A 144,179-nucleotide genomic window follows, 5' to 3' on the forward strand; every position below is an offset into this window, starting at 1 on the left:
GCTAAAATGGATTTATAAAACACAAAAAGACAAACAGGGAATTTTGATTCCCCCTTTAGACACCCACTAGGGTGTCACTCCACCACCTCACCAATAGCAAACCAAGGGTCATCCTCAGTCAACCCCAGTTTCCTCCGAAAGCTAGACTCAGTGTCTGCATCTCCTTCTTGAGCCTCCAGCAAAGGCATCATACCAGCAGCGTGCACGACATCTGTAACAGACTTTCTCAGACAAGGGATAATACAGGCAGCACAGCACATTAATATTCGAAACACAACTACTAGGGTCAGAAATCCAGTAACCACCAGTGCAGCATACTTACCAAACCACTCTCCCAACCAGGAGAACAGTCCGTTTCCCTCCATTCCAGCCATGCTCTTCATTTCAGCTGATAGTTTATCTAAACCAACTAGGGCTTTAGAGATACTCCCGTCAGGACTGGTATTGTTAGGGATAAACGTACAACAATGGCTTACCATTCTATAGACACCACCCCTTTCTGCCTGATCTAGAGCCAACCTCTTTTTACTAAGTCATAAGAGTGAGATGGCGGATAATTGTTCAAAGATCCCTTTTGTTGCATCCCTAGTCTAGCCAATAAATCGTTGTTGGTCGTAACAGATATAATTAATCCAATCCACAATTTTGCTTGTCACCCATCAAAAGAACGTGGTAGTAAACCCTTCCCCTAATTGTTTCATAGCTCGGTATCCATCCGATATCCCCCTTGGTATCCCAATCGCATCCATCTAAATAGGGCTATTCTCCTTCTTGTTAAAACTCCTCCTACATCTGTTTAATCCTTGGTTCCTGGTGACTAATTCTAACTAGCTGAACCAGTAGAACCAGGGTGCACATATCTAGCCACCCTTTTGGAATTCTCTGCCTTACACTGCCTTTACTGGCACACAGGGTCTGTAAGGTTAAAAATTCTCTCCTGTGCTTCCGAACTTAAGTCTGTCACATTACTACTATCTCCAATTGATAATTGGTGATGTCTTTGTTTCTCTTTACCCCCCATCTGGATGTTCAGTCCCCCTCGGTCTCATATCCCCATCCCCAAGTGTTTTTAAACACTTGAGTCTAGGAACAATCCGCCGTGGGGTCCAAACATGAATATAATGGGATTTTATAATCCCAATTTGCTTATTGACATGTACCCACCCATTGGCTACGTCCCTAACCCTTATTTTGAATCTGACAGTCTGCCCTTCTCTGACTCCCATTTTGTAGGCCACTCGTCCTTGACGGTCAGTATGTCGGGACGCTTCTCTTCTCTTTTACTTCTTAACAATGGTAAGGGCATAGCACAATTGGTGGTGGATCTTGACATATCAAGACCATTACTGAGACTATGATGCAACTCAAGTTATCCATATTCCCAAAAACCGCCAACCCTCTCCTGTCCTCAGTCTTTCTGCTTGGTACTACCCCATACTCACACCCTGAGAACACACTACAGTGATGATAGGTCAGGGTAGGAGATCTTCGTTAACAGAGGTGATCCCCAGACCCTATTGGTTCAGTTCTTCTCTCTAACTCTGCATGTGTTCAGTGGTGCTTGCATGTGTTCTTACCTTTTTGCAGTGGGTAACGTGGACCCAGGTTGCTCTTTCTGCTATTCTAATGGCAAAGGCAGTGACCAATATAACCTGATAGGGCCCTTCCCAACAGGCCTGCTTCCAGTTTTTCTTCTTTAGGGACTGGATGCTCACCAGTCACCTGGTTAGATAGAGTGGGTCACCTTCTCCTTTAGTTCACCTGTGGGGCACAAAACCTCTGACATACGGGTGTGGTTAATAAACTATCTTCACACGTGTTCAGCTCTCAATTTCTATTTCTGACTGCATTCTTTTTTATTTATTTTTATTTTGTCCTCTCCTTTGTATATATTTATTATTTAATCCTACCATCTACTATCATCCCCCTTTTGACACATGTTTTGCCTATGTGTCAATATTACCACCTACCAAAACAATCACTTAGGTAATATTGGTAATTTATCATCCAATTGCCATCCCTTATTTATTTTTTTAGACTGTCCCTTGCTTCTTTATTGCTCCTCCCACTTCCTTTGTCTTTTATGGGGGCTAAATTCGACTTTCATTCAGTTCAGAATCAATAGTAATCCAATCAATCAATCCCTTATCTTGTAAAAACACTCATGTTTAGTTCAAACTCTGTTCTACCCCGGCTCTCCCGGGCTTGACCTGAAGACTGATGGTTGGACATGACAGGTCCATACTTAAATCTTTCAAACCTAACACAAACCCCCTAAATTTAACATAACAACCCTTTATAACCATCATACTAGGTGTGTTGTTTTTTATTTGAAAAACCCAATTTGAAAAACAACAACCACAAATAGCCAGGCCCCACTTAATTTGGTAGCTCACTTTTATGACCTAAATACTGCCTAACTTCACTACTGCTCCCCCTAGCCCTGGGCAACATTCCAATGAGATAAGCTAATCTCTTTCTCCTGGTTATACATTTTGTTAACCTTCAATTACCATCAGTAATCTAAAGATGGTAGTACACACAAAACATGATACAGATATCCCCAGTCCTAACCCATCAATAATTGTTTGTATCAATCTAATTCCTCATAACTAATCCATAAAACCACTCAAAATTCCTCGAGTATACAATGATTATTTAATTGATTACCCTAAATCTTCTACATGTGATCTCATCTCAAATGATCCATTATCAATTATTTGATCAACCCCCTAGGAAAATCTGTCTCCCCTTCTATTGTTCCTGTCCCCCCTGTAAATGTCATATTTCATTTTTTAGCCAATACAATCACGGTTACATCAAATGTTCCCTCCTTTGGCCATTTAGTTACTATCTTTCTGGTCCTTTTTCTCATTTGTTAGAGATATTACCAATATCTTCACTATTTTCTGGGCACCTTCTCTTCTCTTCATGATTGCTACTGGTGATCCTGCCATCTCTACTTCTGGTGTGGTCTAATGTCTACATTAGGGTGTAAGGTAAATTATTCCTGTTGTCTTTTTCAGCTAAACGTTTTATATCCCTCAGTTAATGGTATTTTCTCCCTAATATATCTTCATACTCTTCTTCTTTCCCTAAATGAGATTTAATCCCTTGCCTTTCCTCTACTATCTTTCTATCATTACTGGATCAATGATAATAACTGTAATAACTATTAATAATAATTGTAATAACTATTTCACATTAAATTGTGCCTTTTTCTGATAATGTTATAATTGTAGCCTATTGCATTACTTTAGTTTAAAATATAAGTTTGTTTATTTAACAAATCTAGAACCCACTATAGGTTGGTCCTATTCCCTCAGCATAATAGCTAAAGCTACTTGCATCCCCTGGTCCCCGTAACGAAAATAAATTATCGTTCTAGAATTCACCAACTATTTGCATACACCACTGGTGTTAAGCAACCTATTGAATAAAGTAATAACAATTATAATTTATCAAAGCACTGCCTTCCAGTCAAGTATTTAGACCTCTACTTGAAATCTTACAGCTCAATCTAACTCGCTGGACTGTCTATTTTATTTTATTTTATTTTATTTTAATTCCGCTAACCAGCGCCATAAATTATTCTCCTTTGTCCTCAACTCAATTTTCACAGCTCTATCGCCATTTCAGTTCGCTATTCAATTTCTTTAACTGTTCTCTCTGATTAGGCCCTAATTAATAAAACAAATACTTGCTATCGTTGATAAGCATACATTCAATGATATTCCTATCATTTGAACGATGTACTGTCTCTCACCTATATTATACATTACTTCTATAACCTCATTAGTTATGGTCCGATTACCCATTAAACCTTATCACATAATCAAACAACGGCACAACCTTAAACTCATTTTCTCTACTTTCTCACCCATGATGTACGTCTACGTTCGGGTGAGCAAGTTCATACGTATATATCGTTAGAAATGTATAGGTACCTCTCAAATAATCGCTTCGTGGTGTTTTTAGCCAATTCTTAATTGACACAAATCACTTCTTCAAACTTTTTACCCGTGGAACCAAAAAATAGACTGTCATTTCCCGGACATTGCCCTTTCCTTTAGCTCTGCAGTCACGATGGTTATGACCTGTTTTGTTACAGTATTTACACGGGGCCTCACACTCTCTGGCAAAATGTCCCTCCTTGTTACAGTTAAAGCATCGACCTCCCCCGCTGTAGCCTTAACTTTTCCCTGCCTTTACCCGCTATTTCCCCAAGAGTGGCCATTAGGTACTCTGCTCCTTTCTGCTCTTTCTTGGCTCTGTCCTGTCTGTTATTCTGCTCATGGTGGATTGCATGTCTCTCTGAGGCTATTACACAATTGAGTTATTTTCCCAACATACTCTCCGTGATCGGCCCATGGCAAAAGTGTCCTCTGGGCATCCCCTGAAACCCATTGCCCTCTAACGGCAGCCCAAACCTTACTATTCTTGTTTTGGGGTGGGTCATTACTTCTACCGCTCTGGCCACGTCCTCTGTGTTCATGGCCTGTCTGCTAAATGGCATATTATTATTATTACTGTATACATCTAAGGTTGCTGGGGCCCCTTTCATTCCCCGCCAATAGATTAGGTAAGGCTATCAGTGGGTACTGGCCCCCTCCTACTCTCTCTCTCTCTCTCTCACTGCTTCTTCATGCTCTTCTCCCATGTCTATATAGTGCCCTCTGGGAGGTGAAACCGGTCTGTGCATCATTGGTGGAGAGGTTGCTCTACTTCCTTGTTTCCTCTCCTCGCTCAGGTCTCGCATAGTTTGTTCCATTTCCTTCAGCTGTTTCGTGCCTCTTCTTACTTCCTCTTCCAATATTTTCACTTTCCTTTTTCTTTCTTCTCTCTCTCTGTCCTCCCTTTCCTGATTCTTCAGTTCTGTTTGGGTCAAACCCCCATCAAGCATCAGGCTTCCCCTGTCGCCGTCACCCATCAGGCTCATACGACTTTCTTCATCCTGTAATCTGGACATGTTCTCAACCCCGTCTCGTATAGCTCTTGCTGCTTCTAGCAGTGCCCCTACCTCCTGTCTCCGATCGCCCAGATCGCAAGCCCTCACCCATTTTTCTCCTTCTTCCTCTTCTGGTCGCTTACGATATTCGACTTTCCCCACAATATCCAGTGTTTGAGCCATTAGCTTTGGTGCCTCGTATGGGGGTGGAGACGTAGGTAGTTCTGGGTATAATCTTGGTGGCGGTTCCGTAGGAAACCTGGATCCTTCCTTCTTGTCCTGCTTCTCCTTATTGTTCTGTTTTTCTTCCCACATTTTCTTAAGTTTTCCCAACATTGCTAGTCCTATTCTTTCCTTCAGCCTTGCTTTTTCCATTGCTTCCTTGATTTTACCCCTTCTGGGTTCTCCCTCTTTCTTCCATTCCCCCTCTGTTTTCTGGGTTTTCCGCTTCAACGTTTCCAGTATTCTCCCTGGTTCGCCTCCTACAGGCACTCCATCGGGGGATAGTATACAACCATCTTCTATCCATTCCTTATAGAGTTTCTCTCCTCGCCTGCTCCATTCCTTCCTGTCCTTTCCTCCATTAGTTTCAAGTGTGGATTTTAGAACCTTCAATATTCTTTCCGCTTCTCCACTGGTAGTCATGTTTTTCGTTTTAATTTGTAATATTCGTCCGTTATTTAATTATTTAAAGTACGTCTATCTATTTATTTAAATCAAATTATTCCCACCTAATTAGTTAAAGTCGGTGCATATTTATATTTCAATGATAAACCAAATTATTTCAGTCTAATTATTTAACCAGTATTTTGCAGGGTCAAACATCAAACGTTAAATTAAATAATAAACCAAATTGCTTCAACTTAATAATTTAAAACCAGTATTATGCTATGGCAAACATCAAACGTTACAGTTCAATTATATCAGTTCAAACGTTTCAGTTTAGTCATACTAGTTATTCATTATTTTTACCTTTATATTCCCAATTTACTATTACTCCTTCCAACCTTGCCTACTATTCCTATCTACCAAATACTCCGCCGAACCTAGCCGCACCCTCGTAGTTACGGACCTTGCCGGTCGCCAGTATTTATCTAAAATTTCCCGAACCTAGCCGTACCCTCGTAGTTACGGACCTTGCCGGTGTAATTCCTCGAACCTAGCCGTACCCTCGTAGTTACGAACCTTGCCGATACCAATTACTAATTCAATTATTCCCTATATCCTCGAACCTAGCCGTACCCTCGTAGTTACGGACCTTGCCGGTAGAACAATACTCTATGGTACCATGGTTTAACATCACATTCACCACAGGTTTGCATGTCACAATATGGTGCTTATCTACTCATAATAATTCGTATAATAATTCATAATTTAGTTCACTTACATCAAACAGGTGTTTCACAAAATTAATTTGGATAAAGCCAATGTGCAGAACTTTAGTTATATAACAATAGGTGTCTGCTTACCTGTTTTTAGTTGTCCGGACTCTTTGTGAAACACGCCGTCCAACGACAGCGATGTCCAATCGGCCGGACAATTCCCAGCGAAGTCCCTCTACCAGATTACATCGGCGGTCACCAATTGTCAAGTTGCGTCAATTCAAATCTGGTATAGGAACAAAAAGATGTCAATACACGTCTTCTAAAATAGACTAGTATTTTAATTAATGCAAACACTTGAATGGTAAATACAGTGGGGAAAAAAAGTATTTAGTCATTGTGCAAGTTCTCCCACTTAAAAAGATGAGAGAGGCCTGTAATTTTCATCATAGGTACACGTCAACTATGACAGACAAATTGAGAAAATAAATCCAGAAAATCACATTGTAGGATTTTTAATGAATTTATTTGCAAATTATGGTGGAAAATATGTATTTGGTCACCTACAAACAAGCAAGATTTCTGGCTCTCACAGACCTGTAACTTCTTCTTTAAGAGGCTCCTCTGTCCTCCACTAGTTACCTGTATTAATGGCACCTGTTTGAACTTGTTATCAGTATAAAAGACACCTGTCCACAACCTCAAACAGTCACACTCCAAACTCCACTATGGCCAAGACCAAAGAGCTGTCAAAGGACACCAGAAACAAAATTGTAGACCTGCACCAGGCTGGGAAGACTGAATCTGCAATAGGTAAGCAGCTTGGTTCGAAGAAATCAACTGTGGGAGCAATTATTAGGAAATGGAAGACATACAAGACCACTGATAATCTCCCTCGATCTGGGGCTCCACGCAAGATCTCACCCCGTGGGGTCAAAATGATCACAAGAACGGTGAGCAAAAATCCCAGAACCACACGGGGAGACCTAGTGAATGACCTGCAGAGAGCTGGGACCTGCAGAGAGCTGTAACACACTATGCCGCCAGGGACTCAAATCTTGCAGTGCCAGACGTGTCCCCCTGCTTAAGCCAGTACATGTCCAGGCCCGTCTGAAGTTTGCTAGAGTGCATTTGGATGATCCAGAAGAGGATTGGGAGAATGTCATATGGTCAGATGAAACCAAAATATAACTTTTTGGTAAAAACTCAACTCGTCGTGTTTGGAGGACAAAGAATGCTGAGTTGCATCCAAAGAACACCATACCTACTGTGAAGCATGGGGGTGGAAACATCATGCTTTGGGGCTGTTTTTCTGCAAAGGGACCAGGACGACTGATCCATGTAAAGGAAAGAATGAATGGGGCCATGTATCGTGAGATTGAGTGAAAACCTCCTTCCATCAGCAAGGGCATTGAAGATGAAACGTGGCTGGGTCTTTCAGCATGACAATTATCCCAAACACACCGCCCGGGCAACGAAGGAGTGGCTTCGTAAGAAGCATTTCAAGGTCCTGGAGTGGCCTAGCCAGTCTCCAGATCTCAACCCCATAGAAAATCTTTGGAGGGAGTTGAAAGTCCGTGTTGCCCAGCGACAGCCCCAAAACATCACTGCTCTAGAGGAGATCTGCATGGAGGAATGGGCCAAAATACCAGCAACAGTGTGTGAAAACCTTGTGAAGACTTACAGAAAACGTTTGACCTGTGTCATTGCCAACAAAGGGTATATAACAAAGTATTGAGAAACTTTTGTTATTGACCAAATACTTATTTTCCACCATAATTTGCAAATAAATTCATTAAAAATCCTACAATGTGATTTTCTGGAGAAAAAAAATCTCATTTTGTCTGTCATAGTTGACGTGTACCTATGATGAAAATTACAGGCCTCTCTCATCTTTTTAAGTGGAAGAACTTGCACAATTGGTGGCTGACTAAATACTTTTTTCCCCCACTGTATGATGTTCGTATATACGGGCTCACTGAAACACCACCCAGGGCAGTCAGAGAACTGAGCTATTGTTATAAGTTCTTCTTTAAATACTCTGACAGAGATAGTTCCCGCTCCCTGCTGGGCCTGTCAGAATAGAGGCTGGGTGTGGTTTAAACTTACCCAACCTATCATTGGCGCTCAGGCTGGTCCCAGCCCCATGGCGATTCACTGTTGCCGGGCATTAGTTGTTATCTTTACAACTTGTCTCGAGTCAACAACCTCAGACATAGTTTGTTCTTCTTCATTGTAGCAGTACACATGTCCTTGAGCAGTTTAACAAAGAGGCAGTGTGTGTGTGTGTGTGTGTGAGTCACAAGTCTGTCTCAGCCTACCCCCTAACGGTTCCTCACATTAATCACAGCTTGTTATGTTAAACAATCTATATCAGTACAGCACAAACCTATTATGTTTCATCATTAATGTATTCTTTCTAAGCTAGGCATCACATCTAGTTATAAGAAAATAGATCCCCACAACGGCCTACCAAAAGGCAAAAAGCCTCCTGCGGGGACGGGGGCTGGGATAAAAAAAATAAAATAAAAAAATAGGACAAAACACACCACGACAAGAGAGACACCACAACACTACATGTCCGCTACTCCAATAATCCCACTCCACCACCCACTTTGCTCATTGGAGTGCAGCTTGTAGTAACCTTGCAGTACGTTATCAACAGATAGATGGACTCTCCAAATAAAGTGTGACCGATCCTTATTGTCCCTGAAGGACAATTCTTGTGCAGCGTAAAAAAAATATATTGATAGTTGTTGAATTCCCTGATAAAGATAGTGGCTTCAGAAAGTATTCATACCCCTTGACTTATTCCACATTTTGTTGTGTTACAGCCTGAATTCAAACATTCTTATTTTTTATCTCACCCATCTACACACAATACCCCATAATGACAGTGAAAACATGTTTTTAGAAATGTTTGCACATTTATTGAAAATGAAATACAGATTTCTCAGTTAGTTACAGTATTCACACCCCTGAGTCAATACATGTTAGAATAACCTTTGGCAGCGATTACAGCTGTGAGTCTTTCTGGGTAAGTCTCTAAGAGCTTTCCACACCTGGATTGTACAATATTTACACTTTTTTAATTGTTTTATTCTTCAAGCTCTGTCAAGTTGGTTGTTGATCATTGCTAGACAGCCTTTTTCAAGTCTTGCCATAGATTTTCAAGCCGATTTAAGTCAAAACTGTAACTAGGCCACTCAGGAACATTCACATTTTGGTCATTTTGGTAAGCAACTCCAGTGTATATTTGGTCTAATGTTTTAGGTTATTGTCCTGCTGAAAGGTGAATTTGTCTCCCAGTGTCTGTCGGAAAGCAGACTGAACCAGGTTTTCCTCTAAGATTTTGCCTGTGCTTAACTCTATTCCATGTATTTTTATCATAAAATAAAATATGCTTGAAAATATGAAGTGGTACTCAGTGATGGTGGATTTGCCCCAAACATAACACTTTGTATTCAGTACATAAAGTTTATTTCTTTGCCACATTTGTTGCAGTTATACTTTAGTGCCTTATTGCAAACAGGATGCATGTTTTGGAATATTTGTATTCTGTACAGGCTTCCTTCTTTTCACTCTGTCATTTAGGTTAGTATTGTGGAGTAACTACAATGTTGTTGATCCATCCTCAGTTTTCTCCTATCACTGTAACTGTTTTAAAGTCACCATTGGCCTCATGGTGAAATCCCTGAGCGGTTTCCTTCCTCTCCGGCAACCGAGTTAGGAAGGACGCCTGTATCTTTGTAGTGACTGGGTGTATTGATACACCAGCCAAAGTGTAATGCATAACTTCACCATGCTCAAAGGGATATTCAATGTGTTCTTTTTTAATTTTTACCCATCTACCAATAGGTGCCCTTTTTTGCGAGGCATTGGAAAACCTCCCTGGTCTTTGTGGTTGAATCTGTTTGAAATTCACTGCTCAACTGGGGGACCTTACAGATAATTGTATGTGTGGGGTACAGAGATGAGGTAGTCATGTTAAAAACTATTTTTGCACATAGAGTGAGTCCATGCAACCTATTATGTGACTTGTTAAGCAAATCATTACTCCTGAACTTATTCAGGCTTGCCATAACAAAGGGGTTGAATACTTATTCACTCAAGACATTTCAGCTTTTCATTTTACATTTATTTGTAAACATTTCAAAAACATAATTCCACTGTGACATTATGGGGTATTGTGTGTAGGCCAGTGACACAATCTCAATTTAATCCATTTTAAATTCAGGCTGTAACAATGTGGAAAAAGTCAAGGGATGTGAATACTTTCTGAAGGCACTGTAGTTGGCAGACTGTGGGTAACTTTGTGGGAAGGTAACAATGGTAGTTGGGAGCCCCTCCAGACTAGTATTTAGAATGTGAGGGGCCTTCACCCCTAGATGTTTAGTCTACTGGTGGAGCTGATTACCACAACGCATACTTCAGCAAGTTACTATAATTATATGAAATACTGCACTTTCATTTTGTGTGCATGCGAGGTGTAGCTTTGAAACAATTTCATGAGGCAGTATCAGTTGTCTCTCTAGTTTTGTGTATGTCAGATATCCCTGATTTTATTATACTGTATGTTTCCAATCATATGTCAATGAAGTGAATGTTTAAACAAGACATCTGAACTTCCCCCTGCATGCCAATACATCGGTTACTACTACAGCAGCTCTGGCTTTGGGACAGATTCGGACTAAACCGCAGAAATGCTTTCCCGAATCTCCTATTCCTCCCTGGCCAAGAATAGCATGATTAATTCTAAAACCACCGTAAGACTCAACACATATGGAACACCCTCCCACAAAACCATAGCAATACTGAGACACTCAAGTGCAAGCCAAGCCGAAATGGTACCCAGTGCATTCATTTTGGCCAGAGACTAGTGCACTACTTTAATCCAGAGTAAAGTAGTGCACCACATAGGAAATAGGGAGTCTACTGTCAGCCTATTGTTGATTGGACTCCTTTATTCCAAATCTCTCCAAGCTGGTTGGGTTGTCTCAGGAATCAGGATGTGTTACCATAGTGACCCAGCCCTTGTCATGGGCAGTGACCTGGATGGAAGGGAGCTGTTGGAAGGGTTCAGGCCAAAAGAGGTCAGGGTGATCATTAGAATGTCTGGTGTGAGCAATCCATTCTCCTGCCTGCCAATACTGCTGTCAAAGACCACGATAGATACCAGGATATGTCTGTCTGAGGGGCTTGAGTTTTTCCTGGTCAGCTCACATGGTCAGGAAAGACTCCTGGCCCTATACGCGGTCTTTCCATTCCTAACCAGTCAGAACAGAGATTCCTAATGTCTTTAATACATCTATGTACACACACAAAAAAAATATATATATATATATAAATAAACACGCAACGATTTCAAAGATTCTACTGAGTTACAGTTCATATAAGGAAATCAGTCAATTGAAATAAATTCATTAGGCCCTATTCTATGGATTTCACATGACTGGGAACACAGATATGCATGTAATGGTCACAGATACCTTAAAAAAAAAAAGGTAGGGACGTGGATCAGAAAACCAGTCAGTATCTGGTGTGACCACCATTTGCCTCATGTAGCGCGACACATCCTGTGGAATGTTGTCCCACGCCCCTTCAATGGCTGTGCGTAGTTGCTGGATATTGGCGGGAACTGGAACACGCTGTCATACACGCCGATCCAGAGCATCCCAAACATGCTCAATGGGTGACATGTCTGGTGAGTATGCAGGCAGTGGAAGAAGGGACGTTTTCAGCTTCCAGGAACTTTGTACAGTTCCTTGCGACATGGGGCCGTGCGCTATCATGCTGATACGAGGTGATGGCGGCAGATGAATGGCACGACAATGGGCCTCAGGATCTCATCACGGTATCGATGTGCATTCAAATTAATAACATGTAATTGTGTTTGTTGTCCATAGCTTATGCCTGTCCTTGTGGCACTCTGTTCACAATGCTGACATCACTAAACCACTTACCCACACAATGCCATACACGCTGTCTGCCATATGCCCGGTACAGTTGAAACCGGGATTTATCCTTGAAGAGCACACTTCTCCAGCATGCCTGTGGCCATCCAAAGTGAGCATTTGCCCACTGAAATCGGTTATAAACGGCGAACTGCAGTCAGATTAATACCCTGGTGAGGACGATGAACACGCAGCTGAGCTTCTCTGAGACGGTTTCTGACATTTTGAGCAGAAATTCTTCGGTTATGCAAACCCACAGTTTCATCAGCTGTCAGGGTGGCTGGTTTCAGACCATCCCGCAGGTGAAGAAGCCGGATGTGGAGGTCCTGGGCTGGTGTGGTTACACGTGGTCTGCAGTTGTGAGGCCGGTTGGACGTACTGACAAATTCTCGAAAACAATGTTGGAGGCGGCTTATGGTGGAGAAATGAACATTCAATTCTCTGGCAACAGCTCTGGTGAGCATTCCTGCAGTCAGCATGCCCATTGCATGCTCCCTCAAAACTTGAGACATCTGTGGCATTGTGTTGTGTGACAAAACTGCACATTTTAGAGTGGCCTTTTATTGTCCCCAGCACAAGGTGCACCTGTAATGATCATGCTGTTTAATCAACTTCTTGATATGCCACACCTGTCAGGTGGATGAATTATCTTGGCAAAGGAGAAATGCTCACTAGCAGGGACGTAAACACATTCGTGCACAACATTTGAGAGAAATACGATTGTGGTGCGTATGGAACATTTCTGGGATCTTTTATTTCAGCTCATGAAATATGGGACCAACACTTTACATGTTGCGTTTGTATTTTTGTTCAGGTGTAGATATTTATAGAACATTGACAGGAGACCACATGCATACCTTTGTAATAGTGACCAGATGAGTGATAATGAGAAATGGTAAACATAAATGTATGTAGTGTTTAACATCACCACGAACACACCCTATAGTGGCCTATATCCTTCCAGAGGTTATATATACATGAGGAGACTGACTGGAGAAAATGACCTGGAATTCTTCGTCTTTACAGCGTGGAAGCAATACTGGGAGGCTGGTGGGGGATCAATAATGTTGACAGTTTATTGTTTAATGTAAGTAAGAGCAAGCTTGACAGTCATCACCACATGCATCATGTAGGGTGGAAATCAAACAGGGTTGACTGGATTAATACATACATTTTTACTTTGAATTGCCCCTCAAATAGTATAGAAAAATATTTCACCTTCACTTCATACCAAGGTCGTTTCATTAAGCCTTCACATTTTCACCAGGCTTCTTCAATTAGAATATTGTTTTCCATATTTCATAGTGTTTTGGTTTTTGTATGATGTATCAGCCTGAGAGGAGAGATGATATGTCTCCCAACGCCAAGTTGCCAACTCAGGCACTCACTAATTCCTGTTTTATTACGACAGGCTACTCCCCCAGCCCACTCCCTCTGCTATCAACATCAAAGCAGCCTGAACATGGTTCCTGTTCAACCCTAATAGTGTGTATTGATCTTTATAAGACAGAAACAAGCGCATGCCCGAGTGCTTTAGTGGAGAAATCAACATGCATGCAGGCACGCATGCACAAACACAATCGGGCACACACACACAGGGTGCAGACAGCCACAGACTAAGGTACTGAGAGCGGCTCGGTCGTAAAACTTGATTGTTGAAGTAAGATCCTAAATTGGGTCATCTTGTTTTAATAATTTGTGGATGGGAGGAGGTTTCCAAAACAGCACTTAACTCTCAGAGTATTAGGTGAAAGTGCTCCCTGCTTTTAGATTTTCCAGGGTGGTTTTTACAAATCAAAGAAAATTAATGGTGATATATGGCCCATTGAGCAAATCAATCTCACTGAAAAATCAGCCTAGACTCAATAAGAAAAGGAATATGACGGTTACGTCCATGCATTTTTCTTTTCATAGATCTATGACGTGTGCTGAGGGATGTGTGTGTGCTGTGCATGTGCGGACGTGCGAAAGGAACGTTCAGGAAGCTCCATACTGAGCAGGAAGCAGTAGCCAGGCATTCTCTCAGAGAACTGTTGAGTTGACAACTGACAATCTGCACAGTCATTCACACAAAGAAGGGCCATAGCACCTTCCGACTCCTACGCACACAGTTCACACACAGCTCACAGCCTTGTGTGAGGTGTTCACAGCTGCACTTCGAGCCTGTGTGAGATGGGTGGGCTTCCTTTCTCTCATCGCCATTGACACCAGTGTGCAATGAAACCATCCAATGCGGACAGAAACCACCATTGTGGAGCTCACAGCACAAGTGCACTGAGTCAGGTGGTGTAGACAATAAAACGTGATTTCACAACATCTAGTGTTACCAAGTGGCCATCTGGAATTATGTGTACTTGTGCTACACTCTAGTCGAGAGGGTTTGCATGATACACTGACTCTTTGAATTAGTGACATAAAGCATAACGGGATGCAATATGTGGAATCACAGTGCATATGGTAACATTCACATGTGGTTCTTCAGCCAATGTATACTTATAGGAAATGTTTTAAATGTTTTATAAATATACATCCCTCCCATCTGTCTCAGTATGACTGAAACGTGAAGACATCGGAGTGATTGGCTAACTACACAAACATGAGCTGTGATTCAGCCCTGTGTAGATCTGTTCTCCATCATCTGTCACCAAGTTAACATAGGGCCGAATGCAGAAGCTTAACTACATTACAGCCCAGGTCTAAATGACCAGAGCTTTGAACTGAACAACCAGAGCCTGAAAACTGCTGTGGCAGAGCGACATCAAACATCCACCACATATGCGGTTCATTAGGGGACAAATACACACACATCCAGACACCCGCATGCACTCGCGCTCACACACACACTGGCAGAGAAGAGAACCCTCCCACTGTTCCCAGTGACCCCTGCATCAAGGTGACCTGAAGCATGCAGGAAATACCTTCCTGTGACTTCCTGGACTGGGTTAGAGTTTTACACTTCAATGAGGAAGACAGAGGGATGGGGGATGGGGGAGGGGGGAGGGGGGATGGGGGAGGGGGGAGGGGGGGGGGGGGGGGAGAGAGAGCTGTATTTGTATTATTATGCCTGAGCTATGAATGATAGTAGACAAGTGAAATCTGGAGAGATGACTGAGCTGCAGGTTGGTTTTCAGCTGTAGAGGCTAGTGGCAAGATGGTGCATTTGTAAATGACTCATTGTAACAACTGGTACGAACGGAAATGTGAAGGGCTGTGTATGTTCCTGCATTTGTTCTCATAAATGTTGCTTGCTGGATGTGTTGACCCCTGTTTGCATGCACCACCACGACAAAGCAAACTATGTAATTTCACAATGGAGATGTTTGTTTTTTCAAATTGCAGGCTGGTACTGGCAACTGCTGGCTCCCACTGTATATGATTATCTTATTGAGTGACACGCTTTCCTTCAAGGCAGCTTACTGGAGCGCAAATAAACTAAAATCGTCTTTTAACCCATTTGTAAACGCCAAGCGCAAATGAATGCTAAGATTTATGTGCATATTGTCTGTGAAATCTGAAACATGCTAAATGTGATATTAGTGTGTGGAGTTTGACTTTTTGAACATATTTTTCAAATTCTTTGGAAGAAGATTATAAAATGCATAGAGATGTTGCTACCTGATTGCCTATATTATGTTTTGGAAAGGGTCAATAACTTTGCAGTTTGTAATTTACAATATAATTGACTAAAGTAAATGTTTTATAGCAATCGGTTAAGTAGATGGATGCACGCTCGCACACACATAATGAAGCCGCTCCTGTATACACAGCTTGTTAGTTAGTTAGAGGTTGTCCAGACGACGACTCAAGGGCGTTCCGACGTTCCCAGCGGGATTCTACGCCCCTCGAGGGAATGTTGTCAAAAACAGCTGTGAAACTTTCTTCCACTGTAACCCAGTCTTCCCAGATCCTTCAGGCCAGGAAAGAGGATAATTTCCCCAACAACCACACCACTCTGCCACGCTCCGGAGAAACCAGGGGTCCCAGATCGGCCACAAAGGCCCTGAACACTGAACATAAGGGCCCTTGTGTGTGTGTGTGTATGTGTGTGTACAGGGGGGCGAGGGTGTGGATAGGACCGGGAGAGGCCAAGGAGGATTAAATCAATGGGACCACTCATGTATCAATTAACTAAAGTATCAAACAGCACTGAAGTGGGCAGTTTGCCTGTTTGTTTGACTACGGGGGACAGTCTTCTGGTGAAACTCAAGGAGAGAGAGAGAGAGAGAGAGGGTGAAGGAGAGGTAGAGAAAGAAAGAGGGTGAGAGAGAGAATCCAGAACAGCGTGTTCCCTTAGTTTCCTAGACTAGAGGAAACATGCTCAAATTCTATGTGAATACAGCAGGCTATATATGCTGCTACGCTCTCCGTAGCCGATGTGAGTAAGACTTTTAAGCAGGTCAACATTCACAAGGCCGCAGGGCCAGACGGATTACCAGGACGTGTACTCCGAGCATGTGCTGACCAACTGGCAAATTTCCCTGACTGAGTCTGTAATACCAACATGTTTCAAGCAGACCACCATAGTCCCTGTGCCCAAGGACACTAAGATAACCTGCCTAAATGACTACCGACCCGTAGCACTCACGTCTGTAGCCATGAAGTGCTTTGATTTATTATAAAAAAAATTATATGCATTGTTGGTTAAGGGCTTGTAAGTAAGCATTTCACTGTTATGTCTACACCTGTTGTATTCGGCGCATGTGGCAAATAAAATTTGATTTGAAATTGAACTATACAGGGTAGGGCTGTTAAAAGCAATCTTACATTTTTGTCATTTAGCAGACGCTCTTATCCAGAGCGACTTACAGTTAGATTCCCCCCTGTGGGAATCGAACCCACAACCCTGGCGTTGCAAACACCATGCTTTACCAACTGAGCTACATCCCTGCCAGCCATTCCCTCCCCTACCCTGGGTCTCCCGGTCGCGGCCAGCTACGACAGAGCCTGGATTCAAACCAGGACCTCTAGTGGCACAGCTAGCACTGCGATGCAGTGCCTTAGACCACTGCGCCACTCAGGAGACAGACTTCTTCTGAGGCACACCAAACCAATCTTGTTCCTCCTAATCTCGTATGCCAGATTTAACACAAGCGTCTAGCTCGGCAAGATTACTTCCCCAACCCTCATGTCATAACTACTGGCACGGGCAAGAAATCAAGACAACAACCCAAAGCAAACAGACAGGAAGTTGGGGCGAGTTATTTACATTTACATCATTTAGCAGACGCTCTTATCCAGAGCGACTTACAGTTAGTGAATACATTTATTTATTTATTTTATTTATTTTTATATACTGGCCCCCCGTGGGAATCGAACCCACAACCCTGGCGTTGCAAACGCCATGCTCTATCAACTGAGCTACATCCCTGCCGGCCATTCCCTCCCCTACCCTGGACGAATTGTGCGCCGCCCATGAGTCTCCCGGTCGCGGCCGGCTGCGATCCAGTGCCTTAGACCACTGCGCCACTCAGGAGTCATGAAAAGCAGACGCATCAGCAGACACATCAGGCCACTAAAGGCTGTGAGGGTAGTTGGGGGAGCAGGCTGTGTCATGATAATCACAACACTGAACATTTGACACAGAAAATGGGAAGCTTTGGGAGTTAGGGAGAGAGATCAAGAGTTGAGCGAGGGAAACAACTCCTACAACTGTTGAATGATTGTGTTTGTGTGGGTGTGCAGCTATGGCTCTTCCTGAGATGGGGGGGTGTTGATGATGATGACAGACACAGATGAGAGAATGAGGAGAGAACGGCCCCACTGCCACAGGACAATGGATTCCCATCAGACCATACAACTCTACACAGCTACACTATAAGAGGACGGCCATCAGCCCGTATAGATAGTTACTATACACATCTATAGGAACTCAGACTGAGCTGAACAGAGGAGACAATAGAGAGGGTAATGATAAGCAGATCAGAGATCAACACCTGCAAATTGAGAGGTCAAACTTTTTTTTGACTATATCCAACCATTAATGGGACCAGTGTAACACCATAACCAGATCAAGGGAGAAAGAACTGCAACTTGATCAGTTACTTCCCCAAACTCTCCCTTTATAAGCACAACCCGACTCCACCCTAAAAACACCAACCCTGCATTGAAATGGACTGATTGTCAACAGTCTAGTGTGTGTGTGTGTGTGTGTGTGTGTGTGTGTGTGTGTGTGTGTGTGTGTGTGTGTGACCCTTTGCTACACTGGGTTAAAGAGGAAGGAGGGGAGGGGGCCACAAAGGCCCTCTGTCTGAGTCTGCATCACTCTCTCTGGCAGGGGTCTGATTTCACAACACACACAGACAGACGAACGTTGGATTTAGGATAATTATACTGTAGTTCCTCTTGTCTGTTCCCTAGGAAATTATATAGAGAGCTGTCGACTAAATGTCAACAAAATGTTAAGAGACAAGTCAGAAGTTCACACAAACTTGCCTTTCTAATTGTGACCCACCATGTAAGAAATAAAACTGTTTCTAGCCAGGATTCAGTCTTCATCTGTGACTCAAAAGGAGTCAGATGCAACCCACCACCAGTGATCCCTTCCCACTGTTACTAAACCATGTTACTAACCTGCTGATTTTGCTGCACTTGTTATGTCTAGGAGTCTAAGGCCTAGCTACATGGTCTGTAACCTGATTTGATGTGTGCATAAATGTGGGAAGTAAGTGTCACGATCGTCAGGGAGAGACCAATGCGCAGCGTGATGAACGAACATGTTACTTTATTTAATTAAAGTGCACACACGAAACAACAAAACAATAACCGACTCGTGAAGTCCACGGTAACAATGACCGACACGGAACAAGAACCCACAAACACAAAGGGAAAACAGACAGTTTAAATATGGCTCCCAATCAGAGACAACCAGCCAACAGCTGACACTCGTTGCCTCTGATTGGGAGTCACTCAGGCCAACATAGAAATACACAACCTAGAATTCCCAACATAGAAACAGAACACATAGAATGAACACACCCTGGCTCAACATATAGAGTCCCAGAGCCAGGGTGTGACAGTACCCCCCCCTAAAGGCGACCGCGCCTCAATAAGAGCAAAACAGGGGAGTGCTGGGTGGGCATACCTCCTCGGCGGCGGTTCTGGCTCCGGCCTTGCCCACCACCCTCCAATAATCCCCCCATAGCGCCCCTGGTCCGGTCTGGCCCCGCTGGCTGGAGCTTTTCTGGACGTAGCAGGAGCGGTTAGCTTCAGCTCCGTTGTGGAGCAGTTGAGCGGTACCTGATTAGGCACCGATGTCCCAGGCACGGGTTGTGCCGGACTGACGAAGCGCACCCCTGGCTTGGTGCGTGAGGCAGGAACGGACCGGACCGGGCTGACGATGCGCACCCCTGGCTTGGTGCGTGGAGCAGCAACGGGCCGGACCGGGCTGACGATACGCACCCCTGGCTTGGTGCGTGGAGCCGGAACGGGCCTCACCGGATTGACGACTCGCACCCCTGGCTTGGTGCGTGGAGCAGCAACGGGCCGGACCGGGCTGACGATGCGCACCCCTAGCTTGGTGCGTGGAGCCGGAACGGGCTTTACCGGGCTGACGACTCGCACCCCTGGCTTGGTGCGTGGAGCAGCAACAGGCTTTACCAGGCTGACGACTCGCACCCCTGGCTTGGTGCGAGTAACAGGAACGGGCTGGACCAGGCTGACGACTCGCACCCCTGGCTTGATGCGAGTAGCAGGAACGTTCTGGACCAGGCTGACGACTCGCACCCCTGGCTTGGTGCGAGTGGCAGGAACAGGCCGGGCCGGGCTGGCGACGCGCACCGTAGGCTTGGTGCGAGTGGCAGGAACAGGCCGGGCCGGGCTGGCGACGCACACCGTAGGCTTGGTGCGAGTGGCAGGAACAGGCCGGGCCGGGCTGGCGACGCGCACCGTATACTTGGTGCGAGTGGCAGGAACAGGCCGGGCCGGGCTGGCGACGCGCACCGTAGACTTGGTGCGAGTGGCAGGAACAGGCCGGGCCGGGCTGGCGACGCGCACCGTAGACTTGGTGCGTGGAGCAGGGACAGGCCGGACTGGGCTGGCGACGCACACCGTAGGCTTGGTGCGTGGAGCAGGAACAGGCCGGACTGGGCTGACGACGCACACCGTAGGCTTGGTGCGTGGAGCAGGGACAGGCCGGACCGGGCTGGCGACGCACACCGTCGGCTTGGTGCGAGGAGCAGGGACAGGCCGGACTGGGCTGGCGACGCACACCGTAGGCTTGGTGCGTGGAGCAGGGACAGGCCGAACCGGGCTGTGGAGACGGATAGGAGACCTGGAGTGAAGAGCGGCCACAACCCGTCCTGGCTGAATGCCTACCCTCACACACTCTGTGTGAGGCATACGCACAGGACGTACAGGGCTGTGTACCCGTACTGGCATAACAGCACGTGACACTGGAGCAGGATATCCGGGACCGCGGAGAGGCATTGGTGACCACGAGCGTTGAGCCGGCACACTCCGTCCTGGCTGCATACCCCCCTTCGCACGACACGTGCGGGGTGCTCGCACAGGACGTACAGGACTATGCCGGACCACTCGTGGCACAGTACGCCGCTCCGCATACCGCGGAACCTGCCCCGTCCCATGCTGCCATGCCTGAGTACGGGAAGTTGGTTCCACTCTCCATCCAGGCTCCGCCAACCTGCCTTCTGGCCCCCCTAACCCGGTGGCCTCCTCTCCAAATCGCCCTGTGGCAGCCTCCTGCTGCCCAGCCGCCCATGCCGTGTGCCCCCCCCTAAAAATGTTTTGGGGTTGCCTCTCGTCCGTCCGACTATGGCACTGCTGACGCCGCTGCTCCTCTCTCGCCAGGGCCTTAATCCTAGCCCAAGGTCCCTTGCCCCCGAGCATGTCCTCCCAGGACCAGCGCTTCCTCCCATGTCCAGTCTGCCTGCTCCTGGACACGCTGCTTGGTCCTTTTATGGTGGGTTCTTCTGTCACGATCGTCAGGGAGAGACCAATGCGCAGCGTGATGAACGAACATGTTACTTTATTTAATTAAAGTGCACACACGAAACAACAAAACAATAAACGACTCGTGAAGTCCACGGTAACAATGACCGACACGGAACAAGAACCCACAAACACAAAGGGAAAACAGACAGTTTAAATATGGCTCCCAATCAGAGACAACCAGCCAACAGCTGACACTCGTTGCCTCTGATTGGGAGTCACTCAGGCCAACATAGAAATACACAACCTAGAATTCCCAACATAGAAACAGAACACATAGAATGAACACACCCTGGCTCAACATATAGAGTCCCAGAGCCAGGGTGTGACAGTAAGCATGTGTGACTAGGTGTTGAATATATGTACACAGGAGACAACCACCTTACCTTAGGTCCAGGGCCAGCTCCTTCTTCACCTCTTGGTCAGCCAGTACAAGCGGATTATTATTTGTTCAGATGGTAACAAAACATAAATATGTAAAAAATACAAAAAGGCATGCCCAAAATAAAGACAAAAAACTACGAAAGGCCTCCAAACAAAACCAGCAGCCTCACGGCTTTGCCCGCTGAATGAAGATTTACATTTTAGTCATTTAGCAGACGCTCTTATCCAGAGCGACTTACAGTTAGTGAGTGCATACATTTTTCATACTGGCCCCCCATGGGAATCGAACCCACAACCCTGGCGTTGCAAGCGCCATGCTCTACCAACTGAGCTACAGGAGGCTACAAGATCACTTTAATTGGCAGCACCTGTGTGCAAATAAAGGCCTGGCTCAGCAGCTAGACCCGGTTGCTGCTGTCACCTGGGGATGGAGTGTGTAAGTGTATCATGGTAGTGTGTTTGTCTATGTCGTAACACTAACCTCCCCCCCCCCCCCCATATCATAACACCACCATTAGGTAAACACCAGGTGAAATCCCTTATACAAAATTAGCTTTTACAGTACAAAGATAAAAATAAAAAAAATATTGAGCATCTGAAAAAGTTTTCTAAATGCGGGAATATCTGATACGAAACATTAATGTGTTGATAGTGAACAGTGGACCCCTGAAATGTAAAATACCTGAGGAGTTTGAGGTGACCTTTTGTGAAAGGTGGATAGAGATAAGTTTAGAAATGTCACACTGGCTTCCCAGTGAGCTGACCTCTGGCCACAACCTTTGATCTGTACCCTCTTTAATGTCACCTCTAACTCATTTCCTCTGGAGCAAACTCGTCAACATTCATAGGGAGTAAAAGAGGCATATAATGCGAACGAGAACAAGCTCAATACATAGAGACATGAATGTTTTATGTTTTATCACATTTAGGGAACATACCATTTTTTTTTGTCTTAGAGTTATGTTTTGAAATATGGAAGGAAAGAAGACCTCCCTTCCCATCACATTCGTTATTACGGCTTCCGTGTGTGTGCGTGCAGTGGAGGGTAAACGCAAGTAAACGTAGTTTACCAATCTTTTGCAGAAAACTGCATTGCAAGTATAGGGAGCGTTAGTTTTCCACCACAACCTTTTTTTTAACCACTAAATCAAGGTGTGTGTGTGTGTGTGTGTGTGTGTGTGATGGGAGTGGTGTGAAGCCGCCGGAGGAGACAAAAGCTAGCTAGCGACAATACATCACCATGAGGAAGACACATCAAAACAATGCAGACCTCAGATGTGTTGAAATGTCTCATTCAACTACAGCTTCAAAGGCAAGTGGCTAATGACTGGAAACAACTCTACAGGCTCTGTAGCTCAGCTGGTAGAGCACGGCGCTTGTAACGCCAAGGTAGTGGGTTCGAACCCCGGGACCACCCATACACAAAAATGTATGCACGCATGACTGTAAGTCGCTTTGGATAAAAGCGTCTGCTAAATGGCATATTATTATTTATATTATTACTATAGACAATGAAGCTGAAATATATGTCTTGTTCAACAGTTACACCTGGAGTCTTGACCTCTAACCTCCAGGACACCATTTCTGATTGATGAGTCTAAACAAAGATGATCTATTATATTGACAAGATGGTCAAATGACTGCTCTAACAATGGAAAAACATGTCCACAAAGGTGAAAGGCAGGCGGGAGGAGGTGAGATCAGATGGGAACATTCTAGCCAGAGAGGGCAGATACGAGTGTAAACAACAGGCACAACTCTGATATAAAATCATTTTTATCAAAGTTGCCTGAACGTCACGTGCATTACACATAGATCAGTACACTTGTAACTACCTAAGCAGTATGAAACTTCTATTTGATCAAATAAGCCTCACCTATCAAAATAGCAAATCACTTTTATCTTGACTAAATTCGACACTCATTGCCCCCCATACAAAAATGTCTCACTTGGTCTGCTTTTAACACTTATTTTCGCGTGGACATATTTTGGGTTGAGTCGACCCTTTCTCTTCACCTTTAGTCTAAAGCAGTGCAGTACTATAGAATGAGTGGGCCACTGCAAACTTGCTCAGAGGGTTCAAGAGGGGAAAACCTTCTAAAGATAATCTACGATGCCCCCTGGTGGTTGTCATTTTAGATTCTACTTCCCCTAACACAGATCTTTACACAATAATATTTTGAATAAATTGCTCTCCAATAAGCCTTTTCCATATATGTCATTGCAATAATAAGCATTTCTATATCAATGTTAACCAAAATATACTGTACACATTTTCTTTTACATACAAAACAGCTCTAAAACACAGGACAAAAAGGCAAATCAGACAAAATGTTCAAATGGACCCCTTTAATTCTGCACAGGACAGCCATACAGTACATTTTCAATAGAAAAATTATATGCACTTGGCTGCTTTGGGCTCATGTCTCAAGTTAGGCTCTCGTCCAGAAATTCATACATCACCACCATCACCCCTGGTGCCCAACAATCTGAGAACAGAGGGACAGAATCATAACTCCTCACACAGTTCTAGGACAAACCCAGAACAGAAAACACATCACTTCTAGAACATCCATAATTCTACAACAGAACTCCAGTAGTATTCTCATGTGGTTTTAGTTTAGAATCACAACCATTTTATCTGTGGTCAAAAGGCAGGACGAGACCTGGGGCTCCAGTTCCTTTTGATGGTAGTTGAGACATTCAGCTTATGGTTTGGCTTTGTATTTACTTCCCTTTTCATTACACAATCAACTCAACACTAAACAATCCCACCCTGGATAGACGTAACATAGATCACACGACTGACATTGTCTCAACTCCTGGGATCAAACAAGCTTGCTACTGGAAGAAGCCTCAAGAGACTGAGGTTCCTCATAAGGAGATGCATGCAATACTACTGTCGTATTCATTGGGCACCAAACAGAAACAAACGTGCCAAAATGGAGAGGTACTATCTGAATGTGTCCAATAAGAAACACTCATTTTCTTGTTCAGTTGCTTTGTTACGGTGTTCCCTAATGAATACAACCCATGTCTCAGAACAGAGTGGCAGCCAGTCTAGTCAATTACATAGCGTAGTAGGATGAGGAAACACAAAATTATCAATGAGTTTATTGATCAGCAGTCAGTAGAACAGGGAGAAGAGAGAAGAGGAACATGTCATTCTGGTGACTCATCAAAAACAGCTTCTTCAAGGTCTTCATACAAATATCATTGTTTTTCTTTTAAATATATATATTTTTAATGAATTCACTTGAACATAAATAACACCATTATTGCTAATTAGAATGATCTGATATAAAGTACAACTCACACATACTGGCATCAACGTTGTTACTATTTGGGGAGGGTGATGAATGAGCAAACCAATGCAGACTAAAACAAAAAACATTAAAATTATCATCAGCAATTGAAGCAGCTACAAAAATGAAAAATTAATACCGTAAGCAAAGAAGCACTTCGCAATGCAATTAACACAATTTTGAACAAAATATCAGTTATTAATAGTTTCACAATTAGAAAGCATCATAATAACCCGAGAGCGAATCAAACTGTAACTGATATCAAACCAATGAAATTAACTTGTTATTTTCAGGTGGAAACAGTGAGGTCACTTGAAAACATTAGAACTAATGAATGAAGTGAAAGCTTTTGTCCCATTGTCCCAAACGGGACCCTATTCCCTATATAGTGCAGTACTTTTGACCAGAGCCCAATGTGTCCTGTTCAAAAGTAGTGCACTACATAGGGAATAGGGTGCTACTTGGGACTGACCCAATGACACTATATGGCCATGAGAGAGAGAACAACAACTATAGACCCAAATTAAACTTGTTTTTAGGGCATATGTACAGGATTTGTAGGAAGTGTGTCCAATTAGACAACTCATTCACTGTCCAACTCATTCTTTCATTCATCTGAACCATTAGTTGTTTGGGATTTCTGGTCAGCTGCGGCTTCTGAGGGAACCTCCTGGAATGGGAGAAACAAGACAGGAATCCTTCAGTTCATGTCAACATACAAAAATAGAACAATGTTTGGCAGTATTGGGCAAACTAATGAGTTCTTTATGAACAGTCCATTCTAGGCGTATGTGTCAAGTTATAACTGTACTGCTTATGAATGCATTATGTAACATATACCCTTTTCATACATAGGACGGCGCTACAGTAACGGGTCGATAGCGACAATTTCAGACAATCAGAAGCATCTGTACCTTTTCAGCCAGTAGAATTCTGCTCCGGCATAGAATGTTCGGTATTGTTTCCCTGACAACAATAAACGTTGCTGATTGATGTGCTGTTTTTCTTCTGTTTCTTTATGACAAGGTAGATAGATGTGTTTTCTTTCAACTAAATATATTGGTAAGTCATTGTATCTAACAAACTTCAAAGTACTTTTCTTAGGAGCGAGGGGTCTGCATGCAGGCAGGAAGTGCGCAGGCAGCTCGAGATCATTTGATTGACAGTTCTGGTTGCCTAGTGATGGACGTTAGTCCCGCTTCAGAAGCAGCATTCCTTTACAGACAACTTAAATGCCCATTCAGTGGCGCTTCCAAACTATCTCCAGAGAAGGTTTCGTGGCGGCATTTAAAAAGCCGTTGTGTACCTTTTCAGACAAACAAACATGCCGTAGCGCTTTCAAGGCGCCACATTCCATATGTCTGAAAGGGGCAATAGCGAAATTTTGACTGTTGTACGACAAGTGCATTACCTTCTTATCACACAGTTGTTTTGGGCTGATTATAGCACAAATCCTAAACTTTAAGATTCTTAAACATAACTTAAGTTACATGCAAATCTCCTATTAACAACTAACCCAATCCACCAGCAATTGTAAGGTGCTTTCTTCGAGACCTATCGGAAATCCATGATTATCACCATTTAAAACAAACTAATGTCTACCAATAAATCAATCAGTCAGTCAGTCAATCAATTATACCTTCTTGAGGACTCCCTGCAGTTCCTTAATGGCATTGCCCAGGTTGTTGAGTGTCTTGCTGAGCTGGTCGTGGTAGACAGTCTTCTCTTCCTCCGTAGCTCTGAAGTTGTTCTCCGTCTGGCCCAGAGTTCCCTTCACCTCCTCCAGATCTTTAGACAGGGCTCGGTTAGCTGAGACCAGCTGGAGGATTTGCTTGGTGTCCTCGGCTGGAACACAACACACATACAGGTTTAGACAGCACCACCCACACATACAGGTTTAGACAGCACCACCCACACATACAGGTTTAGACAGCACCACCCACACATACAGGTTTAGACAGCACCACCCACACATACAGGTTTAGACAGCACCACCCACACATACAGGTTTAGACAACACACCCATACAGGTTTAGACAACACACCCATACAGGTTTAGACAGCACCACCCACACATACAGGTTTAGACAACACACACACACATTTAGACAACACACAGACACACACATACAGGTTTAGACAACAACACACACACATTTAGACAACACACAGACACACACATACAGGTTTAGACAACAACACACACACACGCATAGGTTTAGACAACAACACACACACATACAGGTTTAGACACTCAGGAACACATTCTCCATTCTATTAAATTACACGTTTTTTCCCGGTTGAAGTTCATTCACCAATTGCAGTTATTAAAAATACATAGGATATTTTTTTTCATCCCACAAGGGGCAATTCTAATGCCATCAGGCTGCAGAATTAGGATAACATTGCGTCAAAGCCATCAGAGCTTAAAAGACCTTTGAAGACCTACAAAAGCCAGTCTGAGTTTAACGATGATCATAAAAGATAAGTAATGGCTCTGGTGGAGCGAGGAACAAAATGATGCAAAGGACATATTGGCCTATGTCCCAATGGCCATGAAGAGAATTGAGTAAATCTGTTAAGGTGACTTGTCTCTTACCCATCTTGGAGTCCTGCACCATGAGTTTCTGCTCTATCTCCTCCCTGGCCTTCTCACTCTTGTCCAGTTTCTGCATGATGCTGCCCACGTCCACCATGGCTCCATTATACACTATCAGACTGCTGCCGCCTCCGGACTCACTAGCCTCCACTGGCGCTGCCTGGCCACGAGACACAAGCGTGGGCAGCAAGGCACGGTTACCTGAGGAGAGAGAGAGGTGGAGAGAGAGAAGGAAAGGAAGAGGGAGGGAAAGAAAGTAGAGAGAGAGAGTCAGACTCAAAATAAACCACACTAGGTCAGTTCTAACTAGGATGTTGGATATTCACAGAAAGCATTGGTGAAGGACTAGATCATTCGGATCCACCTTAGTTATGCTTAAAAATTGAGATAAGTCAAAAAGAGAACATTAATAACCCATTCCAGTGTCAGTTCTCCTTCACTCACCTAGCAGGTTGTCTAGCAGTGGTTCACTGAAAGAAGGAGCAGCCTCATCTTTAGCTGCGTCCGTCAGTTTACGGTAGTAACAAGACTCTCTCACCACCGGCTTGTTCAACAACTTCTTTACCTGCAAATGAATAAACATTATAAAAAGTACTAACAAATGATCAATCACATATATTGTGACAAATATAAAAAGAGCAAGACAGGCGTGTGTAAACTTGAGCTCAAGACAAGTGTAAGCCCCAGTGTGTGTGTGTGTATACCTGGGCTCTGGACAGATGTAACCCCAGTGTGTACATGATGTCCTCCAGGTCTTTCTCCAGCAGGTAGCCACAGTGGCTCTGGTCAAAGTAGACAAAGGCCATGAGCAGGTCCTTGTTGTAGGTCACCATTTGCTTCTTCTCCTTCTCCTTGTCTTTAGAGGACCTCTCTTTGGACTTCCTGTCGTCTCTGCTGCTGCGGTCATCTCTCCTGTCCCTGCCGTTAGAGTCCTCATCGTCTTTATCTGAGAGAGAATCGACAGAAGTCCGTCAGATTTGTACTTGTGAAACGTACAAGGTAGAATTTCTTAACACTTCTAGGGTTTGTTATAGAGATTCTCTCTTGAGCATGCTTTTTAGTCAAGGCCTAATCTGTGTCCAGGACACAGGCCCATAATGAATCAGGATGAATTGTATGTACCATCTTCATCATCGTCGTCAGCATCTTCGGCCTCCAGAGGGTCGTACTCCTCAGCATTTGTGTTGCTGCTCTCATCCTCCTCCTTCTCCTCCTTCTCCTCCGCATCTATAGAATCCTCCTTCAGCACTTTCTCCTCCTCACCCTCCTCCTGGGTTTGGAAAATACATGGCATAGGCACAACTTAGAACTAGCAGGCTGTTTGAAAAACCGAGCACTTCCTTTGAATCATGGAACAAACTTTGTATGTACAGTGCCTTCAGAAAATATTCACACCACCCATTGACTTTTTCCACATTTTGTTGTGTTACAGCCTGAATAAAAAAAGGTGTCCCTGGCCTACACAAAGTACCCCATAATGTCAATGTGGAATTATGTTTTTCAAAAAAAAAAAAAAAAATGAAAGCTGAAATGTCTTGAGTCAATAAGTATTCAACCACTTTGTTATGGCAAGCCTAAATAAGTTCAGGAGTAAAGATGTTCTTAACAACTCGGATAATAAGTTGCATGGACTCACTCTGTGTCCATGCAACTCACTCTGTGTGCAATGATGACTACCTCATCCTTGTACTCCACACATACAATTATCTATAAAGGTCCCTCAGTCGAGCAGTGAATTTCAAACAGATTCAACCACAAAGACCAGGGAGGTTTTCCAATGCCTCACAAAATAGATGGGTAGATGGGTAAAAAAAAAAAAAAAAAAAGGAGACATTGAATATCCCTTTGAGCATGGTGAAGTTTTTAATTACACTTTGGATGGTGTATCAATACACCCAGTCACCACAAAGATACAGACATCCTTCCTCACTCAGTTGCCGGAGAGGAAGGAAACCACTCAGGGATTTCACCATGAGGCCAATGGTGACTTTAAAACAGTTACAGTGATAGGAGAAAACTGAGGATGGATCAAGTGAAAAGACGGAATATATTCTTAAACATGCATCCTGTTTGCAACAAGGCACTAAAGTAATACAGCAAAAACAGTGGCAAAGCAATTCACTTTTTGTCCTGAATAAAAAGTGTTTTGGTTGGGGTAAATCCAATACAACACATTACCAAGTACCACTCCCCATATTTTCAAGCATAGTGGTGGCTGCATCATGTTATGGGTATGTTTGTAATCGTTAAGGACTGGGGAGTTTTTCCAGGATAAAAAAGAAGCAGAATGAAAATCCTAGAGGAAAACCTGGTTCAGTCTGCTTTCCACCAGACACTGGGAGATGAATTCACCTTTACACTGGAGTTGCTTACCAAGAAGACAGTGAATGTTTCAGAGTGACTGAGTTACAGTTTTGACTTAAATCTTCTTGAAAATCTATGGCAAGACCTGAAAATGGTTGTCTAGCAATGAAGAATTTTGAAATGAATAATGGGCAAATGTCGCACAATCCAGGTGTGGAAAGCTCTTAGAGACTTACCCAGAAAGACACAGCCATAATCAAACATTTCTAAAAACATGTTTTCACTTTGTCATTATGGGGTACTGTGTGTAGATGGGTGAGGAAAAATCAATGTAATCCATTTTGAATTCAGGCTGTAACAATAAAATGTGGAATAAGTCAAGGGGTATGAATACCTTCTGAAAGCACTAAATACAATTCACTAAAGAGCTATGAACCTCCCACCTACTTCTTCTCAATATAAATACAATTCACTCTCGAGAGCGATGAACCACTCACCTTCTTCTCCGGTTCCTCCTCTTTTGCCTTCTTTGTCACCGGCTCTCCATTCTCCTCCTCCTTTACTTTCTTCACATCTGTCTTCTTCTCTGCCTCCTTCTTCTCTGCCTCCTTCTTCTCTGCCTCCTTCTTCTCTGCCTCCTTCTTCTCTGCCTCCTTCTTCTCTGCCTCCTTCTCTGCCTCCTTCTTGGCCTTCTCCTTCTTGTCTTTCTTGTCATCCTTGCAGGGCACAGAGGCCAGGGCCTTGAAGATCCTGTAGCCAAAGTCTCTCTGTAGCATCTCGTTAAACAGCTCCGCAAACAGAGACACCTGGAGAGAAGAGGAGACAGAGATATGATACCTTTTGATGCAAATCTTATTAAGGACTTCACTCGGCTACCGTCTGGCAGACGGAGAAAGTACAGGTGCATCAGTGCCAAGACAGAGACTAAAAAACAGCTTTGATTACCAGGCCAGACTGTTGAACTGCCATCACTAGCAGTCTACCAGGTGTTGCACACTCACACACACCTAATACTCACTCTCACACACACAGTAGTGTTGAGCCACTGGACACTTCCCATTTCACACAGTATTTAAAATACTGTATTCCCAACATAGCTCATTCTAATACTGTACTTTGTATTTTAGTTACACTGTTTATACACACACACCACATTTACTTGGCTCACTAATATATCTACTGCTGTACAAATCATTCTTAGCATATATTGTGTACATTCTTCCGGTGTACATATGTTCCACATACTGTAGTGGAACAGGTTGAGAGCTTCAAGTTCCTTGGTGTCCACATCACCAACGAACTATCATGGTCCAAACACACCAAGACAGTCGTGAAGAGGGCACGACAAAGCCTATTCCCCCTCAGGAGACTGAAAAGATTTGGCATGGGTCCTCAGATCCTCAAAAAATTCTACAGCTGCACCATCGAGAGCATCCTGACTGGTTGCATCACCGCCTGGTATGGCAACTGCTTGGCCTCCGACCGCAAGGCACTACAGAGGGTAGTGCGTACGGCCCAGTACATCACTGGGGCCAAGCTTCCTGCCATCCAGGACCTCTATACCAGGCGGTGTCAGAGGAAGGCCCTCAAAATTGTCAAAGACTCCAGCCACCCTAGTCATAGACTGTTCTCTCTGCTACCGCACGGCAAGCGGTACTGGAGTGCCAAGTCTAGGTCCAAAATACTTCTCAACAGCTTCTACCCCCAAGCCATAAGACTCCTGAACAGCTAATCATGGCTACCCGGACTATTTGCACTGCCCCCCCCACCCCATCCTTTTACGCTGCTGCTACTCTGTTAACTATTTATGCATAGTCACTTTAACTCTACCCACATGTACATATTACTTCAACTACCTCAACTAGCCGGTGCCCCCGCACATTGACTCTGCACCGGTACCCCCCTGTATATATAGCCTCCCTACTGTTATTTTATTTTACTTCTGCTCCTTTTTTTTCTCAACACTTTTTTTGTTGTTATTTTATTTTTACTTTTTTTGTTAAAAAGAAATGCACTGTTGGTTAAGGGCTGTAAGTAAACATTTCACTGTAATGTCTGCACCTGTTGTATTCGGCGCATGTGGCCAATAAAATTTGATTTGATTTATATACACTCAGTGGCCAGTTTATCAGGTACACCCATCTAGTACCGGGTCGGACACCCCTTTACCTCCAGAACAGCCTGAATTCCTCGGGGCATGGATTCTACAAGGTGTGGCATTCAAACATTGCTCAATTGGTATCAAGGGACCTAACGTGTGCCAGGAAAACATTCCCCACACCATTACACCACCAGCCTGTATCGTTAACACCAGGCAGGATGGGTCCATGGACTCATGCTGCTTATGCCAAATCCTGACTCTGCCATCAGCATGACGCAACAGGAACCGGGATTCGTCGGACCAGGCAATGTTTTTCCTCTCCTCAAATTGTCCAGTGTTGGTGATCACGTGCCCACTGGAGACACTTCTTCTTGTTTTTAGCCGATAGGAATGGAACCCGTTGTGGTCGTCTGCTGCAATACCCCATCCATGACAAGGACCGACAAGTTGTGCGTTCCGAGATGCCGTTCTTCACACCACTGTTGTACTGCGCCGTTATTTGCCTGTTTGTGGCCCCTGTTAGCTTGCACAATTCTTGCCATTCTCCTTCGACCTCTCATCAACGAGCTGTTTTCGCCCACAGGACTGCCGCTGACCAATGTTCCCTCTAATGTTTTTCAGCACTGAGCAGATTTCAGGTCTGCTGAGCACAAACTTGAACGTTGTGAAAATTCTGTGCAACTTCAGGCGTCCGTTTACTGTGAACGCTGAGGCTGTACCCACTTTAAGTTACAGTTTTAACAACGGCCATGTAGGCTACTGCGGCTATTTGATCATAATGTAGGCCTACCAGAGTGGCCTACCATCAAAAACAATGGAGAAAAATGCATCCCATAACATTAACATGGAAATAGCTGCCTAAAGTAGCAGCAAATGTGTGGTGTTCAATGTAGGCCTACATTCCATGAGACTTTTGGAGAAAAAAAACATGGGCTTGACATTAACCTGTTTATCCACTTGTCCTTCAGACGAGGTAACTGAAAATGTTTAATGCAAGAAACAACTTGACAAAATAAAATTCATTATTATTCCCATACCATTATTACAGAGAATCAGACAAATGATGCTACCCTCTGCCTATTTGCTACTTCGCTTATTCAAGACCGTATCAAAATACAACACCTTTAAGACATAAAAAAAGCTCTTTACCTGACTTGCTTTACAAAGATGGCTAGAAATGCACACATTCTGTGCTCTTGCAGGAAGCAATCACTCCCACATTGTTGAGTAGAAAATAGCTATAACTGGGCTAATAATTCACTAACTAGCCAAGGATATGAACAAATGTGCACAGGTGGCTACATGCAGCTCTCGCTTTGATCTCAAAACAAGTGCATCTACTCACGACTGCTCATGCTGTAAACACAGTCCAATTCAAAGTGAATGGCACAGATCCATATATGGCAATTTGCATATAAGCCTACTGCAGCTCTGATTGGTTATGGCGCACCGGTCTGTGTATTGCCTATCAAAGCAATAGAATCCTACACCAATGCGCCCTGCCTACAAGAACATTTCTTGCACAGTTAGTTTAGCATACTATGTCTTGCATAGTTTGTTTTGTTTCGGTATGTTATATTGAAAGTGGCTAATATTGCGTTGATTTGAGCACAATTCCCACAGTAGAGCGAAACGTTGATAGTGTCAACTAAAGGGGATAACTCTAGATAGTTGAGTGAAGTTCAATCTCGTGCTTCTCTGGGCAGGCTGATAATTCTTCTGCGCGGCAGTCTGAGGGGAGCTGCGCACCTGCGCACGCACGCAGCTTAAAGGGAACATTGCCGTTGACTGGGTGTTTTTTGTTTGTAGCACCATTCTCTGTAAACCCTAGACACTGTCGTGCGTGAAAATCCCAAGAGGCCGGCCGTTTCTGAGATACTGAAACCGGCGCGCCTACCACTTAGGTCACTCGTTTTGCCCATTCTAACCAATTGAACAGTAATTGAATGCCTCGATGCCCGTTTGCCTGCTTTATAGAGCAAGCCATGGCCAGTGACTCAATGTCTGTAGGAGCGAAGCATTTTCGTGAACGGGTTGTAAAATTCAGTGTATGACTGGGAGCTACCAATACTCAGTGCAGCTGCTGCTACTACTGCTAATATGTGTGTGCGTGTGTGTGTGTGTGTGTGTGTGTGTGTGTGTGTATGTATGTATGTATATCTGTGTGTGCTCATGTTCATGAGTGTCCTGAGATTTTGTGTGTGTGTCCTGAATGTGCTCTGAATGTGTGCGTGTTTGTGTGTGTCTGTGTTGTCTCACCTCGAAGGAGTGTTCCTTGTTGTCCTCCACCCTGTAGTCCAGCAGCACGCTCAGAGACATCACGCTGCAGTCAAACTTGCCGTTCTTGGCCGCCCAGTTGGGGTGAACTATGATGGTGGACTCGTCTGGCAGGACGTAGCGCTTCTCTCTGCGCTGGCGCTCCAACTCCTCTTGCTTCTTCCTCTCCTCCTCCTGGACAAACAGACGGAGAGAGATGGGATGAAGATGGATAATCAGAAACAAGAAATCAGTGGACCCATTCTAGTAAGCCAGGTATTGTTGTTTGTAATTGTGCTAAATGTAGCTAAGTGCACTAAAAGCATACCTCTGTCCAGCTTTGGTGTTAGTACACTAGACGCAAGTGTCCTAGCAGTAAGTGTCCTAGTCGTAAGTACCCTCCTGTACTGTACCTCTCTGTCTTCCTCCATGTGTTGAGGCTCCTCCTCCTCAGGGACCTGGCTCTCCGGTTTCTCAGGCTCCTTGGCCTCCTCCACCTGCTCCTCCACTTTCAGCTGCTTGGTGAGGCGGGCAATCAGCTGGGACTTCAACCCCTTAGAGCTCAGGGAGCGTGACTCGAGCTCTTTGCGCAGGTCATTCACCTACAGAGGAGAGGTGGTCAGATCATAATTTATCATTATTTTGTTTCACATTTTGGATGGATTGGATATACAATGTGATTCAAAAGAGGAAGCTCCCCGCACATTGTTTCTTTTTTTAAATGTATTTTGTGCTGAACAAACATTGCACGTGAGCAGTATGTGGAATCTGCTTTTTTGGAAAGACACACAATACATAACAAAAGATAAGTGCACCAGTAAACTACCAATATGCTAGCCCTGCTGAGATGCTATAGACAAGAATGCATTGACATAACTTCTGATCAGGGCTCTAAAGTGCGACAATTCTGGTCGCGACGCTGAAACATTCATTTCTAAAAGGCTTTCCCATAAAACTTTCCAAATTAAAATGTTAACTGCAAAGTAACCTTACCTGGCATAATGATATGATATGATGATTTGTATCAATTGGCTATATGCATGGTCCAGGGGTCGCATTAGCGTTCAGAAATCAGTATTTTCAAAACCATTTCACCTGCGTTTTTGATTGAAAGTCAACAGTGGAGTTCTGCTTCAATGGAGCGATAAGGGCCGTGCGACTAAAGTTGTTCTTCACACAAAACACATTAGTGCAACACATTCGTCAGAAAATCGTTTATCAGATGACAACAGAAGTGCAACGCTATTTGGCTAGCAGACACACAAGTAAATTAGCTTTCAATGAAAAAGTTTTTTGCAAAAACGATGCATGGCCATCATATTTCTAATGTTTATTAGAGAAAGAATGTAGCCAGCTACATTTTCTAATGTTTCGCTTGAAGTTTAACTTCTTGCATTTTAACTTGCTAACGGAGAAAAACTAGACGTAAGGAAAGTACCGGAGAAAAGTCGCCTACACTACACATCAGTCAGAGCGCTGTCTGGTGAGCCAATGAAGACAGCAAAGATATTTAATCCGAGTGGAGAAGTGCAATTGAAGCACGAAATTAGTCATTTTACATTCATGATTTGGAGCGAACCCTGACTGAAGCCGAGCAGAATTTACAATAATGAGCATTTTAGATCTGTGTTTAGAAAAGGCATCAAGATCCTTTTTCTGCGTTTTACCTATCTTTCCTTTCCTTTTCTGCGACCTCTGATGGGCCAATATATTAAAATATTTTTTTATGAATAATTTTAGCATTATGTTATTGGGCTCATTTCTGGAGGTGGAAATTATATTTTAGATGCTTTCAGCATAATTATATAGTAGAATGTCCTTTTAAAAAGTCACCAGAACTGAGCTTCTCAGTCCTCCTACATAAAAATTATCCAGGGACCCCCCTCCTCATCTGCAACCATTAATTCAAGCATTTTTTATTTTTGCAGATCAAACACTGGTTAGGATTGTTGTTAAGTTGCAAAGTTACTGATGACACCAAGTATGGATGTGGGGAACCACCTGAACCAAAACAGCTAATAGCACCTCAGAAGAACAGTATCCTGACTCACTAGCAATGCCATGGTTGTGGGTTCAATTCTGCAGTGATCATCACATACACATACAAAAAATGAGGCTATCCACTCACTGTACTCTAAATCTCTGAATAAAAGTATCTGCTAAGTGGCTTTAAAAGTCTAAGTAACTCACTTTGTACTGAGTAATATTCAGAATCCTACCTTCATTGATTTTGGATCAAGCTTAGTCCAGTGTGTCGGGGTGGTCACCTCCTTTGAATCTTCTTCATCCTTCTCCTCTTCCTCCTTTGAGAAAGAACCAACCAACCGAGACAGAGAGAGATAGAGAAAGAAAAAAAGAGAGGGACAGAAAACCATTAAAACACTAGTTCTCCTGTCATTTTAACTAGTAAAAAACCAAAAGGTGATTCTTCACATCATGTGTCTGATAGTTTCTCTGGTCCTAGTGAGTTGCTCTGGGATGATAAAGTAGTCCTCTGCTACTGCAGGGTGGGTAGGTAGGTAGGTAACACAGGGACGCCCTCTAGCTCTTTAATATAAAACCTTTATCACGGAAAACCAATGCCCTGCCCCCCATCCCCAGCGGCCAATCAATCACGTTCTGTGGAACACAAAAAGGTAAATCAATGACAGTGGGTTCCAAAGGGGGTGTGGTCTGTATCTGTGTAGTGGCAGGTACATCACGTTCAACTCAAAGCTGGTGTTGCCAAACTCAGTGTGTATGCTAACTGTCTGTATGTGGGTTCCGTAGCTAGCAATCCTAGTCTGGCATAGATTCTGATTGGGATAGTTCTGGATTCTGCATTCTTTTGGTTCTGTTTAGGTTCTAGAAGATCATAGAAGACCATCTGTCCAACCAACTGCCCTGGAACAAACCAAGCTCTAGATACAGTCCAATCAAAACAGGGACAGACAAGATACAGAACTTAGGGAAGGTTTTTTTTCTCTTTTCAAATTCAGCAGATACTGAAGTAAAAAATTATCAAAAAATCTAAAACTAAATCTAGAACAAACACATGCCAACGCAACTGGTTCTGCAGGTTCCAGCATTCTCTTTTAGAATCCTCAGCGGTTCCAAGCAAATAATCCAATTATGTAATTTTATCCTCCCCTCATGCAAGTAGCCAAAATTGCAAGCAGGTTCATTTTTTATTAATTGTGATTATAACACAAGCAAATAAAGCCAATTAGGCTATATCCAGTATAGACCAATTAAGAGTCATTTATAAAGCTGGAAGCTGATTGGCCAGTTGCGGCGTCGTCATTCAGATACGACCTAGTCTCCGTTCACTGTGTCTGCTGAGTGTGAGGGCAGGTGGGGTGTAGGGAGGGGACGGTGGGGGTAGGAGCAGGTAGCAGGACGGTAGGAGGAGAGGGGGGGGGACCAGTGAGAGGAACTGAACCTAAAGGGGACCAGGTAGTTCAATATTCTGCCTGTGATGATGGTGATATCTGGTTTACCCTCTGTGTGTGTGTTTAGATTTGTATAACATATGTACTGTGTGTATCTGGGGTGGTTATGTCTAGTGAATATCCTGTGGCTGTGTTCGTCCTGTGAGAAGCGGGGGAAATGAGAAGAGAGGGATTAGCGGTTCAGTGCCTGTTCTCCATCAGCCTCCTTCCGCTCGGCGGACAGCTTCTCAGCCAGCTGCTCCCGAAGTCCCCGCGACAGCCCTTCCCACTCTGAGCGGGTAGGAAGACAATGCCAAACATCCGGGAGAAACAAAACCACTGTCTCCACATGTGCGGGCACTGTCCGCCCCTTGTGAGTCTCCTCAGGGCGATGATAGCGAATCTCTGCAAAACGATACCTGTCGCAAAGGAAGAAGGCGCATTGGAAAGAAACATTCGGGTCAGGGACACATCTCTCAAAAACAGGGCTAGGACTAGCCTAGGCTACATTACCCCCCAATGACTTTTGAACTTGTTACAGTATCCCCCCCAACACACAACATTAGCATGGAGCCCAGTCTGCAGCTCTCCATTGGTTGTCCATTGGTTTTCAGGGGTAACAGCGGCCATTTTTTGTTTTGACAAAAACATCAACCCTGGTAACACCCCAAACCCGCCCCAACCCTCGACTTCAGTCAATCAAAGCTCAGTATGTCTGTGTTTGCGTAGCTTACGACCCCGCGGACGGGAGAGTTTGTGAGAGAAGACACAGAATCAGAGGACAGGACAGTAAAAGCAAGAAGTTAAATATGTAAGATATTTAACAGAATGAAAGGAAAACATTTAAAACACGAAAAGTAATGGTGGTGTCTTCTGGTCCGGGAGACTGCGCTTCGAGCAACAAAAATCTATGCATTCATTCATCCACCACATAGATATACAAAGATAGATAGAAGCAGGACGGCGTCATATGGTAGCCAAAGAGACATATTGCAAAACAAAAAAGAATTAAGAGGCAAATCAAATGACAGAATCATAGTCATTAATGTCCAAAAACCAACAAAAAGCGCAATATATTCATCGTTGGGAGGTAACAAAACCATGCATCATGGATTGTCACCTTTTCAATTTTTTGTAATAATACTACCACAGGCCTAGTTATCGACAGAAACGACAGCGATAGAAAAGAGAGAAAGGAGGTTGAGGAAAAGAGCAGGACTTACCACTGAGTGCAGAGACTCAGGTCTATGCCTGTGAGGGCCTTACAACAGCGTATGGCTGTCTTTATGAGCACAGCCGGGTCCTTCTCAGGCTCCGCTCCATCCAGGGAGGGGGACCAGTGGCCCCCGATTGCCATGGCCTCGTCCTTACCCCGCATCCCCACCAGGAACTGAGCAATGGAGAGAGAGACAGAAGGACAGAGTGAGAAATTGGAAAGAGACAAACAAGAGGTTAAAAACAAGCCTAAGCCTCCTCCATAACATTTGACATTTTAGTCATTTAGCAGACGCTCTTATCCAGAGCGACTTACAGTTAGTGAGTGCATACATTTTTCATACTGTACTGTACGCCAGGCTAGGGAAAAACACCTGAGTGGTTGACACCTAACTGACCTTGATGAGGCGGGCGGGGTGCTGGAAGGAGTCTCTGAGTTCTTGAGGGTCCTCAGCCAGAGCACAGGACTTATGGTAGAGCTCTTCTAGACTGGGGTTGGCCAGCAACATCACCTGTTCAACACATTACAACAGACAGGACAGGTGAAGGTGTGAGTGGACTTAGCGCTGTATGTGGTATTAGTAGGTGTGTGTGTATGTATCACAACATAGCGCTGTACAGGTGTGTGTGTGTGTGTGTGTATGTACACGTGCATTCAACCTGTCTGTGTGTATACCCTACCTTAGCGCTGTATGTGTGGTTGGCATCAGGAGGGTCCAGCACCGCAGTGTTCTTAACCAGAGAGTCCACCTCCTTGTGCATGATGTGGAAGTTACAGTAGTTGCCGAACTGGAAGGGCCGTTGCAGGGGGAAGCCATCCACCCAGGTGAACACAGCATCAAAGAAGTCACTGGGGATGTACAGGCTCTGGTAGCGTCTTCTCAGCTCCATCATGTCACAGTTAGAACTGGATGGGAGAAAATAGTACAGTTCTACCAAATGTAGTCACTACAAATGGTTCTAGCATGGATGCAAAGCACCTCGAACCTGCTTCAATGCAGCCACATAGCTTTTTTTTAAATCAATTACAAAACATCTTTAATACAACCTCAATTTACCTCCTCACATTCACTTCTTTATAACAATCAGAAACAACAGGGACACACGAGGAGCAGCGAGCAGACCGAAGACTATATGCACACTGTAAGAAAGGCCCCGAGAGGCTCCGAGTTGGTGCCGAAACACAGGAATATATCTTTATAACAATCAGAAACAACAGGGACACACGAGGAGCAGCGAGCAGACCGAAGACTATATGCACACTGTAAGAAAGGCCCCGAGAGGCTCCGAGTTGGTGCCGAAACACAGGAATATATCTTTATAACAATCAGAAACAACAGGGACACACGAGGAGCAGCGAGCAGACCGAAGACTATATGCACACTGTAAGAAAGGCCCAGAGAGGCTCCGAGTTGGTGCCGAAACACAGGAATATATCTTTATAACAATCAGAAACAACAGAGACACACGAGGAGCAGCGAGCAGACCGAAGACTATATGCACACTGTAAGAAAGGCCCAGAGAGGCTCCGAGTTGGTGCCGAAACACAGGAATATATACAGTTCACCTAGTCCTCCACTACTCACACAGTTCTAAAGTCAATAGCACCCCTGTGTAGTGCCTAAAACCCGGCCTTAGGCAACACAGTGACTAAGGTCAGAGCCCTATACTACGAATCAGGTTTGAGGAGTAACCGAGGTAACTTTGGTCAACTCTCGAGTTCAACTCGGGATAACCGCTACCACGAAAGTGGCTCACCTTTTAGCCAGGTAAATTTCTATGGCAACGAATCCTTCAAACTAACCTGCACCTAGGCAGGCTAACTCAGGGCTAACTCCATTTCTCCTGAATGAAGTGTCTGAGCTGTGAGTTGAGGACGAATTAAATCAGATTTCCTCCTTCTCGCAAAGATTGCATCATCCTCCCCTTCATTTGAGGAAGTGTTCATTTTTTATGTGTTAAAAAAGAGTAATGTTAAAATACCGATCACATTACACATTTAATAATGACAGAATGCATTTGAAACTTAATGCACAGTAAAACTTTTGTACGGATGAAGCTTGTGCTGGAATGCGAAGCTAACTGAAGCTGGATAGCTTCAGAAAACCCTGAGTAGATCTAGCTTCCTTCGTAGTATACCCCTCTGGTTTCAATGGACTCTTTTGGCATAGAGAAACTACGTCACTGCCTACATAAGGGGAAAAAACTAATTTCGGGGACTCTCCCAAACAATCACAAGCAAGACAAGCCAGCACATCATGATTCAAAATCTAAGTGTGCCGGTAAAACCTTTGCAGTGATTTTAGTTAAGGTAGTTGATGTAATCTAGCCACTTGCGAAATGCACTCAATAAAAATAACCTCTCATCTCCATTTGATGGCTACTATTTTGTATTTTACTTTTTGTGGATAAAGTAGTGACGTAGGTAGTGACGTAGTTCCTCTCCATCCAGGCTCTGTCGTAGCCGGCCGCGACCGGGAGACCCATGGGACGGCGCGCAATTGGCCCAGCGTCGTCCAGGGTAGGGGAGGGAATGGCCGGCAGGGATGTAGCTCAGTTGGTAGAGCATGGCGTTTGCAACGCCAGGGTTGTGGGTTCGCTTCCCACGGGGGGCCAGTATGAAAAAATAAATAATGTATGCACTCATTAACTGTAAGTCCCTCTGGATAAGAGCGTCTGCTAAATGACTAAAAATGTAAAAAATGTATGCCAAAAGAGTCCATCATTTAAACCAGACCCTAGTCACTGTTTTGCCTAAGGTTGGGTTTTCGCGATTACTCCCAGATATATTATCAATCAAAAGCTGAAACTGATCAATCATCATAATGATTAGTTGACCCACCCGTCCAGGCTGAACTTGGAGAACTGGACAGTATAGCGAGGCACCACCTTGCGAGGGCGGCGGGGGGAGCGGTCACGTCTCGGAGAACGGTCCCTTGAGCGTTTACGTATGGGAGAGCGCTCTCTGGACCGCCTGCGCTCACGGTCTCTTTCACGACTGCGTTCATCCTTGGTCCTGAGGATGAGTTCAGGGCGGTCGTTACGGTTGGGGAAGCGGGGGGAGGGGTCCAGACGCCTGACGGGCTGAGGCATCATCCTCACTGGGGGCTGAAGCAGACCTCCTGAGAACACATCTGGAGGGAAAAGGGAAACGCACAAAGCGAGAAACAGACACAGACAGACAAATACATACAAACACAGACAGATATATTACAAATCATTTCTTTATTTTCTGCAAAAGTAGCAACTAAATCTAAAAGCATCAGAAAAACACAAATCGACATCATAGTGCCCCCTACCTTTGGGTGGTGGCTGTGACAGCAGGGGCGGAGGGGGGTTATGGAGGAGCGGGGCCAGGGAGGCAGCAGAGAGCTGGGCCTGGAGCAGGGGAGGAGGGGGACCCTGGGCCTGTACACTGAACGTGGTGGGGGGAGGCAGAGACTGGAGCATGTTGGGACCCGGCTTCATCATATTAGGGCCTGGAGGCTGGCTCTGGGGTGGGGTGAGGGAGAAGAGAGGTTAGCATTACCCCAGGGCTGTCCCATGAGGTATCTTATCAGAGTAAGTGTTTTATTTTTATTTCTTGTCACATATAGGCGCTTTAGTTAAAGAAATGTGCTTCATGGATATCATTATGCATAGACGACATACACCAAATGAGATTTGTGCCACTGCCAACAGGTAACCATGTGCTAAAGCAAAACAGAACTAGAGGAGTGAGGTTTGGAAGGCGTCCTTTCTTTCACCCAAACTGTTTTTTGGCAGGTGCAGTTGTGTCAATCAGGTACAGTGAATAAATGAGAAAACTACTGCCGAAGAAGAATATATTAAGTCTGCATTATCTGCAAAGACAGGACAGGTTCCGCGAAAAAACTACAAAAAGGTCAAGTTATAAAACTCTGCAAAACCCTGGAATAATCGGTGTATGACTTTCTGTGAGAAGTATGGAGAACTTTTCAGTTTCGATAGTAGTTCCTAACCTGTTTGTGAGGTGAAAAGGTGCTTATCATGTATGAAAATCATGTATTTACCATAACATTGAAGAAGAAAGGGTTAGAGAAGTGAAGAAAAGTGTGTCAAAAGTGCATTCTTTAAGATAGCCTAGAAATCCTAGTATTTGTTGATTTAATTGCTTTAATATGTCTGTAAAAATTTAAGCAAAAAACATAAAAAGAATTACCATCTCAATTGGACTCGCATGGTTAGCCTAAATGAACAATATCAAGAAATCTTATGGATTACACCTTAAAAACGGCAAATTTCCCCTGTTGAGAGATTATCATGGATTTCACCGTTAGAGAAGCCCAAAAAATAAGTGTAAAGAGACAGATGGCATTCTTTCGTGTTTCAGAAACCATAGGCTGAGAGACCATAGGCCCCGAGATAAAATTAATTTCTAAAAGTATTCAATGCATTTTATGTGCTTTGTCCTTTGTGCTTTTTCTTGGTCCGAAACACAAATTAGCATGAAGAAGGAAAAGAGAGAGACGAGAGAGACTAGAAGAGAGAAGAGGAGGGAGAAGCACAGAGTGCGTAAAATGCCTCAGAAAGATGCAGGAATATGTATGATTTTTTTGTTGAAAAAAAAGAGCTAGAATAAGAGGCCCATAGAGGTGTTGGGGGGAGGGGGGTTACATTTTGTCTGTTGTCCATGCCGACGGAGTGCATGTCTGAGTAGCGCTGCTGCATCCCCTGGTCAGCATAGAAGCTGCTCAGCTGTGGGGGAACTGGAGGTAAGGACTGGGGCTGCTGCTGAAGCTAGGGGTGGAAATCAGACTGGTTAATAACAGACACACAACCACACGCACGGGCTGGGTTCCAATCTGATCACTTTCAAACTTCACCTCTGCACTGAGATCGGAGGGTGAATATGGCAATGGCTCCATCTATACTTCTAGTAGGCTACATGTAGGCTTACATTACATTTACATCTAAGAGTGAGTCAACCAGGGCAGACGGGAAGAGAGAGCCAATGATCATATTGGAACCAAACCCTGGAAGCATTCAAATTGAGGTGTAAGGTGTCACTAATGCCTCGATCAGAACGACTGCATCATTGCATCAATGCTGAGTAATACATTCTGCAGCCAAACGTTTTTCATTATGTAAGCCAAGATTTTTAGTGGATACGTGTGCAACAAAAGTTCAACATTCACCTTTTGCTACTATACTGAACATAAATATAAACGCAACATGTAAAGTATTGGTCCCATGTTTCATGAGCTGAAATAAAAGATCCCAGAAAATGTCCATACGCACAAAAAGCTTATTTCTCAAATGTTGTGCACAAATGTATTTAAATTCCTGTTAGTGAGCATTTCTCCTTTGCCAAGATAATCCATCCACCTGAACGGTGTGGCATATCAAGAAGCTGATTAAACAGCATGATCATTACACAGGTGCACCTTATGCTGGGGACAATACAAGGCCACTAAAATGTGCAGTTTCGTCACACAACACAATGCTACAGATGTATCAAGTTGAGGGAACGTGCAAATGGCATGCTGACTGCAGGAATGTCCACCAGAGCTGTTGCCAGAGAATGTAATGTTTATTTCTCTACCATAAGCCGCCTCCAACGTAGTTTTAGAGAATTTGGCAGTACATCCAACCAGCCTCACAACTGCAGACCACGTGTAACCACGCCAGCCCAGGACCTCCACATCCGGCTTTTTCACCTGCGGGATTGTCTGAGACCAGCCACCCGGACAGCTGATAAAACTGTGGGTTGCACAACCGAATAATTTCTGCACAAACTATCAGAAACCGTATCAGGGAAGCTCATCTGCGTGCTCGCCTTCCTCGCCAGGGTCTTGACCTGACTGCAGTTCAGCGTTGTAACCGACTTCAGTGGGCAAATGCTCACCTTCGATGGCCACTGACACGCTGGAGAAGTGTGCTCTTCACAGATGAATCCCGGTTTCAACTGTACCGGGCAGATGGCAGACGGCGTGTATGGCATCGTGTGGGCGAGCTGTTTGCTGATGCCAACGTTGTGAATAGAGTGCCCCATGGTGGAGGTGAGGTTATGGTATGGGCAGGCATAAGCTACGGACAACGAACACAATTGCTTTTTATCGTTTTCAATTTGAATGCAAAGAGACACCGTGATGAGATCCTGAGGCCCATTGTCATGCCATTCATCCGCCACCATCACCTCATGTTTCAGCATGATAATGCACGGCCCCATGTCGCAAGGATCTGTACACAATTCCTGGAACTGGAAAATGTCCCAGTTCTTCCATGGCCTACATACTCACCAGACGTATCACCCATTGAGCATGTTTGGGATGCTCTGGATCGACATGTACGACAGCGTGTTCCAGATCCCGCCAATAACCAGCAACTTCTCACTGCCATTGAAGAGCAGTGGGACAACATTCCATAGGCCACAATCAACAGCCTGATCAACTCTATGCGAAGGAGATGAGGCAATTGGTGGTCACACCAGATAATGACTGTTTTCTGATCCACGCCCCTACCTTTTTTAAAAGGTATCTGTGACCAACAGATGCATATCTGTATTCCCAGTCATATGAAATTGACTGATTTCCTTATATGAACTGTAACGCAGTAAACTCTTTGAAATTGTTCAGTGTTTTTCTGTCAAGTCTACACATACAATTTGATGGATGGATAAATCCAACGTATGCACCACACAGAACACACTGCAAATGCCTCTGCAACACAATGCTGCAAGGCAAACGCAGAGTTCAATTGGAAATGAATGTACTTCTGGTGTACCAAAATGAAATGACGCTGTCGGTCTGATCAAGGCGTAAGGCTTTGGTTTTAGCTGTTGACAGGGTCACCAGGATCATATTCAGTAGGGAAACAAAAGTTATTCAGTTTTACTTCAGGCCTGTCTATTGAATGTGACCCAGGTGTGCGTGGGGGCTAGGTGAGGCTCACCGATTGGTTGGCCAGCTGAGGTAAGGTCTGAATGCGCTGGGCGTTCCATTTGAAGGGCATGTTGGGGTTGTACACGGCCTCCACTAGGACCCTGTCACCCACCTGGGGGGTCTTCCCCTTCACCGCACTGTGGAGACATCACCCATTATTTACCCACTTGAAATTGCTTTAGAAACTGCAATATATGGAGACTTCACACTTGAAATTCAATAAAAAAATACATTACTGCTTTAGAATATAAGGTACACAAATTAGGGATGCGATCAACAAAATACAGAAAACCCATGGAAAAAAGGCAACTGGTCCGATGTCTTGTGTGGCCCAATCCGAAATGGACTCCTATACCCTATGCACGATCTGAGAGGACTTGGGCCAAAGGCAGAGACTGGACACTCACCTGAGCTGGAAGAAGACGTCCTCATCCACGAAGCCGAAGGTGTCATGCAGCTTGTTGACAACGCCGGTGAAGACTCGCTGTTTCTGGGGCTGGCTTTGCTGCTGGCTCTGCTGCTGGTGGCTGGAGCGAGGCGTGGGGTAGGACACGGTGATCTGGGCTGTCTGCTGGGGGTTGGACAGAGAGAGGCTGGTGGGGAGAGCCACGGGGGGCTAGGGAAGAGGAAAGTTATAGGTCAGTGTCCATGGGGCAACTTCATGCTACTCCTTCCTTCTGTATAAGTCCTAAATGTATGAATTGTATCAAGTCCCACTAAATTCTAAATATGTGTATCTAACAATGGAACTGTTTGAAGTGTCTATATGGAGTCTATCATCTTATTTGGAATTTAATTTAATCAAATGTCCCTTAGCGGTTCTCCTCATTTACCAAAGGTGTTGATTTTTACTCTCATTGTGGCCATATGCGTCCTGTTATTGTATTTGGCTATGAAGAAGGTAAAAAAATGAACTTGGTTTAAAAACAGAAAGGTTATAAGGTGGGGATGCCTACCGGGAATTTGTTTTCACCACTCCAGTTCTTTCAACATCCGTGCAGATAGCAGAAAAGGAGACATGGTCACGTTAGACTATTATGATGCATTCAAAATTCTAAAAATGTGACTAAATAATTCTACTCAAGACAAGCTGACTAAAGTGGCATTACTTTTGTTGAAAAGTGCATTAAATGTACAAGAGAGACAAGTTTGTTCCTAATTAGCCTACCTGTGAAAGCAGCGCTTGCTGGGGCTGGGGGAGCTGTGGAGAGAGCGATAGATAGAGGTAGAAAGAGAGAAGTAGAACAGTTACTACTGTGTGTCTGTAGAATAGAGTACATTCCATACCCCAGCACCAAGCATAAAGTGCCTTGTGATTTTACTGTGCTGCGGCTGTGAACTGTTGCTGCTTACCCCGTATAAGTCTGTATGCTGTTGATGTTGCTAAAGAGACAGGGTACACAAACACGCAGAAATAGCAATAAGTCTTTCATTGAGGCAACTACACATTTGTTGATTGATAGATATGAGTATGGCCTTTCTCAAATCAAGGCGATTCAGAGTTGTCTGTGTGAGTTGCACATCAATAATTTACCCCGTATGAGTCTGTATGTTGTTGATGTTGCTGAAGAGATGGGATACACACACGCAGAAATTGCAATAAGTATTTCATTGAGTAAATAATACATTTGTTGATTGATACATATGAGTATGGCCTTTCTCAAATCAAGGCGATTCAGAGTTGTCTGTGTGAGTTGCACATCAATAATTTACCCCGTATGAGTCTGTATGTTGTTGATGTTGCTGAAGAAACGGGGTACACACACAAATGCAGAAATTGCAATCAGTCTTTCATTGACTAAACAATACATTTGTTGATTGATGCATATCAAGTGACCAGCATTAGTGAGGTCTTTTTCAAGCTAGGTTGTACATCAATAATTTGCACCTCAAAAAAACATTTTTTTACTAGAGAATGCAGCACAGGAGGCTACTGAGGCGAGAACAGGTCATAATAATGGCTGGAACGGCGCAAATGGAATGGCATCAAACACCTGGAAACCATGTGTTTGATGTATTTGATACCATTCCACTATTCCGCTCCAGTCATTACCATAAGCCCGTTCTCCCCAATTAAGGTACCACCAACAACCTGTGGAACTAAGTATAAGACAAATACTATATAGGTTAAAGAGAACAAAAGGGAAAACTATGCTGCAGCATCTAGCCTATAACAAATCTGATTTGACAAACAGTGAGGCCATTTTCTTTTATCTAAGTCAAACCCATTTGTAAATGAAAGCCTGTGACTATGTGAGTGAGTGATCTAACTGACGTGATATGAAATGGCTGCTCTGGGTTAGAACACTCAGTGTTCTTAATGTGGGTTAAAGTTCTGGAACTCGGCCCAGTCTGACAGTTTTGCTGACGAGCTCTAATTCGTTTACAAGCCAAGCAGCAAAAACATGTATCAAACCCCCAAGCAACAGAGTACTACTCCAGATAAGACCCTGTGGCATTCTCAAAGCTTAACTGAACCAAAGTCCACCACAGAATGTCATATTACTGACTCCATTTAAGGGAAACAGAATATTTTGTATAACTAAAAAGGCAAGATATGTGCTCATTAGGAGAGATTGAAGAAATTAGGAATTCCAGATTGATCTTCATATGAACTATATGACAAACTAAACATCTTCTCCAATCATAGCCATCAGGGGCAAAACTCAAAACACATAAGATCAATAGCTTCTAAGTGAAACTTCATCCTACTCAACCTAGAACAGGGTATTTCACTTGGTGTAATGGCCATGTGTCTCACCTGATGGGGTACATTGTAGAGCTGCTGAGGAGGAGGCTGCTGAGGAGGCTGTTGTTGCTGCTGCTGCTGTTGCTGCTGCTGTTGCTGCTGTTGTTGCTGCTGTTGTTGTTGCTGCTGATACTGCTGCAAGGCCGAGTTGATTTGAGACTAAAGCAATTAGAGAGACAGGACAGAGAAACATTTTAAATGACTTGATGTTGCGGTTTATATGAGTAACATCACTTTGAAGGGAAGACCATTTACTAAACAGTTAAAGTGACTTCATACTCAACTACAGCCATGAGAAGAAAAAAGGGGTATTTTTCTCAGACGTTCACTCAGAATCTAAACAATATGTTGTTCACACTGGTCTGATGGAGGAGGGGGGTTATCAGTTGCATCAGTTCATCACTCACTCACAAATCAGAACAGGTTTTCCAACAACACAGCTCCTTCAAGTCTAGTGAGGTTTGGACGCTTACCAATCTCGGTACCACGATGGTTTGTCTGACCCAAATAATGCTCATCATTGGGAATGTTTTTTCAGTAAACAAAATCCAGAAAGTTCAAGTGAAATTAGCCATGATCAACCAATGGGGTATCGCCCTACCATTTTGGGGACTTTTGGGTTGTGTTCATTTGGCACGAAACCAAAGTTACTACCTGAGCTTATCCAATAACAACAAATATTATCATATTCTGTTAAAGAACATTTAGCTGCATTGTGCCTAACGGAACACTGCCCAGCTGACCCTAGTGTAACTCACCTGTTGCAGTGCTGCAGCGGCGGCGGCTGCAGCTTGCTGCTGCAGGGCTGCAGTCTGTTGGGATAGCTGGTAGTTGGAGGCGGACGACTGGGAGTTGAGGGAGGCTGCAGACAGGGCCGATTGCTGGGAGTACATAGAGGGAGACGCACCCAGGAGAGATGGCTGCTGCACACCTAGAGCTGCAGGGGAGAGATGGGTTTGGGAATAGAAGAATGTAGAAAGAGGATGTATGGCAAGTGAGGAATGGAGTGATAGACCGGCAGAACGAGAAACATTTAAGATAAAAGACGGGAGAGAGAGAAATAAAGTATAGAACTTTGAACCTTGTTGAATATCCAGTGGACCATTCTGAACCCCCTTCATCACAAACTTTGTCACTGAGATGCACAGTTTCCTTCTAACACTGTACCCTCAATCCAGGGTTACTGTTAGCCGGTAATATCAAGCTTTTGGCCTTAAAAAAAAAAAAAAAGGCGATAAATAAAATTGGCACCTGCCAATTTGCGAAATAATGCTTTTTAGCCTATTAATTGATGGAAATACCGGTCAATGTAAATACATTTGATTGGTCATGCTTATCGGTCCATAGGTTAATTTGCATAATTTAGTGGAATTAAATTGGCACGTGTGTACAGTATATTCGTTATGCATCTTATTTATCACACGCGCAGGCCTACAGCATACAGATACAGAGCCTTTGAGCAGAAAATCGGTCAAATGTGAGAGCTGCTGCTACAGCATCTCAAACAGCATACATAGGCAACGGAAGTCAGGCTTCATCAGCGCATCACACACCACTTTGCAATAAGCTGGAGGCAGTATGCATTTTGAAAACATTTTAATTGTTTGAAACCTGAACATTTTAATACATATTATGAGGCATGTCTTACCTTGCTTAAAAATGTGTAGCCTAGACAACTTTCTTTCATTGTCCAGTGGCCAAATGATTTTCTCTGTCACATGAAACCGCTTGCATGAGCGGTGTCCTTTTGACAATGGTGTTTTCCTGCTAATTGCATTATGGAATGAACATTAGTGCATAGCCTACTGCCTTGTGTGCATTGCTGTGCTTATAATGTTAAGAAATAATAGTTTACAAACATTTTAAGATAAACGTTCTGTTGCATCAGACTCATTGCTTTCTAACTGGTTTTTTTTTGTAGTCTAGGCCTACTGGTTGTATGAATTTGGGATCCATCGTACCACAACCGTCCCAGAGTCTGTTTGAAATAGGCTATTTCTTTCTCGACCAGCTGACCAATAAAATGGGTCAACTTTTCTACTATGGGGGATAGTAGATTGACATAGGCGATAGGTCCCCTGTAGCTCAGTTGGTAGAGCATGGCGCTTGCAACGCCAGGGTTGTGGGTTCATTTCCCACGGGGGGCCAGTATGAAAATGTATGCACTCACTAACTGTAAGTGGCTCTGGATAAGAGCGTCTGCTAAATGACTCAAATGTAAATAGGCCAGTGATTTTGCTGCTCGTTAACATGTCTTGTTGGCTGAGGAAAAGCAAATGTGGACAGTTATTCTAACATCTTCAAAGTGCACATCAGAATTTCGTAAGAAGTACCACACATTGTTGCATCCCCGACTTGCATGTTCTGTTAATCCTTAAGTCTTTAAGAGTCTAAACTGGGGGGTGGGTTCGGTTTACTAAGCTAACATATGTAATTGTTAAGATGGTCATACCAAGAATCATTTAGCTATTTGACTTAGAATTTTTGGATCCCTTAAGGTATAAACAAATAAAAAATATTTGATGAAACATAGAATTTGGCCTTACTGCTATTAGCCCATAGAAACGCATTGAATAACAGCTTCATACACGGATAAACAGATAGTCAAAAATATATATAAAAAGGAAGTTATAAGATCAGGAATATTGTAAAAGAAATTGACATTATTTAATCCCCTATTCTAGGCACTAACCTATCTCCATATATACTGTACTTCCATTCATTTTTTAAACTGGTACTGGGACTAGTCTTGTGAGGCTTGTGGGCGTCCTAGAGCAAAACAACCGACATGTTCGTGAGAGACTCACCTTTCCTTAGAGGGGGCATATTAGTGTGTAGCCCAAACTGTTCAGACACTACAGAAAGAAGTTGGCAGATCGGCTGTACCGACCTCAGACGAGTCTTGTGACGCTTGTGGGGGTCTTAGAGCAAAATGGAGAACACCATCGTGTTCGTGAGAGTCATCTTTAGTTTGTAGGCCAAACCGTTCGGACGTTACAGACGTTTTTGTGATATCTCATGATCTGACAAATACCGCTCTAGCTCTGCCACCTTTCACCGCAGATGCGGAAGGGCAACATCGGCAGACCCTGTGGATTGAGACGCAGCCCATGCAAAAAAAAACAGATATTTCTAGCTTAAACTGATGGACTTTGATGGGAAATGTTTTATTATGATAATATATTTTCGAAGGGGCGCGGACATCGACTCTAGGGGGTTATCTAGGGGGTTAATATTAATTACCATAATCTAAATGTGATTTATGTCATTCTGAGCACCATGGGTGGACACCCTAATCAGGTTACGCACCCAATGCATACGGGTCCGGTGAATTTCACAAATGTCCGATAAATTAAAATGCTGCCGGTCACATGTCCGGCGTCACATTTTCTTAGTGGAAACCCTGCCTCTACCACACATTAATTTTATCCCACAGATGAGCACAGAGTATAGAAGGAAAGGCAGTCATCCATTGAAGTATCATACTCACAGTGTAGGCTGTTGAGGTCCAGGGACTGTCCTGAGTGGCTGGGCTGGGACACCCCTGTGGCAGTGAACTGAGCCGCCCACGGAGGGTTCTTCTGTCCCCCGAATTGGGCCATGAGTCACGGCTCGAGCTTAAGATTATTGACGGAACCGATTTAGGTTTATATCCTGTCAAAACAACAACCGGAAATGGGCCTGTAAATATAAGGTTTCTTCATTTGACATTTACCTTTGCTTTGCATTGAACACTAAAACACTGGCAGCTAGCAACAAAAACAAACAATACAGGAGGAGAAGATTGTTACAGATTTACTTACAGCTAATACGATACCTAGCTAGCTAAATCATATCAGCTAACATTAGCTTGGCTAAAATATCGTTAAGTTACCTCCTTGGCTAAAACGACAACAACGTTAGGCCTCCTGACAGCTGCCTCTACTAGGCGGGATAGTGAGACTAGCAACAACAGATAACAGCAGAATGAATGGGCAGGTTAGCAAAACGTTAGCTGCTGGAAAATGTTGCTTTGTTGGCCAGCTAGCTATCCCTTGATGATGACTCTCAGTTTCATTACATTACATTACACATAAAAGTCATTGGACGAAGGCGTCTTCTGTACGGGGGACTTTTTGTTAATAATTAGAAAGCCTTAGAATTCATGAATTTATATGTCCCCTGTAGCTCAGTTGGTAGAGCATGGCGCTTGCAACGCCAGGGTTGTGGGTTCGTTTCCCAGGGGGGGCCAGTATGAAAATGTATGCACTCACTAACTGTAAGTTGCTCTGGATAAGAGCGTCTGCTAAATGACTAAAAGGTAAAATGTAATGAATTAGGCATACTATTTATAGCTAGCCTCTTCAACTCTGACGCCCTCTGGTGGCATTTTCTAAACTACGCATAATATTGTATACTACTCTCATAAAGTACATTTTGGTTTCAGAACTATAAGTCTGACAAACACAAGCTTAGTACTGTTAGAAAAGTAAGAACTGTGGGAAACAATGTGATTACTACAGAGCCTGGGATCCAACAGATACAACTGATTCCCAGTTCATCCACTAGACAGCAGTAGATCACATGATGTCTCCTGGCCACTTGAAACCAGTTGCGTCTGGTTTGGTAGTGAGTCACTGTGCCAAACTGGCTCAATGGATTTTTTTAATGACCCTACCAATCAGGCCTTTCAACATATCGAGGTGAGGCAACTTATTTTCCCATTGTAAACGACTGAGATAAATCAACAGTGCATGTGGAGGATGCATACAAGATACTGTGGATGGAGAAGGAAATGCATTGCTTTACAATGACAATCAGTGTGTACCCTTTTCCTACTAAATGTTTGCACTATTGGTGACTTGACCTACATTGCACACTATGAATATGCCCATAGCGCATGACTTATGGCCTTTATGGGGGGGCGGATTCTTATGACATTGCCAGCAGTAAGATTTGCGTAAAACGTTCCAAAAGACAGGGGCTGTAGCTGTCAAATGATATGTCACTTTCTATTTTGTACAGGGCCCATAACAACCGAGAGTTTAACAGCTAGCTAATACACATGCAGATATAATCTACCTGGTTAGCCTTTAACTATAAATAGCCATAGGCTAACTAACAACATGTGGCTGGGTTAGCTTGCTAACGGAGATAAATAGCTTGCTAACTAGATAGCTATAATGATGACTCGTGGGTTTTGTTATCAAAGCAACGATGACTAATGTCGCTAGCTAGTGGTGTAGTTAACGTTAGCTATAACGAGGCCTACGCAAGGCAACACACGACGCAGCCCTATAAAGGACTGATGAACAGCAAGGCTGATGGACATTCCAATTTTGCGACAATAATTGCATTCTGCAGTACGGAAAGCATCCAAAATGTAAAATGTTTATTCCATTAACAGATAGAGAAAAATATTGTCCTCACGCCTTTTACCTCTGTCGTCTGTTCATTCACCGGCGGAGATGGATCCAAAACTGTCACCGCGCATGCGTAGATCAAGGGGCGCGCACGCGTGCTACATACTTTTCTTTTTGACCACAAAATAACATGGTGGGTCAGGCAATCTGTGTACAGAGCCTTCAGAAAGGATTCATATCCCTTGACTTATTCCTCATTTTGCTGTGTTACAGCCTAAATTTAAAATTGATTCAATATTTTTTTTATACCATCTACACAAATACCCCATAATGACAAAGTGAAAACATTTTTAGAAATGTTAGCAAATTTATTGAAAATGAAATATCTCATTTACATAAGTATTCACACCCCTGAGTCAATACATCATAGTCACCTTTGCCAGCGATTACAGTCTTTCTGGGTAAGTTTCTAAGAGCTTTGCACATCTGGATTGTACAATATTTGCACATTATTATTTTTAAAATTCTTCATGCTCTGTCAAGTTGGTGGTTGATCATTGTTAGACAGCCATTTTCAAGTCTTGCCATAGATTTTCAAGCCGATTTAAGGCCAGACGGTAACTAGGAACGTTCAATGTTGTCTTGGTAAGCAAATCCAGTGTATATTTGGCCTTGAGTTTAAGTTTATTTTTTTCCTTTGTGCACACAATTTGAGAGAAATAAGCCTTTTGTACGTAGGGGAAATTTCTGGGATCTTTTATTTCAGCTCATGAAATATGGGACCAACACTTTACATGTTGCGTTTATATATTTTTTTGTGAGGCATAAGAAAACCTCCCTTGTCTTTGTGGTTAAATCTGTGTTTGAAATTCACTGCTTGACTGAGGGACCTTACAGATCATTGTAGAGATGAGGTAGTCATTCTAAAGTAATGTTAAACACTATTATTGCATACAGTGAGTCCATGCAACATATGTGACTTGTTAAGCACATTTTTACTCCTGAACTTATTTAGGCTTGCTATAACAAAGTGGTTGAATACTTACTTACTGACTCTAGAAATTTCAGCTTTTCCTTTTTAATGAATTTGTAACATTTTCTAAAAACATAATTCCACTTTGACATTATGGGGTACTGTGTGTAGGCCAGTGTGTGACGCGTACTGAGTATACGAAGACGCAGGACGCAGACATTAACAAGGTCAAGGTTTACTTAACAATGAGCAAGAGAAATAACAAAGATAGAGTAAACGACACGAAGCTTAACAATCACACACAACATCATACAGAACAGTACAGGGCTAAATAGGGGTGGTGATGAGGTGCAGGTGCGCTGGAGGTGATTAGGGTGCGTTGGGTTTCCATTCCGGTGTTGCGCTCAGACCGGTGGCTCAGTAGACCGGTGAATCAGAGCGCCGGAGGGGAGCAACGGGAGGAGACGTGACAGTACCCTCCAGCCGCTGGACGTCGCCGGCCAGGAGGACGACCCCGAGGACGAGGAGCGGTCTGGTCAAGGCGGCGACGGTGGAAGTCCCGAATTAGGTTGGGGTCCAGAACGTCCCCAGCCGGAACCCAGCTCCTCTCCTCAGGACCATACCCCTCCCAGTCCACCAGGTAATGGAGCCATCCCCCACGGAACCTGGAGTCCAGCAGGTCCCTCACCGCATACGCCGGACTCCCGTCAATTTCCAGGAGCGGAGGAGCCATACCCCAAGGGACGGCATCTGCCAGAGGACCAGGAACCACCGGCCTGAGGAGAGACACATGAAAAGTGGGTGAGACACGGTAGTGAGGAGGAAGGAGCAGCCGGTATGATACCTCATTTATCCGCTGGAGGACCTTAAACGGCCCCACAAACCGGGGGCTCAGTTTCTTGCAGGGCAGGCGGAGAGGGAGGTTTTTTGTGGACAGCCAGATACGATCCCCAGGCTGGAATACAGGGGCTTCACTGCGGTGGCGGTCGGCTTGGTCCTTCTGCCGACGAATGGCCCTCTGGAGATGGACATGGGCGGCGTCCCAGACCTGTCCGGCCCTGTGGAACCACTCGTCGACAGCGGGCGCATCGGTCTGGCTGGGTGTCCAAGGGGCCAGGGCCGGCTGGTACCCCAGGACGCACTGTAAGGGAGTGAGCCCAGTGGAGGAGTGAACGAGGGAGTTCTGGGCATATTCTGCCCAGGGAAGAAACCTCGCCCACTCCCGGTCCTGACAGTGGCAACAAAGAAACCTCCCCAGCTCCTGGTTCATGCGCTCAACCTGCCCATTCGGCTGAGGCCTATACCCGGAAGTGAGGCTGGCCGTGGCCCCGATCTTCTCCAGGAAAGCCTTCCACACTCGGGAGGTGAATTTGGGGCCACGGTCCGAGACAATGTCCTCCGGAAGTCCATAATGCCGGAAGACCCGTGGGAACAGGATCTAAGCGACCTGGAGAGCAGACGGAAGACCAGTTAGTGGCAAAAAACGGCATGATTTGGAGAACCGATCTACGACCACCATGACTGTGGTGAAGCCGTCAGAACGTGGAAGGTAGGTGACAAAGTCTATGGACAGGTGTGACCAATGTCGCTGAGGCACAGGGAGAGGAACTAGTTTGCCTGCCAGGGCGTTCCGAGGTGTCTTCATTTGGGCACATACAGAACAGGAGTTGACGTAGCGGTAGACATCAGAAGCCAAGGTGGGCCACCAGTATTTTTGGGCTAGAGAATGCAGGGTGCATGTAATATCAGAGTGCCCTGCCGTAAGGGTGGTGTGCGCCCAGATCAGCAGGCGGTCACGGACACTGGTGGGTACATACACGTGCCCCAGCGGGGCGTTGGCAGGAGCTGGGTCCTCCTGAGCCGCCAGGTGGATGTCTTCGTCCACATCCCAAACGACAGGAGCAACGATGAGAGACGAGGGCAGGATAGGACCCCCCAGATCCTTCCTTTCTCCGGTATGGTGCATCCTGGAGAGTGCGTCGGCCTTCACATTCTGGGATCCTGGGCGGTAGGACAGAATGAATTGGAAGCGAGTGAGAAATTGGGCCCACCTGGCTTGATGAGAGTTCATCCGTTTCGCTGCCCGTATGTGCTCCACATTCCGGTGGTCAGTAAGAATCCGGAATGGATAGACTGCGCCCTCCAGCCAGTGTCTCCATTCCTCCAGAGCGAGGACCACCGCCAACAGCTCCCTGTCTCCAACTCCATTCCTCCAGAGCGAGGACCACCGCCAACAGCTCCCTGTCTCCAACTCCATAGTTCCTCTCTGCGGGGGTAAGCTTTTTAGAGAAAAAGCCACAGGGATACATTTACTCTGGCTTACCATGTCGCTGGGAGAGGACCGCACCCACGCTCTCCTCCGATGCGTCCACCTCCAGGATGAAAGGACGAGATGGATCTGGGTGTTTTAGGATGGGCGCTGTGGTGAACCTCTCCTTCAGCCTCTTGAAGGCAGCGTCAGCCTCAGGGTTCCAGGCCAGCTTCTGAGGCCCACCCTTAAGGAGAGAGGTGAGCGGGGCGGCTATGGAGCTGAAGGACCTGATGAAATTAGCGAAGCCCAGGATACTCTGTAGGCCCTTGATGGTGGTGGGAACTGGCCATGACCTGACGGCGTCCGTCTTCACTCCTTCCATGAACACCCCCTGAGGACTGATCCGGTATCCCAGGAAGGAGATGGCCTGTTGGTGGAATTCGCATTTCTCCCCCTTCACCAACAGGCTGTGTTCCCGGAGGCGGAGTAGGACAGGTCGGACGTTACTGACGTGCTCCTCGAACGTAGCCGAGTAGATCAGGATATCGTCGATGTACAGTCGTGGTCAAAAGTTTTGAGAATGACACAAATACTAATTTTCACAAAGTCTGCTGCCTCCAGTTTTGATGATGGCAATTTGCATATACTCCAGAATGTCATGAAGAGTGATCAGATGAATTGCAATTAATTGCAAAGTCCCACTTTGCCATGAAAATGAACTTAATCCCCCCAAAACATCTCCACTGCATTTCAGCCCTGCCACAAAAGGACCAGCTGCCATCATGTCAGTGATTCTCTCATTAACACAGGTGAGAGTGTTGATGAGGACAAGGCTGGAGATCACTCTGTCATGCTGATTGAGTTAGAATAACAAACTGGAAGCTTTAAAAGGAGGGTGGTGCTTGAATTTATTGTTCTTCCTCTGTTAACCATGGTTACCTGCAAGGAAACACGTGCCGTCATCATTGCTTTGCACAAAAAGGCCTTCATAGGCAAGAATATTGCTGCTAGTAAGATCGCACCTAAATCAACCATTTATCGGATCATCAAGAACTTCAAGGACAGTTTCAATTGTTGGGAAGAAGGCGTCAGGGCGCCCAAGAAAGTCCAGCAATTGCCAGGACCGTCTCCTAAAGTTGATTCAGCTGCGGGATCGGGGCCCCACCAGTGCAGAGCTTGCTCAGGAATGGCAGCAGGCAGGTGTGAGTGCATCTGCACGCACAGTGAGGCGAAGACTTTTGGAGGATGGCCTGGTGTCAAGAAGGGCAGCAAAGAAGCCACTTCTCTCCAGGAAAAACATCAGGGACAGACTGATATTCTGCAAAAGGTACAGCGATTGGACTGCTGAGGACTGGGGTAAAGTAATTTTCTCTGATGAATCCCCTTTCCGATTGTTTGGGGCATCCGGAAAACACCTTGTCCGGAGAAGACAAGGTGAGTGCCACCATCAGTCCTGTGTCATGCCAACAGTAAAGCATCCTGATACCATTCATGTGTGGGGTTGCTTCTCAGCCAAGGGAGTGGGCTCACTCACATTTTTGCCTAAGAACACAGCCATGAATAAAGAATGGTACCAACACATCCTCCGAGAGCAACTTCTCCCAACCATCCAAGAACAGTTTGGTGACGACCAATGCCTTTTCCAGCATGGTGGAGCACCTTGCCATAAGGCAAAAGTGATAACTAAGTGGCTCGGGGAACAAAACATCGACATTTTGGGTCCATGGCCAGGAAACTCCCCAAACCTTAATCCCATTGAGAACTTGTGGTCGATCCTCAAGAGGCGGGTGGACAAACAAAAACCCACAAATTCTAACAAACTCCAAGCATTGATTATGCAAGAATGGGCTGCCATCAGTCAGGATGTGGCCCAGAAGTTAATTGACAGCATGCCAGGGCGGATTGCAGAGGTCTTGAAAAAGAAGGGTCAACACTGTAAATATTGACTTTGCATAAACTTAATGTAATTGTCAATAAAAGCCTTTGACACTTATGGAATGCTTGTAATTATACTTCAGTATACCATAGTAACATCTGACAAAAATATCTCATAACACTGAAGCAGCGAACTTTGTGAAGACCAATACTTGTGTCATTCTCAAAACTTTTGACCACGACTGTACACCACCACCTGTCTACTCAGCATGTCCCGGAACACGTCATTGACGAAGGACTGGAACACAGAAGGTGCGTTTGCGAGGCCGTAGGGAATGACGCAGTATTCATAGTGGCCTGAGGTAGTGCTGAATGCGGTCTTCCACTCGTCTCCTTCCTGGATTCGGATCAGGTTGTAGGCACTCCTCAGGTCCATCTTGGTAAAGTACCGGGCTGCTCGATGGCACCAGAGGTAGGGGGTACCGGTACTTGGTGGTGACTGCGTTCAGCCCCCTGTAGTCAATGCATGGTCTCAGTCCTCCGTCTTTTTTGGCCACGAAGAAGAAGCTGGCGAAGGCAGGAGAGGTAGAGTGTCTGATGAACCTGTTTCAGGGTCTCCGCCACATACTTCTCCATGGCCTCAGTCTCCGCCATGGAAAGGGGGTAAATGCGACTCTTCGGGGGGTGTTGTCCCTCCAGCAGGTCAATGGCGCAGTCCCAGGGCCTGTGAGGAGGGAGACACGTAGCCTTTAATGAAGAGAAGACATAGGAGAGATCTGCGTACTCACGTGGAATGTTGGGCTGGAGGGCGGACACCAGACTCTCCACTGACGTGGAACAACAAACCACCGGCAGGCAGGTCTTCCGGCATGAGGTGGACCAGGCTGTGATCCTCTTGGTGCTCCAATTGATGGTGGGGTTGTGTAGTCTGAGCCAGGGCAATCCCAAGACGATCCGGTGAAGGGGTGACATGACGATGTGGAATGACAGCTCCTCGTGGTGCTCCGGTAGTGTGGGAATGGTGATGTTGATGGGGAGAGTGACGTGCGTAATGGTGCCTGATCCAAGGGGTTTATTGTCCAGTGAGGTGACGTGTAGCGGAGATGGCAGTGGCACGGTGGGCAACCCCCATTCAGAGACCAGCTCCCTATCTATAAGGTTCCCCACTGATCCAGAATCTATCATTGCGGTAGAAATGGAAGAGAAGGAATAACCAGTCATCGTTATGGAAACTAAAAACAATGGTTTTGTGATAGGAGCTGACGTAACACTCACGGAGCGGCGACGGGAGTCATACCGCCTAGATAGGGAGCCACCAGGAGATCTGTGGTCCGTGGTGGTGTAGGGGGTGCTGCCCACCTCCATGGGTGAGGACTCGGAAGCAGGGCGGCTTCCATAGCTCAGATGGGGTGAACGTCGAGGCTCCGGGAGGTGTTGGTGAACGCCGTCTCTCTCTCAACATGTCGTCAAGACGGATGGACGTGGTGATGAGGGTATCAAGGTCCATCTCGTCATCCCGACATGCAAGTTCCGTCTTGATGTCCTCCCGTAAGCCTCTCCTGTAGGCCGTGCGCAGAGCACGCTCATTCCAGCTGGAAGATGCCGCCATCGTGCGAAAGCTCAGAGCATACTCGGACGCGGGCCCCTCTCTCTGTTGTAGATGGAGGAGACGCTCACCCCTATCCTTTCCCTCCGTGGGATGATCAAACGTCGCCCTGAACCTAACGAGGAAGGTGGGGTAGGGAAGCGCCACTGCCTCCTCTCCTTCCCAGACTGCCGTGGCCCAATCCAGTGCCTTTTATTTAAGAAGCGAAATCACCAGCGCTATCCTGGCTTGGTCAGATGGATATGCCCCAGGCTGACGCGCCAGATAAAGGGAAACCTGTAGCAGGAAGCCGCTAAATTTAGTAGTTTTACCATCATAGCGCTCCGGTAGGGCGAGGGTTCCCGCAGGAGTGGGTGATAGCACGGAAACAGGTGGATTGGGGGCACTCGCCGCTCCCTGAGGTGGAACTGGAGCGCTGGGCAAATTATGCAGAGTTTGGAGCACTTCCTGCATGGCGGCGTTCAACTGGGCAAGCTGCTGCTGGTGCTGGTCGAGGCATTGGGAAACTCCTGTTGCATCCATTTTTGTTTGGTGTGTGATTCTGTGACGCGTACTGAGTATACGAAGAGGCAGGACGCAGACACAGGAATTAACAAGGTCAAGGTTTACTTAACAATGAGCAAGAGAAATAACAAAGATAGAGTAAACGACACAAAGCTTAACAATCACACACAACATCATACAGAACAGTCCAGGGCTAAATAGGGGTGGTGATGAGATGATGAGGTGCAGGTGTGCTGGAGGTGATTAGGGTGCATTGGGTTTCCATTCCGGTGTTGCCGAGGTGGTGCGCTCAGACCGGTGGCTCAGTAGACCGGCGAATCAGAGCACCGGAGGGGAGCAACGGGAGGAGATGTGACACAGTGACACACAATCTATATTTAATCAATTTTAAATTCAGGCTGTAACACAACAAAATGTGGAAAAAGTAAAGGGGTGTGAATACTTTCTAAAGGCGCTGTAACTTCTGGAATGGGGTCAGGTCTATGTACAGGTGTAGTGTCATTTTGTTTATTTTACGGTCATGAGTCATGACTCATGATACATGTAAGGAGTTATTACCGGTAACAAGGCTCATCCTCGACCAGTGGCTAAATAGTCTACAGACGAACAATAAATGCAACCCACACTGGGGGAAAAGCTTGAAGTATCACTGCTGCTCTGTTGCAACTTGGAGAAAATGTTAAATACTGTGTGAGAAATAAATTATAATTATATGGAAAATATTACACTGAGTGTACAGAACATTAGGAACACCTGCTCTTTCCATGACATAGACTGACCAGGTGAAAGCTATGATCCCTTATTGATGTCACCACCACTTCAACCAGTGTAGATGAAGGGGGGATGACCGGTTAAAGAAGGATTTTTAAGCCTTGAGACAATTAAGACATGGATTGTGTATGTCATTCAGAGGGTGAATGGGCAAAACAAAATATTTAAGTGCCTTTGAATGGGGTATGGTAGTAGGTGCCAGGCGCACCGGTTTGAGTGTGTCAAGAATTGCAACGCTGCTGGGTTTTTCACGCTCAACAGTTTCCCGTGTGTATCAAGAATGGTCCACCACCCAAAGGACATACAGCCAACAGCAGGCCAGTGGTTGAAAACAGGTAATTGATGAAAAAGGACAAAGAAGGCTGACACGAATTGTGCAGAGCAACAGATGGGCTACAGTTAGTAAACTGACAGTCCAGTACACCATCGTGCCCAAAGACTCATAAAATAATCAACAACTTGTCGTACCTTGACACGAATCGGGAATGGCAGCCAACGACCTTAGTGTTCCACTTCTTTCAGCAAAAAACAAAAAACTGTGGTTGCAGTGGGCTAAGGAACGAAAACACTGGACACTGGAGAATTGGAAAAACATTGCCTGATGAATCCCAGTTCCTGCTGTTTCACACTGATGGGAGGATTAGGGCATGGAGAAAACCACAAGTACATGCATCCATCATTCCGCATGTCAACATTGCAGGCTGGTGGTGGTGTGGGGTGTTTTCATGGCACACATTGGGCCCCTTGATAAAAGTGGAGCAATGTTTGAATGCCACAGGATATCTGAACATCATTGCCAATCATGGCAGCAGTGTATCCATCTGCAAATTAATTTTTTCAGCAGGATATTGCCCCATGCCACAGGGCTAGGAATGTCCAGGAATGGTTCCACGAACATTACAGTGAATTCAGCTTACTGCAGTAGCCTGCCCAGTCACCAGATCTCAATCCACTTGAACATCTGTGGGATGAGATGGAGCGAGCTATTCGGAGTAGAGATCCACTACCAGCCAACTTGACACAACTGTGGGAAGCATTGGAGTCAACATGGGCCAGCATCCCTGTGTAATGCTTTCGTAGCTCAACTGGTAGAGCACGGCGCTTGTAACGCCAAGGTAGTGGGTTCGATCCCCGGGACCACCCATACACAAAAATGTATGCACGCATGACTGTAAGTCGCTTTGGATAAAAGCGTCTGCTAAATGGCATATTATTATATTATTATTATTATTATTATTATTATTATATTAGAGTCCATGCCCCGACAAATTGAGGCTGTTCTGAGGGCAAAAGCGGGTGCAACTCAATATAAAGGAAGGTGTGCCTAATGTTTTGTACACTCAGTGTACTGTGTGTGTCTTCATATAAATCTGATTCTTTCCAACATCAACTCAATAAAGACAGCAAAGTAATATCAACAGTGTTTTCACATTTAGGACATTCCCACAAGTATTGGTTTCTGAAAACGAGAGCAATACAAGAATACAATGAGAGGATTCCACGAATGGGACAAAATAACCATTACATTTTCCTTTGTGAAACTAGTATGATTCTAACTTCAGTATCGGGAATAGGGAGCTGTTACAATTGCAATGCGTATACAAGCAAATGGGTGATGGTATCCATTCAAAGAGCATTAATCACTGCACAGCATTTATCACAGTATTCCTTGTCACATTAAGCTTTCTTTGGGAGTATATGTACTGCTGTCTATATGATGACTATAAATTAACCTTTGATTAACCCAGAACTAAAGTCCTGCATAATTGGTCAGATGCTCGATTAAGTTCTGGGTCCATACATGTTAAGAGAAAATATAGAACGAGGACCAGAACCGGAACGATGTGCTCCACCCTCTCTCTTTGCAAGTTACGGGCAAGTCTATGGGCCAAATGTCCCCTCCCCTTCCAAAATTTGAACGATGCTAACACCTGCGAAATCGGGATTTGTCTAAATAACCAGTGATGAAAAACCTGAGCACCGGAACTAATGCTGCTCGTTATCCCATTGTATCATGACAGAGCTACGGTACCATTTGTTTACGTAGTCTGTCCACGAGAGATTAAATATAAATGTGCCCATGCCAAAAATGTGATTACTGTGTGTAGATTTCTAAACAATGTATTCACAAAGAAACAAATACAGCTAAATAATTTAGTAGTTGTAATTGGGTAATATCTTGTAATCATACATTTTCATATAAACAATTGGTCATGCTTGGCCTAGGGACAGATATAAACCATATCCCTTAAAACTCAAACCATCACAGAAGGTCCTTTTCATCAGAAAATACTATTTTCAAAAACATGTAAAGTAAATCACTGTAAATCAACCTGCAGAGAAATATCAAAACTATAACAACATGAAAGCCATCTTCAGAGTTTTCAGCCTTTCCAATGGAAGTGACAGACAGTATCCACTACCGGTCAAAAGTTTTACATTGTAATATACACTACCGGTCAAAAGTTTAAGAACACCTACTCATTCAAGGGTTTTTACTATTTTCTACATTGTAGAATAATAGTGAAGACATCAAAACTATGAAATAACACATATGGAATCATGTAGTAACCAAAAAAGTGTTAAACAAATTAAAATATTTTTTATATTTGAGATTCTTCAAATAGCCACTTTGCCTTGATGACAGCTTTGCAAACTCTTGGCATTCTCTCAACCAGCTTCATGAGGTAGTCACCTGGAATGCATTTCAATTAACAGGTTTTCCTTCTTAAAAGTTAATTTGTGGAATTACAAATTGGACATTTTTGGTTCAAACCGCAGTGTCTTTGTGAGACGCGGTGTGGGTGAACGGATGATCTCCGCATGTGTATTTCCCACCATAAAGCATGGAGTAGGAGGTGTTATTGTGTGGGGGTGTTTGCTGGTGACACTCTCTGTGATTTATTTAGAATTCAAGGCACACTTAACCAGCATGGCTACCACAGCATTCTGCAGCGATACCCCATCCCATCTGGTTTGGGCTTAATGGGACTATTATTTGTTTTTCAACAGGACAATGACCCAACACACCTCCAGGCTGTGTAAGGGCTATTTTACCAAGAAGGAGCGTGATGGAGTGCTGCATCAGATGACCTGGCATCCACAATCCCCCGACCTCAACCAAATTGAGATGGTTTGGGATGAGTCGGACCGCAGAGTGAAGGAAAAGCAGCCAACAAGTCCTCAGCATATGTGGGAACTCCTTCAAGACTGTTGGAAAAGCATTCCAGGTTAAGCTGGTTGAGAGAATGCCAAGAGTGTGCAAAGCTGTCATCAAGGCAAAGGGTGGCTATTTGAAAAATCTCAAATCTCAAATATATTTTGATTTGTTTAACACTTTTTTGGTTACTACATGATTCCATATGTGTTATTTCATTGTTTTGATGTCATCACTATTATTCTACAATGTAGAAAATAGTAAAAATAAAGAAAAACCCTTGAATGAGTAGGTGTTCTAAAACTTTTGACCGGTAGTGTAAGCGCCAGTATGTGGTCTTGCTTCATTGTAACAGGTGCATATACAGTATTTGAGTAAATGAAAGACAACAGCGACAGTAGTTTTATATGTCTCCTAACTTGCGTTCCAACTCTGTGAAAACGTTTGCGTTGACATGATCCACTTCATCTTCCACCTACAGAAACAAAACAAAAATAACAGCTATAACTGTCACGAGAATTTCTCTCTCAAATGTTCTAACTGAACTTTTCAATATCTTTGTCTGAGTCCTGAAGGTTGTAAAGCTCCAGTTCAATGAATCAGACAGTCTCAGCATACAATTATCAGGTTTATTCAGAGAGCTCTCCCGCTAAAAAGAACAGTCTTTTTATATGCGTACACAAAAAGGACCTTGCTCCGCCCACCTTTAGGCGGCCTGTTTAACTTTAACAGTTTCTAGGCCCCCTTCCCTGTTAGTGGTTTTATTGTCTTATAACTCTAACACAGTTTACACAGTTATACAGTATCGGGGTGGAATATTTTAGTCATTACATTAAACATACAAATCCATCTATCAATAACTGACAGACATAACTAAGCTTAATGCTGTTCCCCTCTTCCCCGTCTGTCCCTCCCTCCTCACGTTCTCCATTTATCCTCATTCTGCCTCTCTATGGGTTTCTCCCTCCTCCTTCTCACTCTCTTCTTCCCCTCCTCCCTGTCCCTCCCTCCCTCCTTCTCTCTCTCTCTCCATTCTCCCTCTCCTTTCTGCCTCTCACCTGTTCCACATCATCCACCTCCGGGATGTAGAACTGCAGCATGTTCTGGATGCCATTCTTCAGGGTGTCAGTGGAGCTGGGGCAGCCGGTGCACGAGCCAACCAGCTTCAGCTTTACCGTGCCGTTCTCAAAGCCCTTAAATATTATATCACCGCCATCCTCCATCACTGTGGGCCTGTGGGAGATGGGAGGGTTTATTAGGTTAGTGTATTTGTCATTGAACAACATAACAGGTATTATTACAATTGTTATTAAAAACTAGGAGGGAGAGAAGAATGGAGGGGAGGAAGAAGAGGAGAGGTTTAAGAGGGGGAAGGGGATGGGAGAATTTGTACTGAGCTGTCCTTGAAGATAATATTACTATAGTCTTTATTTCATATCAACATCACTTCTATAATTTGTTTGTGGAACAACTTCAGTGCCCAAACAATCTGCCTGAGGGTGGTCTACGGAGATAGGTGGAATGGGCTGAGAGTAGCTAGGGGTGGGATTAAAATCTCATGATCTTTTATGATTATGACCGAAAACACTATATACATTCAGGTCCGAAATTATTGGCACCCTTGATATGGGTTCGCGTCACACTGTTCACAGCATGACCCACTATGCTGTTTACGTTCTGCATCTATGTTATAATCGCTGAATCTACCTTTAACAAGGGCCCCAGGACCAGTGGAAGCAAAATAACCCTGTAACATCAAAGATCCACCACTATATGCATCTTTCTTTTAACGCAAAACCCACCACTGGTGTGCATGGCCAAATAGCTCTATTTTCGTGTAATCTGACCATAGCACCGGTTCCAATCCAAGTGCCAATGTTGTTTAGCAAACTCCAGGCATTTACTTTGGTTGGATGACATGAAAATAGAGCTCTTTGGCTACGTACACAAGTTGTGGGTATTGCGTCGAAAGAAAGATGCATATGGTGGTGGATATTTGATGTTATGGGGTTATTTTGCTTCCACTGGTCCTGGGGCCTTTATTTTTCTCCCCAATTTTGTGATTACGGTCTTGTCTCATCGCTGCAACTCCCCAACAGGCTCGGAAGAGGTGAAGGTCGAGTCATGCGTCCTCCGACAAACCGAGCTTCTTAACACCCGCTCGCTTAACCCAGAAGCCTGCTGCACCAATGTGTCGGAGGAAACACCGTTCAACTGACGACCGAAGTCAGCCTGCAGGCACCCGGCCCGCCAAAAGGAGTCACTAGAGCGCGATGAGCCAAGTAAAGCCCTTATGGCCAAACCCTCCCCTAACCCGGACGACGCTGGGCCAATTGTGCGCCGCCCTATGGGACTCCCGGTCACGGCCGGTAATGACACAGCCTGGGATCGAACCCCAGGCTGTAGTGACGCTGCAACACTGCGATGCTGACCCCACTCGGGAGGGCCATGGGGCCCTTGTTAAGGTCAACGGCATCATGAACTTTACCCAGTACCAGGACATTTTAGCCAAAAACCTGGTTGCCTCTGCCAGGAGGCTGCAACTTGGGCGCAAGTGGATCTTCCAGCAAGATAATAACCCAGAGCACATCGAAATCCACTAAAATTTTTAATTGACCACAATATCAACATTTTGCAATGGCCATCCTAGTGAAAACCTGTGGTTTGAATTGAAGAGAGCAGTCCATAAGCGCAGTGTCAGGAGTTGCTATGGTAGGTGTGGTGTGGAATCAGGCGCAGGAGGCAGAAGTAAAATCCAACAAAAATACTTTAGTAGATATCACAATAAATATCCAAAACCAGCCCGGAGGCGAGAAAAGCGCGCACAGGCGTATACAAACGGGCGCAATCAACAAGTGCGTAATCTACTCCTAAAACACAAACAAGGAGGAAAGCACAAAATAGCGCACCAAAATACATGCAGCGCAGCAACACGACATGGAACAATTACACACAACACCTAACTAACAACAAGGAAACTAAATAGGGTGCTAATTGAGACATAACACAAAACAGGTGTGACAAACAGACAAAACCGATCAAACAAGAAACATAGAGCGGTGGCAGCTAGTACTCCGGAGACGACGACCGCCGAAACCTGCCCGAACAAGGAGGAGGGGCCGCCTCGGCCGAAACCGTGACAGTACCCCCCCCTTGACGCGCGGCTCCAGCCGTGCGCCGCCCCCGGCCTCGGGGACGACCAGGAGGACGCGGAGCAGGGCGCGTAGGATGACCACGATGGAATTCGGTCAGCAGGGACGGATCCAGAATGTCCCTCCTCGGCACCCAGCACCGCTCCTCCGGACCGTACCCCTCCCACTCCACGAGATATTGGAGACCCCCCATCCGGCGTCTCGAATCCAGGATGGTCCGAACAGTGTACGCCGGAGCCCCCTCGATGTCCAACGGGGGCGGAGGAGTCTCCTCAATCTCAAAGTCCTGGAGTGGACCAGCTACCACCGGCCTGAGGAGAGACACATGGAACGAGGGGTTAATATTCTTGTAATCAATGGGCAGTTGTAACCTGTAACACACCTCGTTCAATCTCCTCAGGACTTTAAAAGGCCCCACAAACCGCCGACCCAGCTTCCGGCAGGGCAGGCGGAGGGGCAGGTTTCTGGTTGAGAGCCAGACTCGATCTCCAGGTGCGTACACTGGCCCCTCACTGCGGTGTAGGTCGGCGCTCGTCTTCTGTCGACGGATGGCTCGCTGCAGATGGACGTGTGCAGCGTTCCACGTCTCCTCCGAGCGCCGCACCCACTCATCCACAGCAGGGGCCTCGATCTGGCTCTCATGCCAAGGTGCCAGAACCGGCTGGTACCCTAACACACACTGGAAAGGGGTTAGTCTCGTGGAGGAGTGGCGGAGAGAGTTCTGTGCCATCTCGGCCCAGGGCACATATCTCGCCCACTCCTCCGGCCGGCCCTGACAATATGACCTCAGAAACCTACCCACATCCTGGTTGACTCGTTCGACCTGCCCATTACTCTCCGGGTGGTAACCCGAGGTAAGGCTCACCGAGACCCCCAACCGTTCCATAAAGGCTCTCCAGACTCTGGAGGTAAACTGGGGGCCTCGATCAGACACTATATCCTCGGGTACCCCGTAATGCCGGAAGACGTGAGTAAATAGAGCCTCAGCGGTCTGTAGGGCAGTAGGAAGACCCGGCATGGGAAGGAGACGACAGGCCTTCGAGAACCGATCCACAACGACCAGGATGGTGGTATTCCCTTGTGAGGAGGGAAGGTCGGTAACAAAATCCACCGAGAGGTGAGACCAGGGTCGTTGTGGAACGGGCAGGGGTTGTAATTTACCCCTGGGCAAGTGTCTGGGCGCCTTACACTGGGCACACACTGAGCAGGAGGAGACATAAACCCTCACATCCCTGGCTAACGTTGGCCACCAGTACTTCGTACTAAGGCAGTGCACTGTCCGGCCAATACCTGGATGTCCAGAGGAGGGGGACGTGTGAGCCCAATAAATCAGCCGATCCCGGACCTCGAGCGGGACGTACGTCCGACCCACCGGACACTGTGGAGGGCTAGGGTCGGTGCGTAATGCCCGCTCGATCTCCGCATCGACCTCCCACACCACCGGTGCCACCAGACAAGACTCCGGTAGTATGGGAATGGGCTCCACGCACCTCTCCTCCGTGTCATACCGCCGGGACAGGGCATCTGCCCTCCCGTTCTGGGACCCAGGGATGTAAGTGATCTTGAACACAAACCGGGCGAGAAACATAGTCCATCGAGACTGGCGAGGATTCAGTCTCCTAGCTGCCCGAATGTATTCCAGGTTACGGTGGTCGGTCAGAATGAGGAAAGGGTGCTGAGCCCCCTCAAGCCAATGCCTCCACACCTTTAGGGCCTGTACTACGGCTAACAGCTCCCTGTCCCCTACGTCATAATTCCGCTCCGCCGGACTGAGCTTCTTAGAATAAAAAGCACAGGGGCGGAGCTTAGGTGGTGTGCCGGACCGTTGTGAAAGAACTGCCCCGATACCGGCCTCAGACGCGTCCACCTCTACTTGGAAGGGTAAAGTGGGATCCGGGTGCGCCAGCACCGGAGCCGAGGTAAACAGGTCCTTCAGTCTCCCAAAGGCCCTGTCCGCCTCAGCCGACCACTGCAAGCGCACCGGACCCCCCTTAAGAAGAGACGTTATGGGAGCTGCCACCTGTCCAAAACCCCGGATAAACCTTCGGTAGTAATTCGCAAAACCCAAGAACCGCTGCACCTCTTTAACCGTAGTTGGGGTTTGCCAATTACGCACGGCGGACACTCGGTCCACCTCCATTCTCACCCCTGACGCAGACAACTGGTAACCCAAAAAGGAGACTGACTCCTGAAAGAACAGACATTTCTCGGCTTTGACATACAGGTCATGCTCCAACAGTCTCCTCAATACCCTGCGCACCAGGGCTACATGCTCGGCCCGAGTAGAACTGTACACAAGAATATCATCTATGTACACCACTACTCCCTGCGCCTGCATGTCCCGGAAAATCTCATCTACAAACGATTGGAAGACTGATGGAGCATTCATTAACCCATATGGCATGACGAGATACTCGTAATGGCCGGAGGTAGTACTAAATGCTGTCTTCCACTCATCGCCCTCCCTAATGCGCACCAAGTTATATGCGCTCCTGAGGTCCAATTTTGTGAAGAACCGTGCCCCGTGTAATGACTCCGTCATGGTCGCAATCAGCGGGAGTGGATAACTATATTTCACAGTCACCTGATTGAGACCGCGGTAATCAATACACGGACGCAAACCTCCATCCTTTTTCTTCACAAAAAGAAGCTCGAGGACGCGGGAGAAGTGGAGGGCCGTATGTATCCCTGTCTCAGGGACTCGGCAATGTAAGTCTCCATTGCCCTTTTCTCCTCCTGTGACAAAGGATACACATGGCTCCGCGGGAGCGCAGCTCCTGTCTGGAGGTCTATCGCACAATCCCCCTGTCTATGAGGTGGCAACCTTGCCGCTCTGGTCTTACTAAACACGAGTGCCAAATCCTCATACTCAGGCGGAATGTGCAGTGCTGGCATCTGGTTCGGGCTCTCCACCGAGGTCGCCCCTACGGAAACACCCAGACATAGCCCCTCACACTGAGCAGACCACCCTTTAAGAGCCTTCTCTCGCCACGAAATCGTAGGATCATGGGTAATCAACCAGGGAAGCCCCAGTACCACCGGATACGCAGGAGAGTCGATCAGATAGAGTTGAATCGTCTCCTCATGACCCCCCTGCGTCATCATCCTAAGTGGCGCCGTGACCTCCCCAATTAACCCAGATCCTAACGGATGACTATCTAAGGCATGTACAGGGAAGGGTTTATCGACTGGAAGGAGGGGAATCCCTAACTTAACACAGAATTTACGATCTACAAAATTCCCAGCTGCGCCTGAATCGACTAGCGCCTTATGCTGGGAACGAGGTGCAACCTGTGGGAAACAAACAGGTAATGTAATGTGTACGACAGAAAGCTCTGGGTAAGTAGGGCGCCTACTCACCTGGGAGGACTCCCCAATGTGTGACCTGCCATCTCCCTCACCAGGGGACCCTCCCCAGCACCTAGCCGCGGTGTGCCCTCCGCGGCCACAGTTGGTGCAGGAGACTGCCCCCCTCGGGTTCCTTCCTCTCTTCCCTCTTGCGCGAGCACCTCCAAGCTCCATCGGGCTCTGCTCGGAGGCGCTGGAGGATGGAATGGGAGGCCCCCACCTGGGACGTCCGCGGGTCGCGAGCAGGGTGTCCAGCCGAATGGCCATGTCCACCAGCTGGTCAAATGTTAGTGTAGTATCCCTGCACGCTAACTCTCTGCGGACGTCCTCCCGAAGGCTACATCTAAAGTGGTCTATGAGGGCCCTCTCATTCCACCCTGCATCAGCCGCTAGAGTCCGGAACTCCAGCGCAAACTCTTGAGCGCTCCTCATCCCCTGTCGGAGGTGGAATAGACGCTCCCCCGCCGCCTTCCCTTCTGGTGGATGGTCGAAGACAGCACGGAAGCGGCGGGAGAACTCCGCATAGGTGACTGTGGCGGCGTCTATTCCCCTCCATTCGGCGTTGGCCCACTCCAACGCCTTGCCGGTGAGACAGGAGATGAGGGCGGAAACGCTCTCGTTTCCCGAGGGCGCCGGGTGTATGGTGGCAAGGTAGAGTTCCACTTGTAATAGGAACCCCTGACACCCGGCAGCGGTGCCGTCGTACGCCCTCGGGAGCGAGAGCCGAATCCCACTGGGTTCCGGTAGTTGGACGGGCGGGCTGTCCGATGGTGATGGTGCGATAGGTGGGGGTGTGGGTACCCCGCTGGTTTCCCATCGATGGAGGGTGTTCATTACGCGGTCCAAGGCGTGCCCGATCTGGTTGATTCGATCCTCTTGACCGCGAAGACGCTCCTCCATGATGTCAGTGGGTGCTCCTGCTGATTCCATATGTGGTGTGTAATTCTGTCAGGAGTTGCTATGGTAGGTGTGGTGTGGAATCAGGCGCAGGAGGCAGAAGTAAAATCCAACAAAAATACTTTAGTAGATATCACAATAAATATCCAAAACCAGCCCGGAGGCGAGAAAAGCGCGCACAGGCGTATACAAACGGGCGCAATCAACAAGTGCGTAATCTACTCCTAAAACACAAACAAGGAGGAAAGCACAAAATAGCGCACCAAAATACATGCAGCGCAGCAACACGACATGGAACAATTACACACAACACCTAACTAACAACAAGGAAACTAAATAGGGTGCTAATTGAGACATAACACAAAACAGGTGTGACAAACAGACAAAACCAATCAAACAAGAAACATAGAGCGGTGGCAGCTAGTACTCCGGAGACGACGACCGCCGAAACCTGCCCGAACAAGGAGGAGGGGCCGCCTCGGCCGAAACCGTGACACGCAGATGAAGGATATCAAGGATCTGGAAAGATTCTGTATGGAGGAATGGTCCAAGATCCCTCCCAATGGGTTCTCAAATCTCATAAAACATTTTAGAAAAACGCTCAATGCCATTATCCTTGAAAGGTATTGAAAACAAGGGTGTCAATAAATTTGGCCCCTGTTTTTTTGAGAAAAACAATGATTACTTTTCAAACAAAATCTCTTTCTCTGAGCAGTTGTATTAGTACAAAATAATATAAGTTCCCTTTTGTTTTTGCATACATGGCTCAATATTATAATTATTTATTTTGTACAGTCATTTTTGCTTATCTTTATCAACAGTGTCAATAATTTCAGACCCCACTGAAACTTTACCTGATCCGTGTATCTAGAAGCTCCTTAATCATTGAAACAATTTCATCATCATCTTCAGAGTGACCTAAGACAGGAACAGCATGGTGAAGTCTTAAATTCATAATACAAAAAAAAACTTTTTCATTATATGTATGCGATTTATCAAGATGACAGTACAGTACAGATTGACCCTCAACACCCATATGAAGAAGAGTGTTGTTCCTGTCATACTCACTGCTCTCATGGTGGGTCACCCCCGTGGTTATGGGGTCTCCACTGTCAAAGAACTTAGTGATGGCATCCATGACATGGTGCTTGATGTCTGTCCACTCCACATCGTCATCTGCCTGGCAAGGGCAAGACAAAACATGCAAAGGCCTGTTAGTAAATCAACATGGCTTTGTCCCGATTCCCCACCCTTCTCCCGAAGTGTGCACTTGCACACTTTCTTGCATGGATTTAGCAATGGTGAAAACGCACTCTTGCCAATGCTTATACCAATCCTATGTTTTTAAATCAATGACAAGGATTGTGCAAGTGCACAATTTGGGAGAATGTTGAAAATTGGAACATAGCCCATAAATTGAATCAGAAAATGTTAAATTGTATTTGTGACATGATCCATTCAGTCATCATGGTCTAAATGCACACCATATCCCAGAGTAAATGGATAGGGTTGGTAAATGAAGGTTTAAACTTTACTTATTGGGTACCTTGGTCACTGTGATGAAGTCAGGGCCATAGAACACACTTTTCACTCCTTCGATTTCAAACAGGTTCCTATGGAAACCAAAGGGGGTCAACAAACAGTGGAGAAGCACATTGCACTTTGCTATTGATTTTTACTTGAGGCATGCACAAAACTGTAACTTACGCTAGTCAGTACAGTAAACCTCTAAGAAATACGTTCCTAGAGCACAAATTATTATCTTCGGTTCAAGTTCTCCTACAGCAGTTCATGTACAAATGTCACTGGTTCTCACACACTCTGAAAATCAAACAAGCTGATGTTTTGAGAACAATTTGTGATTCACGTTGGAAAACCTGAGTTTATTCATACTGTCTGGTTTTGTCATGGTTACTGCTCATTGTTCATATTTCCAATTGCTCCTAAAAAGGCAAATGTTGCAACACAATTTGCCCTGTTAACCAACAACAGTACTAACCTGGCTAAGGAGGAGCACTCTGCAGAGCTTGGAGAGGGGAAGTCCAGGGTCCCCGCCCCCAACACAGGCTTACCAGGGAGGAACTTCAAGCTCCGGGGGTTTGGAGTGTCCTGTGTCTGAATTGACAAGTGTCGCACTGAAACACAATGGAATGATTGATTGATTGATTGATTGATTGGGGAAAAGATGCACTGAGTACAACCCAGGGAATAACACATTAAAGCGATTCCACTTGTTTCCAACGTGGTCCCCGATGGAATAGACACAATATAGACAAAACACAAGAAAACAACAGTAATCCCTACAGTAAAAAAAATACTTACAAAATAAAAAGAGTCAACCTATCCTATTCCCATAATTTGTCCTCCTGGACACTCAATACATTATACATCAATAAATCTATATTGTTATCAATACAACTGTAACCGCAATCATTAGAGCATATAGCTACAGGTAACTGCCAAAATAAAGGAAACACCAACAAAGTGTCTTAATAGAGCGTTGGGCCACCACGGGCCTTGGCATAGATTCTACAAGTGTCTGGAACTCTATTGGAGGGATGCGACACCATTCTTCCATGAGAAATTCCATCATTTGGTGTTTTGTTGATGGTGGTGGTAGAGAACGCTTTCTCAGGCGCTGCTCCAGAATCTCCCATAACTGTTCAATTGGGTTGAGATCTGGTGACTGAGACACACACACCCCGTTAATCCCCCTATGCTCCATTGAGACCCCTCTTTCAAAGGCACCGAGATCTCTTCTTCTAGCCATGGTAGCCAAAATGATGGGCAACTGGGCATTTTTATACATGACCCTAAGCATGATGGATTGTTAATTGCTTAATTAACTCGGGAACCAGGATGTGATGACACGAACGCGTAAAAATGACACTAAGTACAGACCTACGTCTCCTGATTACAAACCTTTGTTCAATCCTTTGTCTCCTGAGTTCCCACCTTCTTCTCCTGAATACAAACCAAGTACAATTACCTATAAATCTACTTGCGCTCTTGAGAACATCAGTCGGCAGTAGTGAGTGCTCTGAAGTTGAGCCAGACCAGGATGAAGTACCTGCGGCTACAGGTGTGGTAGATACTTTCAGTGTTTGCCATGGGAGTCCTATCAGAGATGATTTTGGACCGGTAGGAGTGAGATTTTTTGGAAAAGGTGGATTCCTGCTTTTTGCCCAAACCGTACATTGTTTCATGCTCGATAAAGGACAAACTGGGAGCGGTTACATCTTTGAAAGATTCGAAAAGTGGAATTGTTTAGATTTTTTCTGCATCCTCTGCCCAGAGGCAGCAGGCACTGTGCATCACGTGTCTCGGGGCTTAACCTGTATCATGCTCAAAGGGATGACCGGGGGATAGCGTTGAGCAATGAAACTGAGAATGCCCTGTCTGTCTCGTTGAGCTTTGACAGAGAGTTTCTACCTGATAAGGTCAGGTTAGGTTATATTTGCTATTCTGTGAGGGCCTATGTTCCGAACCCGCTACGGTGCTTTAGGTACCAAGGATTCAGACATGTTGCAGCAGTGTGTAGAAAGGAGATCCCACAATGTGAGAAATGTGCAGGAGGGCATAGTCAGTGGTAGTGTAAAGTTGGGATAAAGAAAGCACTGTGTCAACTGTGGGGGCGCCCTTGCAGCTGGGGAGCCGAAGTGAGACCAGTTGAGTTTGAGTGAGGCAGTGAAGAGACTAGAGCAGGGGTGTCAAACGTCCGGCCCGCGGGCCGGTTCAGGCCCGCAAACGGGTGTAATCCGGCCCGCGAGATGATTAAAAAATAATAATAATAAAAAAATAATAATAATAATAATAATTTTGTAAAGTATAAAAATGCGCTGCAATTTTTCAATAAAATAAACTGCTGTTCCAATTGCGTCCACTGGATGGCGCAATAGCAATTGTGTTAAGCAAGCAAACTGTTTATAATAATAAATAATAATAATATGCCATTTAGCAGACGCTTTTATCCAAAGCGACTTACAGTCATGCGTGCATACATTTTTGTGTATGGGTGGTCCCGGGGATCGAACCCACTACCTTGGGGTTACAAGCGCCGTGCTCTACCAGCTGTTTATACCGGGGCAGAGCAAGTAGGTCAAGCACGTGCAGCCAATGAGCTACTTTGTTTTGCCCGCGATATTTATTACGGCTTCTACTTTTAACATGATGTGCTTTGGCACCCTCATTGCCCCAATATGTCTCTGTCAAAAAATAGAAAAGTGGACGCAGAGTGCAGAGTGTTCCAAGAAAAATGGTCATCCTATTTCTTCACGGAATTGAATGGGAAAGCTGTATGTTTGGTGTGTTCAGAGCATGTTGCAGTGCTGAAAGAATATAACCTTCGTCGCCACTATGTGAGTCTTCATGCCGACAAATATGACAACTTTCAAGGACAGCGGAGATGAGAGAAGGTGAATGAACTGTTGGCGGGTCTGAAGAAACAGCAGTCTGTGTTTACTCACAGCCGAGACATCAGTGACGCTGCAGTGAAAGCTAGCTACCTCATTGCTAATGAAATCGCAGTGGCTTCAAAACCATTTAGTGAGGGTGAATTTGTAAAAACATGCATGATGAAGGCAGCGGAGATTGTATGCCCTGAAAAGCGGCAGGCTTTTGCAAATATCAGCCTGACAAGAAACACAGTTGCAGACAGGATTTCCGATCTTTCAGTGGATTTGGACAGCCAGTTGAAGCAAAAAGTAAAGTCATTTATTGCGTTTTCGGTTGCAATTGATGAAAGCACGGACATTACAGATGTTGCACAATTGGCCATTTTCATCCGCGGAGTTGATGACACATTGACCGTCACCGAGGAGTTCGTGGAGTTGGTGCCGATGACAGATACAACAACAGCAGCTGATATTTTTACCGCACTCGTCGGCGCGCTGGACAGGGTCGGAGTGGACTGTTCCCGCGCTGTCAGCCTGGCTACAGATGGTGCGCCCTCAATGATCGGGAAAAAAGCAGGCGTTGTGACAAAGTTCAGAGAGAAAGTGCAATCTGCAAATGGAGGACGTGATTTTTTGACTTTTCACTGTATTTTGCACCAGGAGGCTTTGTGTTGCAAGTCATTAAAGATGGATAACGTCATGAAGGTGGTCATCCAAACTGTTAATTTCATCCGATCCAGAAGCCTGAATCACCAAAAGTTTGACAGCCTTCTCAGAGAGAAAGACCACATCTATGGCCTGCCATACCACACTGAGGTAAGATGGTTAAGCCGAGGTGCTGTGCTGAGGCGTTTCTTTGATTTACGAGAAGAAATTGAACAGTTCATGGAAGAAAAGGGCAAACCAGTGTTAGAATTTCATTCCGCAGAATGGATGCAGGACCTTGCATTTATGGTGGATGTTACAGAGCACCTGAATAACTTGAACAAACAGCTGCAAGGGCGCAACAAAGTTGTCACGCAGTATTATGACAGCATACGTTCTTTCAAGTTGAAGCTGTCATTGTGGGAGACGCAACTTGCCGGTGGTGATGCAGCTCACTTCCCCTGTCTGAAAAATTTGTGCGCGACCCAACATGTGGCAGACATGAAGCAGTTCAAAGATAAAATAACGGGACTGTTACGGGAGTTTGAGCAACGCTTTCAGATTTATGTTTATATGTTTTTATGTTGATGTGCTATTGTTTTTAATTTATTTTATTTGTATATTTAACCTATTCTTGACTCTGTGGTTCTTGCACTTGTTTGGGGAACAGGATTTCATTATTTGTATCTACATTTCTGCCTGAGAAATGACACCCTGATATAGTTCTGTGATCTGTGATATACTTCTGTGAATCACTGAGGCATTGTGTGTTTGTGTGTTCTTTGTCCTCAGAACTTTCAAATAACTTGAGGTGTTTTATGATTAATAGTGATGTTGTGCTTTTGGACACTGTCCTCAGGCTCCAGCTTTATGTTTATATGTTGATGTGCTATTGTTTTTAATTGTTTTTATTTTATTTGTATATTTAACCTATTCTTGACTCTGTGGTTCTTGCACTTGTTTGGGGAACAGGATTTCATTATTTTTATCTACATTTCTGCCTGAGAAATGACACCCTGATATAGTTCTGTGATCTGTGATATACTTCTGTGAATCACTGAGGCATTGTGTGTTTGTGTGTTCTTTGTCCTCAGAACTTTCAAATAACTTGAGGTGTTTTATGATTAATAGTGATATTGTGCTTTTGGACACTGTCCTCAGGCTCCAGCTTTATGTTTATATGTTTTTATGTTGATGTGCTATTGTTTTTAATTGATTTTATTTTATTTGTATATTTAACCTATTCTTGACTCTGTGGTTCTTGCACTTGTTTGGGGAACAGGATTTCATTATTTTTATCTACATTTCTGCCTGAGAAATGACACCCTGATATAGTTCTGTGATCTGTGATATACTTCTGTGAATCACTGAGGCATTGTGTGTTTGTGTGTTCTTTGTCCTCAGAACTTTCAAATAACTTGAGGTGTTTTATGATTAATAGTGATATTGTGCTTTTGGACACTGTCCTCAGGCTCCAGCTTTATGTTTATATGTTTTTATGTTGATGTGCTATTGTTTTTGATTGTTTTTATTTTATTTGTATATTTAACCTATTCTTGACTCTGTGGTTCTTGCACTTGTTTGGGGAACAGGATTTCATTATTTGTATCTACATTTCTGCCTGAGAAATGACACCCTGATATAGTTCTGTGATCTGTGAAACAGTTCTGTTAATCACTGAGGCATTGTGTGTTTGTGTGTTCTTTTTCTTTAGAATTTTCAAATAAACTTGACGTGTTTTATGATTAATAGTGATGTTGTGCTTGTACTATTTTGGACACACTGTCCTCAGGCTCCAGCTTTATGTTGTATGTTGATCGTATTAAAACAAAGAAAACAATCTGAAGTTGTTGTTTTTAAGTTATATATACCATGATTTTTCCGGTCCGGCCCACTTGGGAATAGATTTTCCTCCATGTGGCCCCTGAGCTAAAATGAGTTTGACACCCCTGGACTAGAGGACAGTCCAAAGGTGAGTAGGCCTGAAGGGAGAGCCAGAGAGGATGTTTTTTTTAGTAAGGTTGGATTTCTTGCGTTTATAGCCATGGTGATCAACTGCACTGCACTGATGGAGTGGAAATCACAGAACATAGATGTGGTAGTTGCAGCCACAGAAAAATATTTGGGTGAGAGAGATTTTAGTGCAGAAGATCTACAGGGAGTTTTGAGAAAAGGGGTTCCATCCTCCCAGGCCGGATATTAGGGCCAAAGTAGTGGGATGGGATAGGGTGATCTCCCGAGTGGCGCAGTGGTCTAAGGCCACTAGAGATCCTGGTTCGAATCCAGGCTCTGTCATAGCCGGCCGCGACCGGGAGACCCATGGGGCGGCGCACAATTGGCCCAGCATCGTCTGGGGTAGGGGAGGGAATGGCCGGCAGGGATGTAGCTCAGTTGGTAGAGCATGGCGTTTGCAACGCCACGGTTGTGGGTTCGTTTCCCACGGGGGGCCAGTATGAAAAATAAATAATGTATGCACTCACTAACTGTAAGTCGCTCTGGATAAGAGCGTCTGCTAAATGACTAAAATGTAATGTAAAAATGTGATGGGTTTTTGGGTATAGTGTATAGGTGCAGGGTTAGAGAGTGCAATTTAAGAGAGTTTCCACTTCCCATTTTTTGGGGGGGACCAAAATGTGCAATCTGGCCTCCGACCTGCGAAAGGCAGCAATACGCAACACAGCGTCTAGTCTGCCAGAAATTCACACAAAGAGAATAACTCCTGCACCACACTTGTGTGGATGCACCTGCTTTCAATATACTTTGCATCCCACATTTAAGCAAGTGTTTCCTTTATTTTGGCAGTTACCTGTAGTTCCACTAGCTAGTAGGCCTACTCTGTATATACTACAGAAAACATGACAACTGTACCCTTTGAATGTCGTTCTTCTAGTTAGTAAATATGAATGAGATCAAAAAGGACGGTTTCTCACCTGCAGACTGTGTGGATCCAGTCAGAGGCAGAATTGGAACTTTTCTGAAGTTATGGCCAATACATTGTGTGTGGAACTGGTTTCTCATCTTAATTGGAAACCTATAACAGACAGTACATGTCATGTATTTAGATGGTCGGACATTCGTTAAACAGAGTGGGTTTATCCTTCCAAACCTGTTACTTCGGTTGGCCTTGCAAAATCTAACTTGAGACTGTCAAAAAGCAAAGAAACGATAAATCAGCTAGATACCTATGGTTGTGCGGTGACACTGACTAGTCGATGCCTCAATGACCAGACTGCAAAACAAAACTGGGAATAGTTTTAGATAGATACATTAGCTAGCTAACGTCGTTCGCTAGGTACTCAAAAAGTTAGCTATTCACTCAATCAAGATGCTGATGGGTTTAGCTAGCTAACTACAGAAGACCCAGGTAAACAGAGTTCTTGTTATACTTCATGGCCCACCGTGATTGCAGACTGAACTTTATGATTTATAAAATGTGGGACATTTCAGCTGCGCAACATGATGATGGGATTAGGCTAGGACTAGGTTTGACATCGACGATGTGGCAGTTAGCATTTAGCTACTGTAACGTCGTTAGCTAGTATGGTCAACCTTAGCTTATTTCCTAACGACATTGGCAGCCAATCGTGCTGAAATCACAGCAAGGCGTTCATTAAGTTGGTATACCTAAGCAGAACTGTTAATTTAATAGAACATTTTGAAACTCAAACCTTAAATGTGATGTATTTCGTGACCGAATCAACTGTAGAAAACTCCATCTTACGCGGGCCGCCATGATTTGATTTGTTTTGAAAATGAGGACTCCAGAGAGCTGGCTTCACATACCCTGTTTAAAATAGATTCCAATTGCTCCACTGCTTATTAATCGTTAATTTGATAAGTAAATATTCTAAGTCATTACAATAAACAAACATAAATTCAACCTATATAGCTAGCTAGATACATTTCTAGAAAGTACGAATATTGGCATCTAAACAGCCAGCCACTATTGAGATGAATTAACTGTTGGTTCTGCAGGCTATGCAATGATAAACATAAATCAGAATTATTGCATGGAATGTATTGGGATTTTGTTGTTGCTACTAAAGCAAAACAAATGTCTTTAAAAAAAAGTATTTAATGTAAATGTCACTGAAGTGGGCCTATGTGTGATAGGTTACATAAATTAAAATCTCAAAATTTTGTATGTATTTGGGGCTGTATTTTGACAAATTTGCCACTAGTTTCCGGAATTTGCAACAAGATGTTAAACACAGGGATGACAAGACATGCATTCAAAGCAGGACTTTCACACCCATGAACTACAAAGCTGCAGTCTCCTCCATCCCTCCCTCTTCCTCTACTCCACTTCCAAGAGTTGTGTTGGTCAATTCTTTCAAATCAATCTCATTATTTACTACAGTATAAAGTTTAATAACACTTTAATAACACATTTTTAAGTTAATCTGAAAGTTCAAGTTCAAGTTTTAGTTTCCAGTTCAGTAAAGGAGTCGAAGAAACGTATAGTAGGCTAGAGCGCCACACTGCTCAGGGGAACTAGAGTTATGCAGTCTACAGTGTGTGCTATGTAATTTAAAACAAACAGTGAGATAGTGTCGAGAGGGCCCACCCCATGTTTCCTCACGTCTGTCCTCTGACAGGACAAGGTGGTACTCCCTTCCAAAAGGAGTGGCAGTAGAGTGGGTAGAACTTTAGTCTCCTCTGCTGCTCTCAAAAGACAGGAATGTTGCCTGGGTGGTGGAATATATACAGACAAACCGGTGCTATGTCGGTCTGCTGGATAAACTTGAATGATCTAGTTTGGTGACAGGACATACTTATTGGGATTCCACAGTGACGATGAAGCTGATTCTGCTGTGGAGGAATCTAGAGGCAGAGATCTTCAGAGTGCCAGAAAGACAGTGTCTGGACCCGGATAATCACGACTGTACTTCTGCTGTTGCTCTCTAGCTCACTAAACTACCAAGACATGTTCCTCTGGAGTCTACTCCCCGTCTCCCTCTCCTTGGTGTCTCTCATTGGAACCTGGGTGACGTAAGTTCTATTTATATTTTCTTCTAAACTTTTATAAGATAATAATAACATGTTCTTGAGCTTCTTGACTTAGACTTCTGTCCAGCCTGGTCTCATAGACTAGATGTAATTTAGTAAACATAAATCCGAGACATTCAGATTAGTATGATATGTTACATTGAGTGTACAAAACATTAGGAACTCTTTCCAAGACATAGACTGACCAGGTGAATCCAGGAGAAAGCTATGATCCTTTATTGATGTAACTTGTTAAATCCACTTCAATCAGTGTAGATGAAGGGTAGGAAACAGGTTAAAGAATTATGTTTAAGCCTTGAGACATGGATTGTATATGTGTGCCATTCAGAGGGTGAATGGGCAAGACAAAATATTCAAGTGCCTTTGAACGGGGTATGGTAGTAGGTGCCGGGCACACCGGTATGAGTGTGTCAAGAACTGCAATGCTGCTGGGTTTTTCACGCTGTACAGTTTCCCGTGTATATCAAGAATGGTCCATACCAGGCGGTGATGCAACCGGGCGGGATGCTCTCGATGGTGCAGCTGTATACATTTTTGAGGATCTGAGGACCCATGCCAAATCTTTTCAGTCTCCTGAGGGGGAAAAGGTGTTGTCGTGCCCTCTTCACGACTGTCTTGGTGTGTTTGGACAATGATACTTTGTTGGTGATGTGGACACCAAGGAACTTGAAACTCTCGACCCGCTCAACTACAGCCCTGTCGATGTTAATGGGGGCCTGTTCGGCCCTCCTTTTCCTGTAGTCCACGATCATCTCCTTTGTCTTGCTCACATTGAGGGAGAGGTTATTGTCCTGGCACCACACTGCCAGGTCTCTGACCTCCTCCCTATATGCTGTCTCATCGTTGTCTGTGATCAGGCCTACCACTGTTGTGTCGTCAGCAAACTTAATGATGGTTTTGGAGTCGTACTTGGCCACGCAGTCGTGGGTGAACAGGGAGTACATGAGGGGACTAAGCACGCATCCCTTAGGGGCCCTGGTGTTGAGGATCAGCGTGGCAGATGTGTTGTTGCCTACCCTTACCACCTGAGAGCGGCCCATCAGGAAGTCCAGGATCCAGTTGCAGAGGGAGGTGTTCAGTCCCAGGGTCCTGAGCTTTGGGATGAGCTTGGAGGGGACTATGGTGTTGAATGTTGAGCTGTAGTCAATGAACAGCATTCTTACATAGGTATTCCTTTTGTCCAAGTGGGTGAGGGCAGTGTGGAGTGCAATAAAGATTGCGCCATCTGTGGATTTGTTGGGGCGGTATGCAAATTGGAGTGGGTCCAGGGGGTCTGGGATGATGGTGTTGATGTGAACCATGACCAGCCTTTCAAAGCATTTCATGGCTATAGATGTGATAGTCATTTAGGCAGGTTACCTTGGCATTCTTGGGCATGGGGACTATGGGGGTCTGCTTGAAACGAGTTGGTATTACAAGTCAGGGATAGGTTGAAAATGTCAGTGAAGACATTGCCAGCTGGTCAGCGCATGCTCCGAGTATGTGTCCTGGTATTTCGATGGCCCCGAGGCCTTGCGAATGTTAATCTGTTTTTAGGTCTTATTCATCCGGAACAGCTGGTGCTCTCATGCATGGATCAGTGTTGCTTGCCTCGAAGCGAGCATAGAAAGCATTTAGCTCGTCTGGTAGGCTCGCATCGCTGGGCAGCTCCTGGCTGGGTTTCCCTTTCTAATTCGTGAGAGTTTGCAAGCCCTGCCACATCTGTTGAGCATCAGAGCTGAATTAGTGTCCTGCTCCTTGAAAGCAGCAGCTCTAGCCTTTAGCTCAGTACGGATGTTGATAGTAATCCATGGCTTCAAGTTGGGGTATGTACATATTGTCACTGTGGGGACGTCATTGTCGATGCACTTATTAATGAAGCCGGTGATTAATGTGGTAAACTATTCAATGTTCCGGAACATATTCTAGTATGTGCTAGCGAAACAGTCCTGTAGCTTAGCATCACTGGTACTTCCTGTTTGAGTTTTTGCTTGTAAGCAGGGAGCAGGAGGATAGAGTTATGGTCTGATTTGCCAAAGGGAGGGTGAGGGAGGGCCTTGTATGCGTTTCTGTGTGTGGAGTCCCCTCTAGTTGCACAGGTGACCTGCTGGTTAAAATGAGGTCAAACTGATTTCCGTTTCCCATTAAAATCACTGGCCATGAAAAAACGCTGCCTCTGAATGTGCATTTTTTTTGTTTGCTTATGGCCCTATACAGCTCGTTGAGTGCGGTCTTAGTGCCAGCAATCAGTTTGTGGTGGTAAATGGACAGCTACGAAAAATATAGATTAAAAACTCTCTTGGTAAATAGTATGGTCTGCAGCTTATCATGAGGTGTTCTAACATTAGAGATCGCACCAGCTGTTGTTTACAAAGAGACACGCCCCTCCTCCCTTCATCTTAACCGAGTCTACGGTCCGGTCTTGACGATGCATAGAAATACCAGCGAGATGTATATCCATGTCCTCGTTCAGCCACAACTCTGAGAAACATAGGTTATTACAGTTTTTCAGGTCCCGTTGATAGGATAGTCTCGAATAGAGCTCATCCAGTTTGTTCTTCAGTGACTGCAAGTTCGCCAATAGAACAGAGGGCAATGGCGGTCTATTTGCTCTCCGACATAGTCTCGTCATAATGCCATTTCGCCGCCGCTTCCTCTTTTGACTCCCGGGGATTAGGGCCTCGTTCGGAGTAAGCAGAACCTCCAGAGTTGCGGAGTCGTTGAAGTAGAAATGTTCATCCAAATCGAGGTTAGTTATCGCTGTTCTGATGTCCAGAAGTTGTTTTTGGTCATAGGAAATTATGACGGGGACATGATGTACATAAAAAGCTACCATCACATAATATAGCAGAATTGGTCAGGATCCCGTAAGACGGCTGCTATCCACTGCAGCGCCATCTTCATTGTAACATATCATACGTATTGCAAATTCATAACATATTGTACAAATTGCAATTCGTAACATATCATACGAATTGTCATTCATAACATATCATATGAGATGAATAATGGACATCCACAAATTAATACATACCATACGAAACATATAGAGCGAAAATGTATATTACAAACCATATGAAATGTATAGGGCAAAAACGTATATTACAAAACGTAATAGTGCGGCAAGTAGCCTAGCGGTTAAGGCCAGTAACCGAAAGGTTGCTTGTTCGAATCCCAGAGCCGACTAAGTAAAACAACTGTTGATGTACCATTGAGCAAGGGACTTGACCCTAATTGCTCCTGTAAGTCACTCTGGATAAGAATGTCTGCTAAATGTAAAATAAAAACTAAAAACAATCATACTAAATGGAGGGAGACAGATTTCATTAACTATGTTATGTCTACCCCTGAGCCAGGATTCAGTGTCACATGTAAATACTATCAAATATACAGTGATGAAAAAAAGTATTTGATCTCCTGCTGATTTTGTACGTTTGCCCACTGACAAAGACATGATCAGTCTATCATTTTAATGTTAGGTTTATTTGAACAGTGAGAGACAGAATAACAACAAAATAATCCAGAAAAACGCATGTCAAACATGTTATAAATTGATTTGCATTTTAATGAGGGAAATAAGTATTTGACCCCTCTGCAAAACATGACTTAGTACTTGGTGGCAAAACCCTTGTTGGCAATCACAGAGGTAAGACGTTTCTTGTAGTTGGCCACCATGTTTGCACACATCTCAGGAGGGATTTTGTCCCACTCCTCTTTGCAGATCTTCTCCAAGTCATTAAGTTTTCGAGGCTGACGTTTGGCAACTCGAACCTTCAGCTCCCTCCACAGATTTTCTATGGGATTAAGGTCTGGAGACTGGCTAGGCCACTCCAGGACCTTAATGTGCTTCTTCTTGAGCCACTCCTTTGTTGCCTTGGCCGTGTGTTTTGGGTCATTGTCATGCTGGAATACCCATCCACGACCCATTTTCAATGCCCTGGCTGAGGGAAGGAGGTTTTCACCCAAGATTTGACGGTACATGGCCCCGTCCATTGTCCCTTTGATGCGGTGAAGTTGTCCTGTCCCCTTAGCAGAAAAAACATTCCCAAAGCATAATGTTTCCACCTCCATGTTTGACGGTGGGGATGGTGTTCTTGGGGACATAGGCAGCATTCCTCCTCCTCCAAACACGGCGAGTTGAGTTGATGCCAAAGAGCTCGATTTTGGTATCATCTGACCACAACACTTTCACCCACTTCTCCTCTGAATCATTCAGATGTTCATTGGCAAACTTCAGACGGGCCTGTATATGTGCTTTCTTGAGCAGGGGGACCTTGCGGGCGCTGCAGGATTTCAGTCCTTCACGGCGTAGTGTGTTACCAATTATTTTCTTGGTGACTATGGTCCCAGCTGCTTTGAGATCATTGACAAGATCCTCCCGTGTAGTTCTGGGCTGATTCCTCACCGTTCTCATGATCATTGCAACTCTACGAGGTGAGATCTTGCATGGAGCCCCAGGCAGAGGGAGATTGACAGTTCTTTTGTGTTTCTTCCATTTGCGAATAATCGCACCAACTGTTGTCACCTTCTCACCAAGCTGCTTGGCGATGGTCTTGTAGCCCATTCCAGCCTTGTCTAGGTCTACAATCTTGTCCCTGACATCCTTGGAGAGCTCTTTGGTCTTGGCCATGGTGGAGAGTTTGGAATCTGATTGATTGATTGCTTCTGTGGACAGGTGTCTTTTATACAGGTAACAAGCTGAGAATAGGAGCACTCCCTTTAAGAGTGTGCTCCTAATCTCAGCTCGTTACCTGTATAAAAGACACCTGGGAGCCAGAAATCTTTCTGATTGAGAGGGGGTCAAATACTTATTTCCCTCATTAAAATGCAAATCAATTTATAACATTTTTGACATGCGTTTTTCTGGAATTTTGTTGTTGTTATTCTGTCTCTCACTGTTCAAATAAACCTACCATTAAAATTATAGACTGATCATTTCTTTGTCAGTGGGCAAACATACAAAATCAGCAGGGGATCAAATACTTTTTTCCCTCACTGTATATATTTTGGATATGCCATTATACTGTATGTTTTTCCATTCATCTCATCATTCATATGGTCTCATGATGGCTATGTGAATGTTTATACCCAGAAAAGATTATTGAAGTTAACCATGGTATAGTTCATGTTCAAAATGTGGACTGTTTGCTCAGGAATGACCGGTATAACCAGGTGTGTGTGAGAGTGTGATTTGAAGGAGTCAGGCGCAGGAGGGTAAATTACAGAATACAGAGTTTATTCCGTAGTACACAGTCACGCTGGAAAGCGTCAACAGTCCAGTGTGCAAAACAGCCGCACTGGAACAAATACAGACACACAGGGAAAATATACCCTGGCATTACAAAGTACAGGTAGTCTCACATGAAACAATCACCCACAAGGACAAGGGGGCAGAGGGAACACTTATACATGTACTAATGAGGGGAATATTAACTAGGTGTGTGTAATTGACAAGACAAGACAAATGGAATGATGAGATATGGAGCGGCAATGGCTAGAAGGCCGGTGACGACGAACGCCGAAGTCTGCCCGAACAAGGAGGGGAGGCAGCTTCGGAAGAAGTCGTGACAGTACCCCCCCTTTGACGCTCAGCTCCAGCAGCGCGCCGACCCCGGCCTCAGGAACGGCCAGGAGTATGCGGAGCAGGGCGAGCCAGATGGCGACGGTGGAAATCCCGCAACAGGGAGGGATTGAGGATATCCCTCACCGGGACCCAGCACTGTTCCTCCGGACCGTACCCCTCCCACTTCACGAGGTACTGAAGGCCCCCCACCCGATGCCTCGCATCCAGGATGGTACGGACGGAGTACGCCGGGGCCCCCTCAATGTCCAGAGGAGGCGGAGGGACCTCCTACACCTCAAACTCCTGGAGCGGACCAGCCACCACTGGCCTGAGGAGAGACACATGAAACGAGGGGTTAATACGGTAATCAGGGGGGAGTAATAACCTATAGGTAACCTTGTTGATTCTCCTCAGGACTTTGAACGGCCCCACAAACCGCGGGCTCAGCTTCCGGCAGGGCAGTCGGAAACCAGTCATCCACCGAAGGCGCCTCGGTCTGGCTCTGGTGCCACGGTGCCAGGTTGGTAACCTAAAACACATTGGAATGGTGTTAGGTTAGTGGAGGAGTGACGGAGAGAGTTCTGGGCATATTCGGCCCATGGCAAGAACACCGACCACTCCCCAGGCCAGTCCTGGCAGTAGGACCGCAGGAACCTACCCACATCCTGATTCACCCGTTCCACCTGCCCATTAGACTCGGGGTGAAAACCAGAGGTCAGGCTGATCGAGACCCCCAGACATTCCATGAACGCCTTCCAGACACCAGACGTAAACTGGGGACTCTGGTCAGACACTATGTCCTCTGGCACCCCGTAGTGCCGGAAGACGTGAGTAAACAGGGCTTCCGCAGTTTGCAGGGCCATGGGGAGACCGGGCAGAGGAAGGAGGCGGCAGGCTTTAGAAAAGCGGTCCACAATGACCAGGATGGTGGTGTTACCCTGAGAGAGGGGAAGATCAGTTAGGAAGTCAATTGATAAGTGGGACCATGGCCATTGTGGAACTGGTAAAGGTTGTAACTTACCTGCTGGAAGGTGCTAGGTGCCTTACTCTGGGCGCACACCGAGCAGTAGGAGACATACACCCTCACGTCCTTAGCCAAGGTAGGCCACCAGTACTTCCCGGTCATGCAGCGCACTGTACGGCTGATGCCTGGGTGACCAGAGGAGGGGGACGTATGTTCCCAATAGATAAGACAATCACGGACAATAGACGGCACGTACTGCAGCCCAGCTGGGCACTGAGGTGGAGATAGCTTTGTGCATAACGCCCGCTCTATGTCTGCGTCCACCGCCCACACTACCGGCGCCACAATGCAGGAGGCCGGGAGTATGGTGGTGTTGTCTATGGACCTCTCCTCTGTGTCGTACAGCCGTGACAGTGCGTCTGCCTTCACGTTCTTTGTGCCTGGTATGTAGGACAGCGTGAAATCAAACCGGGTGAAGAACAAGGCCCACCTGGCCTGGCGAGGGTTCAGACTACAGCGCCTACCTCGGACGCATCCACCTCCACTACGAACGGCAATGATGGATCGGGATGGGCCAGTACCGGGGCTGAGGTGAACAAAGCCCTCAGGTTACTGAAAGCCCTGTCAGCCTCAGCAGACCAGCGGAGCCGGTACGGCCCACCCTTCAACAGAGAGGTGATGGGAGCTGCGACCTTGCCAAAGCCCCGGATAAACCTCTGATAGTAATCGGCAAAGCCAATAAAGCGCTGCACCTCCTTTACCGTGGTTGGAGTCGGCCAATTATGCATGGCTGAAATGCGGTCTCCCTCCATCTCCACACCTGAGGTGGTGATGTGGTTTCCGAGGAAGGAGACGGACTGTTGGAAGAACAGACACTTTTCTGCCTTGGCATATAGGTCATGCTCCAACAGTCGGCCCAGCACTCTGCGAACCAGTGACACAGGCTCGGCGCGCGTAGCGGAATACACCAGAATGTCATCGATGTAGACCACCACACCGCGACCAAGTATGTCCCGAAACACCTCGTTCACAAAGGACTGGAAGACTGATGGAGCATTCAGCAACCCGTACGGCATCACCAGGTATTCATAATGCACCGTGGTTGTGCTAAATGCTGTCTTCCGCTCGTCCCCTTCCCAGACACGCACCAGGTTGTATGCACTCCTGAGATCTAATTTCGTGAAGAAGCGCGCCCCATGCATTGATTCGATAACAGAGGAGATGAGGGGTAGAGGGGAACTATAGCGAATGGTAGTTTGATTAAGTGCACGGAAATCAATGCAAGGGCGCAGACCTCCGTCTTTCTTCTTCACGAAAAAGAAACTTGAGGAGGCGGGCCAAGTGGAGGGACGTATGAACTCCTGGTGCAGGGACTCGGAAACGTATGTCTCCATAGCCTCCGTTTCAGCCTGCAACAGGGGATATACATGACTCCTGGGAGGCACAGCGTCTAACCGGAGGTTTATCGCGCGATCCCCCGCCTGATGGGGTGGTAATTTGGTCGTCTGCGTTTTGGAAAACTGTCACGAGAATTTCTATCTCAATGTTTCAAACTGAACTCTTATATTACTCAATCTGAATCCCAGAGGTTGTAAATCTCTAATAAACAGAGTCTCCCAGCTTACAATTATCAGATCTTTATTCAGAGAGCGCTCTGCCCCAAAAATGGGTGCACAGTCTTTTTATACTCACACACACACACACACACACACACAAGTTCTTATCATAGCCTACTCCTTGCTCAGGCAGGCTGCATTTCTTCACTATTCCCATACATAGTTATCGCGTTCTCACAATATTCTGCAAGCCTCTCACTCCCCCTCCCTGTGTGGGGACATCTGTTTTTGAAACCGGTCTCCTGTTATTGGTTTCAACGTTTGCACTTCTGCTTGCCTAATTACAAGACACAAATACTCTGTTGCTGGGAAAATATACATCTTATATAAGCACATATGATTAACACTAAGCTCTAGTCTACTAATAGTCATACATTATTAGTTTAACTGAGGGTGTGACATTTTAGTCATATCATAATCACACATTTCTTTATCAAAAACACGTGCGCCAAGTCGAGGTATTCGGGGGGAATGCGCATGGTGGAGGTAGTGTCTGGACTTTCCACAGTGGCAGCACCAACGGAAACAGCTAGACACCTACCCTGACAGTCTCACGACCACCCCGTGAGAACCCTCTGCGGCCATGACAAGGTGGGGACGTGTAGTGTGAGCCAGGGAAGATCCAACCCAACAGGGAAATCAGGGGACTCAATAATATAAAAAGTGATTCGCTCCCTATGGGTCTCTTGCGTACTCATCATGACTGGTGCTGTAACCTCCCTAACAAAACCTGACCCTAATGGTCGACTGTCAAGTGCTTTGATGGGCAATGGAATGGATAGGGGAACCAATGTAATACATAGACTATTAGCTAAAGACCTGTCCATAAACTTCCCAGCTGCGCCTGAATCGACCTGCACCTTACACTGGGGAACTACCGTGTAATCAGGGAAGTTGACGTGTATGGTGAAGTACGCAGCAGAGGGCTCTGAATGAGTGTGGGTTTGCAGTACTTGGGGTGTTACGAGAGTGCCCTGCCTGCCGCCTCCAGACCCAGAAGAACTCTGATGACAGCGTGCAGCAGAATGTCCTCTCTTGCCACAAGAGTGACACTGGATCTATCGTCCTCCACTCCACGACTCCAGGCAGATTCCCCGCTCCTGCTGACTCCATGCTGTTGGGTGTGTGATTCTGTAGCAGGTGATTTGGACGGAGTCAGGCGTAGGAGGGTAAATCACAGAATAAATGGTTTATTCGGCAAATACAGCGGTATGCAGCAATGCGTAAAACACCACAATGCGGTACAACGGCACACTGGATAAAACAAAGCACACGGGTGAATATCCCGGTGATACAAATATATAAAGTTCCACCGAGCTATCGTCACCTTCACAATAAACAATCACACACAAAGACATGGGGGGCAGAGGGAATATTTATACAGGTACTGATGAGGGGATATGAACCAGGTGTGTGTAAAAAAAAAACAAGACAAAACAAATGGAATGATGAGATGAGGGACGCCGGTGACGACAAACGCCGAAGCCTGCCCGAACAAGGAGAGGAAAAAGCTGTGGTATATCAGACCATATACCACGGGTATGACAAAACATTACTTCTTACTGTTGTAATTACATTGGTAACCAGTTTATAATAGTAATAAGGCACCCCTGGGGTTTGTGGTATATGTCCAATATACCATGGCTAACGGCTGTGTCCAGGCACTCCGTGTTGCGTCATGCTTAAGAACAGCCCTTAGCCGTGGTATATTGATCATATACTATACCCCTTGTGCAAATGATCTGGCGAGTTTAATAAGGGTGAATTATCTTTTCTCTTGCCACATATTCAAATTCCTTTATTACATCATGTCATAGCTTGCAATAATTATTATTTTGAGGAATCCTAAATTTTTGCTTCTGACGTCGTTACAAGTTACTATGATATTCCTTCTTAATTGGCTTGACAATGTTATGGGAAAAAGTATTATTGTATAAATATGGCAACTCCTCTCTTGCTGTGAATTTTTTGGGGGGGCTAGTTTCCAGGCCTTTTGGGCTAATTTTGAGTGGTCATTGGTCTAGAAATTTTAGCTTGACCTGGCAACCCTGATTGTACTGTAGTCTATCAACTCCAACAATGAGGAAACTGTAGATAGCATCTTTTTCAGTGGAGGATCCTCAGAGGAGGAAGGGGAGGACCATCCTCCTCAAGTGAATTTCATAACAATTAAAATAGTAAAACATTAAAAAAGTTATTATTTTTAGATAAAACTATACTAAATGTAATCACATCACCAAATAACTGATTAAAACACACTATTTTGCAAAGAAGGTCTACAGTAGCCTCAACAGCATTCTGTAGGGTAGCACCATGGTGTAGCCGGAGGACAGCTAGCTTCCGTCCTCCTCTGGGTACATTGACTTCAATACAAAACCTAGGAGGCTCATGGTTCTCACCCCCTTCCATAGACTTACACAGTAATTATGACAACTTCCGGAGGACATCTTCCAGCCTAACAGAGCTCTTGCAGCATGAACTGACATGTTGTCCACCCAATCAAAGGATCAGAGACTTAATCTAGTACTGAAATCATAAGCTACAGCTAGCTAGCACTGCAGTGTATAAAATGTGGTGAGTAGTTGACTCAAAGAGCGAGAAAGACAATAGTTGAACAGTTTTGAACAAATTAATTTATTCCAAAATGAAGGAGAAGCAAGAGAGAAATAGAGAGATTGTCATTTTTTAAAACTTTCAGTTTCACTTACTTAGCTAGCAAATGCAGCTATCTAGTTTAGCCTACTGAAACACCCTGCTCAAACAGAGGGATGCTATGTTAGTTAGTTGACTATGACTTTCCAAAACAACACCGGAACTCTTCCAAGACAAGGTAAAGTTTTGGTATTACTAATTTATTGCCACCGGGGTCACCGGTGTAACTGCTTACTGACTGTACACTAACGTTACTGCATGACTGTAGCGGGTTTACTAACACGTTAGTTCTATTAGCTATGCTGACTATGACTTTACTTTAGCTAATATGGTTACAACAATGTAGGCTGTGTGTAGCGGTTTGGCTTGGAAAGTTTTTTTTCGCCTGGTAACATACAGCTGATGTGTTGTGTATTGAAGTCCACAAGTGAAGGGAAGAGAAGGAATACAACGTGGCTGTTATGAGAGTGAACTCTGTTTACACGTGTTCAGGGATGTATTCATTCAGTCTATTCTGTTGAAAAACTTTTCTTAAACGGAAGCAAACGGAACAAAACGGGGATAAACTTACCTGAATTTGTCCAATAGAAACTCTCGCTTGCAACTGTTGGACTAATGATTACACCCTATATCAGCTAGATGCAGGCAAGAGTGTATTGAATGTCACTGTCTGTCACCTCAAATTTGTCTCTCGACCTGTGTTGTAAACTTTAATTCATAGGCTAGGTTGTAGAAACCTCATGATGGGTATAGGGAAAATGTGAGTATCATGTAGTAGCCTAAACGTATTGCTGTTACATTGAACTGGGTGAATGGAATATGATTGAGAGTCATCCAATATGCTGGAATAGAAATAAGGCCATGCTCATGGGAAAAACAATCGTCCTCCCTCATCTTAAACGGCACTGACCGCCACTGATCTCTATTGACAATAATGTTTAGTTATGAGTAGGCTAATATTAGAGTATGGATAAAGAAGCTGTGTGTGAAGGTACTAGACCTATTGACTTACGATACAACTTGACAACATCCCTGACTGAGCGTCCACATGTACAAACATGGATTTGACCTTCACTGTCTGGAGGAGGATGTGCTCTTCATGACCCGTTGAGTGTTTCTTCCTGTACTTTCAACCAAAATATAAACCAAGGAACAGACAAGCATCAATGGAAATACATCAAGGAATATTAAAGTATTTAGCATTTGATTCATGCGCAGTGGTCTAAGGCACTGCATTACAGTGCTAGCTGTGCCACTAGAGATCCTGGTTCGAATCCAGGCTCTGTCGTAGCCGGCCGCGACCGGGAGACCCATGGGGTGGCGCACAATTGGCCCAGCGTCGTCCAGGGTAGGGGAGGGAATGGCCTGCAAGGATGTAGCTCAGTTGGTAGAGCATGGCGTTTGCAACGCCAGGGTTGTGGGTTCGATTCCCACGGGGGCCAGTATGAAAAAATGAAAAAATAAAAGAATGTATGCACTCACTAACTGTAAGTCGCTCTGGATAAGAGCTTCTGCTAAATGACTAAAATGTAAAAAATGTATTAATGACAGTAGTAGTTGAAACTGCACTTCATTTCTTTCATATCTGAGTCAAAAGTAAAAAATAAGTTATGCAGTTCAATGTGTTCAGGTAAGGCAGTTCAGTGTTTCGTAAAACGGTAGAGCAGGCATGATGGAGCAATCTGTCAACACATTTCACAGAACTCTAGAGTCATTTACTTACCTTAAATAACCACGTTTCCATCCACAATTTTTATGTGATGAAAGTCATACAGGAATGAGGAAATGTTGGTACAATTTCATAAGTGCTGACAGATCATTTGCTCGTTCGACATGGTGGGATCTTTTTCGGTCGGTAAAATTAATTATGCAAGAAATGAGGTGGAAACGCCTTTATGTGGAAATATTGATATAATAACCATCGAAGTAAACTTGGAATCATGCGATGATATGGTGTGTGCTCCTCCCAATAAAACTCAGGAAACCATGCAGTTTATTATGCTACAGATTAAATAAATTATGATAAACTTCACAGGGTGGTGAAAGTGCACAGTGATGAGCTTGATGCTCCTTTCCAATAAATATTGAGGGTCTTATTCTAGTGACATGATGATCGATGCTTGACTGCCATTTGACAAATAAAAATATCCACAATAATCTCATCATGTAGACTAGTCTACCTGCACTGTATCTGCCAGCTGTTGGCTAGAGCGAACGTGCCAAGACCATGTAGGCACATTTGCTATTTAACGCAACAGTTTTTGTGACAAAACTATCCGTAGAGTTGAAAATGCGATGGGAACACATTGAACTTTAGATTCTTATTCGGTACTTGAAAATGTAAGCCAAAAAGTTCATTTTGTTTGCACTATGTCAGTGGTGGAAACACAAACATATTTTCTTTATGCGGATTTGATAATATTTGCATGAAAAACTGTCGCTAATTGGATGGAAACCTAGCTATTGAATAACTCACTTTTATTGCAAGCAATAATAACATTGATGAAATAATACAGTATGATCAGATTTTCATGTGAATATTATCAAATCCGCATAAAGAACGTGATTACCACACAACTTGTCATTAAGTGACTCCAAGTTTACTTCCATATGATGGTTATTATATCAATATTTGTGCATAAAAGCGTTTACATCGCATTATTAATTTTACCGACACAAAAAGATCCCACCTTAAAAACAATATGCACATTTTCCCACCAGAGATGTGTTTCCATCAAATGTACTTGTTGCGGATAAAAGGCTCATGGTGCACATAAATATATATTTTGCAGTTAAATGTCCATGTACCAAATCAAAAATACAAGTTACAGTGGGGAAAAAAAGTATTTAGTCAGCCACCAATTGTGCAAGTTCTCCCACTTAAAAAGATGAGAGAGGCCTGTCATTTTCATCATAGGTACACGTCAACTATGACAGACAAATTGAGAAGAAAAAAATCCAGAAAATCACATTGTAGGATTTTTTATGAATTTATTTGCAAATTATGGTGGAAAATAAGTATTTGGTCACCTACAAACAAGCAAGATTTCTGGCTCTCACAGACCTGTAACTTCTTCTTTAAGAGGCTCCTCTGTCCTCCACTTGTTACCTGTATTAATGGCACCTGTTTGAACTTGTTATCAGTATAAAAGACACCTGTCCACAACCTCAAACAGTCACACTCCAAACTCCACTATGGCCAAGACCAAAGAGCTGTCAAAGGACACCAGAAACAAAATTGTAGACCTGCACCAGGCTGGGAAGACTGAATCTGCAATAGGTAAGCAGCTTGGTTTGAAGAAATCAACTGTGGGAGCAATTATTAGGAAATGGAAGACATACAAGACCACTGATAATCTCCCTCGATCTGGGGCTCCACGCAAGATCTCACCCCGTGGGGTCAAAATGATCACAAGAACGGTGAGCAAAAATCCCAGAACCACACGGGGGGACCTAGTGAATGACCTGCAGAGAGCTGGGACCAAAGTAACAAAGCCTACCATCAGTAACACACTACGCCGCCAGGGACTCAAATCCTGCAGTGCCAGACGTGGCCCCCTGCTTAAGCCAGTACATGTCCAGGCCCGTCTGAAGTTTGCTAGAGTGCATTTGGATGATCCAGAAGAGGATTGGGAGAATGTCATATGGTCAGATGAAACCAAAATATAACTTTTTGGTAAAAACTCAACTCGTCGTGTTTGGAGGACAAAGAATGCTGAGTTGCATCCAAAGAACACCATAACTACTGTGAAGCATGGGGGTGGAAACATCATGCTTTGGGGCAGTTTTTCTGCAAAGGGACCAGGACGACTGATCCGTGTAAAGGAAAGAATGAATGGGGCCATGTATCGTGAGATTTTGAGTGAAAACCTCCTTCCATCAGCAAGGGCATTGAAGATGAAACGTGGCTGGGTCTTTCAGCATGACAATGATCCCAAACACACCGCCCGGGCAACGAAGGAGTGGCTTCGTAAGAAGCATTTCAAGGTCCTGGAGTGGCCTAGCCAGTCTCCAGATCTCAACCCCATAGAAAATCTTTGGAGGGAGTTGAAAGTCTGTGTTGCCCAGCGACAGCCCCAAAACATCACTGCTCTAGAGGAGATCTGCATGGAGGAATGGGCCAAAATACCAGCAACAGTGTGTGAAAACCTTGTGAAGTCTTACAGAAAACGTTTGACCTGTGTCATTGCCAACAAAGGGTATATAACAAAGTATTGAGAAACTTTTATTATTGACCAAATACTTATTTTCCACCATAATTTGCAAATAAATTCATTAAAAATCCTACAATGTGATTTTCTGGAATTTTTTCCCTCATTTTGTCTGTCATAGTTGACGTGTACCTATGATGAAAATTACAGGCCTCTCTCATCTTTTTAAGTGGGAGAACTTGCACAATTGGTGGCTGACTAAATACTTTTTTCCCCCACTGTAGATGTGTTTCCATCACTTTTTCAATTCTACCAATGGTTTTGTCACAAAAACTGTTGCGTTATATAGTAAATGTGCCCTATCTGGTTTTGGCGCCTGCTCTCTAGAGCAGGGTTTCCCAAACTCGGTCCTGGGGCTCTCCCTGGGTGCACGTTTTGGTTTTTGCCCTAGCACTACACAGCTGATTAAAATAATCAAAGCTTGATGATGAGTTGGTTATTTGAATCAGCTGTGTAGTGCTAGGGCATAAACCAAAACGGGTACCCATGGGGGTCCCAGGACCGAGTTTGGTAAACCCTGCTCTAGACAACAGTTTTCTGACATGGTGGATAGGGTAGGTTATGGATAAGAGGAATATCATTTGTCTTTTTTATAGCCTAATTGACAGTCAAGCGTCGATCATCATGTCACCAAGATTCAAATAAAACCCTAGATATTTATTGGAAATTTGCATCAAGCTCATCACCGTCCATCACTTACCACCATTAAGTTCATAACTTATATTTGCCTATAAACTCTTAATGCTTTTCTACGTCGTAGTGGTAGTACAACGGAGCATATCATCGCGTGACTCCAAGTTTCCTTCTATATGATGGTTTATTATATCAGTATTTGCGCATTAAGGAATTTCCACTGCAATTGTCGCATAATTTATTTTACCAACTCAAAAAAATTCCCACCATGTCGACATTTCTGAAATTGTACCCACTTTGTGTTTTCATCACCTGTCATGATTTATTTTCATAAGGTATGACTTTACTAGCATGAAAACTGTGGATGGAAACATGCTTAAAGTGGGAAAAATTTATCTAATCACATTCACTGGGATGCTGCCACCTTCTAAGCACACAGATACGTGATGATCAAAACCAGAAAGTTACTGTTACTCTAGTGATTACAATATAAATATAATAATCTTGACTCTTTAAGATTTTGTGTTGTGAAATATCCTTACTTACAACATCTTACAACCAAGTCCGTAGCCAGGGTCTGAGTTTTAGTGAGGTCCAGGGGGAGATTTCAAATTTTAAGAAAGTTTAAGCTCATTTACTGTATTTCTATACAATTTAAAAACTCTAAATGGTATTTGTAGAACAGCAAAAACTAACCCAGCCATTATCACATTAGTTGCGGTAGCTTCATTCACCTCAGTCGATCTACAAACAAATAGCCTATTAGCTATACAATTAGCCGCCACACATTAATTCACGTTAATTCAGCACTGGGATTAAAAACTGTAATTTAATACGCATCTGTTAGCAGAAAAAGTTTTTTATGAACAAAAGGTAAACAATTACGTTTGCAGTACATAACTTCATTTGTGTTGTACTTTTACAGCTAAAAGACAAAAACATTAGATGCACAACAACATTTCGAAATTGTACCTTGTGTATTCTACAATTCTAACTCCTGAAAACTCAACTTTACTTTTTTTGTTGTCGTTGTTGGTCAGGTACCCCCTAGCAGCCGCGGGGCCTTAAGAGGTCGCTTATGTCGCTTAGTGGCTAGGGCCGACCCTGAACAAAACTTTCCAGAAATAAATAATAATATAATAATATGCCATTTAGCAGACGCTTTTATCCAAAGCGACTTACAGTCATGCGTGCATACATTTTTTTTTTTTGTGTATGGGTGGTCCCGGGGATCGAACCCACTACCTTGTAGTTACAAGCGCCGTGCTCTACCAGCTGAGCTACAGAGGACCAGAAAGTCCCCTACTGATACCAAAGATTTTTATTCGGTTGAGTAATCTTTTAAGATACCTGTAGAACCAATTGTTTCACTTATTCATACATTGTGAGACATTTTATTTAACCTTCATGCTAATAATATTCTAACGACATCCATCTGTGTACTCTTGCTTAGTCACCCTCATCAGTTCCTGGTTACCCATTGAACCTCTCAAGCTTATCAGTGTTTTTTAATGCGAGCGTACTGTATATCATATTGTAAGTTGAGGGTCCGAGTACAGATGGATGGATTACTTTTCTGTAGGAGCAAAGCCTGGATGGAGACGGATAACTATTTAGCAGCTTTAAAGGTCAAACCACATTGAACACCATCAGCAACCACACTAGAACTGACTGTCACTTCCTGTTTCAATAAAGCTTATCCAACACAATTAATGCATTGGCCAATAAGAAAGCAGGTAATTAGTTACTAGGTAAACAATGAGGTAAACACAGTTATTTCCTAAATGACAGATTCACCACATATACTGTAAGCAATGTGGATAAAGGCCATAGGGAAGAGGTTATTTAAGTTTAACAAGATATAAACGCTCATAAAATAATCGTACAATATTATAAATTGAAAAAACATATATCTTAACATAGATAATTAGGCACTTCAATCATATCAAATGGGTGTGTTTGTTTTGTTGTTTCAGGTATGGCCTGGCGTACAGCTATGACCATGTGTGTTCCCTCAACAACTGGTACGTTGTGTTCTGTCTGTGAGAATTCCTACAGACCATTGTGATTGGTTATCTTAGCCAATTCTATGTTAATGAAATACATTGCTTTAATGTAACACAAGCATATTTATAAAGCAAAGTTGTTCAACACTAGTCGTGGAGATTGACAGGGTGTACAGTCTCTTCATTTTAGCCCAGCACCAACACACCTAATTAAATTAATCCACTAATCATCAACTTGATTAGTTGAATCAGGAGTGTTCCTGCTATTGGGTTGGAACAAAAGCCTGCACACCCTGTAGCCCTCCAAGACCAGGGATGAAGACCACCGTATAGTGTATACACACTATACATAAAAGGAAGGTCTGTAACCATGATTAGCTCCCCTCCTCTGTCTTCAGGGCCCCCGGGAACCTCTGCGGAAACAATACAACTATGGCATGTTGTGAAGTTCCCACCATAAGGTAACCATAGACCACTATACCAAGGCTGGGGTCAACTAACAGTATTTCATCTGTTCAGAAAGGGAAGAAGATAATTGAAATCCTAGTAAGAAAACAAAACAAATATCCTGAAAATACATTTTTTTAATCAGACTTTCTTTTTTAAGTTTGTTAATTGAAATGGAATTTAACATTTAATTAGAATTTGAACTTTAACTCTGTTCCATTCACATCAGAACACTTAGTCAGCTTTTTAACAGACATTCCTAGAATGTTCTCTGTCACTGGGGAATTCAAGTATTATTTTAAATAATAGGTTTCTTACACATGCTTTGGCCTTGTTTGTTGCAGCTCGAGTGGAACACACTTACCAGAAAACTCTTTGTTCACAGCCACCATCAATGCTGGTTCATTTCTGTGTAAGTTTATTTCCGTGACTGTACAGATTACACACCCCATACACAGGTCCAACTGGATCTCTATGCATTATGCAGATGTCTATACTGGCACAAAGATGAGAGTATGTGCGATTATGTGCTAATAATATAATATTGTAATGTGCATAGATGTTATTTTATCTCAAGGTCACCCTTAAAAACGGTTTGGTATGTCATATTTAGGGCCCTGTTTTTTGGATAATCATGTCACATGACCTGGATTTTAACCTTTATTTAAAGCTTTTTAATCAAACTGTCCCCTTTTCGCCCTCCCGAGTGGCGCAGCTGTCTAAGGCACTGCATCGCAGTGCTTGAGGCGTCACAACCGGCTGTGACCGGGAGTCCCATAGGGCGGCACACAATTGGCCCAGCGTCGTCCGGGTTAGGGGAGGGTTTTGCTGGGGGGGCTTTACTTGGCTCATTGCACTCTAGCGACTCCTTGTGGTGAGCCGGGCACCTGCAGGCTGACTTCTGTCGTCAGTTGAACGGTGTTCCTCCGACACATTGGTGCAGCTGGCTTCCGGGTTAAGGGGGCGGGTGTTAAGGTGTGCGGTTTGGCGGGTCATGTTTTGGAGGACGCATGACTCGACCTTCGCCTCTCCAGGGCCCGTTGGGGAGTTGCAGCGATGAGACAAGATCGTAATTGGATCGCGATTAGATGTTGGGGAGAAAAGGGGGGTAAAATACAACAACAACAAAAAATAATAATGTGTCCCCATCAATTGCTTACATTTTTGGTTGAATTTTCATTTCGGGAAAAGGCAAAAAATGAAGGTTAAAATCCTAGTCATATGACCTGATTAACCAAAGCACAGGGCCCTAGTCATATTTCATATCGAACATGTTGTTTGTCCTGTTCAGAAAACATCTACCAAAATAAAAGTTATTACGAGTTGATTGTTATTGTTGTCTAATTGAATAATAATCATATAATCACATTGTTTTAGATCAGACGTGATGTTGCTCCTATTGTATAAACATCTTATGCATTATAATAACCATTTTTATTCTCCTCCTTAGTTATGGTGTTCTGTATCTTCCACCATGCTCACATCTTGGAGAGGAACAGTGTCCACTCCATGCTCAGTAGATTCACCCTGGTGTTTGGTGGAGTGGCGGCCGTCGGGGCCTTTGTGGCTGGGAACTGCAATGTTAGTACTCCATGTATTACATACAGTAAATATTATATAATATATGCCATTTAGCAGACTCTTTTATCCAAAGTGACTTACAAGCGACTTAGGCCTGCGCGGCTGGCTACACTGTACACAACAATGCAGAGTTAAAAAAGAATAATAAAAAGACAAAGAGTAACACAAGAAGAATAAAATACACAAGAATGGAGCAATATACAGGGAGTACCAATACCAGATCAATGTGCAGAGGTACGAGGTATTTGAAGTAGATATGTACATGAAGGCAGGGTGAAGTGACTAGGCATATCAGGATAGATAATAATAAGAGTAAAATAAAGAAGCAGCAGCAAATTATGAGTGTAAAAGTGTGTGTGTGTTTGTGTTGTCAGTATGCGTGTGTGTGTGTCATTGGAGGCTGGTGGGAGGAGCTATAGGAGGAAGGCTCAATGTAATGGTTGGAATGGAATGAATTGAACGGAATCAAGCATGTGGTTTCCATATGTTTGATGTGTTTGATACCTTTCCATTCATTCCATTCCAGCCATTACAATGAGCCCGTCCTCCTATAGCTCCTTCCACCAGACTCCACTGGTGTGTGTATGTGTGTTTGTGTTGTGTGCATATGCATATGTAGTGTATGTGAATATGTGTGGGTTTTATCTGTGAGTGTAGTGTGTGAGTGTGTATGTACACCACCCCGTTCACGAAAATGGTTCACTCCTACAGACAGTGAGTCACGTGGCCGTGGTTTGCTCTATAGAGCAGGCAGACAGGCATTGAGGCATTGTTACAGTTCGATTGAACGTTGGAATGGGCAAAACAAGTGACCTAAGCGACTTTGAGCGTGGGATGATCGTCATTGCCAGGCTCGCCGGTTCCAGTATCTCAGAAACGGCCGGCCTTCTGGGCTTTTCACGCACGACAGTGTCTAACGCTTCGAACACACCGACTGCGTAATTGCGTTTTGGTACACCAGAAGTACATTCATTTCCAATGGAACGCTGCATTTGCCTTGCAGCATTGCGTTGCAGTGCGTTCTGTGTGGTGCATACGTTGGATTTATCGAACGTATGCGTCAAACTGTATGCATAGACGGCTTGACAGAAATGGTAGCAGAAGGTGAATGTTGAACTTTTGTTGCACACATATCTAGATGATGCTGCATACTATTTTGCGCAATGACGCAGTCGGTGTGTTCAAAGCGTAAGATTTACAAAGAATGGTGCGACAAACAAAAAAAATCCAGTCAGCGGCAGTCCTGTGGGCGAAAACAGCTCATTGATGAGAGTTCGAAGGAGAATGGCAAGAATCGCGCAAGCTAACAGGCGGGCCATAAACAGGCAAATAATGGCGCAGTACAACAGTGGTGTGCAGAACGGCATCTCGGAACGCACAACTCGTCAGTCCTTGTCACAGATGGGCTATTGCAGCAGACGACCACACCATATTCTACTCCTATTAGCTAAAATCAAGAAGAAGTGGCTCCAGTGGGTACACCGACACTGGACAATTGAGGAGTGGAAAAACATTGCCTGGTCCGACGAATCCCAGTTCCTGATGCGTCATGCTGATGGCAGAGTCAGGATTTGGCTTAAGCAGCATGAGTCCATGGCCCCATCCTGCCTGGTGTCAACGGTACAGGCTGGTGGCGGTGGTGTAAGGGTGTGGGGAATGTTTTCCTGGCAACCGTTAGGTCCCTTGATAACAATTGAGTAACTTTTCCATGCCCGAAGAATTCAGGCTGTTCTGGAGGCACATTTTATGAACTATTTAGCAGTCTTATGGCTTGGGGGTAGAAGCTGTCTCGGAGCCTGTTGTTCCGAGAGCCAATGCTCCGGTACCGTTTGCCGGACGGTAGCAGAGTGAACAGTCTATGGCTTGGGTGGCTGGAGTCTTTAGCAATTTATCGGTCCATCCTCTGACACCGCCTGATACAGTATAGAGGTCCTGGATGGCAGGGAGCTCAGCCCCAGTGATGTACTAGGCTGTCCGCACCACCATACCAAGCGGTGATGCAGCCAGTCAATCGACCCTTTGGTCGCGTTCCCCTGCTCAGACGTTGCATGCATCAACCAATGGTTGTGTGCCATGTCATCGACTGGCAGATGAAGGGGATTCGATTAATCTGGCTTGGGCACCCGGGTAGGCATGTTTTGCACTGGGTGAAAGTTGATTGCATTCATTTTGGAACCAGGTGTAATGTCTTTGATCTCATGAGCTGCATGGGATTGGGAGGATGAGGACATGCCATGTAATTATTTCTGTCACTGGTGGGTGACAGAAGGTCTGCGTGCCAAGATAGCTTGGGGGCCACTTGTGTTAATCTTAGAATGAGTACGTGATGGAATATCCTTATTAGGGTGCGAGCTGACTGGGTTGCAAGATGATACTATTGTTGTTGGGAGTGACACTCAATAATGATTGGCAACTGTTGGATGGAGTTACCTTGCAAAACCGTATATAAACTGAGAGATTTTGTATGCCTATAATTCGGATGACAATAGGCTACGCCCGTACCGCTTGTCATGCGAATCCGGTACTGTAATATTAAATAACTCTGAACCAACTCTCCATCTAAGTGTTTAACTATTCTGTTACATCCTGAAGTACTCGATACCAGAGAAACTCGTCATAACAATTACAGACAGAAATATACCTCAGCACCCCCTCAGACGATCCCGCAGGTGAAGAAGCCGGATGTGGAGGTCCTGGGCTGGCATGGTTACACGTGATCTGCGGTTGTGAGGCCGGTTGGACGTACTGCCAAATTCTTTAAAACGATGTTGAAGGCGGCTTAAGGTAGAGAAATCAACATTCAATTATCTGGCAACAGCTCTGGTGGACATTCCTGCAGTCAGCATGCTAATCGCACGCTCCCTCATAACTTGAGACATCTGTGGTATTGTGTTGTGTGACAAAACTGCACATTGTCCCCAGCACAAGGTGCACCTGTGTAATGATAATGCTGTTTAATCAGCTTCTTGATATGCCACACCTGTCAGTTGCTATTTTGATACGTGAGGCTTATTTGATCTAATAGAAGTTTTAAAATGCTTAGGTTGTTATGAGTGTACTGATATAAGTGTGATACAGGTGACATCCCAGCAACTTTGAGAAAAAACACTTATCGGAGTTTTCCCTGTTGAAATTCGAGACGTCTATGCATATTCATGAGGCTAGCATACCTCGTGAATATTGAATACAGGCGGTTGACGTCAACACCCCTCATCGAATATTCCAAAAAGTATTAAAATAACGAGATGTATCCATCAATCCAAAGAGAGGAATAGGCAGGAGCTTGACAGCCCACCCATTGTTAGGGCGGAGACACAAGCATCTCGTCATTATATCCAGTATCTCTGTTCAGAACCGGTCCAATTCCCACATAACTCCCCAAATTTGGTTGAAAATATCTCTTGAGTTTCGGTTAATGAAATCTTGAATTATAAACAAAGAGAGGACTGGCAACAAAGCAAACAAACTATCAATGACAGGATTGGTAGGTATGTTACTGTGTGCAGACATACAGTGGGGAAAAAAAGTATTTAGTCAGCCACCAATTGTGCAAGTTCTCCCACTTAAAAAGATGAGAGAGGCCTGTAATCTTCATCATAGGTACACGTCAACTATGACAGACAAATTGAGATTTTTTTTCTCCAGAAAATCACATTGTAGGATTTTTAATGAATTTATTTGCAAATTATGGTGGAAAATAAGTATTTGGTCACCTACAAACAAGCAAGATTTCTGGCTCTCACAGACCTGTAACTTCTTCTTTAAGAGGCTCCTCTGTCCTCCACTCGTTACCTTTATTAATGGCACCTGTTTGAACTTGTTATCAGTATAAAAGACACCTGTCCACAACCTCAAACAGTCACACTCCAAACTGCACTATGGCCAAGACCAAAGAGCTGTCAAAGGACACCAGAAACAAAATTGTAGACCTGCACAGGCTGGGAAGACTGAATCTGCAATAGGTAAGCAGCTTGGTTTGAAGAAATCAACTGTGGGAGCAATTATTAGGAAATGGAAGACATACAAGACCACTGATAATCTCCCTCGATCTGGGGCTCCATGCAAGATCTCACCCCGTGGGGTCAAAATGATCACAAGAACGGTGAGCAGAAATCCCAGAACCACACGGGGGGACCTAGTGAATGACCTGCAGAGAGCTGGGACCAAAGTAACAAAGCCTACCATCAGTAACACACTACGCCGCCAGGGACTCAAATCCTGCAGTGCCAGACGTGTCCCCCTGCTTAAGCCAGTACATGTCCAGGCCCGTCTGAAGTTTGCTAGAGTGCATTTGGATGATCCAGAAGAGGATTGGGAGAATGTCATATGGTCAGATGAAACCAAAATAGAACTTTTTGGTAAAAACTCAACTCATCTTGTTTGGAGGACAAAGAATGCTGAGTTGCATCCAAAGAACACCATACCTACTGTGAAGCATGGGGGTGGAAACATCATGCTTTGGGGCTGTTTTTCTGCAAAGGGACCAGGACGACTGATCCGTGTAAAGGAAAGAATGAATGGGACCATGTATCGTGAGATTTTGAGTGAAAACCTCCTTCCATCAGCAAGGGCATTGAAGATGAAACGTGGCTGGGTCTTTCAGCATGACAATGATCCCAAACACACCGCCCGGGCAACGAAGGAGTGGCTTCGTAAGAAGCATTTCAAGGTCCTGGAGTGGCCTAGCCAGTCTCCAGATCTCAACCCCATAGAAAATCTTTGGAGGGAGTTGAAAGTCCGTGTTGCCCAGCGACAGCCCCAAAACATCACTGCTCTAGAGGAGATCTGCATGGAGGAATGGGCCAAAATACCAGCAACAGTGTGTGAAAACCTTGTGAAGACTTACAGAAAACGTTTGATCTGTGTCATTGCCAACAAAGGGTATATAACAAAGTATTGAGAAACTTTTGTTATTGACCAAATACTTATTTTCCACCATCATTTGCAAATAAATTCATTAAAAATCCTACAATGTGATTTTCTGGATTTTTTTTTCTCATTTTGTCTGTCATAGTTGATGTGTACCTATGATGAAAATTACAGGCCTCTCTCATCTTTTTAAGTGGGAGAACTTGCACAATTGGGGGCTGACTAAATACTTTTTTCCCCCACTGTACTTACAAATGGCAGAACATCAGTGGAAAAGAACAATGGGAAAATAGACATGTCAATGTGTACCATTTTGACGTTATTTCATAGATGTAGACAGATAATTAACCTAAAAGTTTGTCAGATGTTTTCTTCAGAAGAAGATCATGCAGTCTCTTGTCTTTTGTCAGCTAAAGAAGAGACCCTCTTCTTTAGCCGAGGTACCTTGTAACAGGTATTTTCTCTGGCTCAGACTGTACTCTTTTCCTCTAACAGAAGTTCCCAGAATGTTCGCTGTCATTCAAACATGTCCAACTCAGGCACATAATTCCAGTGATCTCTACTCTCCTCCTTTAACAGAGGTTCCTAGAATGTTCTCTGTCACCCAATCATATCCATCATTGAGGAAATCGAGTATTGTGTGACATAAGGTCTCTTACAAGTGCTTTGGCTTTGTCGTTTGCAGCCAGAATATCTAAATGGAACCTTGTCTTAAGCCTCTCCTCTAGCTAAGGTACCTGATACTAACTGTAACCTGTCCTCTCTCCTCCAGCCCGCATACCTGATGCTGGCCCATTACCTGGGGGCTGCGGTGAGCTTCCTGTGTATCTGTTTCTACAGCCTGCTCCTCACGGTGCTCACAGGGAAGTGTGTACTGACCCGGATGGAGTGGTTCCTCTACCCAGCACGAGTCATGTCTACTGTGGTCCAGATCATCGTCACCATTGGCTGTATCCTTTCACCTGCACTGATGAACACTATAAGCCTAACCCCTGAACCCTGATCTTATAACCCCTGAACCTGTTAAACTCTGCTGGGTGTGCATACACAATGCAAGAAAGAATATACAAGAATAGGAGTGTCCTCTTCCATACGTCTTCAACTTTGCAAACACTCACAGGTCCTGAAAGGCACAGTATGTTCTAGGTAGTAGTGGTATTTGATAACAACTAGATACCGTCCAGAACATTGACAGTGAGGTTGCCTCTCTGTGTGTTTTGTCTGTTTACTGATGATTATGTTCAAACTTCTTCGACGTCCGTGTTCCTTTGAACATATGTGTAGGGTTACTATAAACATAAACTCAATTGTCACCCAACAACTACTGTTCACTCTCCTTGATCTCTGACCCCGCCAGACGCCATCTTGTTTGTACAGGAGGAATACAAGTACAAGCACCTAGCGGCCGTGTTTGAGTGGATACTGAGCGCCAACTTGGAGCTGTTTGAGCTCAGCTTTGCTGTGGAGTTCTGTTTCTTCTCCTCCTCCATGTTGTCCACATTGCTGGGGAAGAAAGATGAGGAGAAGCCTATCCTTCTGGCCTGAGAAGATGCTGCTGGGCTGGGCTGGGGGGAGACCTACTGTAAGAGACACTTGGGTCGTGTTCATTAGGCATGAAATGGAAGAAAACGGTAAGAAACGGAGAGAGACCAGCAGCATCTTCTCTTCTCAGGCCAGAAGGATAGGCTTCTCCTCATCTTTCTTCCCCAGCAGCATCGACAAAAAATTGTCACGTTGTGCCCTAATGAAACAACCCAGTAGTTCTGACCGATCTAAAGCTTGTGGAATTGGACCAACCAAGTAAAGGGAACAATTGTTTGTAACCAGGACCGGTTCTGGCTGCGACCAAAAACGACTCAGCTTAATCGTCCACGACCCACCGTTTGGGAAACACTGACCTAGTGGCATCAAAGATGGGGATGATATATACAGTTTAAGTCAGAAGTTTACATACACTTAGGTTGGAGTCATTTCAACCACTCCACAAATGTCTTGTTAACAAACTATAGTTTTGGCAAGTCGGTTAGGACATCTACTTTGTGCATGACACAAGTCATTTTTCCAACAATTGTTTACAGACAGATTATTTCACTTATAATTCACTGTATCACAATTCCAGTGGGTCAGAAGTTTACATACACTAAATTCACTGTGCCTTTAAACAGCTTGGAAAATTCCAGAAAATGATGTCACGGCTTTAGAAGCTTCTGATATGCTAATCATTTGAGTCAATTGGAGGTGTACATGTGGATGTATTTCAAGGCCTACCTTCAAACTCAGTGCCTCTTTGCTTGACGTCATTGAAAAATCAAAAGAAATCAGCCAAGACCTCAGAAAAAAAATTGTAGACCTCCACAAGTATGTTTCATCCTTGGGAGCAATTTCCAAACGCCTGAAGGTACCACGTTCATCTGTACAAACAATAATACGCAAGTATAAACACCATGGGACCACGCAGCCATCATACCGCTCAGGAAGGAGACGCGTTCTGTCTCCTAGAGATGAACGTACTTTGGTGCAAAAAGTGCAAATCAATCCCAGAACAACAGCAAAGGACCTTGTGAAGATGCTGGAGGAAACAGGTACAAAAGTATCTATATCCACAGTAAAATGAGTCCTATATCGACATAACCTGACAGGCCACTCAGCAAGGAAGAAGCCACTGCTCCAAAACCGCCATAAAAAAGCCCAACTACGGTTTGCAACTGCACATGAGGACAAAGATCTTACTTTTTGGAGAAATGTGCTCTGGTCTGATGAAACAAAAATAGAACTGTTTGGCCATAATGACCATCGTTATGTTTGGAGGAAAAAGGGGGTGGCTTGCAAGCCGAAGAACACCATCCCAACTGTGAAGCACGGGGTTGGCAGCATCATGCTGTGGGGGTGCTTTGCTGCAGGAGGGACTGGTGCACTTCACAAAATAGATGGCATTATGAGGAAGGAAAATTATGTGGATATATTGAGGCAACATCACAAGACATCAGTCAGGAAGTTAAAGCTTGGTCGCAAATGGGTCTTCCAAATGGACAATGACCCCAAGCATACTTCCAAAGTTGTGGCAAAATGGCTTAAGGACAACAAAGTCAAGGTATTGGAGTGGCCATCACAAAGCCCTGACCTCAAGCCTATAGACAATGTGTGGGCAGAACTGAAAAAACGTGTGCGAGCAATGAGGCCTACAAACCTGACTCAGTTACACCAGCTCTGTCAAGAAGAATGGGCCAAAATTCACCCAACTTAATGCGGGAAGCTTGTGGAAGGCTACCCGAAACGTTTGACCCAAGTTAAACAATTTAAAAGCAATGCTACCAAATACTAATTGAGTGTATGTAAACTTCTGACTCACTGGGAATGTGATGAAATAAATAAAAGCTGAAAAGAATCACTCTCTCTCCTATTATTCTGACATTTCACATTCTTAAAATAAAGTGGTGATCCTAACTGACCTAAGACAGGGGATTTTTACTAGTATTAAATGTCAGGAATTGTGAAAAACTGAGTTTAAATGTATTTGGCTAAGGTGTATGTAAACTTCCGACTTCAACTGTAACCTTTGATCTCGCTCTCGGACTAAATCTTATTATTGAGGATGATTTTTAATTTTTTTAAATCAGGGCTGAAATCATTGTTCTTATGCAGCCCCTAAAGACAAACAGAAAGATGAGTTATTCGGGTCCCAACAAATCGATGCACTTCGTGTTGAAGTATTTTTGAAAACGTTGGAAAAGGAAAACTGTCGATCCTACAACTTTCATAGCCACTGATGGACCAATACCAGGACACCTTAGCATTTGAGTAGTAGTCACTGTAAGCACTAAAGTCACTATTTCTAATCCCATGTTCTGAATTGATCAAGGTGACATTTCCTATTTGATAGGCCATGGAGAATTGTGAATGATGTTGTTAGTTATTTTTTCAACATGTTGTCTATGTCTAAAACGTGAAGTCTTGGGGGCATTACTCTGCCATTTAAGTATATCAGGCAACAACAACAGAAAAAAGTTTTAATATACATTGTTGTATAAAAATGTAATTGTCTGCAGAGTAAAGTAGTGAGGTGTAAGGCCAGTAATCTCTCGACCGCTTTAACATTAAAATTATGATCAAGTAGCTGATTTGGTTCTGGGTGTGGAGATTAGAAGCCAGTGATGATTCTAAACCTTTGTGATAAAACAGGTAATGTAATGTGAAGGAGGCAGGCAATTCAGGCAGGTGTGGTAATTAAGATGTATTAATAGAGTCCTCTGTGTTTGTGATAGATCATTCTGGAAAGCTTTTTGATGGCAGAACATTTGGTTGTACAGGCTTTACTGCATACCTGTCAGATGAGAGAAGAACCAGAACATAAGCAATCATTCATCCAGAAACAATGTAACTGAAAATCCCATGCCATTTTTTTATGAACAGAACACATTTCTTAGCAAGGCATAACACTTTGTAATTTTGCCTTTTTCCTTACTTATGTATCAGTCTCATTTGCTACTGCTTTTCTAGTCTTCCTATTCAGGGATTTGTGCAATGATGATTGACTTGTTTACAACAACAATATGTCATAGACTATATGGTTACATCTTAACAAAGTGGTACATAAAAATATATGTTTTAAAGATAAACAGTGACAAACTGATGTTTACTAAGACTAGAAATACACAAAAGCATTTAGCCTAATTCAGTATGAAAATATCGACTTGGAAGGTTTCCTTAAAAGGCTCTTATTTTTTTGGGCCATTTCTTTTGCCAAGCATAATTGAATAATAAAACGTGTGTAAGATCAAATCTAGTCTGAAATCTTGGCATTGTTGTATTTGTGATTCCTCTGCGGGACTGTTCAACCTCATGGTTTCCACATCAACACACCTCACTTTAGGTGTCACGATCGTCGGGAAGAGAGGAGGACCAAGGCGCAGCGTTGAATGCGAACATATTTATTTATATAATGAACACACGAACAAAACGAAAACGTGACGTCCCTGGTTACATGCACAAACCAACACGGAACAAGAAACCACACCCAATGAATGCCTAACGGCTACCTAAGTATGACTCCCAATCAGAGACAACGAGCTACAGCCGTCTCTGATTGGGAGCCACCCTGGCCAACATAGATATACAAAAACTAGAATACCCAAAGGAAACTCACACCCTGGCTCAACATACAAGTGTCCCCAGAGCCAGGGCGTGACATTAGGGTCTGTCCTGATACTGTATATGGAATATTACAAGGCAGAGGAGTTTGTTGTGTCCACAAAAACATCCCCCTTGCCTCACTCATAAGTGGGAAGATGTGGAAACAAGTACTGCTGTCTCTTCATGCTTGCTCAATTGTCTGAGGAAATGTACAAACACAATGAATGTCAAAAACATGCATACCTCTGGAACACAAGTATTAAGTGTTCTTAGAACACAGGCGTGACTCATATCACTGGTGTTCGGTACAGTAGGTGTTGTCCCATCATTATATAATTACTATGGCATTATGGGGTGTTGACAGTTATTGGCTCCCAGGTGGTATTTGCCTGGGGACAGGTGTGTACTGTAGGTGAACAGGTAACTCAGGTGGAGTTTGAACCGGAGATGTTTGGGAAACCTCGTCATTGTGTTGTTGACTGTAGCTGTGGACTGATAGCTGTCTGAATGTCAGGGGCTTGGAAGAATTAAGGACTTTTGGGTGTGTGCACTGACTGAGGATGACTTGGGAATGTACAGAACAAGAAGTACTTGAAGTTGATTAGCTTACTTTATGTACAAAGGGTGCATAATTCTAAAAAAATATATAAATATGTTTTTATTGTCACATACACCGGATGGGTGCAGTGAAATGTGTTGTTTTACAGGGTCAGCCATAGTAGTACGGCGCCCCTAGGGCAAATTAGGGTTAAGTGCCTTGCTCAAGGGCACATTGGCCGATTTTTCACGTTATCGGCTCGGGTATTCCAACCAGCGACGAACACTCCAACCGCTAGGCTACCTGCTCTGCCGCCTTCTACATACACATTTTAGTACATATTCTGATTGGTGTACAGTATGTAGACCATGTTGGTGTGGTTCCTGAGTCTTCTACAGGCAATTAAGATTTTGACCATCTGAAATACACCCTTTTGCTTACTACTGAATTCTAAATTAACACCTAGTACCTAGGCACTTGTTTAGATGATACACGTCTGGATAGGTAAGCAATATGCCACAAAAAAAGCTGCCCAGCGAATCAGAGGGCAAGGTGGAGCTACTATTTTATATCCAATCCTTTGAGATCTACAGTCGTGGTCAAAAGTTGAGAGAATGACACAAATACAAATTTTCACAAAGTCTGCTACCTCAGTTTTGATGATGGCAATTTGCATATACTCCAGAATGTCATCAAGAGTGATCAGATGAATTGCAATTAATTGCAAAGTCCCACTGTGCCAAAGACATTTCCACTGCATTTCAGCCCTGCCACAAAAGGACCAGCTGCCATCATGTCAGTGATTCTCTCGTTAACACAGGTGAGAGTGTTGATGAGGACTGGAGATCACTCTGTCATGCTGATTGAGTTAGAATAACAGACTGGAAGCTTTAAAAGGATGGTGGTGCTTTAAATCATTGTTCTTCCTCTGTTAACCATGGTTACCTGCAAGGAAACATGTGCCGCATCATTGCTTTGCACAAAAAGGGCTTCACAGGCAAGGATATTGCTGCTAGTAAGATTGCACCTAAATCAATCATTTATCGGATCATCATGAACTTCAAGGAGAGAGGTTCAATTGTTATGAAGAAGGCGTCAGGGCGCCCAAGAAAGTCCATCAAGTGCCAGGACCGTCTCCTAAAGTTGATTCAGCTGCGGGATCGGGGCCCCACCAGTGCAGAGCTTGCTCAGGAATGGTAGCAGGCTGGTGTGAGTGCATCTGCACGCACAGTGAGGCGAAGACTTTTGGAGGATGGCCCGCTGTCAAGAAGGGCAGCAAAGAAGCCACTTCTTTCCAGGAAAAACATCAGGGACAGACTGATATTCTGCAAAAGGTACAGGGCCTTTTCCAGCATGATGGAGCACCTTGCAATAAGGCAAAAGTGATAACTAAGTGGCTCGGGGAACAAAACATCGAAATTGTGGGTCCATGGCCAGGAAACTCCCCAGACCTTAATCCCATTGAGAACTTGTGGTCGATCCTCAAGAGGCGGGTGGACAAACAAAAACCCACAAATTCGGACAAACTCCAAGCATTGATTATGCAAGAATGGGCTGCCATCAGTCAGGATTCTGATCCAAGATGGCGTAGCAGTGTGGTCGTGTTCTCTGTTGTGTGTCCATGTAAATAGCCTGTTTTTTGTATTTTGCTTGTATTTTACGTATATATTTCCCTATCACACTTTCATCCTTCTACTAAATATACTTTCCTGCAACCCGCCTCACTCAATGTGGAACGGATTCTATTATTTACTCACCTTTATCTAGAATCTTCAGTTGAAACTAGCTAGCCAGCTAACTAGCTACTTGCTATTAGCCACCGTTAGCGGTTTTCACCCAGATCATCAGATTTTCTGCTGGAATAACTGAATCACTGGACCTTACCACCGGATCGCAACCAGCTAGCCGCAACCGAATGGATGTTGCTGTAGGCTAATCACCACTGCCCCCGAAGCAAGCACCAGTTAGCCTTGAGCTAGCCTCGAGCCAGGCCCATATCCCGGCTATCTACCTCTTTGTCTACCGGACGGGAGTAGCCAGCTAACTAGCTACTTGCTATTAGCCACCGTTAGCGTTTTTTCACCATTGTCCGTGGCCTGCACTACCTACCAGTCAGCTCTAGCCTGGACTATTATCGGCCAGTCTGCACTGTCTGCACAGCGCGTTATCGACCCAGAACATATCGGATTTTCTGCCGGAATCACTAAATCACTGGACCTTTAACACCGGATCATCGCAACTAGCTAGCTGCAACCAAATGGATGTTGTTGTTGGCTAATCAGCCTTGAGCTAGCCTCGAGTCAGGCATATCTTCCGGCTATCTACCTCCCTGTCAACCGGACGGGACCTCCTAGAGTCGACACGGAGCCCCGCCGATCCATCACGACTGCTCTGCCGACGTAATCGTCTGTGGTTTCAACAGGCTTCCCGTTGCGACGACCACGAAGATCCATCTGTTAGCCCCGGCCCACTAGCACACGCAAACAACAGCCATGTTTCCTGCTCGCTGTGCTGTAGCACCAATTCGAACTTCTCTCGGACTCACATATTGCTGTTCACTGGACCTTATGATCACTCAGCTACACAGCTGATGCCTGCTGGACTGTTCCTTTACACGGTACCCTGTCCTGTTTATCTGTTTAGCCTCAGCCCAAACTTTCATCGCCATTACCAGTTGTTGTCTTAGCTCTCTCTAATAACGCCTGTGATTGCTTTATGCCTCTCTCCCATGTCAATATGCCTTGCCTATTGCTGTTCCAGTTAGTTCTTATTATACAATTTCACTATAGAATCCCAAGGCATTCTCAAACTGCCTCAAATAGCTCCATAGTTCCACACCCCATACACGCAGAGACCGGCTCAATCGGTGCCTCCAGTGATGCTATCTCTTTCATTGTTACCCAACGCTTAGGGTTACCTCCACTGTACTCATATCCTTCCATATCCTTGTCTGTACATAATGCCCTGAATCTATTCTACAACGCCCGGAAATCTGACCCCTTTATTCTCTGTACCCAACGCACTAGAAGACCAGTTCTTAAAGCCTTTAGTCGTATCCTTATTCTAGTCCTCCTCTGTTCCTCTGGTGATGTAGAGGCTAACCCAGGCCCTGCAGCCCCCAGTATCACTCCTACTCCCCAGGAACTATCATTTGTTGACTTCTGTAACTGTAAAAGCCTTGGTTTTCTGCACGTTAACATCAGAAGCCTCCAGAGGTGGGTAGAGTAGCCAAAAATTGTACTCAAGTAAAAGTACTGTTACTTCAGAATAATATGACTCAAGTAAAAGTAAAAAGTAGTCATCCAAATAATTACTTGAGTAAGAGTAAAAAAGTACTTGGTGAAAAAACTACTCAAGTACTGAGTAACTGTTGAGTAACGTCTGATTTATTTTTAACACAAGACAACAATCAGACAGACAAAAATACAAAATAATCATCTTTAGGCAAATTATAGTTCATCCAATCAATAAAATAAATTACAAAGTAGCTTAAATTAAAATAATTCAGGTAAATTCAAGTACTTAAAAAATAAAATAATAAATAAATAAGCACAAGTAACACAAATGTCCAAACCTTTATACTTTTTTTACCAGGCAGAACTAGAATGAGGCAGCCCATAAACTGTGTATGTGTGTCTCCACAGTGACAGAACAACAGAAGGAAACACAAACATTTCATACCAGGCATGCTGAACAGAAAACTGCACACCAGATGGAAGCGGTCAACGTAAAATAATCAATAGGTGTTGATTAGGCCTACTCAGTACCTTTGTATTGCATGGCAAGCAACAGCCCTTTTTCTGTGTGCCTAGAAATTAATACTCTGATCTGTGATTAGGCCACACTGCACATCTCACTGAGCAGAGGAAAAGAGCAACAGTACACATCAACTGAAAAAGCACCAGTCCATGATAGATGGCCAAATAAAACAATATTGCAGGCCTAGTATCCCAGAACACAAATTAAGCTGAATGCATGTTCTCTAAAAGGCATCAGAGGAGAGTGATGTAGTTGTAGATGGGGCATTATGTTTACTTCCAGTTCCAATATCTAAAAAGAAAAGTCAGCAAAAAAAAGTCACACTTGTCTCTCCCCCCTTCTAACTATATTGCCACCCTGTGGTTTGTCACTGACACACTATAATCTTAAATGACAGTAACATTATACAGAGTTATATAGGTCAATGTCTACTGGTTCACATTTGAATTGATAAACAATTATATTTACCAGCATTTAAGATGTTCTCCTCTGTGGTCCAGGATGTTCTGAATCTTGGTAGGAGTATTGCTGCAGCAATCACCTCAGGCTCTTTCATGAGGTCTCCAAAATGTTTCTGGATCCCTTGCTGCAGGGCGTGAACAAGAGGTGTACACATTTTGCAAGTTGACTCCAACCTCTTCAGCTTGTCCCGCAACTGATAAAGTGTTGGCAGCAGGAGGCCCATATGCACAGATGATTCCCCTTGGAGGATATTAAAGGCCATGGCAACAGGCTTCATCACAGCAGCATACTCAACCAAAAACCCAATTTCAGCTGGATTGAACCTATAAAAGATGTAACAATAAAAAAATTACTTATAGCTATTTCTGGTACAATGTCTTTATTATGCATTGTACATGTTAAATACACAAATAAATAAAAATAAATTAGTTAAATTATTTCATTCAAGTCATCCACAATTGTCACACCACCATGCAAAGAAAACTTAGTTACTTGAGACAAGTGGATTCACCCATTAATCAGCAAGGCTTATTTATTTTTATTATTCTTTAAAAACAAAATATAAATTGTCAACTTACATCTATCTTTAATGCTGTGCAGACATTGCGAATTGCTTGTTCTCCTTGCTCTCGGTGAATGCGCACAATCCTTTCTACAGCGAGGAACAGGGTCGGAGAAACTTCAGCTTGCATTCACGTTCCACTGTTTCATGAGCCATGGTTGACCTGCTGGTTTTATTCCAAAGAGCATGACATTTTGCAAAAGCAGACCGAGACAGCCTCTTGTAGGTTTCGTTTGCAGTTCCTCCTGCAGCAGTGGCATCAACTGTGGATATAAGATTGAGGAGATGGCATGCACACTTTTGGTGCCTTAGAAGTTGGTACTCAAGGCCTGTGTTGTCATCCAGAATAGCAGACACATCTTGATACTCCACCCCTGACTCACTCTGATCTTCTGTTGCATGATCAAGGGTGGAGTCACTCTCCTCTTGTACATTGATGGCTTCCTCCTCACCATATAATCGAAAGGCCTTCAGGAAGTTTGAGCCACTGTCTGTTGTCATCCTGGTCACTTTTTTTCCCTGATGTGGTACTCAGAATGTATTTCCTCGAATGCAGCAGCAAGGACATCAAACGTGTGCGAGCCTTTGACAGGTCTACAAGCCAATGCAGCGGAGTGCCTCTCCAGTGAGGTGTTGTCTATCCAGTGACAGGTGACACATAAGTAGCTACGTTGTCTGGCAGACCAGCAGTCTGTTGTGGTAGCAACATAGTTCACAGCACTCAGCTTTTTGATGATTATGCTCTTCTTGTGTTTTGCAGCTTCTTGTATTCTTGTGCATAACGTTTTCCTTGTCATTACTGTATGAGGTTGCAAGGTTTCTATCAAAGTCTTGAAGGATGGCGTCTCAACCACAGAAAATGGTTGGTTGGCCTCACATACACAATTTAGCACCAGCTTGTCAAGCGTTGCTTGTGTTACCCGCCCTGGGGCAGCGAAGGCTGTGATTTTTGCATTTTTCACAAGAGTATCACTGGAAGAGGAGGATTTACGCTTTCTGTGGTTCTCTAGTAAGTCTGTGTACTTTGCCAGTTTGTTGGGGTGAACCCTCTGTGGATAAAAAAAATCTGTGAGGCTACAGGGAGATCAAGACATTAAAAGAGACTCATTATCACATCAAATTTGGATATATATATATAGAGAGAAAATTTTTAAAACATATGTAACCTAAAAGACAAACATTCGCCTATCCACAGCAAAAAAAAAACGAATTTAGGAAACTTACCGCTACATGTTTCCTCAAGTTAGATGTTGAGTTCTTGAATGCTGAAATGTCCGTTTGTTTTGGTAGACACCGCATAATGTAGCTGCTCTTTCACACTTTTACTAAGGTAAACATGCTTTCAATATGAGGCCAGGGGTGCGGGTGTTCCTCCTCGTCTGTGTCTGCATTGCAGACGGCTAATTCTGACATTTGTGTTGCTACGACTGTAAAGCCAACCCGTACCGCCACTGAGATTGAGTATGGTAACGTGATGAGACTGCACAACTACGTTTGATTGGTGAAACACAGTCACGTGGTAGAGCCTTAGCGGAAGTCTCTCTCTCTCTCTGTCAAAATAAAACATTAAAATAAGGCATATGCGGGGGGATAAAGACAATGACGCGTAGAGGTAAAAAGAAAAGTAACGACCTCATTGTAGCCTAATGTAGCGGAGTAAGAGTACAGTTTCTTCTTCACAAATCTACTCAAGTAAAAGTAAAAAGTATAGTGATTTAAAACTACTCCTAGAAGTATAATTTTTTCAAAAACTTACTCAAGTAAATGTAACGGAGTAAATGTAACTCGTTACTACCCACCTCTGGAAGCCTCCTTCCTAAGTTTGAGTTATTCACTGCGTTAGCACACTCCGCCAACCCTGATGTTCTAGCAGTGTCTGAATCCTGGCTTAGGAAGGCCACCAAAAATTCAGAAATGTCCATCCCCAACTACAACATTTTCTGTCTAGATAGAACTGCCAAAGGGGGTGGAGTTGCAATCTACTGTAGAGATAGCCTGCAGAGCTCTATCATACTATCCAGGTCTGTGCCCAAACAGTTTGAGCTCCTACTTCTAAAAATCCACCTTTCCAGAAATAAGTCTCTCACTGTTGCCGCTTGCTACAGACCCCCCTCAGCCCCCAGCTGTGCCCTGGACACCATATGTGAATTGATTGCCCCCCATCTATCCTCAGAATTCGTACTGCTTGGTGACCTAAACTGGGATATGCTTAACACCCCGGGCCATCCTACAATCCAAACTAGATGCCCTCAATCTCACACAAATTATCAAGGAACCTACCAGGTACAACCCTAAATCCGTAAACATGGGCAACCTCATAGATATCATCCTGACTAATTTACCCTCTAAATACACCACGCTGTCTTCAACCAGGATCTCAGCGATCACTGCCTTATTGCCTGCGTCCGTAACGGGTCCGCGGTCAAACGACCACCCCTCATCACTGTCAAACGCTCCCTAAAACACTTCAGCGAGTAGGCCTACCTAATTGACCTGGCCCAGGTATCCTGGATGGATATCGATCTCATTCCGTCAGTAGAGGATGCCTGGTTGTTCTTTAAAAGTGCTTTCCTCTCAATCTTAAATAAGCATGCCCCATTCAAAGAATTCAGAACTAAGAACAGATATAGCCCCTGGTTCTCCTCAGACTTGACTGCCCTTGACCAGTACAAAAACATCCTGTGGAGTATTGCATTAGCATTGAATAGCCCCCGCGATATGCAACTTTTCAGGGAAGTTAGGAACCAATATACACAAGCAGTTAGGAAAGCAAAGGCTAGCTTTTTCAAAACAGAAATTTGCATCCTGTAGCACTAACTCCAAAAAGTTTTGGGACACTGTAAAGTCCATGGAGAATAAGAGCACCTCCTCCCAGCTGCCCACTGCACTGAGGCTAGGAAACACTATCACCACCGATAAATCTACAATAATCGAGAATTTCAACAAGCATTTTGCTACGGCTGGCCATGCTTTCCACCTGGCTACCACTACTCTGCTGCAACTTGCCCATGCCCACCCCGCTTCTCCTTCACACACATTCAGATAGCTGATGTTCTGAAAGAGCTGCAAAATCTGGACCCTTACAAATCATCTGGGCTAGACAATCTGGACCCTTTCTTTCTAAAAATAGCCGCCGAAATTGTCGCAACCCTTATTACTAGCCTGTTCAACCTCTCTTTCGTAACGTCTGAGATCCCCAGAGATTGGAAAGCTGCCGCGGTCATCCCCCTCTTCAAAGGGGGTGACACTCTAGATCCAAACTGTTACAGACCTATATCCATCCTGCCCTTCGAAAGTTTTTGAAAGCCAAGTTAACAAACAGATCACCGACCATTTCGAATCCCACCGTACCTTCTCCGCTATGCAATCCGGTTTCCGAGCTGGTCATGGGTGCACCTCAGCCACACTCAAGGTCCTAAACGATATTATAACCATGATCAATAATAGACAGTACTGTGCAGCCGTCTTCATTGACCTGGCCAAGGCTTTCGACTCTGTCAATCACTGCATTCTTATTGGCAGACTAAATAGCCTTGGTTTCTCAAATGACTGCCTCGCCTGGTTCACCAACTACTTCTCAGATAGAGTTCAATGTGTCAAATCGGAGGGCCTGTTGTCTGGACCTATGGCAGTCTCTATGGGGGTGCCACAAGGTTCAATTCTTGGGCCGACTCTTTTCTCCGTGTATATCAATGATGTCGCTCTTGCTGCTGGTGAATCTCAGATCCACCTCTACGCAGACGACACCATTTTGTATACATCTGGCCCTTCATTGGACACTGTGTTAACAAACCTCCAAACGAGCTTCAATGCCATACAACACTCCTTCTGTGGCCTCCAACTGCTCTTAAACACTAGTAAAACTAAATGCATGCTCTTCAATCGAACGCTGTTGGCACCCGCCCACCCGACTAGAATCACTACTCTCGACGGGTCTTACCTAGAGTATGTGGACAACTACAAATACCTAGATGTCTGGTTAGACTGTAAACTCTCCTACCAGACTCACATTAAGCATCTCCAATCCAAAGTTCAATCTAGAATCGGCTTCCTATTTCGCAACAAAGCCTCCTTCACTCATGCTGCCAAATATGCCCTCGTAAAACTGACTATCCTATCGATCCTTGACTTCGGCGATGTCATTTACAAAATAGCCTCCAACACTACTCAGCAAATTGGATGTAGTCTATCACAGTGCCATCCGTTTTGTCACCAAAGCCCCATATACTACCCACCACTGTGACCTGTACGCTCTTGTTGGCTGCTCCTCACTACATATTCGTCGCCAAACCCACTGGCTCCAGGCCATCTATAAATCACTGCTAGGCAAATCTCCGCCTTATCTTAGCTCATTGGTCACCATAGCAACACCCACCCGTAGTATGCGCTCCAGCAGGTATATCTCACTGGTCATCCCCAAAGCCAACACCTCCTTTGGCCGCCATTCCTTCCAGTTCTCTGCTGCCAATGACTGGAACGAACTGCAAAAATCTCTGAAGCTGGAGACTCTTATCTCCCTCACTAACTTTAAGCATCAGTTGTCAGAACACCTTACCGATCACTGCACCTGTACACAGCCCTTCTGAAATTAGCCCACTCAACTACCTCATCCCCATATTGTTATTTATTTTGCTCATTTGCACCCCAATATCTCTATTTGCACATCATCTCTTGCACATCTATCATTCCAGTGTTAATACTAATTGTAATTATTTTGCACTATGGCCTATTTATTGCCGTACCTCCATAACTTGCTACATTTGCACACACTGTATATATATTTTCTGTTGTATTTTTGACTTTATGTTTTGTTTTACCCCATATGTAACTCTGTGTTGTTGTTTTTATCGCACTGCTTTGCTTTATCTTGGCCAGGTCGCAGTTGTAAATGAGAACTTGTTCTCAACTGGCTTACCTGGTTAAATAAAGTTTAAATAAATAACAAAATAAAAAATGTGGCCCAGAAGTTAATTGACAGCATGCCAGGGCGGATTGCAGAGGTCTTGAAAAAGAAGGGTCAACACTGCAAATATTGACTCTTTGCATAAACTTAATGTAATTGTCAATAAAAGCCTTTGACACTTATGGAATGCTTGTAATTCTACTTCAGTATACCATAGTAACATCTGACAAAAATATCTCATAACACTGAAGCAGCGAACTTTGTGAAGACCAATACTTGTGTAATTCTCAAAAGTTTTGACCACGACTGTACATACATCGGAGGGGTAGGGATCGATCTGGATTTCAACACAGAGCAAAAGTAGATACTGGGTGCGTTTCAGATACAGATTCTGTGCATTTTATAGGGAGATTATATGACGTTCATACAATATGGTTCCTGGGATTGTTATTAAACACTTCTACAGGCTTTGTACAGATCTGATTATCTATTCAGACCAGAGGGGTATACTACGATTGAAGCTAGATCTACCCAGCGTTTTCTAAAGCTAGCCAGTAGCCAGCTTCACATTCCAGCCCAGGCTTCATCTGTAGAGACCCCCAACTCTGCTAAAACCAATGACAACTACGTGCCGTTTTCAAGGGATTGTTAAATAAATGTTATAACAATTTGGTTTTAAATAATATCATCACCTCTTGAAGAGCATAGTAGTCAGAACTACACATTTCTGATTATTCCACATGTATCTCTATCATCAGTTATACAGCAATTAACTGCATGCTTTTCATGATCAGTAAACATCAATTGATCCTCACCCTGGTAAAGTTGTGACTACTGTCATCACCACTATAGATGGCAAGCAAATAGCCTAGCCATCTAGTTCCCCTGAAAGTTAGCTTGTGTGATCTGTTATTAGCTAATGTAGCTAGACAATTTGACGTGGTCCATCATTCAATGTAGCCTATCATGTCTGTCAACAGAAATCGTGATTAAACACTCACAATGTTGAAAGGGGGATAAAATAATGTTAGCTAACTTCGCTAGGTAGGCCTACGTTGGTTGGAGAAAAAATTACATTAGGTCTACTTAACTTACCACTATGTTTAGCAAACTTTACAAAGTTTCTACCGGCAGCTTGCAATGTAAACATTAGGCCCATCAGCTACAGTATATCGGCAAATGCGCCCTTCTGCTGGCAAGCAGTTGTCAATAGTTTTAGCAGAGCTTGGATTCTGCTTGTCAAATCGAACGCTCTGCACCTTATTGTGACGTTTTATTTATAACGACCTCTAGACGTACTCTTGCAGGCTTGTAATTGCGCGTTCATGTCGCACGTGGCTATTCGAGCGCTGAACTCTTCATTGAGACTATAATGACACATCAATCCATGGGCAAGTCGGTGCCACATTTTCATTTGTGCCAAATCCAAAATGAAAGACAAGTGATCTTGCAAATTTCGCAGACTATGTTGTGAAATAGGGTTGTTGAAGTGCCGTCTTTATTTTATTACTTATCGATAATGCCTATCGTTAGGTCTTTGGCATGCTCCTATCAATAAAATATTTGTATTAAGTCATACACAAGTTTTACTGTGTGTCAAGTTTCAAATGCATTCTGTCATTACTAAATGTGTAATGTGATAGGTATTTTAACATTACAAATGTTTATAACACAAAGAAAACATGTTTTATATTTTTTTATTTAACCTTTATTTAACCAGGCAAATCAGTTAAGAACAAGTTATTATTTACAATGACGGCCAACCAAAAGGCAAAATGACGGGGGCTGGGATTAAAAATGTCCAGTAATATGGTCAAGTGCAGCAAAGAAAGACCTAGCAAAGCTGCAGCTGGCTCAAAACAAAGCAGCATGCCTTAACCTTAACTGCACATACAGAACTAACATCAACATGCATGCCAGTCTTTCCTGGTTGAGCGATTAACTGCTTCTCTTCTAGTTTTTATAAAAAATATAGTGATGAAAATTCCAGATTGTATGCATAATCAAATAACATACAGCTCAGACAACCATCCATGCCCCACAAGACATGCCACCAGGGGTCTCTTCACAGTCCCCAACTCCAAAATAAATTCACAGCAATGCACAGTACTATACAGAGCTATAATTGCATGGAACTCCCTTCCATCTCCAATTACTCACGCAAACAGCAAAATTACCTTTATCGTATTTACAATTTGTGTGACTGTTGTCTATCAATGTTTGTTACTTGTCGTGTTTTATGTTTTTCTGTAGACCCCAGGAAGAGTAGCTGCTGCTTCAGCAAAAGCTAATGGGGAGCCAATTAAACCAATAATCAGACACCTCATTCAGGATAAATCAGGGCTAGTTCTAAAGGATTCGTTGCCATAGAAATGTACCTGGCTAAAAGGTGAGCCACTTTCGTGGTTATCCCGAGTTGAACTCAGAGTTGACCAAAGTTACCTCACTAACTGCTCAAACCACGTATCAGTGCATTTGGAAAGTATTCAGACCCCTTGACGTTTTCCACTTTGTTACGTTACAGCCTTGTTCTAAAATTGATTAAATAAATGTTCCTCATCAGTCTACACACAATACCCCACAATGACAAAGCGAAAACAGGTTTTTATAAGTTTTTGCTAACGTATTAAAAATAAACATAACTACCGTATGCAATGAAACTCGAAATTGAGCTCAGGTGCATCCGGTTTCCATTGATCATCCTTGATATGTTTCTACAACTTAATTGCAGTCCACCTGTGGTAAATTCAATTGATTGGACATGATTTGGAAAGGCACACACGTCTATATAAGGTCCCACAGTTGACAGTGCACGTCAGAGCAAAAACCAAGCCATGAGGTCAAAGGAATTGTCCGTAGAGCTCCGAGACAGGATTGTGTCGAGGCACAGATCTGGGGAAGGGTACCAAAAAATGTCTGCAGCATTGAAGGTCCCCAAGAACACAGTGGCCTCCATCATTCTTAAATGGAATAAGTTTGGAACCACCAAGACTCTTCCTAGAGCTGGCCGCCCAGCCAAACTGAGCAATCGGGGGAGAAGGGCCTTGGTCAGGGAGGTGACCAAGAACCCGATGGTCACTCTGACAGAGCTCCTCTGTGGAGATGGGAGAACCTTCCAGAAGGACAACCATCTCTGCAGTACTCCACCAATCAGTCCTTTATGGTAGAGTGGCCAGACGGAAGCCACTCCTCAGTAAAAGGCACATGACAGCCCACTTGGAGTTTGCCAAAAGGCACCTAAATGACTCTCAGACCAAGAGAAACAAGATTCTCTGGTCTGATGAAACCAAGATTGAACTCTTTGGCCTGAATGCCAAGCGCCACGTCTGGAGGAAACCTGCCACCATCCCTATGGTGAAGCATGGTGGTGGCAGCGTCATGCTGTGGGGATGTTTTTCAGCGGCAGGGACTGGGAGACTAGTCCGGATCGAGGGAAGGATTAACGGAGCAAAGTACAGAGAGATCCTTGATGAAAACCTACTCCAGTGCGAAAGTTCACCTTCCAACAGGACAACAACCCTAAGCACACAGCCAAGACAACGCAGGAGTGGCTTCGGGGCAAGTCTCTGAATGTCCTTGAGTGGCCCAGCCAGAGCCAGGACTTGAAACTGATCGAACATCTCTGGAGAGACCTAAAAATAGTTGTGCTGCAATGCTCCCCATCCAACCTGACAGTGCTTGAGAGGATCTGCAGAGTAGAATGGGAGAACCTCCTCAAATACAGGTGTGCCAAGCTTGTAGCATCATACCCAAGAAGACTCCAGGCTGTAATTGCTGCGAGGTGCTTCAACAAAGTTCTAAGTAAAGGGTCTGAATACTTATGTAAATATGATAGTTCCATCTTCTTATTTTGAATAAATTAGCAAACATTTATAAAAACCTGTTTTTGCTTTATCATTATGGGCCATTGTGTGTAGATTGATGAGGGAAAAAACAATTTAATCAATTTTAGAATAAGGCTGTAATGTAACAATGTGTAAAGTCAAGGGGTCTGAATACTTTCCGAATGCACTGTATATGGTATAGGGCTCTGACCTATGCATAATCTGTATATTGAACGCACCCCCATGACACTAAAGGAAGTGATGCTAAACAGACAACACAGAAAAGGAGACAGCGTTGTTCTGGTTTTAATGCAAAGCACAACCTTTACTTGAAAGAAGGTAATATACATCCTGGAATTACAGATACATTATGAGCAAAATCATTTCACGATGGATAGATATCCCTTTTTTCTCCACTCGCACAGGACCCAGAGAGAAGTGCGAAATGTTCTACAGTTTGTTAGGAAGAAAACAGTAAGAAGCAGACCTAAAACTTGTCCTGGCATCTTTACTTAGTATGATACACTGTAAAAAATGTTCTATATTATTAAGCAGTAGTCCACGACGTTAACCTCAATAACAAAAACAATTGTAAGGAACTTTAGTTTTTTCATGGTTGTCCTCCAACTATGTAGTTCAACTGCAATGCATATATAATAAATGCATGTAAGGGAAACAAAAGTTCAAAATAGTTATACAAGAAAAGGATCCACAATCCCAGCATGGCTGAAACTATAGTGGCCTTTCTTCTGTTACCACTACTATTCTTTTACAAGAAAAAATATAAGATACCGTTGTCTTATCTGCAATCCCTTCTCATGCCAAACACCTCCAACTAAAGAAGGTTAAAACGCTGGTTGCCCTTTAAAATCTGCTGAATGAATGAATGAATCTCGTCTACTTTTTCTATCCTGGGTGGGTTGGTGAGAAACACTTTTCATAACAGTGAATGATCATAAATGAGAAGAGGAAAAGGTTTTACAGCTAAGAACGGTGTCGGTCTTTTCAAGCCTTAAACGACAGATATTCTCCTCAGTTACGTTAGTATGGGGAAAGCCACTGGTATTATTAGTTACATATACTCTCCAATTCTAAAATTAACTCATTTATTTAATGATCTTCTAGGTCAAATCCCACAGCTTCAGCTGACGCAGCCCTACTTTCTTTCCTTCCTCTTCTTCCCGACCAGAACCGGCGGTTAGCCAGCCGGTCCATCGGGTGTTAGTGAGGAGCTCTAATTTTGTACACGTTTCAACAATTCTCTCGTCTGTAAAAAGGAAGGACACTAACAGTAATTGACAACTGAAAATAATGAATGTGTTGTTGATGCAGGGGGTTGCTAGTTGAGCTGAGATGGGGGTAGGTGTTGTTGATCAGACTGAGTACATGTTCTTGGTGGTGGAACCACTCTTGCTAGACGTGTCATCGTGTGACTGGTAGCCAATCAGGAGCTTGATGGGGATACTCAGGCGCTCTTTATACTGTTGTCTGGAGAGAGAGATGAGGGAGATAATATTGAATAGGGTCTCAGTACAGTCTTACATGCATTGTCTCCACCTAGTGGGGAACTAGAAACAGTGCAGTACCGTTAGTCTCAGAACTGATGGCATTTCTGCCAACTACACACTTTTTGCACTCCCGGGGTAACTTGAAGGAAAGCCTTTTCAATTGAAACGTTTTTCATTTGAATAACATAAATATCATTATCTTTACTTGTTCAATACACATACTATACAGAATGCACATAGACAGAAGTCGCTTATGTGCCCAAATGAAATGTGTAATTGGTGGATAAAAGAGTGTGTGTGTGTGTGTGTGTGTGCATGAGACAGAGTGAGATTCTCAATTTGATTTTTTCAACTCCTTGCGTCCTTTCCTCAGTCCTTACCTCCTTTTGAAATAGGTCAAAGGTAAGCAAGAGGAAACTTAGAAACAAATGCGCTAGTATGAAATTAGACTCCTCTTCTAGTGTTTCATTAGGCAAATGACGTTTACAGGTGTGCAATCCCAAAATACATGTGTAAAGTGGTAAAAAGAAACTAGCTAGATGTGCTAGACATATTTTGATAAAATAATAAGTAGCGTTTCTAATCAATGTTCGCACACTTTTCTCCTTCTAGAAAACAACTGCTGTTTCAAAGGGTGTGTGGCTGATTTCAAAACTCTTCCGCGGTAGGATACAACTGAGCATCCTCCGCTGGAGGAATGCAATCGAGGATAGGAAGAAAATCCTCTATTCACTTATTAACAAAGTGACCACTTATCCGTTTCCAAGCCACAGAGGAGTGGAGGAAAGGACAGACTTTTCCCCAATTGACAAAAGGCCAGAAAGATAACCTACCCTATTGTCACGATGGCTTCCTTGTTCTGACAGTTCCCGGTCCAGATGGCTATTTTATCTCCCTTGGGTCGGATGTTGACCACCGCTCCACACACATCTTCACTGGCCTCGTCAAACGACTCACCAATTAAACACAACAGCTACAACACACACAAATCACACATCAAGTACGGTACATGATACTATGGAATTAATAAAATGTTCTTTACGTGTTAAGTTGCCCTCTAGCGATCCGTCCCATACAGAAGACTATTTGACAATACTCTGGAAGTATAGTCATGGATAGTTGCAGCAGGGTTGTGTTCATTAGGTACCATACGGAAGAAAACGGACTAAAAAGATGCAGGGACTACCTGGACCATCGCAAAACGGGAAACATTCTAAAACATTTAGCAATGGAAAACAAAAATGAGCTTTGAGTTCAGGTAGTCCATCCTTGTTTCAGTCCCATTTTCTTCCGTTTGGTGCCTAATGAACAGGACCCAGGTTTAAGGATAATGATGCTTACCGTCTCCATCCAGTAGCGGTCGAGGTCGATTTGTCTCTGCTGTTTGCTGAGGGTCATCAGCCACCTCCCGCCCAGCTTGTTCTTGTCATCCTCCCACATCGGCTTCACCCCATCCTGAAACACACAGAGAGCGGTCGGGAATGTTAGCTAATTTGACCCCATCCTGAAACACAGAGAGCGGTCGGGGAATGTTAGCTAATTTGACCGCAATGTACATGTTGGGCAGGGTTTCCGTTAGCCGGCAAATTTTTAGGCATGTCTTACCTTGCTTCAAAGTAGCCTATAGGCAAAATCCGAGTTACAGTTCATAAGGAAATCAGTCAAATAAAATAAATTAATTATGCCCTAGTCTATGGATTTCACATGACTGGGAATACAGATATGCATTTGTTGGTCATAGATACCTTAAAAAAGGTAGGGGCATGGATCAGAAAACCAGTCAGTATCTGGTGTGACCACCATTTGTCTCATGCAGCGCGACACATCTCCTTCGTAAAGAGCTGATCAGGCTGTTGATTGTGGCCTGTGGAATGTTGTACCACTCCTCTTCAAGGGCGGTGCGAAGTTGCTGATATTGGCGGGAACAGGAACACGCTCTTACACGTCAATCCAGAGATCCCAAACATGCTCAATGGGTGACATGTCTAGTGAGTATGCAGGCCATGGAAGAACTGACCATTTTCAGCAACCAGGAATTGTGTACAGATCCTTGCGACATGGGGCTGTGCATTATCATGCTGAAACATGAGGTGATGGCGGCGGATGAATGGCATGACAATGGGCCTCAGGATCTCATCACGGGATCTCTGTGCATTCAAATTGCCATCGATAAAATGCAATTGTGTTTGCTGTCCGTAGCTTATGCCTGCCCATACCATAACCCCATCGCCACCATGGGGCACTCTGTTCACAACGTTGACATTAGCAAAGCACTCATCCACACGACGCCATACACGCTGTCTGCCAACTGCCCGGTACAGTTGAAACCGGGATTCATCCATGAAGAACACACTTCTCCAGCATGCTGATGGCCATCGAAGGTGAGTATTTGCCCACTGAAGTCGGTTACGACGCCAAACTGCAGTCAGGTCAAGACCCTGGTGAGGACGACGAGCATGCAGTTGAGCTTCCCTGAGATGATTTCTGACAGTTTGTTCAGCAATTCTTCGGTTGTCTCAAAACTTGAGACATCTGTGGTATTGTGTTGTGTGACAAAACTGCCTTTTAATGTCCCTTTTATTGTCCCCAGCACAAGGTGCACCTGTGTAATGATCATACTGTTTAGTCAGCTTCATGATATGCCACACCTGTCAGGAGAAATGCTCACTAACAGGGATGTAAACTAATTTGTGAGCAAAAAGCTTTTTGTACATATGGAACATTTCTGGGATCTTTTCTTTCAGCTCATGTAACATGGGACCAACACTTTACATGTTGCGTTTATATTTGTATTCATTGTATATCATCATTCGCAATGGATGTCAAAAGAACAACACTCCCCTTCATTTCCGCGCAGCAGACCAGGTACTTCTATGCGTGCTCAGGCGCGCAGGCTCCCTCAACATTATCAGGACAGGGAAACCAGGCATGCTCAAAAATAGACACATCTCCTAAATGATGGTTATGAAATAAACCCAAACTTGTTCCTCACAAGTGTAGCGGGTTGTGAACTCTGCAAACAACTTTTCCACTCCAAGAATGAGAACGGTAAATTAATGTAATTAATACATGCATTAAAAGGCCTCCCCGTCCCCGCAGAAGGACTTAAGCCTTTTGGTAGGCAGTCTTTGTAAATAAGAATTGGTTCTTAACTGACTTGCTTAGTTAAATAAAAGGTTAAATAAAAAATGTATGTAACCAAATTGGGATTAATAGTACATTTACTACTGGTGACATATGTAATGGGGAATTGGTTTAAAAAAAAAAAATCGAAGTGCAAATAATTCACACAATGAATTGACAGGAGACAGCTGAGACATTCTGGCGAGAGACTCGCCTATCTCTTCGCCACACACCACTTCCCCGTCTTGTTTCAACATTAAAAATTATACTCAAGACACATTATCTTCACTGACAGCTGCAACTCAATAACCAGCTAGGCCTATTGCCATGCCACGCGTGCTGCCCAAACGGCGGGCTTTCCAAATAGGCCTACGAGCTATTTTTTACAATAAACAAATTATCCTTGATTCCTCTGTGGCTAAGTCATGCTTTCTGGTGAAGCATTTTGAATGATTTCATTTATTTCTGTATAGACAGGAGTAATTATATAATTTTGGCAAATGTATTTCCATTTACTTCCCTATTGGACCCACCGTTATGCCATTTCTCTCCTGTTCTACTGGTTTTAATAGCAACTTTCTTTCGATGTCCAGAAGCAAAAGGAACAATCCTAGTCATATTAGCAACCCATCCGGTTGTTGCATCTTTAGATTCCCCCTCTTTCTAAGTTTCTAACAGAGATTTTCATCTCTGTCACAAATGGAACCACTATCAGGTGCGCTGTTTAGAATGGTGTTTTCCCAGGTGTGCTGTTTAGAATGGTGTTGTCCCACAAATTGCATTTTGGCAAATGTTTGAAAATGAAGTTTTATTGTCTGCTTCATTACATGAGTTGCATGTTCTGTTAAGATGCATTAACATAATCTAAATGTTATTTCTGTCATTCTGATCACCGTGGGTGGACGCCCTAATGGGTTATGAACCCAATACATATGGGTCCGGTACATTTCTCAAATGGCTGGTAAATTACAATCTTCCCGGACATGTTGTCCTAATGGAAACCCTGATCCTGGGCCCGTATTCATAAAGTGTCTTACAGTAAAAGTGCCAATCCAGGATCAGTTTAGCCTTTTAGATCATAATGAATAAGATTGAATGGACAGGGGAAACCTGATCCTAGATCATCACTCCTACTCTGAGATGCTTTATGCATTCGGGCCCTGATGTTTTCATTTAACAGAACAGCGACAAGTCCTCTGAAGGGATACTGTTTGTTTCAGAAGTGAACTTACCTTAAATAAGCAGTAGTCACAGCCGAAGCCTAACTTGCTGGGCTGCTGTATGTGGTTATATAATCTACAAACACAAAACCAAGAGACACACTTAAACACAGGCCTATATGCAACAATATTAGACACTATGATTATAAATGTCCTGTTCCATGTCATTCTCCATGTCATTCTCCATCATTTCTATTTAGAGATAACTAATGAGGCACATTCAGGGCACAGATAGCAATGCATTGCATAGAACTGCCTCAGTCCTTTACTCCACATAATAGAAACTTGTTTCCATTCTGTACAATGCATTTATAGCTGCAAATTAACGTTCCGCCCTGCTAAATAGAATAACCCCCTTCTTTCCACTCTGTCATGGTGATGTCATAGCGTGGAGAGGTAAAAGAGGATGAGGAGGAGGGAGAGGACGAGTACTCACGCCCAGAAGTCTTCCACTGTGTCAAACTTTGCGATGAGACGGAGGTTCTCTGTCCAGCTTTTGCTCTTGTCGTTTTTGAAATACCACAGGGCCCATCTGAGGAGAGAGGACACAGTCAGAGATTCTCCATCGTGCTCCCCAGCACCCATAAACAGAGCAGGTTGACGTTTATTGTCATGAATCTTGCCCTGGAGGCAGAACTAGGGCTGTTGCGGTGACCATATTACCACCACACCAGCAGTCATGACCGCAGTAAAATTCCATGTGACCGTTGAGTCACGGTAATCTCCTTTTATGCACTCTGGACATGCGTTTGTAGTACCCAACTCGCTAACAACCGTCAGGTTGCTAATGGCCTGGTACTCAGTGCTCAATTGTCCCTCGAACCACTCTGACAATGCAATTGCAATCAAAAATCACTTCAAACACTTATCAAAACAGTATCATGCTTTTAAAAAACTCACCTCACTGTGATTGAGCAATTTGAAGAAATAAGTTCAACAACAGGTTGAAACTGAGTGGAAAATATGGCCGTTGTGGATGTTGTTAAAGCCTAACACAATGGAATGGACAGTGCTTTCTAAGGTGACAATTAATTCAAAATACCCATACGCATATTAGAGCTTATGCATACGCATAGCCCAGACATATACGCAATCCTGTGAGAAAGCACAGTTTTGATGGTTGCCACAACAACAACAACAACAAAAAGCGCTCCTACTATATTTATTTCTCAGCTGCTCATATTAATAACATTCTCCGCTATAAAACTGGAGTAGCATGATTGAAAAAATAAATACATGCGGGAAAGCGGCCTCCATTCGCTATTCGAGTGCCTCCATTCGTTATTCGAGTGCCTCCATTCGCTATTCGAGTGCATACGGATGACGTCTTTTTTCCCCTGCCCCTGTTCCTGCTCATCAGAAGATCCTACACGTAAAACAGTATGCCATTCCTCTAGTGGAATGAGCCTGTAGGCCAGCAGGAGACTGAAGACCCTTTCTTGTGTAGGCCAAAGCGATAGCCCCCACTACCAGTGGGAGAGGCGCTATTTAGTGAGCACTTTACCCGTTGATGTTCCGGAGAGGAAAACGGTGGGGGATAAAAAGCTACCAGCTCAAGGGGAAGACAAAGATGGGTTAATAATCTTAGGGATAAAGGCGGGGTTAGGCCGCAATGATACCCTATCGTTACCGGGTGCAAATTGTGCACATGATGAGTACACAGAGTGCGTGAATGTCACTTACACGCTTGGTGGAGGCCAGTGCTAGTAATAGTGCTGTGTTAAATGAAAGCATCTTCACCTCCACCTGATCCAGGGGCTCAAAAGGCTGTTGGCATAGAGCATCAAAAACAACTGATAAGTCCCATGACGGGGCAAGCTGTTCGGACACCGTATGCAAACGACGTGCACCCTTCATAAAACGGGCGACAAGGGGGTGTTGCCCCACTGTCGTGCTCCCAAAACCCACATGACAAGCCGAAATAGCTGCCAGATACACAGCACCAGTCAAAAGTTTGGACACACCTACTCATTCAAGGGTTTTTCTTTATTTTTACTATTTTCTACATTGTAGAATAATAGTGAAGACATCAAAACTATGAAATAACACATATGGAATCATGTAGTAACCAAAAAAGTGTTAAACAAATCAAAATATATTTTATATTTGAGATTCTTCAAAGTAGCCACCCTTTGCCTTGATGACAGCTTTGCACACGCTTGGCATTCTCTCAACCGGCTTCATGAGGTAGTCACCTGGAATGCATTTCAATTAACAGGTGTGCCTTCTTAAAAGTTAATTTGTGGAATTTCTTTCCTTCTTAATGCGTTTGAGACAATCAGTTGTGTTGTGACAAGGTAGGGGTGGTATACAGAAGATGGCCCTATTTGGTAAAAGACCAAGTCCATATTATGGCAAGAACAGCTCAAATAAGCAAAGAGAAATGACAGTCCATCATTACTTTAAGACATGAAGGTCAGTCAATCCGGAACATTTCAAGAACTTCAAGTGCAGTCGCAAAAACCATCAAGCGCTATGATGAAACTGGCTCTCATGAGGACCGCCACAGGAAAGGAAGACCCAGAGTTACCTCTGCTGCAGAGGATAAGTTCATTAGAGTTAACTGCACCTCAGATTGCAGCCCAAATAAATGCTTCACAGAGTTCAAGTAACAGACACATCTCAACATCAAATGTTCAGAGGAGACTGCGTGAATCAGGCCTTCATGGTCTAATTGCTGCAAAGATACCACTACTAAGAAAGCCCTCCTGTAGCTCAGTTGGTCCTCCTGTAGCTCAGTTGGTAGAGCATGGCGCTTGCAACGCAAGGGTTGTGGGTTCGTTTCCCACGGGGGGCCAGTATGAAAAACGTATGCACTCACTAATTGTAAGTCGCTCTGGATAAGAGCATCTGCTAAATGACTAAAATGTCAAAATATATATTTTTTAAAAGGACACCAATAAGAAGAAGAGACTTGCTTGGGCCAAGAAACACAATCAATAGACATTAGACCGGTGGAAATCTGTCCTTTGGTCTGGAGTCCAAATTTGAGATTTTTGGTTCCAACCGCTGTGTCTTTGTGAGACGCATAGTAGGTGAACAGATGATCTCCGCATGTGTGGTCCCACCGTGAAGCATGGAGGAGGTGGTGCGATGGTGCTTTGCTGGTGACACTGTCAGTAATTTATTTAAAATTCAAGGCACACTTAACCAGCATGGCTAACACAGCATTCTGCAGAGATATGCCATCCCATCTGGTTTGCGCTTAGTGGTACTATCATTTCTTTTTCAACAGGACAATGACCCAACACACCTCCAGGCTGTGTAAGGGCTATTTGACCAAGAAGGAGAGTGATGGAGTGCTGCATCAGATGACCTGGCCTCCACAATCACCCAAACTCAACTCAATTGAGATGGTTTGGGATGAGTTGTACCGCAGAGTGAAGGAAAAGCAACCAACAAGTGCTCAGCATATGTGGGAACTCCTTCAAGACTGTTGGAAAAGCATTCCAGGTGAAGCTGCTTGAGAGAATGCCAAGAGTGTGCAAAACTGTCATTAAGGCAAAGGGTGGCTACTTTGAAGAATCTCTCTTGATTTGTTTACCACTTTCTTGGTTACTATATGATTCCATATGTGTTATTTCATAGTTGAGGTCTTAACTATTATTCTACAATATAGAAAATAATAAAAATAAAGAAAAACCCTTGAATTAGTAGGTGTGTTCAAACTTTTGACTGGTACTGTACCTTCATAGTAGAAAAAGCATTTCCTTTGTCTATTATTTCCTGTAGAAACAACAGGATTACTCTGACAGAGCACTGGAATGGCACGGTCTGTGATTTAGTGCACATTCCTCAAACACGCGCCATTTACAATCATAAAAGGACCTGGTGGATGAGGCTGTAGCTCTCTGAATAGTCGAAATGACATTTTGGGGAAGCCCGGCAGTGTTCAAGTTCAACCGTTCACGGGCCATGCCCAGAGTGCCAACTGTTCTGGGTGAGGATGGAAAGTCACCCTGTGCAAATGGCACAGTAGGTCCTGACGCGGAGGGAGGGGCCACGGTTGACCGCATAGTAGTTGAGTGATCTCCACTAGCCAGTGTTTCTCTGGCCAATGTGGTGCTATTAGTATGAGAAATAGACCCTTCTCCTGCACCCTGGCTAGGGTGGGGGAAATCAGGGCCAGCGGGGGGGAATGCATACAGTAGGACGCATGGCCACTCGTGTGCCAACTCGTCTACTCCCATCGGTGCATCCCGATCCCTCAGGGAAAAGAATAGTGGACACTATTCTCCAGTGATACATAAAGATCCACTGCTGGAATGCCGAAGTGCATCCAAACCTGATTGGATACCTCTGGGTGGAGCTTCCACTCCCCATATAGCGGGTTCCCTCCTGGAGAGTAAATCGGCCCTCAGATTCAGTACTCCCGGTACATGAGTAGCTCTCAGTGACTGGAGTGGCACACCGCTTCACATAATCAGTCTGTGTGCCAGTGTGTGTAAGTGAGGGGATCGCAGTCCCCCTTGTCTGTTTATGTAAGCCACAACGGTGGTATTGTCTGTTCTGACTAGAACATGACGACCCTCCAGAAATGGGAGAAACGACTTTAATGCTAGGGACACTGCAAGGAGTTCCAGGCAGTTTATGTGAATAGAACGGAGATGGGTTCCCCACACCCCGTTGACCGTTCCGCCCTCGTGGGTTGCACCCCAACACGAGAGAGACACGCCCGTCGTGACTACTTTTCTGGATAAAACAGTGCCCATCTGGGCACCCTGTGACAGAAACGTTGGGTGTCTCCAGGAGTGCAGTGCTACCATGCAATCTATGGAGATCTGTACATGGTGATGTAGAGGAGATAGAACTGCGCTTGGGGGAGGCCGTTTTCACCTCTCTGGCGATGGGGACACCGCTAGGCCATCCGCTTCTTCCTCCTTACCCCCTGGGTGGGGTTAGGGGCCAGCTGGCTCCTTGGTGCCATTGGTGAGAAGGGAGGCTTCTTAGACCAGGGGCCCTTAGGGTCCAAGGTTCTCTGTTGCCCTGGGCTCGCAGCCTGGGGGGCTGGGCGTCTGGGGAGCTTAAAAGCTGAGGGGGGTCGACCTGCTGCAGCCTGGGCGAAGGTGCGGCGAGACACAGGAGAGGCACTGGGCTGTGTCTTCCTGGGCAGACAGAACTGGAGGGCTTCACCCTCCCTCTTTTTCTCCTCGCACCGTTTCTGCATCATCTCAACGGTGGGACCAAAAAGGCTTTTAGGGTCTACTGGAATATCCAGCTTCTCACTATCAGACACCGTGGATAGATTGAGCCATCGCGCCCTCTCCTGGTATATCATGAGCCCCATCGCTCTTCCTGACGTCTGTACGGCGGCTTTAAGCAGACGCAGGTTGAGGTCTGTGGCAGTGCAGATCTTGTCTCATAAACCCGGCTTTGGTGTGACCGCTATCTCCTCCTGTAGCTCTGCTTGTTATGCCGAGAGCATGGAGGCGGTGCTGAGAGCCCACACCGATGTGGCAACCGACCTGTAGACCTTCTCTGTCGCGGAGGACTGGAAGCGCTCGTACTTGGTAGGTAAGGTGGGGCCAGTCGAGGTCACGGAGGACTTCTGGCTGGGGTGTAGATGGGAAGCCACTAGGGATTCAATGGGGGGCATGTGGGCAAGCCTAATCCTTTCCATGTCAACACAGTCCAACACCGACCCACCTTGGACAGGGTTTTTGGAGGAGAAAGGTGTACTCTAGGTACGGGTAACCTCCTCCAGGCATTCTGAGAAGACTGGTACTAATTGCCTGGCCGCCCGTTTGGCTTTGGGTAGCCTCACCCTCGTAGTGTGACGTGGTGGTCTCTGCTACTGCATTGGCCCAGGGAATTACCAGTTTATCCGCAGCGCGTTTGCACACATCCTACAGGTCCACACGAGAGCTGGTGGGGATGGTGCCTAGCCTGCGTGTCCGGTTTCAGATTCCTCGGCAGGAAGCTTGGTGGCCTGAGGGGTAGAAGGAGTCTTGGTCTCCGTCAGATGATTCCGAAAGGAGGCTGTCAAAAAACCCTATGGAGTCGTTGTCGTCTCCAATCAGGAAGCCTGGCAGGGAGGTCGCGAGGTCGTTGCTGGAGTCCTCCAGCAACAGCGGGGCAATGGCTTCGAGCTGGTGGCCCCAGCTAGCGCTAGCCGTCGCTCCTGGATTCCCCGTGGGGATATCCATGGCCTCTGATGAGCCATCAGGGATGCCAGGCCCCATGTTAGGGTCCTGTTGACTCAGGCTAGCTTGGCGTGCTAGCCTGCGACGGAGGCTCTTCACAGTGAAGAGGGCACAGTGTGGAAAGGAGCTGGGAGAGGCTAACGCTTCCTCAGCATGTTGCAGCCCAAGGCAAGCAGAGCACACCGAGTGGGTGTCCTTGGCCGATATATTTCCACAGGAGCAGAGTCGTGCCGGGAGCTTCTCCTCGTTTGGGGTGGGAGATGCTTTTGTTGCCATAGCTGGGAAGCTATGTTTTTAGCTGTCAGAAAAAAAACTAGCATGGTAGGCTAGTCAGATAACCCACTAAATCGCTAGCCATCTCCGACCGTGGCACTCGGTGTGATGGCCGGTTACCATTTCTGAAAAGACAGATTAGAAAAGATAGCTTGGTGTAGCTAGTAAAAACGTATCTTGTCAAAGTAAAACCACAAAAGCTAGCTAGCGTAGTGGCTAGCTTGCTAACGACTAGTCACAGTTTGGATACAGCCAACTTGGTCGTGAACAAGTTAGCCGTGTTACAACTGTACCTGTTCCTCCCTCTAAGAATTTTCCTCTAACTATAGTGAAGGAAAAGGAAAATTGCCACCACCGCACAGTCCCTAGAATAGCGCCCGGCGAGCGAGTTGTAAGCTCATGTCTGTGAACAGTTGAGCTAATTTTGGAAAATGCAGTCGTGTCGAGGTAAGCTTTCTGATGAAAAGCGAGAAGAGGTGTTTGATAACTCAGAGACGCTGCAGTCTGACCTTTTATAGGGTATGAGGGACACCCTTCCCCGACGCACACGTCTCAACGATCCGGCCAATCATGGCTGGCGTAGTGTAATAAAGGCTTCTGACGAATACGCTGGGGGCGTATCCCATAAGTGAAATCCTGAAACAAATACTTGAAAGAACAAAGCGCAAGCTTTTTTAGTAACTTTCTCAAATCATCAATAGTGTTGAGAAACGAGACGATGCGTGCCATGACTCGTCTGGAGAACCAGGGTGAGGTCACAGACAGACTTGTAAACAAACACTAATGTGTCACTTGAAGTAAAGCCATAAACAGGAGGAAGAGGTTGCACAAGGCAGTGTTTGGCCTTGTTTTTTCTCTGGTGCAAAGCCACCCCAAAGTAACATTCAGAGAGCTTCAAAGAACTAACACCAAAACCAATAGAATCTTTAATCCACTGGACTAAGAATGTTTTTCAAACAGGAAAAAATACCAGAATCATGGAGTTTTAAAGCATCAGACCGGCCCAGAATCGGTGATTAGGAGGGACAGCCTCCACCTGAGAGGCAGGGCAGAACAGACGGAAAGGTCTAGAGAGGGTCTACTGAGGCAGTGCTCTATGTCAGCAGTTCTAACCAGCCTGCTGTACTGCCTACAGTAGTCTATGGCCTGGCGCCCTATTGAATAGACAGCCACTGGATGGGATGTGGTAGAAGAGACAAAAGTGGTGATATCACAATGTCAATGCCACATCTGTAGAGCGGAAGTATGATCAGCTTTGTTCTTTATCTAGGTTTAGGGTTAAAGCCAGCTGTGAGAATGTAAAGGGAAATACGGATAACAACATTTTGGGAAAAAAGTGTTTTTTTGGCCTAGTGAGCATGACCCTAGTATCCCATCTGGGTCGTGTTCATTTGGGCACACAATAATAACATGTTTTAAAATATCTTTAAACTGAAAACAAAACTGAGTGTTTCTTATTTGACAAGCTCAGCTCTGTCCTTTTCTTTCCATTTTGTGCCTAATTAATAAACACGACCCTGGTGTAAACAATGAGCAGCAGGTGTGTTGTAATCAGCAGCCAGTTATCAACAACGTAGAACTATTGTACCAAACAAGCACTGCTTCCACCCCAAACTTCTACAGGACACGTTCCGAAAGTATTCAGACCACTTGACCTTTTCCACATTGTTACGTTACAGCCTTATTCTAAAATTGATTAAATAGTTTTTTTCCCCCTCAATCTACACACAATACCCCCATAATGACAAAGCAAAAACAGGTTTTTAGAAATGTTTGCAAATGTATTTTTTTTATTTAACCAGGTAAGCCAGTTGAGAACAAGTTCTCAATTACAACTGTGTTAAAGCAAAGCAGTGCGATAAAAACAACAGAGTTACAGATGGGATAAACAAAACATAAAGTCAATAACACAATAAAAAAATCTATATGCAGTGTGTGAAAATGTAGTAAGTTATGGAGGTAAGACAATAAATAGGCCACAGTGCAAAATAATTACAATTTAGTATTAACACTGGAGTGATAGATGAGCAGAAGAAGATGTGCAAATAGAGATACTGGGGTGCAAATGAGAAAAATAAATAACAATATGGGGATGAGGTAGTTGGGTGGGCTAATTACAGATGGGCTGTGTACAGGTGCAGTGATCGGTAAGCTGCTCTGACAACTGATGCTTAAAGTTAGTGAGGGAGATAAGAGTCTCCAGCTTCAGAGATTTTTGCAGTTCGTTCCAGTCATTAGCAGCAGAGAACTGGAAGGAATGGCGGCCAAAGGAGGTGTTGGCTTTAGGGATGACCAGTGAGATATACCTGCTGGAGCGCATACTACGGGTGAGTGTTGCTATGGTCACCAATGAGCTAAGATAAGGCGGGGATTTGCCTAGCAGTGATTTATAGATGACCTGGAGCCAGTGGGTTTGGCGACGAATATGTAGTGAGGGCCAGCCAACGAGAGCGTACAGGTCACAATGGTGGGTAGTATATGGGGCTTTGGTGACAAAACGGATGGCACTGTGATAGACTACATCCAATTTGCTGAGTAGAGTGTTGGAGGCTATTTTGTAAATGACATCGCCGAAGTCAAGGATCGGTAGGATAGTCAGTTTTACGAGGGCATGTTTTGCAGCATGAGTGAAGGAGGCTTTGTTGCGAAATAGGAAACCGATTCTAGATTGAACTTTGCATTGGAGATGCTTAATGTGAGTCTGGAAGGAGAGTTTACGGTCTAACCAGACACCTAGATATTTGTATTTGTCCACATACTCTAAGTCAGACACGCCAAGAGTAGTGATTCTAGTCGGGCAGGCGGGTGCAAGCAGCGTTCGATTGAAGAGCATGCATTTAGTTTTACTAGCGTTTAAGAGCAGTTGGAGGCTACGGATGGAGTGCTGTATGGCATTGAAGCTCGTTTGGAGGTTTGTTAACACGGTGTTCAATGAAGGGCCAGATATATACAAAATGGTGTCGTCTGCGTAGAGGTGGATCTGAGAGCCACCAGCAGCAAGAGCGACATAATTGATATACACAGAGAATAGGTCCAGACAACAGGCCCTCCGATTTGATACACTGAACTCTATCTGAGAAGTAGTTGGTGAACAAGGCGAGGCAGTCATTTGAGAAACTAAAGCTATTTAGTCTGCCAATAAGAATGAGGTAATTGACAGAGTCGAAAGCCTTGGCCAGGTCGATGAAGACATCTGCACTGTATTGTCTTTTATCGATCGCGATTATAATATCGTTTAGGACCTTTAGCGTGGCTGAGGTGCACCCATGACCAGCTCGGAAACCAGATTGCATATCAACTGAGCTACATCCCTGCCGGCCATTCCCTCCCCTACCCTGGACGACGCTGGGCCAATTGTGCGCCGCCCATTAGGTTTAACAGTTAGGATCTAGAGTGTCACCCCCTTTGAAGAGGAGGATGACCACGGCAGCTTTCCAATCTCTGGGGATCTCAGATGATACGAAAGAGGTTGAACAGGCTAGTAATAGGGGATGCTACAGCTTCGGCGGCTAATTTTAGAAAGAAAAGGTCCAGATTGTCTAGCGCAGCTGATTTGTAGGGGTCCAGATTTTGCAGCTCTTTCAGATCAGCTATCTGAATTTGGGTGAAGGAGAAGCAGGGGGGGGGGGGGGGGGCATGGGCAGAGCTGGTGGCCGGGGTAGGGGTAGCCAGGTGGAAAGCATGGCCAGCCGTAGCAAAATGCTTATTGAAATTCTCGATTATCGTAGATTTATCGGTGGTGACAGTGTTTCCTAGCCTCAGTGCAGTGGGCAGCTAGGAGGAGGTGCTCTTATTCTCCATGGACTTTACAGTGTCCCAAAACTTTTTGGAGTTAGCGCTACAGGATGCACATTTCTGTTTGAAAAAGCTAGCCTTTGCTTTCCTAACTGATTGTGTATATTGGTTCCTGACTTCCCTGAAAAGTTGCATATCGCGAGGGCTGTTCGATGCTAATGCAGTATGCCACAGGATATTTTTGTGCTGGTCAAGGGCAGTCAAGCCTGGGGTGAACCAGGAACTATATCTGTTCTTAGTTCTGAATCTTATTTAAGATGGAGAGGAAAGCACTTTTAAATAACAACCAGGCATCCTCTACTGACGGAATGAGATCGATATCCATCCAGGATACCCGGGCCAGGTCAATTAGAAAGGCCTGCTCGCTGAAGTGTTTTAGGGAGCATTTGACAGTGATGAGGGGTGGTCGTTTGACCACGGACCCATTACGGACGCAGGCAATGAGGAAGTGATCGCTGAGATCCTGGTTGAAAACAGCGGAGGTGTATTTAGAGGGTAAATTAGTCAGGATGATATCTATGAGGGTGCCCATGTTTACGGATTTAGGGTTGTACCTGGTAGGTTCCTTGATAATTTGTGTGAGATTGAGGGCATCTAGTTTAGATTGTAGGATGGCCCGGGGTGTTAAGCATATCCCAGTATAGGTCACCAACAAGTACGAACTCTGAGGATAGATGGGGGGCAATCAATTCACATATGGTGTCCAGGGCACAGCTGGGGGCTGAGGGGGGTCTGTAGCAAGCGGCAACAGTGAGAGACTTATTTCTGGAAAGGTGGATTTTTAGAAGTAGAAGCTCAAACTGTTTGGGCACAGACCTGGATAGTATGATAGAGCTCTGCAGGCTCTCTCTACAGTAGATTGCAACTCCGCCCCCTTTGGCAGATTTATCTAGACGGAAAATGTTGTAGTTGGGGATGGACATTTCTGAATTTTTGGTGGCCTTCCTAAGCCAGGATTCAGACACTGCTAGAATATCAGGGTTGGCGGAGTGTGCTAACACAGTGAATAACTCAAACTTAGGAAGGAGGCTTCTGATGTTAACATGCAAAAAAACAAGGCTTTTACGGTTACAGAAGTCAACAAAATGATAGCGCCTGGGGAGTAGGAGTGATACTGGGGGCTACAGGGCCTGGGTTAACCTCTACATCACCAGAGGAACAGAGGAGGAGTAGAATAAGGACACGGCTAAAGGCTTTAAGAACTGGTCTTCTAGTGCGTTGGGTACAGAGAATAAAAGGGGCAGATTTCCGGGCGTTGTAGAATAGATTCAGGGCATTATGTACAGACAATGATATGGAAGGATATGAGTACAGTGGAGGTAAACCTAAGCATTGGGTAACGATGAAAGAGATAGCATCACTGCAGGCACCGATTGAGCCGGTCTCCGCGTGTATGGGGGGTGGGACAAAGGAGCTCTCTGAGGCTGGTTGAGCGGGACAGGGGGTTCTACAGTGAAATTGTATAATAAGAACTAACCGGAACAGCAATAGGCAAGGCATATTGACATGGGAGAGAGGCATAAAGCAATCACAGGTGTTATTCGAGAGAGCTAAGACAATAACTGGTAATGGCGACGAAAGTTTGGGCCGAGGCTAAACAGATAAACAGGACAGATAAACAGGATGGGGGTACCGTGTAAAGGAACAGTCCAGCAGGCATCAGCTGTGCAGCTGAGTGATCATAAGGTCCAGTGAACAGCAATAGGTGAGTCCGGGAGCAGTTCGAATGGCTGCTACAGCACAGGCGAGCAGGAAGCACGGCTGTTGATTGCGTGTGCAACGGGAAGCCTGTTGAATCCACATCAGACGATTATGTCAGCAGACCAGTCGTGATGGATCGGCGGGGCTCCGTGTCGACACTAGGAGGTCCCGTCCGGTTGACAGAGGTAGATAGCCGGGAGATGGGCCTGGCTCGAGGCTAGCTCAAGGCTAACTGGTGCTTGCTTCGGGGGCGGTGGTGATTAGCCAACAACATCCATTCGGTTGCAGCTAGCTAGTTGCGATGATCCGGTGTTAAAGTCCAGTGATTGTGATTCCGGCAGAAAAATCCGATATGTTCTTGGTCGATAGCGTGCTGTGCAGAAAGTGCAGACTGGCC

General features: G+C 44.5%; 4 protein-coding genes and 1 long non-coding RNA gene across 6 annotated transcripts in view; 1 reads left to right on the plus strand and 4 right to left on the minus strand.

The window, feature by feature from the left end:
• Nucleotides 1-23,886: 23,886 nt before the first annotated feature.
• Nucleotides 23,887-53,872, minus strand: LOC311136784 (cell division cycle and apoptosis regulator protein 1-like). The gene is made up of 28 exons (XM_084171061.1): nucleotides 53,814-53,872; nucleotides 51,886-52,049; nucleotides 49,154-49,332; nucleotides 48,408-48,554; nucleotides 47,360-47,389; nucleotides 47,181-47,210; nucleotides 47,000-47,029; nucleotides 46,815-46,847; nucleotides 46,603-46,629; nucleotides 46,054-46,262; nucleotides 45,657-45,783; nucleotides 43,380-43,502; nucleotides 42,044-42,236; nucleotides 41,587-41,878; nucleotides 39,426-39,651; nucleotides 39,143-39,256; nucleotides 38,753-38,919; nucleotides 37,738-37,948; nucleotides 36,339-36,422; nucleotides 34,533-34,721; nucleotides 34,123-34,314; nucleotides 30,260-30,568; nucleotides 28,581-28,728; nucleotides 28,163-28,404; nucleotides 27,903-28,023; nucleotides 27,459-27,659; nucleotides 26,499-26,704; nucleotides 23,887-25,529 (listed from the first exon to the last, which is right to left on the minus strand). Exons 2-28 carry the CDS (start codon nucleotides 51,995-51,997, stop codon nucleotides 25,467-25,469), a joined length of 4,005 nt encoding a protein of 1,334 aa, XP_084027187.1. The 5' UTR covers nucleotides 51,998-52,049; nucleotides 53,814-53,872; the 3' UTR covers nucleotides 23,887-25,466.
• Nucleotides 53,873-63,873: 10,001 nt separating this feature from the next.
• LOC311136794 (NFU1 iron-sulfur cluster scaffold homolog, mitochondrial-like) lies at nucleotides 63,874-81,052 on the minus strand. Its single transcript, XM_084171075.1, has 8 exons — nucleotides 80,979-81,052; nucleotides 80,241-80,341; nucleotides 74,271-74,406; nucleotides 73,818-73,884; nucleotides 73,340-73,451; nucleotides 73,126-73,189; nucleotides 65,933-66,107; nucleotides 63,874-65,349 (listed from the first exon to the last, which is right to left on the minus strand). The coding sequence occupies exons 1-8, from the start codon at nucleotides 81,041-81,043 to the stop codon at nucleotides 65,278-65,280; spliced, it is 792 nt and encodes a 263-aa protein (XP_084027201.1). The 5' UTR covers nucleotides 81,044-81,052; the 3' UTR covers nucleotides 63,874-65,277.
• A 928-nt stretch (nucleotides 81,053-81,980) lies between these two features.
• On the plus strand, nucleotides 81,981-108,386 carry LOC311136804 (transmembrane protein 150A-like; the record flags this gene model as incomplete). Its single annotated transcript, XM_084171085.1, has 7 exons — nucleotides 81,981-82,302; nucleotides 99,915-99,962; nucleotides 100,343-100,405; nucleotides 100,736-100,803; nucleotides 101,842-101,972; nucleotides 107,614-107,791; nucleotides 108,199-108,386. Exons 1-7 carry the CDS (start codon nucleotides 82,238-82,240, stop codon nucleotides 108,384-108,386), a joined length of 741 nt encoding a protein of 246 aa, XP_084027211.1. The 5' UTR covers nucleotides 81,981-82,237.
• Nucleotides 108,387-115,874: 7,488 nt separating this feature from the next.
• On the minus strand, nucleotides 115,875-118,760 carry LOC311140002. Its single transcript, XR_014614118.1, has 4 exons — nucleotides 118,517-118,760; nucleotides 117,309-118,341; nucleotides 116,737-117,053; nucleotides 115,875-116,559 (listed from the first exon to the last, which is right to left on the minus strand). It is a non-coding gene; the product is annotated as an uncharacterized lncRNA (long non-coding RNA).
• A 7,549-nt stretch (nucleotides 118,761-126,309) lies between these two features.
• The window catches only part of LOC311134717 (eukaryotic translation initiation factor 4E-like), a 21,788-nt gene continuing 3,918 nt past the window's right edge, over nucleotides 126,310-144,179 (minus strand). For both annotated transcript variants that reach the window (XM_084168488.1, XM_084168487.1), the window contains exons 3-7: nucleotides 132,307-132,402; nucleotides 131,883-131,946; nucleotides 128,869-128,982; nucleotides 128,361-128,500; nucleotides 126,310-127,507 (exon numbers count right to left, since the gene is read on the minus strand). In XM_084168488.1, the coding sequence (XP_084024614.1) occupies nucleotides 127,393-127,507; nucleotides 128,361-128,500; nucleotides 128,869-128,982; nucleotides 131,883-131,946; nucleotides 132,307-132,402 (529 nt within the window). In that variant the 3' untranslated portion in view covers nucleotides 126,310-127,392. The remainder of the gene's footprint in view (nucleotides 127,508-128,360; nucleotides 128,501-128,868; nucleotides 128,983-131,882; nucleotides 131,947-132,306; nucleotides 132,403-144,179) is intronic.

The sequence above is a fragment of the Coregonus lavaretus genome, assembly GCF_964263955.1.
Source record: "Coregonus lavaretus genome assembly, chromosome: 1".
Classification (NCBI taxonomy): Eukaryota; Metazoa; Chordata; class Actinopteri; order Salmoniformes; family Salmonidae; genus Coregonus; species Coregonus lavaretus.

Excerpts from the sequence above, each read along its gene's own strand:
- LOC311136794 (XM_084171075.1), bottom strand. The coding sequence starts at position 81,043 with ATGGCGGCCCGCGTAAGATGGAGTTTTCTACAGTTGATTCGGTCACGA. Across the intron at positions 73,452-73,817 it reads ACTTCATCACAGTGACCAAG|GCAGATGACGATGTGGAGTG; the intron begins GTACCCAATAAG and ends TGCCCTTGCCAG. Across the intron at positions 73,190-73,339 it reads GGTGACCCACCATGAGAGCA|GTCACTCTGAAGATGATGAT; the intron begins GTGAGTATGACA and ends TTCCTGTCTTAG.
- LOC311136784 (XM_084171061.1), bottom strand. The coding sequence starts at position 51,997 with ATGGCCCAATTCGGGGGACAGAAGAACCCTCCGTGGGCGGCTCAGTTC. Across the intron at positions 34,722-36,338 it reads TTGATCCAAAATCAATGAAG|GTGAATGACCTGCGCAAAGA; the intron begins GTAGGATTCTGA and ends TCTCCTCTGTAG. Across the intron at positions 28,405-28,580 it reads TGACGACGATGATGAAGATG|ATAAAGACGATGAGGACTCT; the intron begins GTACATACAATT and ends ATTCTCTCTCAG.